This window comes from Lissotriton helveticus, chromosome 5_1, assembly GCF_964261635.1.
Source record: "Lissotriton helveticus chromosome 5_1, aLisHel1.1, whole genome shotgun sequence".
Taxonomy (NCBI): domain Eukaryota; kingdom Metazoa; phylum Chordata; class Amphibia; order Caudata; family Salamandridae; genus Lissotriton; species Lissotriton helveticus.
Window position 1 is genome coordinate 8,131,027 of NC_136065.1, and position 144,179 is coordinate 8,275,205.

General features: G+C 46.3%; 1 protein-coding gene across 1 annotated transcript; it reads left to right on the forward strand.

The window, feature by feature from the left end:
- Positions 1-33,601: 33,601 nt before the first annotated feature.
- On the forward strand, positions 33,602-96,875 carry LOC144754055 (max-like protein X). Its single transcript, XM_078641569.1, has 10 exons — positions 33,602-33,731; positions 38,803-38,876; positions 51,948-51,984; positions 78,924-79,004; positions 80,137-80,243; positions 82,218-82,317; positions 83,372-83,471; positions 86,711-86,912; positions 89,092-95,181; positions 95,222-96,875. Exons 2-9 carry the CDS (start codon positions 38,829-38,831, stop codon positions 89,149-89,151), a joined length of 735 nt encoding a protein of 244 aa, XP_078497695.1. The 5' UTR covers positions 33,602-33,731; positions 38,803-38,828; the 3' UTR covers positions 89,152-95,181; positions 95,222-96,875.
- Positions 96,876-144,179: the final 47,304 nt, after the last annotated feature.

The window sequence follows — 144,179 nt, forward strand, 5'->3', positions numbered from 1 at the left end:
GCATCCTCTATGAGAATGCTTAGCACGCCAGTGGAATCAAACACATGCATCCTCTACGAGAATGCTTAGCACCACAATGGAATCAATCACATGCATCCTCTACAAGAATGCTTAGCACGTCAGTAGAATCAATCACATGCATCCTCTATGAGAATGCTTAGCACGTCAGTGGAATCAAACACATGCATCCTCTACGAGAATGCTTAGCACCTCAGTGGAATCAATCACATGCATTCTCTACAAGAATGCTTAGCACGTCAGTGGAATCAATCACATGCATCCTCTACAAGAATGCTTAGCACGTCAGTGGAATCCATCACATGCATCCTCTACGAGAATGCTTAGCACCTCAGTGGAATCAATCACATGCATTCTCTACGAGAATGCTTAGCACATCAGTGGAATCAATCACATGCATTCTCTACAAGAATGCTTAGCACGTCAGTGGAATCAATCACATGCATCTTCTACGAGAATGATTAGCACGTCAGTGGAATCAATCACATGCATTCTCTACAAGAATGCTTAGCACGTCAGTGGAATCAATCACATGCATTCTCTACAAGAATGCTTAGCACGTCAGTGGAATCAATCACATGCATCCTCTACGAGAATGATTAGCACCTCAGTGGAATCAATCACATGCATTCTCAACAAGAATGCTTAGCACGTCAGTGGAATCAATCACATGCATCCTCTATGAGAATGCTTAGCACCTCAGTGGAATCAATCATGCATTCTCTACAAGAATGCTTAGCACCTCAGTGGAATCAATCACATGCATTCTCTACAAGAATGCTTAGCACGTCAGTGGAATCAATCACATGCATCCTCTATGAGAATGCTTAGCACCTCAGTGGAATCAATCACATGCATTCTTTACAAGAATGCTTAGCACCTCAGTGGAATCAATCACATGCATTCTCTACAAGAATGCTTAGCACGTCAGTGGAATCAATCACATGCATTCTCTACAAGAATGCTTAGCACGTCAGTGGAATCAATCACATGCATCCTCTACAAGAATGCTTAGCACGTCAGTGGAATAAATCACATGCATCTTCTACGAGAATGATTAGCACGTCAGTTGAATCAATCACATGCATCCTCTACAAGAATGCTTAGCACGTCAGTGGAATCAATTGCATGCATCCTCTACAAGAATGCTTAGCAAGTCAGTGGTATCAATCACATGCATCCTCTACGAGAATGATTAGCACGTCAGTGGAATCAATCACATCCATCTTCTACGAGAATGATTAGCACGTCAGTGGAATAAATCACATGCATCTTCTACGAGAATGATTAGCACGTCAGTTGAATCAATCACATGCATCCTCTACAAGAATGCTTAGCACGTCAGTGGAATCAATTGCATGCATCCTCTACAAGAATGCTTAGCAAGTCAGTGGTATCAATCACATGCATCCTCTACAAGAATGCTTAGCACATCAGTGGAATCAATTGCATGCATCCTCTACAAGAATGCTTAGCAAGTCAGTGGAATAAATCACATGCATCTTCTACGAGAATGATTAGCACGTCAGTTGAATCAATCACATGCATCCTCTACAAGAATGCTTAGCATGTCAGTGGAATCAATTGCATGCATCCTCTACAAGAATACTTAGCACGTCAGTGGAATAAATCACATGCATCCTCTACAAGAATGCTTAGCACATCAGTGGAATCAATCACATACATCCTCTACAAAAATGCTTAGTACGTCAGTGGAATCAATCACATGCATCCTCTACGAGAATGATTAGCACGTCAGTGGAATCAGTCACAGGGTCAGCTAAAAGATCTAGTGTTGGTAGACCACCGCACTCATCGCCCTCTGCAGTGGTGGAACACACAAAATCCATCAAAAGGGCAGCCTTTATCGACCCTATTCCACAGATCAGCTACCTAGAGCTGCACACTGTTCAGCTAGCATTAAAGGCATTTCTACCTCATCTGATATGGAAAGTTCTCCTAGACCGGATGGACAATATAACAACAATGTACGAAGTACAAAAATGGGGGGGGGGGGACACACACTGTACAACTGTCATGTCTCTCTCAGACTATTTGGCGTTGGGCCATTCAGTCAGTCAGTCAAATATCTTTATTCGATTATTTAAAATCATAAAAGAGCGAGCAATACACGGGAACATTTCATCATGACACATAATAATATAGATCAAAATTTTGTTTAAAAAACCCTAAAAACACGTTATACAGAATAAAATATACAATAATGTTTAAAAAGAGTAAAATCAATAAAATGTAGAAGGTACACATTAATCAGGGACAAGGTGCCTAATACTAGAACGATGCTTGTTTATACGTGCACCAGCAACCAAAAAACTAGCAACATGAAATGCCACTTTTAAGTTCGATAAAAGTTGCAGGAACAGCATAGCTGGTTTTACCTGTGTAAAACCCATATTGCACAATATAGGCAGCAAGTATTTTTTCCTACTCTTTTTATAATGACCGCAGAACAGGATAAAATGAGTCGTGTCTTGAATAGAAAAATAATCACAGTCGCATGGATCAGCATTTTCAGGTCTAGTCCACTTTTTAAAATTGCCCAGGATAAAAGGAATCAGATCAAGACGAAATCTTGTTAGAAGGAAACGATGGTATGGTTTATGTACCAAAAAGAGATACGGTTCCATACCTGGGACAGATGTTAACATGCAATGTTTCCTAACCGTAGATTTGTTTAACTCTGTGGCTTCCCTCTCCGAGACATAGCAGTCAATCAAAAGGTTTTTGACTATCTTTATGTCTTCCTGATTTATCAAATGTGGGGAAGAAAAAAGTTCAGGTCGTCCAACTAGAGTTAACTGCGTCTTAACATATTTTAACCATGGAATGTTGTATACTTTATCCAGGGCTAAACAATCTTTAAGGATGTGATGGTTTAGAGTGAGCTCCTGGTTGAGCCACACTTTCAACCATCCAATAACTGGGGCTGACTTTAAAATGTCGGTAATGTAGCCCAAACCAAGCTCTGTATGTGTTATATATGTAGAAGTCGATTGGGGGACGGAAAGCAGAGTTCTCAGGAATGTATTTTCTACTTTCTGAATTTTGTCATGTTCATGATTAGTGTGCCCCCAAATAACAGAGCCGTATTGAGCAACCGACAGACATTTGGCTTTGTAGACCTTTATAATGCTTTCCATGGGGTGGGCTCCAAGTCTTTTAGCAAAACCATGCAACCCAGCAGCCGCTCTTGCTACTGCGTTGCTTTTAGCCAAAAGCTGGGGGCCCCCACTTGCCTTTTTCGTCAAAGATCACGCCTAGGTAAGGGAAGGATGGGACTCTCCTAACCTCTTTCCCAGCACAAAAAAAAGTTTTGGTCTTTCTTTTCCTGCCTGCGGCTCCTGCTATCATTACGTGGGATTTTTCTACATTAGTTTTCATGTCCAACGAGGACATGAAATCCCCAAAGGATAAGAGGAGTTTATTCAATGCCACTCCAGAGCGTGCTAAGAGGACAGCATCATCCGCGTACAGGAGGACAGGTATCTTTATCTCTCCTGCACGCGGGATGTCAATGTGGGACACTGCCAAGACTGCCTCAAGACCATTTATATAAAGTGTAAAGAGAAGGGGTGCAAGGATACATCCTTGCCTAACCCCCCTTTCTGAGTCAAAGTGACAGGTGCATCTTCCTTCCCTAGTCACTCTGACCGAGGTCTTGAGGTCTCTGTGCAGCTCTGCCAGATACCCTACCAGGGGTTCATCAATGCCCATGGACAAGAGGACCCCCCACAGCTTAGCCCTGTTTACCAGGTCAAAAGCTGAGGAGAGGTCCATAAAGGCCATGTACAGAGAGCCCCCCTTGGCAGTTACATATTTACTTATGATCAGTTCTAAATTTAAGCACTGATCTAAAGTTCCTCTTTTGGCTCTAAAGCCATATTGTGCATTCGATAAAATACCCTTCCCTTCTAGAAGCTGAGTCAGTCTTCCTAAAAGGACTCTTCCCAAGATCTTAACACTAGAATCAATTAGGGAAATTGGCCTATAACAGGCCGGATCTGTTCTTTGTCCCTTTTTAAAAATCGGTATTATGGTAGACTTTGACCAGCTAATAGGAAAAACAAAATCTCTTGTAGCATTAAAGATGTTAGTGAGGATTTTGGCACTTAATTCAGGAGCACTCTTAAAAAAGTCTGCGGGAACCCCGTCGGGACCCGGCGCCTTTTTAGAGTGTGTGTCGCTGATCGCTTTTTTACCTCTTCTATGCTAAAAGGGGGAATAAGAGCTGCTGCTTGTGTAGATTGTATTCCGCAGCCTGGGATATTATCAGGACTGCTATAAATATTACTGAAGTGTGTGACCCACTGTTCGTCGGGTATAATGCAATCTGCTCTCTGCTTGTCTAGACCCACAAAAAAAGGATGGTTAATTATCGCCCAAAATTTTGAACTGTCTCCCTGTATGTCGGGCGACAACAAATCGTTCCAGGCCTCCTTTTTAATCTCTGATTTCCTCTGCCTGATAGCGTCATTATATTTTTTTCTTAGCGACGCTATCTGTGCTTTATCTCTTGGTCTATTTTTTAAAGCCTTCAAGAGGATTGAGTGAGCCTTGGAACAATTTGAATCAAACCATTTTGGGCCCCTACATATATGAGGCTTTTTCCTTACAGTCAGGTCTAGGTTGACCTGGCAGCAAATAGCATTAAATGCTTCTATCAGGGTAATAACAGGATTATTATTATCCAGGCAGATTGCAACCTCTCCCTCAACTTTAGACAGGGTATCCTGTATAAAAGTAATTGGGGTGACTTGGTCCCATTTCAGCCTGCGATTCTGATCTCCCAGGACTAAATTAGTCGCACATAAAACTTCAGTCTCTCTCTTTCCCAAAACTCCCTGAGATACGATCTCTAAAATTACTGGGTTATGGTCACTGAAGACTGAAGTTTCCACCTTATAGGTTAAAACTTCAGACAAGATACTAGGCGATAAAAAAATATAGTCTACAATTGTGCCAGTGTTGTTACCCACGTATGTTGGTAACCTCAAGCATATGTTACTACTAAAAGATTCATAAAGATTAAAAGTTGCTAAGAGTGATTCCAAAGCCTCTCCACGTGATGAGTGTTCAAAGTGCGGGATAAAGAGGTAGGGGGAAAATCCTCATATTCCGCATGGCTATCCATATTACATGGGTGAATATTATAATCTCCCATGAGAATCACGTCAAAACTGTGAGCACTGTTCTCGCTGTGGGTGGACAAGAAATCCTCTAGAGTTACCAAATGCTCGTTCAAGATTTGACTGACAGGGGAATTATATAAATTAACTAATAAGATAGGCTGTGAGTTTTGTATTGCTAATTCAACCGCTAATATGTTTGTCGAGTTAGTTTTAATCTGTCTTGGCTTTCCTTGGACATCTAAAGAGATATATATAGCCAAGCCTCCCTTTACCCTTCCAGATTTGCTCGGTACTGCAGGTACAGAAAAATGGGAAAAACCGTCTAGAACAAGTCTGTCAGACGTCTCCCAAGTTTCTTGAAATACAAGAATGTCGTTGGATCTGACCATCTCCAACCAATTCTTATTGTTGAGTTTAGTTCTCATACCAGCGACATTCCAGCTCAAAATTCTGCAGACCCTGTTACCTGTGGATTCTGGATCTAAAGATACGAGAGCAGGCAAAGGACCCTCATTGTTGGTATCTTCTGTAAAAGAGAGTCAATCGTTCTGATCCATGAAAGACAATGGGGCATAGCGATTAAATAACTGAAGAGGTTCTACGAAAGAATTTTGCTGTGGTAGAAGGGGATAATGGGCCACTGCATTATGCCTTATATCCTGCCCCCGTCTAGGGTCAGAATCCCAAAATCTATCCCACCCTATCGCAGGAGTCCTTGGATAAGTGACGTTCTGTTGCTCCCCATAAAAAAACTTCAGGGTTAGAGGAACAACAGTACCTTGTCTGCGTTGGGGAGGGAATAAGTTAGCCAGTATGTTAGGAAGGACATCTTGATTCGAGAGGCTCACTGCCACACAGTCCCCTTTAAACTTTTTCGGCCGGTTTCCCAGCCAGGGGACCCTGGTTGCAGACTTAATGACATTTGCCAATTGATGTTTCCCTCCTGGGGCTAACCGCATGTTACTGGTTAGCCAATGCAGAGCCTTACTTGTAAGGGAGGTAGGGCTTTCCACTGTTCCCCCTTCCAAGGGAGGTACATTTGCTAGCACAAGAACCACCGGTGTGGCCTCGACTAAAAATTGTAGGGGGTCCGTAATTTGGGTAGTTACTGGGGGTAAACTGACAGAGGGGATATCATCTGTTGGAATGTTAACTAAAAGAGAGCCCTCAGTGATGGTGGTCAATGATGTTAATGGTTGGGGCAATACATTTTCAACAGGCAACTGAATCCCTTCACTATCACGAATGACTTCACTATTCACATTTCCCCCTATATTATTAGGCAAATTTGTGACTATCATAGTGATGTTTTCTACCCCACCCGCAACCATAGTGTTAAGACCACCCAACCTCTTAATCTCTGCATGCAATTTGTCAAGTTTAGATATTAAAGGTTTGACAATGGCATTAATTTTAGTTCAAGAAAGTCAGCAATCCTTTCAAAAAAAGCATCCTCGAAAGTGTGGTTTTGATTATCCTCCAATACATTTACTTGCTTAATCTTTGGGGTAGTAACCCTTTTCCTTCTTGTCCCCGGGCGTGGGCCACTCAACTTAGGAGGATTCTTAGTACATAAACGTCTCGGCCTTGTTACACGCCCTTTCGGTGTCATCTCATCAGGTAAAACTCGTACATGTCTCTCTTGATCAGAGTCGATGTCAATGTCACCTTCGGCCTGTATGTTGGAAGTCTCAATGGCCGGGACTGCATTATCAGGTGCACTACTTAAATCTAGAAGAATGGAGCCACTAATTGCATTCTCCTGATTGGTTTCCTGTAGAATAGTGTCATCAATCAGGATGGATGCAGTCCGGGACAAACAACGAAGGTCTGGGGATTGGCTTAGCCCAAGAGAGTCTCTCCTTTGCGTATTTATTTTCCTCACTGTCTGGACAAGGTAATTGTCAAGGGTGTTCTGTGGGGCTTCCTTCAATTTTGTAGACATGATTGCAATGTACTCGCAGCCTTACTTTTCAAAATATAATAATGAGTATAAAAATATTTTTAACTATGTATCTTACTTGCATGTAAGTCCAGCAGCGTTTCTGGCCCTGCCCCTGCCTCTTTCTGCCGATGAGGGCCGTAGAGGGCCCGCCCTTTGCCCGGGCTTCGCCCCGGGCGTCTTGCGAAGCTGGTCCTGTGGCGCTTTTGTGCGCCTCCCTGGCGCCCTCGCAGTGTCACAAAGCGCGCCGCCGCGTAGGCTGCCGGGATTCGTGGTCCCGGAGCGGCGGCGCGTCCACTCTGCAAGAAGGTGACTCTCGGCGGTGGCGGCGTGGACTGAAGTGCCTGGCGAGCCTGGCGTGCTGCGGCGTCTTGCAGGTAAGTTTTTTCTGATTCCCCCCGCTCTGCCGGTCCTGTGGCGCTTTTGTGCGCCTCCCTGGCGCCCTCGCGGTGTCACAAAGCGCGCCGCCGCGTAGGCTGCCGGGATTCGTGGTCCCGGAGCGGCGGCGCGTCCACTCTGCAAGAAGGTGACTCTCGGCGGTGGCGGCGTGGACTGAAGTGCCTGGCGAGCCTGGCGTGCTGCGGCGTCTAGCAGGTAAGTTTTTTCTGATTCCCCCATGGGCCATTCATCTCAAGATAAAACTCATAGCAGAACATCTTCCAGGGATGGACAACAACTTTGCTGAACTCCACCACCAAGTTCTCCTGCCGTACTTCCAAAAATGGGGGGTTCCACTCCACAAATAGCTCTCTTTGCAACAGCAGAGAACTCAAAATGCCCATACTTATCCTCCAGGTTCCCACACTCTCTTTCCAAAGGCAATGGCCTTTAGATGAACTGGTCAGGAATATTTGCTCATGCTTTTCCGCCTCTCCCCCTCTCATTCCATTTCCTGTTTGGAAGCTCAGGCAGACATCTCTCGCACTCATTCTAGTGGCTCCCACATGGGCTCCTCAAGCCTGGTTCACCACACTACTGGAACTATCGGTAGCTTCACCGCACTTCAAATCTTCTCACACTGACTAGAAAACTGTCAAACAGAGGCAAAACAAAAAGACTTGGTAGAGGCAATCCCTTCTTTTCACTCTGCCTTCCCCCGTAGAAGAAGATAAATGTAGGAAAGTGGAGTATTATGCATCGAGGCTGGGTAGGCGTCACTGTAATACTCGACCAACACCCCAAAGATGGTTCTTGGATTCACAATAATACCTCCCTAGCTCCGTCCTAGTAAAGTGACAAAGAGGAGTCAAGCTTTATTAGAGGAACATATGTTAAGCATTTCAGAGTACCAACATGGATGATTAGTAATCGACACAGCTCGAAAGAAATCTGACACTAATTTATCCAAAATAAAGACGATTTTTATATTAATTACACACCAAAAGAAAGTTAGACAGATACATATAACCAGAGTTATGGATTTTCAAGTGAAAAATAAAATCAACACTGTCATACTTTTACCATTGCGTTCAAGGAGGAAATCACTAGTGACACTTATGGGGTAAGTTCAGAGGAACCCACTGGTAGTTATGGTGTGCGGGTCTAAGGCCCAATCTACACCTGTCAGACTATTTTACCTGGCTCGTGAGGTTCAGGGGCAGAGGTGTCCTGGCTGTCTTGGGTACTGAAAAACAGGAGCCGCGTGTGCTGAAAAATGGTATTTGTGACACTTGGTCACTTACAGGTCGAGTTCGGGGGAGACTGTTGGAGGTTAAGCTTCTGTGGGACCCTGGACCAAAATTCACAAGGCAGAACAACTCCATGTAGCTCAGGTGTTCTGGGTGCAGAGGTGTGCATGGCTATCCTTGGTGCTGAACGGTCACTGTGGTTGCTGGTTTTACCATGGCAACGGTGCAGGTAAGGAAACGGATGCAAATACTTGACAATGGGTTCACAGGTGACATCCGGTGCAAATGATGCAGAGTGCCCTTTGTAGGAAGGTAGGGTCTGACTGCATGGTTACCCCCACATTTTTCCTGGTGTTTTGCTGGTTTTTGACTAGGCTGACTGGGATCCTGCTATTCAGGATTTAATTCAGAGCTCTCATGCCTGAGTACTGTGCTGACAGGCCCCCTGCAGCTCGGCACCCCCCCCGCACCACAGGGGCTGTGGGGCCTGTGTTACGCCCCTAGGTGCAAGCTATAGTTAGCTCTGCTCACTATAGCTGGCGAATTTCTGTGTTTTTTTAGTTCGAAATGTCAATATTGTGACTGAGATATTCACCGTACTATAACGTCACTTTAACCTTTGGTTTTCTCAAGAATACAAATATATATGTGACAGATAGGGACCTGTTTCAAAGTCATTTTTAACTACTGCTGGGTGGCCTGCAGGTAGCCCCCCCTCCTCATAAAGTCCTTGTTCCCATCAAGAACGGCCCATGGCAGCAACTTAGTTTTGCCCGGTCCAACCCTGAGACATGCAGTCACTTGCTGGCCCGTGACTAACAAAGCTGCTCTCTCTCTCACCACCCGGGACTCAAAAACGACAAAGTGCTATTTCTAGAAGACTTTATTTGTCACTGGGGCACCACAGAAGAATCTGCAGTGAACCACTTCGCCTCCACTCTCTCCGACAATAATCTGATCCAACATAACCTAAAACTAACACATAGAAAAGATTACATATTTGACCTAATTATCTCCAAACAAGACTTGCTCCTGGTAGATGAAACCATGTGAGTACACTGGTCCGATCATTTCCTGATTCTCTTCGCCCTACGACTCTCCCATACCATGACAATGGGCCACCAAAAAGAGCAATTACTTAGTTTCGAGATACCAAGCGCTTTGACATCAGTATACTCAGTAACACTGCCCAGACAGTACTAACTTGCATCGGCCGCAATGCAAATGTCAATGATTTCACCTCCCACAGTCTTGGATGTCTCTCTGATCTGCTTGATAATTTTGCTCCACTTCAAAGCTAAAATAAATGACCTAAGTCATCAGTACCATTGTTCAACAAGGCCTTTTATGAGAAAAGGAAAGGCTTAAGAATTCTAGAGAAGAAATTAAGACAGTCACCCTCTGCCAGTAACCTCAAATATCTCCAAAATGCTAGGTCCCTGTACAAAAGACTTATCTTTTGAGAGAAATCCAATCTCTTTTTTTTTTATCCCTCCTAGAATCGGCCAAAAACCAACCAAAACTGCCAACAGCAATCAATCAATCAGGTGTTTGTATAGCACGGCAACTCACCTGTGATGGTCTCAAGGCGCTGGGGGAAGGCTTCTGATCTGTCTGGGTGTGAAGGTTCAGGCGAAGAACCAGGACTTGAGATCCTTCCTTAATTGGGTCAGTGACCAGGATTGTTTGAGGTGGAGGGCGAGGGTGTTCCAGGTCTTGGTGGCGAGATAGAAGAATCTTTCTCGGCCTCTCGTCTTGTGGATCCTTGAGACGTAGGCCAAGGTGAGTTGGGCAGAGCGCAGTTGTCTGGCAGGTGTGTGGAATGCGAGGCGGTGGTTCACATATTCTAGTCCTGCATCATGGAGAGCTTTGTAGGCATGTGTGAGGAGGTTGAAGGTGATTCTCTTGTTCATTGGGAGCCAGTAGATATGTGGAGGTGTTGTGTTATGTGGCTGCAGCTGGGGCTAGGGATGTCAAGGACCAGTGCGTGGGTGACCGTCTTTCTGAAGTCTGTGGGGATCCATCTGAATGTCTTTTTGAAGCAGGCGGGGCGTGTGGAAGCAGGATGAGGGTACTGCATTGATTTGAGAGCGAGAAGTCCAGTATGATGCCGAGGTTGCAAGCATGGCCTGTAGGGGTGGGAGGCGTTCCTAGTGCAGTGGGCCACCAAGAGTTGTTCCAGGCTGAGGGGCTGGGTACCAGGGTGAGTACTTCGGTCTTGTCCGAGTTGAGTTTGAGGCAGCTGTCTTTCATCCAGGTAGCAACGGCCTTCATTCCGCTGTGGAAGAGGATTCTGGTGGCTGTGGGATCTTTGGTGAGGGAGAGGATCAGTTGGGTGTCGTCGGCGTAGGAGATGATGTTGAGTACGTGGCTTCTGATGATGGCTATGAGGGGGGCCATGTAGACATTGAAGAGGGTGAGGCACAGGGAGGAGCCCTGGGGCACTACGCAGCAGATCTCTGTAGGTTCTGAGAGGAACAGGGGTAGTGTAACTCGCCGTGTTCGGCTGGTAAGGAAGGAGTGGATACAGCCCAGGGTCTTGTCAGGATGCTGGCGTCGTGAACCTCTTGATTGGGGTGCGGTGGGAGACGGAGCGACAGCTCCTCCCCTTTCACATACATGAAATTTGATGACACACAAATAATATTAGAAGAATTTCTACAGTTCTTCGATTCAAAGTATAATTGTTTCTATGTCAAAATGCCCACCTTCCCCCTCCCCTGAGGTGCAATTCCAAAGACACCTGGAAAATATTTAACACCATTAAGAATAAAGACTTACTCAAAATCATCATTAAAAAAAAAAGCCCGCAAGTCACTTTGTGGACCAAATCTTTATACTCCTGTGCTCCTCTACATGACACCTGCTCCTCTACATGACACCTGCTTCTCTACTGGACACCTGCTTCTCTACTGGACACCTGCTTCTCTACTGGACACCTGCTCCTCTACTTGACAGTGCCAAATTCCTACGAGTCATCCTAGACAAAAAGATCAACTTGCAGCCTCAAATCAGCTCCATGGCCAGAAACGCGCACTAACAACCGCATGCTCTATGGGGATGTTCTACGGGGAATCCACCGCTACGTTCCAGAGCAAGATCTGAAATCTCTCACTCACACACTGGTGCTCTCCTGAAGCAACTATTGTAACTCTCTCTTAACTGGTCTCCCCAAAAGCCATCTCACACCCCTGAAAGAGCCCCCCCACCTCCCCCCACTCTGCAGCACACTTCATCTACAGGCCAAAATGAGCTTGTGCCCCAATGAAGCAAGGGCTGTACACAAGACTGCTTGCATCACCTAAAAGGCCCTACACACGCCCACTCCTCTTTCCCTGGCAGGCAAACTCAAGCTTTCAGGAGGTCCTAGACCACCATGAAATGTCGAACCATTGCTGCTAGAACCCCTGTCTTTTAAAAAGGAATGACTCCTTACACAGTCCTTCTTGGGTAGCGCAACCAGAATTCAGAAAGTATTCCTTATTGCATTTAATGTAATATAGTTTAAAAAAATGGTCAACTTACACTGTCTAACTTTGTCTTTGGCCCCGCCACAATAAAGTAATAGAAAGAGCGCTGCCGACTCTCCCCCACACAGTTACAACCACACACAATCTTACTGAACATCTATATAAAACAAGCATCCGTGCTCACCACAAGCTGTATGATAAAATGAAGCCTGTCCCATTGAATTTCTCAGTGGTGCTTCCTGCTCTTCTCAGCACCGACTTTGTTTTGTGAAAATTACAAGATCCCATTGCAAACAAAAATTAAACTGTTTCTTTCAGCGACCTGTAAAAGTTGCCACGACTTTTACTCTGTGAAATTTCCCATGTGTTTTTTTCACAAAAAAGGATATGTCAGGCATAGGGCCAGATCTCTTTACATTTTTTCGTAGTTCAACTAAAAAAAGAAGAACTTCAGTCGCAAAGTGAAAGCTCATATTGTGAGCACTTGAGCCCAGAGCACTTGAGCCTAGATGACTTGATCCTGGAGCACTTGAGCCTAGACCACTTGAGCCCGGAGCACTTGATCCAGGAGCACTTGATCCAGGAACACTTGATCCAGGAACACTTGAGCCTAGACCACTTGAGCCTAGAGCAGTTGAGTCTAGACCACTTGAGCTTGGAGCACTTGATTCAGGAACACTTGACCCTGGAGCGCTTGAGCCTAGAGCAGTTGAGCCTAGAGCAGTTGAGCCTAGAGCAGTTGAGCCTAGAGCGCTTGAGTCTAGAGCGCTTGAGTCTAGAGCACTTGAGCCTACACCACTTGAGCCTGGAGCACTTGAGCCTAGACCACTTGAGCCTAGAGCAGTTGAGCCTAGAGCAGTTGAGCGCTTGAGCCTGGAGCATTTGAGCCTAGAGCACTTGAGCCTAGAGCAGTCGTGCCTAGAGCGCTTGAGCCTAGAGCACTTGAGCCTAGAGCACTTGAGCCTAGAGCAGTTGAGCCTAGAGTGCTTGAGTCTAGAGCACTTGAGCCTAAAGCACTTCGTGAGGTACAACTACGGTTGATAACTTTGCTTTTTTATTTAACATTTTAATTTAGGAAATTTCCATGGGAGAAAACAACATGGACCATTCTAGAAAGTAGTGAAGTGTGGAGCATTATGTCTTACTTTAACTAACCGCTCTGAGTTCAAACCCCTTCGTACTCATGTGGCAGTGGTCTGGCTCAAAGTTGATCGATCACATGGTTCTGCAGCGAGCTCTGCACGTTCCCTTACCCCTTCTTCCATTGTGGCATATTGTTCTCCCCTGGTGTGCCTCCTCCTCTGCTTCCTGCTCAGGATGGTCACCACTTCCACAGGGTCGCAATGCTACAGCTCCACCTTGTCTCAGCAGGTGTGGCCGGCACAGAAATAAACAAGCTGCTGCTTGGTTGGGCCTATTAACTGCGATGAGTGTGCACCTGGAAAATAAACAGAAGCCCCAGTACTAGGGTCAGCGGGCTTGCCGTTTGAGTATCTTTTAGCGATTCCAGAGTCGCCTGATCCACCTGGCCCATATTTCAGCTCAAAATGTTCTTTTTTACAGGGAATTTTATTTGAGGTGCGCCGAGAAAACAGTGGTAAATAAGGCATCAACTTTTGTTAATTGAAATGTGACTGGGACCACAGCAACAAGTAAGTTTAGGCCCGGCTGCGTAAAATTGTATGGCAGGCAGACTCTGCTGGCTTCTGTTGCTCAATTAATTTGTAGTGCCTCATCATTGCACTATGTTGGAGGAGGTCTAATTATGCCTTACTGTTGGAAGGTGGGTTATTAGTAGTTGTAAATATACACCTACCACTGGCAATAAGGCCACTAACACAGTCTAGGGCTCAGTACAGGTCTCAGTAAATTATTCCCGTGCTCAACCCTGGGTAGCTTGGCTGCAAGCAGGCAGGCTTAACTTAGAAGACAGGTATGTAAAGCATTTAAAAATACTAATTCAGTAACAGTAAATAATTAAGACACAACACTCAATAAAAATCCACCACCAATTTATAACAATAGGAAATATTTTTTTCTGTAAAATGGCACCACAACTACAAAAACCCAAAGTAAGGAACCGGAGATATATATTTTTAAAGAATAAACACTTTCTAGCATTTTGAAACCTGTAGCGCACTCTGGGACATCTGGTCGCGCTTATATGGGCCAAGTCCAACTTTCAGGCCAACCGCGATGGACCCCTGTGCAGATATACTGAGCGGGAGGCCATGGTAAAAATTTTACCTCGGTCTTAGAAACTTTTCTGGAGTTTTTTCCGCCGGAGTCCCTCGATGCTCTTAACTAGTCCGGATTCGGTGAGGATTCGCTGGCTTGACTTTCAGGAAGGTCCCGGTCAAACTCTGGAAGTCGTACCTCCGGAACTCTTCAGCGGGATGAACCTGGAATCCAGACCGGGTCACAGTTAAAGGTGGCTGGCTTGGCTCTCGCGGTTGGGTCCCAATCTTTATGGAGCTTTTTTCAAAAGTTGCTCCAAACTTCTGGAACTTCTTCCTGAAATTACTCTTGAGGGTCTAAATTAACCGAAAGAGAATCCAAGGGTCTGGAAGCTCCATGATGGTCCCTAAAAGTTAGGGACCACTGGACACACTGGACACACTCCAGGCAGTGGACTCTTGGTGGTTTTGATGCAGGTGATCTCTGTTAACCTGTAGCTTGCAGGGAGTCAACCTTCAGAAGCAAGGTACATCCAAAGGCCTGTAGTTCCAGATAATGCAGCAGGTGCAGGCAGCCAGAATGCAAGGCTTGGTGGTGCAAATCAAATTTCCAACATGGCAATCCTTCTTCTCTTAGTTTCAAGCAGCAGATCTGAGAGGCTCTGCTCCTCGCACATATTTATTCAGTGTTCTCTGGGGTCAAGCAGGAGAGCATTCCTGTCCAATGAGGTGTAAGGCAACACCCCAAAGTAGGACCACTTCCTCCAAAGTGTGGCATAATCTTCTCCCAGAAAGCACGATTCCTACAAAATTCAACATGGATGAAATCTCAGCAGAGCATGAAGAGCTAACTAAACCAACTCCCAGTAAGGCTCATTTCCATAGCTCTCTACCCCCTAACATCTGCCTTAAGCTTCCCATATGGCTGAGTCAGAGGGGATGGAGGTAGATGGACCTGCCATTCCCTACCCGTCCTATTTCTCCTTTGCAGCTTCATGCTTTATGGCCCCTTCCCTGCTCTGGCATTCCTATTTATAAGAGCCCTCTCCACCAAGTAATCTCCCCCTGGGTAAGCCACTTATCACTTCATTAAAGCAGCTTGGCTAATCCTGTTCTCCTGTGCTCGGACAATTATGTTAAACACAAGCCAGAAAGTTGTAAATTACACTCACCCATATTCAAGTACATCCACACGTAGTGAAGACACTGTGGGAAAATAAAATACAAAGTAAACAAAGAGAGGAGTACCACCATAGAGAATCAAGAAAAATTCCTAATGGGGTGTGTAAATGACAAAAGGAAAGAATGTATCCTTTTGTTAATAAACCCCTCACTCACCAACCTAGTGGTGACATGCTTCATCATCGGGGTCCACCCTGGTGGCCTAGCGTCACCAGGGTGTGCTACAACACCTGAATTACAGTGGAGCTGGTTGTGGGTGGAAGTGCAAAAAAAGTGTGTTAAAAATTTTCCTGGTTTGACTTAGTAGGAAGATAAATTTTATTTACAAGTAACTGGACAATGTTAAAAAAGTGTGGTGAGATACTATGAGGGTAGTTACGACCAAAAGTATCTCTGTATGTGATCTGGTCTACATGTTTCAACCTTAGATGGAATATGCCAGGTTTTCGTCAGGACCGAAAAACAAAGAGTGGACGGTCTGCGCCCCCTACAAGTCGCACCCAATTATCAGCGAGAAGACGGAAACACATGAAAATAGCACATATAAGGCATACAATATTTACAGAGAAATTCCTCTACAACATTTGCAGTTACTGTAAAATAGAGGTTAACCAATCATTGGTCAGAGGGCCAAAAGGATATATGGTACCCCACTTGTCCTACCAGAGATGGAGGTATGATATATAAATGTTCGTATATAGGCTGTCTCATTGGTTCCATATAGTGGAGTGGTGTGGCTCACTGATTAGAGGCGGCAGACCCGGAAGCAGAGAACGGCCCGGGACCAGGGTTCAATTCCCGACGCGGCAGGGTCGTGGACCAGGGTCAGCGGACTCGATAAATCTCGCCTCGGTGCCCACTCTAACCAGGGGTCACACTCGGCAACTCTGGGCATTAGCTTGCCTCATCTCCACAACAGCCCCCCACATACGCCGGGGATGCCTGGTTTCACCTTGGAGATACCCAGTAGGGACCATCTCACAGGGAAAGCCAGGACGGGTTCCCCAGCGGTCTACAGCGCCAGGACGCCTCAGGGCAGCAGTGCGCTTTACTAGACCGCATACATTACATTACATTACATATCACGGACCCGTGCACTCCTATAAAATTCATTTCTTTTGCAGGTACAAGTTACTTGTTCTGGAGCTGTAGTGAGTCCTTGATACCTGCTGCCCCACCTGAAATTCGTTGTTTGGGTCTGTGTGTCCCCGTGTATTGGCTCACTTCACCAATCTGTTGTAGATGTACTATTTCAAAACTTACCTATTCCTTTTGATAGTTCCCAGACGGCAGCCGTGCAGATAAAGAATCAATGTAACAGTGCCTGGGTAGGCTTGAACGGAAACAGGGCAAAGCAGGTTCCTGACAGAGATCCTTCCAATTCAGTCATCTTGACGCGGCTCGCTGTGATTTCTCTCTGAGACTGCGCATGACACATCTACAGTTGTGGGTTTCTTTGCCCCAATTAGCTGGTATCTACGCTGAGGCATTTCTTTGTAATAATAATGCAGTTGATCTGACTATATACGTAATTCTGATACTTGGTTCTTTATTCGTAGGCGTCTCTGCTACTTACTCTGTCCTGAGGGTGACCCCATTCTACGTAATTGAACCAAGAGGTGGAAACGTCGACAAAAACTGTGTGGACTGTTTTAAAATTTGGATTGTGTCTTTTGATAGTCAGTATGAGTGTCATCTGCAACAACATATTACCACAATCAGGCACATGTATATATTTTGTACATAACACAAGCGCACTTCTAACCACTTTGTTCATTTTCACTGCACCATCACTTTTTAGGAGCATCATGTATATACATAATTTCTGAAGGTTTGAATGCTGTGTCATTCATGGAAATAAGTAACTGAATAAATGGATTTGTCGCAGAATTGAAGTACCGTGGGAGTCCAAGGCTACACTTCCCCCTTAGGGACCAATTTGTTGTTAATAGTTGTCACAGACAGTCGGAGTAAGTTACCACCAGTACCAGTCAGTAAAAAAATAAGCATTGGCATAGCCAATAGGTCTCGCTCTTGGAACCTTATAAGTATTTAGTTATGCAGCACAATATTCTTGGTGCAACAACATCAACTGTTGCATGGCTAAACACTTATAAGATCCCAAAGGCGAGACCTATTGGCTATGTCAATGCTTGGTCTGAATTTAGCCCGGTGTCCTGGAAGCTGCATAATTACAATCTCTTCAAATAATAAATACTATTTATTACCTTACCCACGTCATTTTAATCTTTGGACTAGAAAGGTAGGGACACTGCACAGCTCTATTTGGCTCGTGTAACGTGGCCCGTTCTGAGTCGAGCATCCACAGTTCAAAAGTGAAAGGGGAGGCAGTGGGTGCGTTTCATTCTCAGTGGTGAACACGTGGCTAAATAGCACATATGGAGTGAAGGGCCAAGAGTCAATAGAAGTTAAAAGTGTGTGTTCCATGTGTGCACATTAATAGCAAAATACCAATAAGAGGCAAAATGTATCCCAAAAAAGGACATGGATCACATAGACCATATAGCATTTAACATTTTTGGAATGCATATTACACACCCCAGATCCAGAGATACTGGTAGGTCGTTAGGCATTAAAGCTATTTCAAATTATTTAAAACACAAACAAAGTAATTGGTACAGTGAAACGCAATTTGGGCCACAACCCCGCATTGCTTCTTCACAAACCAACCCCTGAAGCGCATATATCAATCTCAGTAATCCAATTAGAAAGATTAAAAAAAGCCCACAATGGCCAAGAAAATAAGAAAACGAGTTAAAAAAAATAAGGAAGGCCTTTAAATGAGAGATTGGTCAATGTATCAACTTTATGTGTGACGTCCCCCACATACTACGTGGGCTAAGAAAGCAGATGAATGCAGGCTTTCTTTGGGTGGTTAAGGGTGGCAGGAGACTTTAATTAAAAGTTTATGTCATCTTGGCTAAGTATGTTTGGTAGTATAAAAAAAACGTTAACGTATGCTAAACTGCAAGACTGCAGGTCCATCCCGGCTAGCAAGTGGCTTCTAGGAGGATGGCTGAAATCTAAACTTCGCCTACGAACTTTTACAAAGTCTCACACTGCAAACGTAGAAAAAGGTCACAATGTTTATCAACGTAATAGGATTTATATAGCGCTTACTACCACTGACGAGGAATTGAAGCGCTGTACAGCAAATGGAACACAACTCCAAAACTAAAGGTGGTTACTAAGTGGATACTGTCTGTTATTGCGATCAATCATGTGCTCTAAAGCAAAACTGCATGCATTTACACCAAGTACAAAAATCTGCCTGAAGTAAAGTGAGCAAAGTCGATGTGCTACAGAATTCTGCCACTAAAGGTTATTTTTTTACCGACAGGGTATTTACAGAGATAGTAGAAGCCAATATATTTCTACTTGATATAGACACCAGTGTGTTTAAAGAGACAATAGACACATGTATGTTTACAGAGACAATAGTCACCAGTATATGTACATAAACAACAGACAAGTATTCTAAGAGAGACAACAGACACCAATACTCACATAAACTATAGAAATCAGTGCGTAACTACAGAAATAATAGATAACAGTGTGATTACAGAAATGGCAGACAACAGTCTACAATAGACAAAGACAAGAGACACAAGTATTCTTAACAAGACTACAGACACCAGTGCACATCTAATAGAAACAATACACACCATGATATCAACATAGACTATAGCAACCAGCGCGCATCTACACAAAGAGACTTAAATATACTTACAGAAGCAACAGACAACTCTATATAGTAACAAAGACTACAGTCACTAGTGTGCATCCACAGAAACAACGGACAGTAGTATATTTATAGAAAGGACAGACACTAGCACGCGTCTAACAGACACAACAGACACCAATATACGTACGAAAACTATAGAAAGTAGTGCGTATCTACAGAAACAGTAGATTCCAGTACATTTACAGAAACAGTAGACCACGGTGTATTTACAGAAACCGACACTGGTATACTTACTGAGACTAGAAACACCAGTGCACATCTCACAGAAGACTTTAGACATCTGTGTACATCCGCTGAGACAAACGACACCAGTATATTTACAGACAGTAGACACCTTTGTATTATGCAGAGAATAGATACCAATATTTTCCCAGAGACAATAGACACCGGTGCGCATCTGCAGTGACAATAATCAGCATTTTATTTACAAAAAAACCAGACACCAGCACGCATCTAGAGAAACAAAAGACACCAGTGAATTTTAAGACAAGCAATGGCAGTATATTTAATGAGACAATAGAAATAGACACCAGTGTGCGGCTAACAGCAACAGAAGATGTACTTATATGTACAGAGGCAAATTTAGACAGCAGTGTATTTACAGGGACAGTAGTAGGTTCTGCCGCCAGTGCATACTCCCGGATACAACATGCACTTTACACATTTTCGGAGATAGCCGACATCTGCAGGTATTTTTACTGCATCATAGGACATGACTCGATTGACGCACACACCATTATACGTATATGTTAACATTCTGGAGCTCGCCACCTAGTAGGATACAGGTCAGACCGTCTTTTGTCGTTGTAGGTTTCTGTGAGTGATTGGGCAGAGGCCCGTTGTTTGGTGAGGGGTGTCTCCACAGGTCTCCAAGAGGTACTGGCCAGACAGATAACCTGGGAAAAAACAAGCATTGGCCACACGGCTGTAAAAGTAACACTGCGCAGCCATGAAAGCGAAAGTGAGCTACAAGGAGTAACATGGAAGCAGCGGGAGTGGGGGCGGTGAGTGCTGAAGCAACACAGGGAAGGGTGAGGGGTGGATGTGAGAGCAACATGGGGGAGCAAAAAAGAACCAGCGCACGCCTCGCGCTGAAAGCGAACAACATTTTTTTTTTAATGAAGCCGATAGCCGCGCAGCCATGAAAGTGACACGGCTGCACGGCGCGAAAATGAAAGGAAAATAAAGCTGACGAGGAGGGAGTGGAAGAAAGGAGGGGGTAGGGGAGGGGATTCACATGCGCGCTGAAAGCCAGATGGCAGCTGTGCACGTCGCGCTCGGTTGTGCACGTAATAGCAAGCTGGTGGCCGGCAAGCTAGCACTTTTAAAGCAGCTACTAAATGTCTCGCCAGTGTAGCGCATGCTCTGGCTCAGGCGAGACCTAAAAATTAGGGTGCATAGTTGCCTACATTTGAAAAAGAATTCCAGGGACACTTTGCAGCACAACTATAAATTACTTACTTGAAAATTTACCACACACACCGTCCCAAAGCTCCGCCCACTCCACCCAACCCACATAATTAGCATAATTTAACTTGGCTTACTTAAAATACTGTCACTGATTGTCACTTGCATTATAAAATAAGTAGTGTGCTATTAAACTTCATACATACAATCTATAGACCGACGACAACTAGACATAGATATCAATCTCAAACAGCACAGTGACAGACATTACTTAATCAATCAATCAATCATAGCATTTTTAAAGCGCACTACATACCTGTGAGGGTCTCAAGGCGCTAGGAGGGGGAAAGCTGCTACTGTTCAAAGAGCCAGGTCTTGAGGAGTCTCCTGAAGGTTAGAAGGTTTTCGGTCTGCCGTAGGCGGATGGGGAGGGTGTTCCACGTCTTGGCGGCGAGGTGGGAGAATGATCTGCCGCCAGTGGTCACTCGTCGGATGCAGGGGACAGTGGCGAGGGCGTGGTCTGCGGAGGGGAGATGGCGAGTGGGGGTGTAGAGTCTGAGTCGTGTTTTGAGGTACGCTGGTCCGGTGTCGTGGAGTGCCTTGTGTGCGTGGGTGAGGAGTTTGAAGGTTATCCTCTTGTTGATGGGGAGCCAATGCAGGTCTTTCAGGTGGGGTGTGATGTGGTTGTGGCAGGGGATGCCGAGGATCAGGCGTTCGGAGGAGTTCTGGATGCGTTGGAGTCGTGTCAGGAGTTTGGCCGGGGCTCCTGAGTAGAGTGTGTTGCCGTAGTCCAGCCTACTGCTGATGAGGGCCTGGATGACTGTCCTTCTAGTTTCGGTGGGGATCCACTTGAAGATCCTGCGAAGCATGCTGAGGGTGTTGAAGCAGGAAGAGGAGACATCGTTGACCTGCTTTGTCATGGAGAGTGTGGCGTCGAGGATGACCCCTAGGTTTTGTGCATGGTTGGTGGGTGTAGGGGGTGCTCCTAGTGCCGTTGGCCTCCAGGAGTCGTCCCAAGCCGAGGGGGTGGAGCCGAGGATGAGGACCTCTGTCTTGTCCGATTTCAGCTTCAGTCGGATGCTCCTCATCCAGTCGGCAACGGCCTTTACTCCTTCGTGGAGGTCGGTTTTTGTGGTGTGGGGGTCCTTGGTGAGTGAGAGGATTAGCTGGGTGTCGTCGGCGTAGGAGATGATGTTTAGGTTGTGCTGTCGGGTGACGTGGGCGAGTGGTGCCATGTAGACGTTGAACAGCGTTGGGCTGAGAGATGAGCCTTGGGGTACGCCGCAGATGATCTCGGTGGCTTCTGAACGGAAGGGGGGGAGGCGGACGCTCTGGGTTCTCCCGGAGAGGAAGGAGGTGGTCCAGTCCAGGGCCTTCTCTTGGATTCCGGCATCGTGGAGGCGTGCTCTTAGTGTGCGGTGGCAGACTGTGTCGAAAGCAGCTGACAGGTCCAGGAGGATGAGAGCCGCGTTTTCTCCGTTGTCGAGCATGATCCTGATGTCGTCGGTGGCGGCGATGAGGGCAGTTTCGGAGCTGTGGTTGCTGCGGAACCTGGACTGGGATGGGTCCAGGATGTTGTTCTCTTCGAGGAAGCTGGTTAGTTGTTTGTTGACGGCCTTTTCGATGACCTTCGCCGGGAACGGGAGCAGAGAAATGGGTCGGAAGTTCTTGAGGTTCTTGGGGTCCGACTTGGGTTTCTTTAGTAAGCCGTTGATCTCTGCGTGCTTCCAGCTCCCCGGGAAGGTCGCTGTCTCGAAGGAGATGTTGATGGTTTTCCGGTGGTGGGGTGCGATGGTGCTGCTGGCTTTGTTGAAGATGTGGTGTGGGCAGGGGTCTTCCGGGGATCCGGAGTGGGTGGTGTTCATGATCTTGATGGTGTCATCGTCGTTGATGTTGGTCCAGGCGAGCAGGCGGTTGGTGCGGGTGGTGGTCGTGGGAGCGGGGGTGTCAGCTGTTGCCGGGGTGGTCACGGCGTCAAAGCTGTTGTGGATGTCTGTGATCTTGCAATGGAAGAAGGTGGCCAGCGAGTCGCACAGGTCTTGTGACGGTGGGATGTCGCTGGTGTTGGAGAGTTCCTTCACGATGCTGAAGAGCTCTTTGCTGTTGTGTGCGTTGTTGTCTAGCCGGTCTCTTAAGGCGGTCCTTTTGGCGGATCTGATGAGTTGGTGGTGTTGGCGGGTGGCGTTCCTGTGGGCTGTGTAGCTTTCCAGTGTTCTTACTCACTCTCTCAGGACCAGCAGATAGGGCCCAGTGAAACAATCTCTTTGGTGCACCATGACCTCGTTCTCCACGGCTTCCCTCACAATCAGTGGCCAACAGCGTCCCTCAGCTCTCAATAGTCGCTCTGTCATAAATATTTAGTTTGTTTTATAGCGCTGCTCATACCAATACAGGGTGTCAGAGCACTTAACATCACAGGCGCACTACATAGAGACAGTACGTGTGTAAATTAGTCTGGGAAGTGTTAAATAAAACATTGAGGATTACAAGGTGTTAGAGCCACATGTCACAGATACTAGGAGGCAGTATATTTTAAGGGTGTTTGGTCTGGAGAAGTAGAAACTCAGGTTTAAAATGTACCTCAGTGGTTGGGGTTAGCTTTACTAACAAGAATGCATTTGTACTCAAACTAACTCCTTTTAGCAACATTAGGTGTTGTGATATGCATGATACACAAGACTTTTCAGCATGCACAAGTCCTAGTCTATGCCTGCCAGAATGCAGGTTGTGTGTGTTTTCTTAGTATACCCTAGTTTCCGTCATGGCACAGGTTTCAGACTGTTTGACCAAATGTCTTGAACGTGTGTATGTTAGGACAAATGTTTGCTTAAAGGCTGGCAGGCTCAATTATGCCTGTGTGTCAGAACACATGATGTAGGTGGGCAGCCTTTTCTGGGTTTTGTGTGCCAAGACACAGGTTTTGTTGTTAATCGGCAAGCCTCCAATGTGTTGCTGTCAAGATACAGGTTTCATATGCTGTTGGGATCCCTCTGTCGTTTGCATGTGAGGGCAGGAGTTGTTAGACAGCGACCCGGAGGGTCGGCCGAATACTGGGGGAGAGGCCTCCGATGAGGGCCGTCTCGGGCGATCGTACAGACAAGTCACTTCCCTCCCCACAGATAGACACCACACAAGGATGAGATCAACACTCTTTATATAGGGTTCTTGCGGCAAGGTTATCAGCGGTACAGGAGATTCAGGACTCGAGGGTCCTCTCAATTCTAGTCTCTGTAGGGAAAGGGGGTAGCGGGACAGTCTTGGTACCGGATCGGTACAGGGGGTGGCAGGAGGGGAGCGCACAATCCTAGGAGTCTACAAGGTCGGGCCGCGGCAGCGCCAGCAGGCCAAGATGATGGTTCACATTGCAGAGGGCCGCGGCAGCGCCAGCAGGCCAAGATGATGGTTTCACGAGGCGGAGGGCCGCGGCAGCGCCAGCAGGCTAAGACGAGGGGTTCACAGGGCAGGGCTGTGGCAGCGCCAGCAGTCCGTCAAGGATGAGTTCTTCTCGGTGTCTCTCGACTCCAGGATACAACTGCCTTCCTGGTCTGGGGCTGCCCCAGTTATAGGTCTAGTCCCCTTTGATGTCCGGACCCTCGCGCCTGGGGGTCGGGAGGTCCCGAATCAGGGAGTCCCGACACCCAGCAGGGGGGTGGAGCCAGCCCCCAGGGAGGCCGGGGGTGATCGACACCTGGCGGAGGAGAGCCGTTGACGCCTCCTTCTTTCATCGACCTGCCAAGTGGTCTCTATACCTCCTGTGTGGAGGTTGGTGCCTCGATGTCGGGGCCTGGCCAGGCCCAGTGTTGGGGTCGAGTCGAGGCCACGTGGCCTCGTGCTGTAGTGCCCAAAGATGGCTGCCGGGCCGGGGCCATGGTGCTGACGGGGACCAGGGCCAGCCGGTACGGGAGGGTTCAGGAGCTGGAGTCCCGTTGTGGACGGGTTGTGGGTTACCTCGGGGGGTTGCCGGGGTGGCTCTTGCTGGTGATTCAGGGAGAGCCGGGGTCCGGGCCCTGTTATGCGGGGGGAACGGCCCGGCTACGAGGCCTGTCCAACATGCGTCCCCCCCAGCTGAAGGCAGGGAGAGTCAGCCATCCTCTTGGGGACTCTCCTCGTCGAGGCGGAAAAAGCGTGACAGGCCGTCAGCGTTGGCGTGGTCCTGGCCTGGACGATGTTCCACAGTGAAGTCCATCCCCTGTAGGGAGATGGACCAGCGCAACAGTTTCGGGTTTTCCCCCCGCATCTGCATCAGCCATTGCAGGGGTCGGTGGTCTGTCTGCACCCGAAAGGGGGTGCCGAAGAGGTAGGGCCGGAGCTTCTTGATGGCCCATACTACGGCGAAGGCCTCCCTCTCGATGGTGCTCCAGCGCTGTTCCCGGGCCAGCAGGCGTCGGCTGATGAATGCCACTGGCTGATCGACTTCCTCGGTGTTGAGTTGGGAGAGGACGGCCCCCACGACACGATCGGAGGCGTCCGTCTGTACGATGAATTCCCGGCCGTAGTCGGGAGCTTGGAGCACGGGGGCAGTGCACATGGCGGCCTTCAGCTTCTCGAAGGCCGATTGGCAGTCCGGAGTCCAGTTGACTGTTTTAGGGTTCTTCTTGGATGTGAGCTCCGTGAGGGACCCCACGATGCTGCCATAGTCCTTCACAAACCGCCGGTAGTACCCGGTGAGTCCCAGGAAGGCCCGGACCTCAGTTTGGGTCGTAGGGGGTTGCCAGGCCTGGATGGCCGCGATCGGGCTGGAGGGGGGCCACCAGACCGCTTCCCACTTGGTGTCCTAGGTAGGTCACGGACCCTTGGCGAACCTGACATTTGCTGGCCTTGAGGGTGAGCCCGGCCTGCTGGAGGGCGTGTAGAACTTCCCGCAGGTGGCGGAGGTGGTCGGTCCAGTGGTGACTGTACACAGCGATGTCGTCCAGGTAGGCGGCGCTGAATTCTTCGAGGCCCGCCAGTACCTGGTTCACGAGTCGTTGAAAGGTTGCCGGAGCGTTTTTCATGCCGAATGGCATCACCTTGAAGTGGTAGTGACCGTCCGGGGTAGAGAAGGCGGATCATTCTTGGGCCCTGGGGGTGAGGCCGATTTGCCAGTAGCCCGCTGTTAAATCGAAGATGCTCAGGTAGCGGGCGGCCCCCATACGGTCAATTAGCTCATCTGCCCGGGGGATGGGGTGAGCGTCGGTCCTGGTAACGGCATTCAGTCCCCGGTAGTCCACACAGAACCGGAGCTCAGGAGCAACGCCCGGGGCGGCGGCCTTGGGGACCAGGACGACTGGGCTGGCCCAGGGGCTGTCAGAAGGTTCGATCACTCCCAGTGCCAGCATCTTGGACACCTCGGTCTGGATGCAGGCGCGCACCCGATCTGGTACGCGGTACGCCCTGTGGCGAATAGGGGGGCTGTCCCCGGTGTCCACATCGTGAAGGCACCAGGGGGTGACCCCAGGGGTGAGAGAGAACAAGGATGCGAATCGTGTCAGGAGAGCTTGACAGTCTTGGCGTTGCTCCGGGGACAAGGCCTCAGAGAGTCTGACCCCTTCCACGGAGCCATCCTGCTCGAGGGTCCTCAGCAGGTCCCGAAGGGGCTCGGAGTCTTCTTCCGTCCCATTATCGGTAGCCATCAGGAGGCTGAGTTCTGAGCGTACAAAATGGGGCTTGAGTCTGTTGGCGTGGAGGACCCGTAGGGGGTTCCGGGAAGTTTCCATGTCGATTAAGTAGGTGACGGGCCCCTTGCGTTCGATCACCTTGAAGGGTCCGGACCATTTGTCCTGTAGGGCACAGGGTTCAACCGGGGACATCACCCAGACCTGCTGTCCCGGCTCGAACTCGAGGGAGGAGGCGTGCTGATCATACCATTTCTTCATGTCTTCCTGACTGGCTTCAAGGTTGACTTTGGCGATCTCCCTGAATCGCCGGGTCTGGTTGCGAAGGGCCAAGAGATATTAGTATACATCCGGGGGAGTTTTCTGGGGGGGCCTCTCCCAACCTTCTTTGACTAGGCTGAGGGGACCCCGGACGGGGTGCCCGTACAGGAGTTCAAATGGGCTGAAGCCTAGGGATTTTTGAGGGACCTCTCGGTAGGCGAACAGGAGGCACGGGAGTAGCACGTCCCACTGGCGACGGAGGGGCTCTTCTAGGCCCATGATCATTCCTTTGAGAGTGCGGTTAAACCGCTCGACCAATCCATTTCCTTGCGGGTGATAGGGGGTCGTGAATTTGTAGGTGACCCCGCACTGTTGCCAGAGAGACTTCATGTATTTCGAGATGAAGTTCGTGCCCCTGTCGCTGACGACCTCCCGGGGAAAGCCCACCCGGGAGAAGATCCCCATCAGGGCTCGGCCTACCACAGGCGCCGTCACGGTTCGAAGAGGGATGGCCTCGGGATAGCGGGTGGCGTGGTCCACCAGGACCAGGATGAACCGGTGTCCTTGGGCTGTTCGGGGGTCCAGGGGCCCCACAATGTCTATCCCCACCCGTTCGAACGGGGTGGTGACGACGGGAAAAGGCTGCAAGGGTGCTCTGGTTTCTCGGCCACTTTTCCCGCTGGCCTGGCAGGTGGGGCAGGCCTTGCAGTGGTTGGTGACATCCTTTCGCATTCGGGGCCAGTAAAAGTGGGTCACCAGGCGGTCGTACGTTTTGTCCTGTCCCAGGTGTCCGGCAAGGGGTACATCGTGGGCTAAGTTCAAGAGGAAATCTCTGAAGCGGAGGGGCACTACCAGCACCCGACTGGCCCCCAGTTCCGCAATCCTTTGCTCACTGTAGAGCAGGTCATTGTCCCAGTAGATCCAGTGGGCCCCCGAGGTGTCCCCTGCGCTCTGGGCCAGGGCTTGCTGCCGGAGTCCCTCGAGGGAGGGACAGGTTCTTTGTTCTTGTCGGAATTGTTCCTGGGTGGGACCCCCCTCTTGACGCCACTGGGCCAGGTCGGGGAGGTCCTGGAGCCGACCGGGTCCTTCTTCGGTTTGGGCCGGGGAGCTCGCTTCTGGGGTGGCCTCCTCTGGGACAATCGCGGGAGGAGGCTCCGGCCACTCGGGTTCCTCTGGACGGGGGACGGCACGGGCGGTCATGGACCGAGTCGTGGCACAGACCCATTCGGGGAGGCCCAGCATCCCCAGGTGCTCTCTCCGTTCGACTGCTGCCCAGGGAGAACTTTCGAGATCGTTCCCCAGGAGGAAATCCACGGGGGCATCATCGCGGACAGTCACTTTCAGCATCCCTGATACTCCTCCCCATTCGAAGGGGACGTAGGCCATTTGACATAGATTTTCTGAGTTGTCGGCCGACCGGACGGGGCAAAGAATGTTCGGCAAAATCTGGTCCGGGGCCACCAGATGACAGCGGACCGCGGTCACACTGGCCCCGGTGTCGCGGAGGGCTTCAGCCCGGCGGCCATTAATGTTGACCCACTGGCTGTACTTCTGCGTGTTGGCGGGAAGGGGGGCCCGAGGGATCAGGTCTCGTTCCCCTAGGCAAACCAGGGACATGGCGGCCGGTTCCCACTCAGGCTGGTCGGTTTCGTACTCTTCCTGGTCTACTGGGGTTTGCTCTTCCCCCAGGGCTGCAGCAGCGACCTGGCGGGGTATAGTGTTCGGGTTCTTTGGGCAGTTGGGATCATTGGCGTAGTGGCCGGGTCGCTGGCATCGGTGGCAAGTAATGTTGGCTCGGAAGCCTGGTCGCATCGGGGGGTTTCCCCTGCCGGCCGGGGGCGGGGGGTTGCTTGCGGGAGTCACCGGGCCGGTGTCCCTCCCCCGACCCTGGCCTCCTCCTCCACGGGGGCGATGGGGCCCTTGGGCAGTTCTGTTCGGTTCGCTGGGTCCGTTTCGGCCAACTCGGGTGCTTTCCCATCGGTCCGCTTCGGCGGCGAGTTGCCGAGGTTCCGTTAGTTTACTGTCCAGGAGGTGCTGCCTGAGTTCGATGAAGCAGTTGTTAGAAAGGTGCTCCCACACAATAAGGTCAAAGAGCTGCTCGTAGGTGGTCACGTTGCTGCCCTTGATCCACCCCTCGAAGGCCCGGCTAAAGAAGTTCACGTACTCCACCCAAGTTGTACCCGGGATCCGTTTGCAGTCGCGGAACAGCTGGCGGTACATCTCGGGTGTGAGGCCGTATCGAGTGAGGAGGGCGGCTTTCATGTGGTCGTAGGATGTCATCAGATGGTCCAGGAGTTGCAGCAGGGCGTCTCGCCCTTCGTTGACAAACCTCCCCCATAACCCGGCTCCCCAGTCGCTCCGGTGAATCCGGTGGGAGGTCATGGCTACCTCGTACGCTTTGAACCATTGCTGGATATCATCGTTCTTGTAGTACTCTCTGATGACATCTTTGGGTATGTGGACCTTGGGGTCTGTAGGGCCAGGAGTGTTCGGGCGCTCGGGGACCCAGAGCTCCTTGTTCTGCTTCCGAATCTCTAGTTCCTTGAGGTTGCGCTCATGTTCGTAGGCTAGCTTTTTCTCTTCTAGTTCTCTCTGCCTTTGTTTCTCTTCTCGCTCCTCTCGGAGCCGTAAGTGTTCCAACGTTATTTTTTGTTCCGCCAATTTGAGCTCTCCATCTAAGCGAAGTCGTGCCAGTTCCAATTCATGGAGCCTGCTTTTTTCCCGTTCCCGGACCTCTTCTGGGGAGAGACCCGATCTTCTTTCTTCCGTCGGTGTGGGGCTTGTTTCGGGTGTCTCGTGGCTTCGTGTTTGGGGTACGGTCGTACCCGTCTCCGCCCAAGATTCCAGGGCTCGTTTGAAGTCCTCTTTCGTGCTCAGTCCTGTGGTTGAAATGCCTAATTCTATGCAGAATTGTTTCAGTTCTCTGTGGTTGTATTCTTCTAGCTTTTCCATCTGGAATTTTTCCGTTGTTCCGCTCTCTTTTGTTGTCATGGTGGTTGTGTGTCGTGGGGCGAGTGACCCTCTGTACGATTATGCGTAGGTTCGGATCGCGCCGCTGGCCACCAATGTTAGACAGCGACCCGGAGGGTCGGCCGAATACTGGGGGAGAGGCCTCCGATGAGGGCCGTCTCCGGCGATCGTACAGACAAGTCACTTCCCTCCCCACAGATAGACACCACACAAGGATGAGATCAACACTCTTTATATAGGGTTCTTGCGGCAAGGTTATCAGCGGTACAGGAGATTCAGGACTCGAGGGTCCTCTCAATTCTAGTCTCTGTAGGGAAAGGGGGTAGCGGGACAGTCTTGGTACCGGATCGGTACAGGGGGTGGCAGGAGGGGAGCTCACAATCCTCGAGCTTAGGAGTCTACAAGGTCGGGCCGCGGCAGCGCCAGCAGACCAAGATGATGGTTCACGTTGCAGAGGGCCGCGGCAGCGCCAGCAGGCCAAGATGATGGTTCACGCTGCAGAGGGCCGCGGCAGCGCCAGCAGGCCAAGATGATGGTTCACGTTGCAGAGGGCCGCGGCAGCGTCAGCAGGCCAAGATGATGGTTCACGGTGCAGAGGGCCGCGGCAGCGCCAGCAGGCCAAGATGATGGTTCACGTTGCAGAGGGCCGCGGCAGCGCCAGCAGGCCAAGATGATGGTTTCACGAGGCGGAGGGCCGCGGCAGCGCCAGCAGGCTAAGACGAGGGGTTCACAGGGCAGGGCTGTGGCAGCGCCAGCAGTCCGTCAAGGATGAGTTCTTCTCGGTGTCTCTCGACTCCAGGATACAACTGCCTTCCTGGTCTGGGGCTGCCCCAGTTATAGGTCTAGTCCCCTTTGATGTCCGGACCCTCGCGCCTGGGGGTTGGGAGGTCCGGAATCAGGGAGTCCCGACACCCAGCAGGGGGGTGGAGCCAGCCCCCAGGGAGGCCGGGGGTGATCGACACCTGGCGGAGGAGAGCCGTTGACGCCTCCTTCTTTCATCGACCTGCCAAGTGGTCTCTTTACCTCCTGTGTGGAGGTTGGTGCCTCGATGTCGGGGCCTGGCCAGGCCCAGGGTTGGGGTCGAGTCGAGGCCACGTGGCCTCGTGCTGTAGTGCCCAAAGATGGCTGCCGGGCCGGGGCCATGGTGCTGACGGGGACCAGGGCCAGCCGGTACGGGAGGGTTCAGGAGCTGGAGTCCCGTTGTGGACGGGTTGTGGGTTACCTCGGGGGGTTGCCGGGGTGGCTCTTGCTGGTGATTCAGGGAGAGCCGGGGTCCGGGCCCTGTTATGCGGGGGGGAACGGCCCGGCTACGAGGCCTGTCCAACAGGAGTTGACAAAATCCTCTGCTGTTTCAGGGCACAGGTTTTGTTTGCCCCTCCCTATCTAACTTGAGGTTTAGCACAGTCTCCTCAAAGTGTGTCTGCGTAGTATCAACTATTTCTAACTCGATCCATCAACACTAAGACATACCAGCTCTTCCCATCTTTCCCTGTAATAGGTTCCATGATTTCCATTGCAACTTCTTCCCAGTGTACGTCAGGGCAACTCAAAGAAGACAACGGAGGGTTGAAGGTTTTTAGAGTCTTAGCACACTACACAATTTGTTACAAACCTTCTCAACCTCCATGTCCATCCTTGGCCACCAATACAGTATTTTCATGTTTTGCTTGGTCCTTGATATTCCTGCATGTACCTCGTGCCCTAATGTAATCAGTCTGCTTCTAACGTCATTAGGAGAAACAATTCTCCTCTGCAAATAAAGTCATGACACAAACTCAACTCATCTCTTACCTCCTAAAAGGCTTTGAAGTCATTCTCACAATCCTTCCTTTGTATTCTTCCTAAACCATTAATGATTCTATTTTTACTTCCAGCAGTGTTTCGTCTGTGAGAAACGCTGCCATCCATTCTTCCTTCCTTATGCATGATGAGTTACTCTCATCCAAAATGCTATTCCTTCCAAGAGTCTTGTTCGACCTCTTTAAGCGAGAGAGACATTGTGCTGAGAAAATCTGCTGTAACATTTTTGACACCAGGCAAATACTGGACATAGTACACAAAATAAGAAATCTCATAGAAAAGCGAGCAATTCTGGCTGATGCTCTTGATAAATCTTCTGTTGTCAATAACGTTGCCAAAGGTTTATGGTCTGATCTCAATGTGAATTTCCTGCCCAAATAAATTTTCGGAAGTGTTCTATTGCCCACACTCAAGCTAATGTCTCCCTCTCTATCACTGAGTATTTTTCTTCTATCGAAGATAGAGAACGAGACGCAAATGCAATGGTCACCTCCTTGCATTGTGCTGACTTATGAGACAAAACACTATCTAACCCCTTCCTACTGGCATCTGTGTAAATAATAGTGTCAGCAGAAGGGTTAAAACCTTGTAGAATGGGGGCATTTACAGTAGCTTTTTTTACTCCAACAAAACATGACTGAAAATCTTCCACTCAAAATGGACAATTTGCTTTAGTAATGTTCTCATCTTGGGCGTTTTCTGAGATAAATTTTCCACGAATTTAGCATAAAATTCGGCTAGATCCGATAAGGAACGTAATTCCTCCTTGTTCTTCGGGGCAGGGGCCTTCACAATAGCTTTCACTGACTTTTCTTTGGGACTAATACCAACTTCCAAAATTTTGTGACCAGGATCAGTCACTTTTTTCCACAAATGTACATTTTGAAATATCCACAGCCACGCCTTTATCTCTTAAAATGCCTAGAACCTTCCTTAGCACTTCATTATGATTTACTCTATTTCTTTTCATCAGAAGTATGTCATCCAGGAAGAAAACAACTTCAGGAATGTGACTAAACAATCGGGACATCAATCTTTAGAAAACCGTTGCTGCGGATGCTAAACCCAGGGCCGGGTCTAGCATTTGCGAGGCCCTGGGCTAAAAGGGAATGTGCGAGGCACCTCTAATGTAGATAAGTGGCCCATTGCAAGGAGACCATTCACAGACACTGTGGGAGGCCTATTGTCCAGCATTTTGTCGCCCCCCACAGTTTTAACTTTGAGCCCACAAGCAGTTCTCACACCTTCAGTCCGATAGGTGTAAGAATTGCTTGGGGCTAAAAGTTAAAACTATGGGGGCACCAAAATGATGGACAATGGGCCTCCCACAGTGTCTGTGAATGGGTCTCCTTTCAATTGAAGGGAGCGTCTCCCTCCCTTATGTATCCAGATACCATCCCTGAGAGGCCCGGGGAGGGGGGCCCCTCCATTTCAAAGAAAGGTGACACCTTTCTTTGAAATGGATCGCCAGGGAAGCGACAGGACACATCACCAGTGCGTGGCCCCATGCTGGTGGGCTGAGTGCGAGACCCTGGGCAGCTGCCCACGCTGCCCATGCCTAGTGCCGACCATGGCTAAACCCAATGGCATGTGTTTGAATGGAAAGCAGCCAAACGGTGTATAAAAAGCGTCAAGGTGTCTGCGCTCCGGTTCCAACATTACTTGATGGTACGCTGTAAGAATTTATCCAAATTCCAGGAGATTTTGTAGTAGGTTTATTTTCAGTTCAGCGCAGCAAATACATTCCTCTGAGTAACAGCTCCAGATGCAACTGAGCTACTAACAGTAATTCTCTCTTAAGTCAACATCTAGAATGTGGAATGTTGCTAGAAAATAAATACAGAGCATGCCAAGGCTGGCAAAGAACATAATAATGATGTCACATGGGGAATGAAGGGAGGGGAGCAGGGGAAAAGAGAATGTAAGATACGACGCTGCTAAATCTCGTGTAGAAATCTTCGTGGTGCTTTGTTCCCCTTATCTGCCCCATGATGTATTTATAACGGGCAGGGGCAGCGGCAGCACTGGCTCGAGCCCAGCCCAACCGGAAGCAAAGCAGTCACCATCCAGGCTATATAACCCGTCCGGAGGCGGGACTGGAGGTAAGCCCCGCCCACTGCACGCTGACTCCGACTGTAAGAGGACGAGAGGGACAAACCCACAACCTACAACCAATTAGCTTGTCAGAGCTCCGTATGCCGCAATAGGATTGGCTGGAGTGGTGTCTCAATGTTCCAATCCGAAAGCAGCCCATCCAGGAATATGTTCAGCCGTCGGATTGGTTGTTAGTGCACCCGGAAGTGCTAATGTCTCACATATGACATCCGTTGACAGAGGAGCGGCGGAGCGTTGAAGGGAGGTGAGCGGTGAGCGGCGTCTGGTGGGTTCATGGGGGCGGCGGGTGTACACGGGGCGCCGGGGGCCGCCGTTTGTCACTGACGGTTCCTTGTGGCCTTCATTATTGCGGAGTGTGGCTCCTGGCCCCCGGGGGCGGCTGCGGTTCCAGTTTCCGAATTTGTCCCCCCCTTCCACAGGCGCCCCCTGAGTTCCTTGTGCCAGGGCCGTTATTACTCCTTGGGATGCGGGGGGGCGGGCCGTTATTGTGTGCGACGGAGGGGGCTGCTCATCCTTCCAGTGCCGGTCAATGCTCCATAGATCGCCCCCGCTTTACTGCATGTCAATGATGTCAGCAGAGTTTCACCCTGGCAGTATGTGCATGTATCTGTAAAGAGTGTTTAATGGATACTGTTCCATATGACACATCACATCTGTGAACTCCTTGAGCCCTCCATGCTGGCCACGGGTTAACATTGCTAACTCGCATAACCTCACTTAGGTACACATGTTCATGTCCCCAAGTGTCCAACGGTTCACATAGGACACTTGAAATTCCTAGTAGTACAGTTGGAAACTTGACATTACCTCAGGTTTCCAAATGAAATACTAGGATTGTTCCCAAAAGTAAGTTACAAGGGTTTTTGGGGATCAATGCATAGATACCCGCCCAAGTCCTAAAAATCCCTTATTGTTGGATACAAAAGGGCTTGAGGCACAATCCCCTATACCTTCAATAATTGGGGAGCCTGTCGTCACCCAACGGGCTTTCTCAAAACAACAACAAAGTTAGCCCAGCACACTTTAAAGGTCAAGTAATAACCAATAAACAGTTTTCAAGATGCAAATGTATTCCAATGAAGAGTCGATGTTATGTGGTCGTATTAAATTTCATCCTTTATTTTTCTTTTTTTTTAAACGTTTTGCAACCACCAACGCGTTTCGTCCATACACGGACTTCTTCAGGGCTTGCAGTATGTATTTGTAGCGCTGTCAATTAATTATTGCCAATGTATTTTGACCAATTCGTTTTGAAAACAGTTAACACCTCAAGAGTACGGTATATTTCACTCCAGGTAATATTCCATGTTGAATTTGTATCAAGGTAAATAAAGCGTAGTTCAGGCAGCACGATCGTCCACGGGAAAAGGCAGTGCACCAGTCTATAGAATTTTAGTGGTGTTGGTTTACTTTCTTTGTTGATTGACCCACATTGCTCTTTGTATAAGATTGTTGTGGGTGAATTGCTAATTACTTCTGTCATACTTTAAGCCCACTGCATCGTCCTAAGAAGTGGTAGAAGGAGACTTGGTGGCATTGGCTACAAATGGCTCGTCTGCTCTGAATCTGACCTTTCATCTGAACTGATAATTTACTCTACCTGGCTGCCCCTCTGACCATTCACTACAATGATGTAAGGCCAGGGGCTCTCTGCTTCTTACTGTACCTGCGTCTTTACTGGTCCTCTTATTTCCCTCTCCTGTCACTATAGCTAGAGTATGCCTGTCAGTTTTTCAATAATATTGACCCCCCCCCCCAAAGAAACAGCATGTCTTAATGTCCCCCTCTTTTTATAACCTTGCAACACCAACCAAAAGGTCTCTTCTCCATTTCTTTATTGGGATTGCACTCTTTAAAGAAAAAAAATTGACGGCCAGCAGGTTAACCGGTGTGTAGAGCGAGGTTCCAATAAAAACACCATAAACCCTTGAGCACTAAAACAAATATTCTGAGTTTTCTTTGCAGCCGTCACTTGCTTATTTCGTATTCCAACTCTAGCCAACAAGTGTTTAGTCTTGTTCACAGACTTCCTCAGGACTCACCCAATATATAAAAAAAGTTATACCTTTCATATCAAACCCACTTATATATTTATACATGATTACATACAGAAACAGGGATTCTCCCTATGCCAGGTTACCAATACTCTAAGTGCTTACAAGCACACCTTGTATCAAAACTAACTGTTAAGTGGGACAAGGAACTTGGTAGATAATTCTGTCAACAGTCTTGTCTACATTATCTGTCCATACAGTGCTAAACACCCAAAGGAGAGAGACAGAAATTAATATCCCACAAAGTAGCAACATATTCGTTTAATTTCTGAAGTTACAATCAGCCACCCATGCCCAAGAAAATATACAATAAGTCACCAGTGCCCATAAATTCATCGTGAACGTGGAGTTCAAACTGAGGTTAAATGTGTGCATGAAATACATTTACAAATAACAAGCGCTTACCTCTGTGTCGAAAAAAGTAAGCCGCTGGAATGATTTATCCACTATTTTTAATAATCATTAAAACATCCAGTTCCCCAAAGTCACATTTTTGGTAAATATTTAGGAAAAGTTTTTTGTTTTTGTTACTTTGTCTGAGCCTCCAGTGGCTAATTAGCATTAAGCTGCCAGCAGCTTGTCCCTGATAGTCGTTCTCTTTAAAGAGGTATAAAAACTGCTCCTAGAGCTGGAACAAAGGGTTAGGCCTTTTAGAGAGGAGATCTGGTGAGAAGTATGTTACACTGCTCAGGAAGAGCGCTTGAGAAGGGTCTAGGAAATTCATTGACTTGAACAGATCCAGGATGAGGCCTTCCCAGTCATAGTTAAGTGTACAGGAAGACTTGATGAAGAGAAGCTTTTGTTCCCTGGGCCACCTGTAGCCACTTTGGCACCAGCTTAGTGGGATGGTGAGCTGGCCCCATAACCAGTGAGGTGTACCTTAGGAGGAGGGGGCTGTTCATTTCCCTGAGCACCTCCCAGACTGTGACACCAGAAACCTGCAAGGGCAGAAGGGTGCTAAAATGATGGATTTTACTCCGAATAGGTCACTGTGGGATAGCTTGCAGTAAGGCACACAGAATGTACTGCAAAAATGGGAACTTTTTTCTCATTGGTTAGGGAATGTCCTGAAGTCGCCCCCACTCACTGGCTAGTGAAACCTACAAAGTAGCCCCTCACCGTAGCTCATCAGAACACATCTGAACTGGAGTAAGAACATAAGAGGGCTTGACCTGCTGTCTGCAACCTGTGTTGAGACCTGCGGGCTGAACCTTGAGCAATTTGTGCCCGGGACTGAAGACTACAGGGGCAGTTGCCTGACCTCCTGTGTGGCCCATGGCTAGCCTAAATTGCACTTAGGTCTTGGGCAATCCTCAATAGTGACTTCTGATTGGTGCTTTACTTCCTTTAGGCGCCTTTGCCCTTAACTTATATTTTGTCTTTAAATCATATCTCTGGTTTTTAGTCTTTTTGGTTACATTTTTCTTATTAACTCTTACGCAGTTTTGGGAAACTGGTTGTGGAATTTTCATTTTTTATAAACATTTTAGTTGTTTTGGTACTGCTAAATACTTTACGCTTTACTTAAGACTGTCTACTCTTTGCCATAGATACCAGTGGTTGAGTCCTGGATTGTATTATACTTGTTTGTTGGACCTGACAAGATTTCAGGCTTATTACTTGGGTAGGACTCGCATGCCCCACAGGTCATATCCCACTACTGGATTGATCTCAGTGGCAGTTAACATCATAGACTCCGTCTGCACAAACAAGCATCATCTGAATGCTTTAAAATTGGTCCAACCCCTTGGCGTTTAATATCCATGGACAGGCTAGATCGCAAAGTTGCATGGTCAGTCTTGTCTAATTCTGCTAAGAGATATTCTGTTCTTTACAATGCTTCCCCTTCGAGCAGGCTCTGTGTACTTCTTATCACCTGAACTTTAGCCCGCTCTGTGCGACACCAAATATGGAATCCTTGGTGATAGTGGCGAAGAAGCGAACCTGATGGAATATGCATGCACTTGGACCTGGATAGAGAAGACAGGTATGCTTGTTTAAATGTCTTAAAACGAGGACACCCTTTCCTCTGTCCAAGGAGGTGTGACCACGTAATGTCAATCCCGACTTCCTGTTGACACCAGGAAGTTGAGTCCTCTGCTTCATTCACCAGGCTATCTGGGGCAAACTCTATAAATTCCATACAAAATCCCCTTCTTCACCCCCAACATTCAGCGCTCTACAATAGCATATTTGATCACCCAACAAGCCTTCCTTTGTAAAATCCGAGAGATGACACGAGGGTCCAGGGTTCCACCCTGTGGGATGCTTCAACCCAAGCATGAGAACAGAGCTCAACTACCTGCGAGTCAGAAAAGGCTTGATAGAGAGCGGTTCTATGTCTATCATATATCAGTAGTAGCAAATGAAAAATGTCAGACTGCGACCTCCTCTTCTCCAAATGAACTTCAACTTTCTCCCTCGTGTCCTTATGTTTCAACTATAGCCCGTATTATGAAGTAAAGGAAAGGGAACTCGTAGTGCTGTATAAGCCCATGAATAAATAATAGTAGAAAATACTCCTGTGAATTTTGAATAGTTTGATGTGAAATTGCATCCAAGCTGGCCATGGTAGCTGTTTCATATGCCTTTGGCGAGATCCTCAAAACAGGAGGAAGTTTCAAAGAGGACTGATATGAAGTAATTGGAGTCAAACTGGCTGTGTGGGGGAAGGAAGTGTACTAGAGGGGCGCATGAAAGGAAATACGTATGCGTGGTGGTGTATTATGAATTTGCTAGTGTTGGCATGAGAAGAAGGCAGCAACGGTGGCAGAAGGGAAGATATTCATATTCACCGTCAAGGAGGAGATCTTTGAGGTGGTTCAGGGTAGAGTCAAATTTGGGTTTTAATGTTGGATGATCCTTGTTCTGAGGTTTAGCGCTGCTCTTGCAGTCGAAAGACGTGAAACGGAAGCTCACGCTCAAATTTGGATTTGTCACAGGTGTATGTCTTGACTTGGCTCTTTCATGACGTTATTCAGAACACTTACTTCCCTTCTCAAAAGTTTGAAATACATTTAGAAATATACTGTTGATGTAAAAATGTTATTTTTTTACCCTGCAATGGCATCATGCCTTTAAAATAAGGCCATGTTTTTGTTGTTTTGCTCGACCATTACAGAACATCCATTTACACTCTTGTTAATGAAGGCATGTCTCCATTGTCTTGTGCTGTGTGAAAAGTATGTACACTATGCTACAGATAACTAAGCCATAATGTTAAAGGTAGACGTTATTCACTTAATCTTTTTCATCCTTTTTAATTTAGAGAGAAATTTGGTGCTCAGTTGAATAATGGATCAAGATAAACAGTTAAAGGACGTTTTTCCCAACCTCTGTCAGGTACAAATTCTAAAAATCCATATTTACAAAGTTGAAGCTATATTGGCAGAGCCTTACAAATATTCGGATTCTTAAAAAGTACTTTTCTTCTTCATTTGATTGATACCACGCTGGGTAGTCTTAATAAGGGTGATGAGTTTGAAAGTTCAGTAAATAGTGTAATCATGCATTTTGTGATTGTAATGTTGTGTCGCTCTTTGCTAAATTAATTGCTTGCCACGCCTTTACGGATTTGACCTGTAGGTGTTTTTAAATGCTGTTATCCCCTCTATAAACAGGAGCTTCTAATAAGCTTTTATAATTGAGTAAACACTGTAGGTTTTTGGGTATCACCTACGTCTTTGCGTGCCATATATCAGGGGGTGCAGACTACTCGCATGTGGATAGTTCACCTAGCCTCTTCACACAGGTCCTCTACCCTTGCGTCTCACCTTTCCATAAAGCCGTATGTGCTATGCACAGCAGATGATGTCCTTGCTTTTCAATACTCGGGGACACCATGGAGAGTGAAATCCATCCTTACCAGAGGCATTGGGGCTTGGGTCCGATGGTTCTTGTCTGCCAACCCAGTTTACGAGTGATCCACTTCTTGAGCCCTCCAATGCTGGTGTTAAGAGGATATGTGCCTCTAGCCCACTGAAAAGAAGGGTGTTGCTGCAAAACACAATGCTGGGAAATGGGTCATCTTGTGGAGGGTTGCTCCATGTTACTTTTTAGTATGAGGTTTTTGTGTAAAACCCTGGCTGAGATTTCCTTAACGCTTAAGCTGGCCAAAGCGGACCCTCTAGAGGCAGATGGTTCCGAGCCTGTCAAAGGGTTTCATATCAAACAGTGGAAGTCAGTAATCTACCTGATCACACCCTGATGAGGATATGGGGCGTGTGAAATCCCGGTGGTATGTCCACCTGGGGTCTGCTATCTGGGTGTCTGTGACCACCGACCCACAAGACTTCCACCGACAAAATCTAGGTAGGATGCACAAGGACCTATAGAAAGAAGTATCCAATGCAGAAAACTGTGCATATCGCTACTAGGTCTGGTGGCTTTATACTAGATGATTACACTCCCAAAATGTCTTTGTCCTCCAAAATACTCCCCATGCTGCGCCAGAGGCCGCCTTCAGGGCAGTGGAGTCCACTATACACATGTTATTTTGAGCGGCAGGTCGCCACAGATAGCTTATGGCTCTATGAAAGGGTATGGAGCTCCTGAGCATAAAACATTATTACTAGGCAAACCCTTTGCTGGTGGCTAATGAATGGGCCTTTACAACAATAGTTAGCGATATGCACTCCTCTATTGAAACAATTTTTCTAAATGTCAACAAATTATACTGCTCGGTGCTGTCCCATATCTTGACTAGCTCCTAGCCAAGTTGGAAATAATTAATGAATCACAGAAACCTGTGTTGTGGGAAGCACTGTTCACTTATTCACTATAACGTGATTTTTGTTTTTCTATTAATCAACCATACATTCAATTCACTTTTAACAAAAATTAAACAGATTCTGTTTCATCACAAATTCAAAATTTTCATATGTCCACAGTCTTTTTTGAACAAACAGAAAGCCAAAACCAATTCCCAAATTATATGCTCATCACAAGATGGACGTTTTTCTTTTCTTCAAAAATGATTTTATTCTTCTCATTCATCCATAAACGCGACAGTCTGTGTTTTTCAAACAAATCTTCATAGTTCAACGAATACTGACATATCCCAATGCATTTCGGTATGCACCTTCGTCAGGGGAATGTATTCTAAATAACAAAAGATTATACGTAATTACCAAAAACTAAATCTTGTGTATATCCAATACATACACTATTTACAATTGCACATGCCTTAAATTCCAAAATTTATTAATGAACAACAACCAGAGAATCTCCTAATGTCATTTAGACATCTAGTGTGTATTAGAGAATTCATGCTCACAAAAGTTCACCTGCAACCTCCTAAATTAAACCGAAAAAACGTGCTACCAACCCAGTGCTACCACCACCTCATGCTAGCTGTGATCCAATAATAACCAAAAGCATAACATAAATTCCATGCATTTAAAAGTTCACAGCTCCTACCTTCGTCAAATCAATTAAACTGAGAAAACGACCAGCTCCAACATCCGTCCTACTCTCTTCTACAAAACATAATGGTACCTTTGAAACCTCAGCTCGTTACTACTCAGCTTGCACTAACTTGCATACAAAGCCAGTACTTACTTGGTCTCCTCGACCCCAATGTTAGAACGCTCCGTGCTACTTCAATTTCAAGATATTTTCTTTTCCGTTCTGTAATACATGAGGGCATAAAGCTCCTTAGCCACTAGTTATATTATATAGTTGTATAGTCGGAAAACTGCTTCTCAACTCGCTGCCATGAATTATTACCTCTTTCTGTACAAACAGAACGCTGCGCATTACTCTTGGGTTCACTCGAGATCCACCGCTTTCTCGCTAGGTCAAACCCTGAGCGAGCCGCCTGAATATGGCGTCTGACGTCATACGTCATGAAAATCAAAGACGGACTGTAACCAAAAACATCCTCATTCAAAATGGCACCCGTGAGATGCCTAATTGCGATGAATTCGAACAAAATAGTCCCATTTCGAAGATGGCAAAGTAAACTAGCTTCAGAATGATAAACTGTAGAAGAAAAAATAGTAAAAAACTAGTAATACCTAACGACTTAATAAAAAACCTATTCTCAAAAAAACCTATTTCTCAAAAAAACGTGAGGTTTTATGAGCATGAGTACCAATACCATCTAAATACAAAACATATATAGTCCTAAACATACATTGTACAGCACAATATTACAAATTATAAAAAGCAGATCATTTCAATTTTGTCGTTAAGCCCATAGGGCGTCAGTGTCCTAAGGAACTTGATCCAGTGTGTTTCTCTCTGTGCCAACATTTTGGCTGTGTCAACATGTGGTTTCTCCACCAATCTTTCTAGCACAGTGAATTTTAGTTGAGGTATTGAATGCCCCCTCTCATGCCAATGAGCAGCCAAACATGATTTCATATTTTTTGTACGTATCGTGCTTTTATGTTCGGTTATTCTAACCTTCACTTTCCTGGTGGTACGGCCAACATAGACCAGACCACATGGGCATTTGATTGCGTAGATTAAAACACTCGAATTGCAATCAGACGTGTGTCTCAACATGATGTTTTTACCTGTTTGCGGGTGAGTGAAAAGATTGCCTACCATTACATTACCACAATGTCCACAGTTAAAACACTTCCTCATGCCTTTTTGGCCTAGATCTGTGTCTTCATGTTCCCTATGCTTCAAAAGTTCCTTAAGATTACGTGATCTAGAATGTGCAAATAAAGGTTTATCTAAAAATACCTGCTTGAAATCAGGTTCTTGCTCGATTATTTCCCAACGTTTCATTACACATCTTTTTATCGCCGCTGCGGCTGTGGAAAATTTAAGTACATAGACTTCCCTCTTATTAGAGCTCTTCTCACTTTTTTTTAGCATGGTGGACCTAGGCATGGTTTTAACTCTATTCTCAGCTTCATCTAGTATAGCAGCCGGATACCCCCTTGTGAGGTAATCAGTGCGCATGTTGTTGATGGTTTCAAACCCTTGCTTTTCATCTGAACAAATCCTTCTTGCCCGAATAAATTGTGATAGTGGTAGGTGTCTTTTCAATGCATCTGAGTGAAAGCTCTCATAGTGTAAAGCGTTATTTCTGTCAGTTGGCTTCTTGAAAACGCTTGTAACAAGTTTATTTCCTTCTTTTTTAATCAAAATGTCAAGGTAACTTATCTGTGCCGAACTGATAGTGTAGGTGAATTTGATAAAAGCATGACAATTATTCAGCTCATGGAGTTGCGCTCTTAACTTTGCTTCTGAGCCCTTCCAAACAACTAGTATATCATCGATATACCTTAAGTATAACGCTAGATGTTGCTGCCATTCATGGTTCTGTAATATGTGGGTGTCTTCAAATTTGGACATGAACATATTTGCATACGTTGGTGCCCCGGTAAACCCCATTGAGGTACCCGTCTTCTGTAAGAAAAAGCATTTCTGCCACTGGAAATATCCATGATATAGACAAAATTGCAATAGTTCAAGCAAGAAAATGTTGTGCCCCTCCTCATAGTCATGTCTCAATAGCATCCACTCTGCTGCCTCCAGACCTTCCATATGCGGGATTGAGGTGTACAGGGCTGAAACATCAACCGTGCACAACCACACTTCCTCGTTATCAAAAATAGGCACTCCTTGCAGTTTCCGTAAGCAATCTGTAGTGTCTTGCACAAAAGTTGACCACTGTTGTACCAAAGGTTGCATGAAATAATCTAGATACCTTCCTACGGGTTCATGTAATGACCCACATCCCGCCACAATGGGTCGGAATGGTGGGTCTACCGGGTCTTTATGCATTTTAGGCAACATATATATATATGGCCTACATGGGTATTCGGTGATCTAGATTATTTCATGCAACCTTTGGTACAACAGTGGTCAACTTTTGTGCAAGACACTACAGATTGCTTACGGAAACTGCAAGGAGTGCCTATTTTTGATAACGAGGAAGTGTGGTTGTGCACGGTTGATGTTTCAGCCCTGTACACCTCAATCCCGCATATGGAAGGTCTGGAGGCAGCAGAGTGGATGCTATTGAGACATGACTATGAGGAGGGGCACAACATTTTCTTGCTTGAACTATTGCAATTTTGTCTATATCATGGATATTTCCAGTGGCAGAAATGCTTTTTCTTACAGAAGACGGGTACCTCAATGGGGTTTACCGGGGCACCAACGTATGCAAATATGTTCATGTCCAAATTTGAAGACACCCACATATTACAGAACCATGAATGGCAGCAACATCTAGCGTTATACTTAAGGTATATCGATGATATACTAGTTGTTTGGAAGGGCTCAGAAGCAAAGTTAAGAGCGCAACTCCATGAGCTGAATAATTGTCATGCTTTTATCAAATTCACCTACACTATCAGTTCGGCACAGATAAGTTACCTTGACATTTTGATTAAAAAAGAAGGAAATAAACTTGTTACAAGCGTTTTCAAGAAGCCAACTGACAGAAATAACGCTTTACACTATGAGAGCTTTCACTCAGATGCATTGAAAAGACACCTACCACTATCACAATTTATTCGGGCAAGAAGGATTTGTTCAGATGAAAAGCAAGGGTTTGAAACCATCAACAACATGCGCACTGATTACCTCACAAGGGGGTATCCGGCTGCTATACTAGATGAAGCTGAGAATAGAGTTAAAACCATGCCTAGGTCCACCATGCTAAAAAAAAGTGAGAAGAGCTCTAATAAGAGGGAAGTCTATGTACTTAAATTTTCCACAGCCGCAGCGGCGATAAAAAGATGTGTAATGAAACGTTGGGAAATAATCGAGCAAGAACCTGATTTCAAGCAGGTATTTTTAGATAAACCTTTATTTGCACATTCTAGATCACGTAATCTTAAGGAACTTTTGAAGCATAGGGAACATGAAGACACAGATCTAGGCCAAAAAGGCATGAGGAAGTGTTTTAACTGTGGACATTGTGGTAATGTAATGGTAGGCAATCTTTTCACTCACCCGCAAACAGGTAAAAACATCATGTTGAGACACACGTCTGATTGCAATTCGAGTGTTTTAATCTACGCAATCAAATGCCCATGTGGTCTGGTCTATGTTGGCCGTACCACCAGGAAAGTGAAGGTTAGAATAACCGAACATAAAAGCACGATACGTACAAAAAATATGAAATCATGTTTGGCTGCTCATTGGCATGAGAGGGGGCATTCAATACCTCAACTAAAATTCACTGTGCTAGAAAGATTGGTGGAGAAACCACATGTTGACACAGCCAAAATGTTGGCACAGAGAGAAACACACTGGATCAAGTTCCTTAGGACACTGACGCCCTATGGGCTTAACGACAAAATTGAAATGATCTGCTTTTTATAATTTGTAATATTGTGCTGTACAATGTATGTTTAGGACTATATATGTTTTGTATTTAGATGGTATTGGTACTCATGCTCATAAAACCTCACGTTTTTTTGAGAAATAGGTTTTTTTGAGAATAGGTTTTTTATTAAGTCGTTAGGTATTACTAGTTTTTTACTATTTTTTCTTCTACAGTTTATCATTCTGAAGCTAGTTTACTTTGCCATCTTCGAAATGGGACTATTTTGTTCGAATTCATCGCAATTAGGCATCTCACGGGTGCCATTTTGAATGAGGATGTTTTTGGTTACAGTCCGTCTTTGATTTTCATGACGTATGACGTCAGACGCCATATTCAGGCGGCTCGCTCAGGGTTTGACCTAGCGAGAAAGCGGTGGATCTCGAGTGAACCCAAGAGTAATGCGCAGCGTTCTGTTTGTACAGAAAGAGGTAATAATTCATGGCAGCGAGTTGAGAAGCAGTTTTCCGACTATACAACTATATAATATAACTAGTGGCTAAGGAGCTTTATGCCCTCATGTATTACAGAACGGAAAAGAAAATATCTTGAAATTGAAGTAGCACGGAGCGTTCTAACATTGGGGTCGAGGAGACCAAGTAAGTACTGGCTTTGTATGCAAGTTAGTGCAAGCTGAGTAGTAACGAGCTGAGGTTTCAAAGGTACCATTATGTTTTGTAGAAGAGAGTAGGACGGATGTTGGAGCTGGTCGTTTTCTCAGTTTAATTGATTTGACGAAGGTAGGAGCTGTGAACTTTTAAATGCATGGAATTTATGTTATGCTTTTGGTTATTATTGGATCACAGCTAGCATGAGGTGGTGGTAGCACTGGGTTGGTAGCACGTTTTTTCGGTTTAATTTAGGAGGTTGCAGGTGAACTTTTGTGAGCATGAATTCTCTAATACACACTAGATGTCTAAATGACATTAGGAGATTCTCTGGTTGTTGTTCATTAATAAATTTTGGAATTTAAGGCATGTGCAATTGTAAATAGTGTATGTATTGGATATACACAAGATTTAGTTTTTGGTAATTACGTATAATCTTTTGTTATTTAGAATACATTCCCCTGACGAAGGTGCATACCGAAATGCATTGGGATATGTCAGTATTCGTTGAACTATGAAGATTTGTTTGAAAAACACAGACTGTCGCGTTTATGGATGAATGAGAAGAATAAAATCATTTTTGAAGAAAAGAAAAACGTCCATCTTGTGATGAGCATATAATTTGGGAATTGGTTTTGGCTTTCTGTTTGTTCAAAAAAGACTGTGGACATATGAAAATTTTGAATTTGTGATGAAACAGAATCTGTTTAATTTTTGTTAAAAGTGAATTGAATGTATGGTTGATTAATAGAAAAACAAAAATCACGTTATAGTGAATAAGTGAACAGTGCTTCCCACAACACAGGTTTCTGTGATTCATTAATTATTTCCAACTTGGCTAGGAGCTAGTCAAGATATGGGACAGCACCGAGCAGTATAATTTGTTGACATTTAGAAAAATTGTTTCAATAGAGGAGTGCATATCGCTAACTATTGTTGTAAATACAGTACTGTTTTAGCTCCATTTGTGACTTGCACCCACGTATAGAGATGGATTTTGATGAGATAGCTCAAATGACTAAGAATCAGGCGGATGTAAAAGGGTACACAGCAGCGGAAGCCGAGAACATTTACACCCTGATCAAAGAAACCAGAGATCTCAAAACAAAACCAGGCACCACAGCACAATTAGTAAAACAACTACAGTATACATTACGTAAAGAAATCAATCAGAGGCTTCATGCCACAACTCTGATACAATACCATAGGGCTAAGCGTATTCCGAGGGGACTTCGCATTTCATTAAGACCTATGCTGTTTAAATTTAACAAACCATTTTTAGCAAGATGGTTTGCAATATTGAATAAGTGTTCGCTTGATTTAGTACTCCTTATAGTTGAAGAGTTGTCTGATGTTTTGAAGGAGTTAGAGGTAGAAATTAATGACATGAAGACTGAATTGGCAACACGTATGTCTGCTGAGGATATGGATAAGGCTTTGAAAGAAATCACTGAAAAATTAGACGAACACACAAAGGAAGTCCATGAAAGGAAATTGAGGAAGTTTAAGCGAGATACACTCGACTATAAGCTTGATGAAGTTTATAGTTGGGCTGATAACTACGCACAAAGGAGGGTTTTTAGAAAACCAACAGAAAATACCTCAGAGGAGAGTTTAGCCTCAGACCGAGATACTTTGCCTACACGTCCCCCAGTAGAAACATCAGCAGCAGGTGCACATGTAGACAGCAGGACAGGTAATCAGGGTAGGCAGCCTTTTTTAGAGGGGGGCCACAGTTCCAATCATCCACCGGATGCACAACATACACAGAGTGGCGCAAGCGAACCAGGAGGGGACAAAGGAAAAAAACAAGACGTGGCAAGGCGCAATCCAAAGAGGAATTGATTATGAACATCTCAGACATTGTGTTAACCCCTACACAAGTAGCTGTTTTGAACAAGGGGATGTCGTTTGTGCCTACGTATCAGAGTAATGACTTAGAGACTGACATTTCCTTCTTTAAATTTATGAGGAAGTTGAGACTTAGATGGTTCTTTCATCAAATAGCCATGGAAAATCCAGAACCCGTGACAGAAACATCAGAGACTAAACAATTTAAACCCAAAAGTACATTTATGTCACCTATGTCACATAAGGCTTTAGATCTCTTCGAAACGTTGGTAAGGAAAGATTTTGCTGAATTAAATCATCAGAGGAAAACTAAAAGGAATCTGACTAGACAAGAAATGACGGCACTTAATGAATTGGCATCGAATGATGCATTGACCATAGTATCTGCGGACAAAGGCGGAGCACTTGTGGTGCTCAATACCGCCTATTACCATGAGAAAGTAGATCAACATGTGAAAGACACCAACACCTATATACAGTTAGAAATGGACCCCACAATGGAGTTTCAGACAGTTCTATCTGAGATTTTGAAAAGAGCGCTTGAGTTAGGGAGGATTGACGAACAAACAAGAAGGTATCTGACCACCGAATACCCATGTAGGCCATATATATATATGTTGCCTAAAATGCATAAAGACCCGGTAGACCCACCATTCCGACCCATTGTGGCGGGATGTGGGTCATTACATGAACCCGTAGGAAGGTATCTAGATTATTTCATGCAACCTTTGGTACAACAGTGGTCAACTTTTGTGCAAGACACTACAGATTGCTTACGGAAACTGCAAGGAGTGCCTATTTTTGATAACGAGGAAGTGTGGTTGTGCACGGTTGATGTTTCAGCCCTGTACACCTCAATCCCGCATATGGAAGGTCTGGAGGCAGCAGAGTGGATGCTATTGAGACATGACTATGAGGAGGGGCACAACATTTTCTTGCTTGAACTATTGCAATTTTGTCTATATCATGGATATTTCCAGTGGCAGAAATGCTTTTTCTTACAGAAGACGGGTACCTCAATGGGGTTTACCGGGGCACCAACGTATGCAAATATGTTCATGTCCAAATTTGAAGACACCCACATATTACAGAACCATGAATGGCAGCAACATCTAGCGTTATACTTAAGGTATATCGATGATATACTAGTTGTTTGGAAGGGCTCAGAAGCAAAGTTAAGAGCGCAACTCCATGAGCTGAATAATTGTCATGCTTTTATCAAATTCACCTACACTATCAGTTCGGCACAGATAAGTTACCTTGACATTTTGATTAAAAAAGAAGGAAATAAACTTGTTACAAGCGTTTTCAAGAAGCCAACTGACAGAAATAACGCTTTACACTATGAGAGCTTTCACTCAGATGCATTGAAAAGACACCTACCACTATCACAATTTATTCGGGCAAGAAGGATTTGTTCAGATGAAAAGCAAGGGTTTGAAACCATCAACAACATGCGCACTGATTACCTCACAAGGGGGTATCCGGCTGCTATACTAGATGAAGCTGAGAATAGAGTTAAAACCATGCCTAGGTCCACCATGCTAAAAAAAAGTGAGAAGAGCTCTAATAAGAGGGAAGTCTATGTACTTAAATTTTCCACAGCCGCAGCGGCGATAAAAAGATGTGTAATGAAACGTTGGGAAATAATCGAGCAAGAACCTGATTTCAAGCAGGTATTTTTAGATAAACCTTTATTTGCACATTCTAGATCACGTAATCTTAAGGAACTTTTGAAGCATAGGGAACATGAAGACACAGATCTAGGCCAAAAAGGCATGAGGAAGTGTTTTAACTGTGGACATTGTGGTAATGTAATGGTAGGCAATCTTTTCACTCACCCGCAAACAGGTAAAAACATCATGTTGAGACACACGTCTGATTGCAATTCGAGTGTTTTAATCTACGCAATCAAATGCCCATGTGGTCTGGTCTATGTTGGCCGTACCACCAGGAAAGTGAAGGTTAGAATAACCGAACATAAAAGCACGATACGTACAAAAAATATGAAATCATGTTTGGCTGCTCATTGGCATGAGAGGGGGCATTCAATACCTCAACTAAAATTCACTGTGCTAGAAAGATTGGTGGAGAAACCACATGTTGACACAGCCAAAATGTTGGCACAGAGAGAAACACACTGGATCAAGTTCCTTAGGACACTGACGCCCTATGGGCTTAACGACAAAATTGAAATGATCTGCTTTTTATAATTTGTAATATTGTGCTGTACAATGTATGTTTAGGACTATATATGTTTTGTATTTAGATGGTATTGGTACTCATGCTCATAAAACCTCACGTTTTTTTGAGAAATAGGTTTTTTTGAGAATAGGTTTTTTATTAAGTCGTTAGGTATTACTAGTTTTTTACTATTTTTTCTTCTACAGTTTATCATTCTGAAGCTAGTTTACTTTGCCATCTTCGAAATGGGACTATTTTGTTCGAATTCATCGCAATTAGGCATCTCACGGGTGCCATTTTGAATGAGGATGTTTTTGGTTACAGTCCGTCTTTGATTTTCATGACGTATGACGTCAGACGCCATATTCAGGCGGCTCGCTCAGGGTTTGACCTAGCGAGAAAGCGGTGGATCTCGAGTGAACCCAAGAGTAATGCGCAGCGTTCTGTTTGTACAGAAAGAGGTAATAATTCATGGCAGCGAGTTGAGAAGCAGTTTTCCGACTATACAACTATATAATATAACTAGTGGCTAAGGAGCTTTATGCCCTCATGTATTACAGAACGGAAAAGAAAATATCTTGAAATTGAAGTAGCACGGAGCGTTCTAACATTGGGGTCGAGGAGACCAAGTAAGTACTGGCTTTGTATGCAAGTTAGTGCAAGCTGAGTAGTAACGAGCTGAGGTTTCAAAGGTACCATTATGTTTTGTAGAAGAGAGTAGGACGGATGTTGGAGCTGGTCGTTTTCTCAGTTTAATTGATTTGACGAAGGTAGGAGCTGTGAACTTTTAAATGCATGGAATTTATGTTATGCTTTTGGTTATTATTGGATCACAGCTAGCATGAGGTGGTGGTAGCACTGGGTTGGTAGCACGTTTTTTCGGTTTAATTTAGGAGGTTGCAGGTGAACTTTTGTGAGCATGAATTCTCTAATACACACTAGATGTCTAAATGACATTAGGAGATTCTCTGGTTGTTGTTCATTAATAAATTTTGGAATTTAAGGCATGTGCAATTGTAAATAGTGTATGTATTGGATATACACAAGATTTAGTTTTTGGTAATTACGTATAATCTTTTGTTATTTAGAATACATTCCCCTGACGAAGGTGCATACCGAAATGCATTGGGATATGTCAGTATTCGTTGAACTATGAAGATTTGTTTGAAAAACACAGACTGTCGCGTTTATGGATGAATGAGAAGAATAAAATCATTTTTGAAGAAAAGAAAAACGTCCATCTTGTGATGAGCATATAATTTGGGAATTGGTTTTGGCTTTCTGTTTGTTCAAAAAAGACTGTGGACATATGAAAATTTTGAATTTGTGATGAAACAGAATCTGTTTAATTTTTGTTAAAAGTGAATTGAATGTATGGTTGATTAATAGAAAAACAAAAATCACGTTATAGTGAATAAGTGAACAGTGCTTCCCACAACACAGGTTTCTGTGATTCATTAATGAATGGGCCTTCACATCACTAACTGAGCAGCATTGATGGGCGGCAGGGAGGCAATGGGCAATGTGAGCGACCCCTTATCTGTAGTACGGGAGGAACGATCTCCAAGTACTCCCATTCCCAATAGTAAAATCCCTGGGGTACGAAGAGCAGCTACGAGAGCGATGGGATTGTAGTCGAGGCTGACACTGGATACTCCACTTTGGGAGGCCAACTTGTGAAGATGCAGCACCTGGAGGGGCGTCGCCAGTGGGACCCGATGGGTCTGACTAAGGTGGGAGACATATGGGAGGAGGGCACCCTTTGCGGAACTGACGTTGAGAAGCGATTTGGCCGCCAGTTTCTGCGATACTCACATGCCCAGCAGACACTTAATAATGGTTGTGGAGATTTACTGGTGAATATAGTGGAAGAGACACCACTGGAATTTTGGTAAAGGGAAAAGTAATGTTATTTATTTTTAAAGGTGACCTACTACAGTCAAAGCCTGTAAACGTTGAAGAGTACCCTCCCACGGGAAGCTGCTGATACTTGGGGTGGGGGAGGGGAGCCACAGCAGTGGGGAGGCTATGGACCCAAGTGTCAGAGTTTAAAGAGAGGAAATCAGTAGCTAGGATTGCCAAGGATATCTTCGTTTCTTTTCTGTGGTAGTGAGGAGCAGAGCCAGAAGGAACTTGTAAGGCAGCAAATTCATACTTTTGCTGACTCATTGACTTTTGAAGCTCTGATCATTTTGTTCCATCTATTAGAGGCCGCTTTTTTCCCTAGTTGTTTCATAACGCCATGACACCCCTAAAACATGAAATATATTTACACAACTTGTAGTAACATTTGGAATGCAATTTACATTTTACAAAATATATTTATTCTCGTTAAGAAAAGTGTAGTGAGTTGAAGAAAAATATATTAGAGCATCTGTTATCTTCCAGTATGCCACTTTTGTTATCTCTAACTATTTCCACTGCTATTTTCCTCCTTTCTTAAATGCCAACTTTAATTCTACAACGACAAAGGTTGACAGCACTTTTGGCGACAATGGAGTTGAACAAAGTAAGTTGTGTTTTTGTACTGATTTTTAAATGTTTTCTGGTTGAATTGTCATTCTGGCTTATTCGCTTTAAAAAAATAAAAACATTCTACCACTTTTCACTTCTTGCTTGATAGCACTGCTTTTTGGGAACGCAAGTTTTGAAAATTAAGAAACCAATTGCCAAGAAAACATTACCTGGATGTCTTTTAATTTTGTTTGCACCACTTTTCCTTTTACATCCGAGAATAAGGAAGAGATTCAACCCCTCCCTCCGATTTCTCTTCTCACCACCCCTCATAGATTTGTACGATGTTTCTGGACCATCCCCCTTTGTTCCAGATAAAGTGGCTATTAATTTCTTAGTTATTTGCATGTTATTGTGTTTCTTGCTTATGGTTTGTAGATTTGTACATAATACCGTAAGAAAATGTGGTAGAGTGTGGATTTTGCTTATGCTGTGCAGAAAGGGCCTTATACAGAAATCAGTGGGGAATTGTTTTGTTAGAGACATGGGTGTCATAGAGTGATTGCAATTTAAGGCACCTATATTCACAGTCCACCCCTGGGGCTGCTTTCAGTACTTCAGACGGATGCTTGAAAGTAATTCTGCGTAAGGCTTGCTAGTGTTTGAAGTGGTTAGTTCGTGTTTCTCATCACTTTATGAACTCACTGCATTGGGGTAGAAGATTATGTGAATTCCCTTGATATCAATATGGAGGGGAAGAGGGCATGTGATGTCACATCTGCTGTCCCTATGAATTAGTTAAATGATTGCGATTGCGTTGTGGTTGGGTAGCAGTAGACTATATGAGAATGCAACTGCCCGTTTACCGTGCCACACAGGGTTCTTGGGAAAATAAGGTTAAGCGGTGAACAATAATTTAATCCTAATGTCGTGTAATTTTAACGATCTATGCAATGACTAGGAGACTAGAGCCTTTGCCAGGTATGGGGCTGACTTGATACTCCTTCAGGAGACTCACTTGATGGATCCGCAACACAATAGCTTCGGAAGGAGTAGATCTATGGTATCGTCATATGCGCAACAAACGTCAAGCTCACGAGGGTGGTCATTTTAATTAAAGTCTAACCTTTCATGTCCTCCGCACCTGGTCGGATGTGGTGGGCCGTAACATTGCTACAATAGAGGAATGAAAAAGGGAAAATGGTGAGTCTTCACATTTATGCGCTGCCAGGTCTCTAATCACCAAAGCTACAAAAAGTTTGGTCAGCTTCTAGCGGGTTTCCCACAGGCCTTTGCTATTATAGGGGGAGACTTCAATCTAGTGCATGACACACATTTAGACTGACTACTACACCAGAAGGGGAGGCCACACGTGGGAAACTGGAGGATCTATGCAGTCCTTAAAATTGACGGATGTATGGAGGGCCCTTCATGGACAGGAGTGGCTATCCTCCTTTTACTCACACGCACATGGCATGTCACCCAGGTTAGACTGTGTCTTGGCACCCAGGGATACTATGTGGAGGATGTGGAGGTTCTCGGAAGCCACATACTTAGCAAGGGTGATTTCTGACCATGCCCCTTTACAGGTAACCATAGCCACTAGTAGAAGTAAGAAATCCCAGGGTTGGAGGATGGCCACTTGAAGGTTAGTCAGTAAACGGGGAGTAAAAACACTGGCCAAGGCACGGATTTATACTTCTGTGAAAATGAAGGCACAGTAGATAGTGCCAATGTAGTCTGGGAGGCGTACAAGGCCACACTTGGGGGAGTCGTGATAGCTGGAGAGTTAGGAGGGAAAGATTGTTGCGCCTAGAGAAGCTGGAGCACAACATAGATAGAGGGAAGCTGCCGGGTGAGAAACATGTTGTCTCTCTGTTAGACCTGGCACCTTGGCGTGAGTTTCCCTTCCACTTTTTGCTGTTGTGCCTCAAATGTTTTGCTGGTGTCTGCTACTCAGGGCACTGCGCCACGGCCAACCCGTGCCGCAGTGCAAGTGCTCCCTACGGTAAAGTGTATATGTGATTGATGTCCATGATTGGTTCATTGGATTTACTGTCAGTCCCCAGTAAAGTGCACCAGGAGTGCCAGGGCTTGTGAATGCCAACACTGCTAGTGGGCCTGCAGCGCTGGTTGCGCCACCCACAGAAGCAGCCTTAAAATGTGTCTAGGGTCTGCCATTGCAGAACCTGCGTGCAGTCTGGTACTGTCATGCTGGCTGGGCAAGTGCACACACTTGCCAGCCCCTAAACCTTCCCTTAACTTCGTATTAGTCACCCCTATGGTAGGCCTGAGGGCAGGGTGCATTGTAAGTGTAAGGTAGAACATGCCCTGATGTGTGTGGCATGTTCTAATAGTGAATTACTGCCAAATTCGTTTTTCACTATTGTAAGGCTACCAGTTCCCTTCTAGGCCAGATGGGCTGCTGGAATTATTACACTCTATAATCCCAGCAGGCTCAGGGAACATGGTAGAAATTCATGTTTAGTATGCCTGAACTCAGAATAATAAAATACTTCTTTTAGTAAAGTTTATTTTAATATCCTGGGTTTGCAAATGCTACTTTTAGAAAGTTAGCATTTGCTGGCCTAACCATTTCAGCCCGCCTCTGCTTGGATGTGGATCTGACTGTCTGGTGTGTGTGAGTGACAGGGCTGGGAGTTGACAGGTAGTGATTAGCAGGATGACCCCTTAGTGGGTGGTGGGAGTTTCCCCTGAATGATGCATCAGGCTGTGCCCCTGCCTCCACAATGCTGGCTCCGCCCTCCTGGGGAGCGACTGATGACTCAGCCTGCACCTGGCCCAGGAAGGACCGAAGCTTGTCAACAAAGTGCTCAAGCTGCCCCTGTCTTCACAATGCCGGCTCCGCCCCCCTGGGGAGCGGCTGATGTGCCTGCCCTCACACTGCATGCAGGAGCCAGAAGTACCCACAACAAGTGCTCAGAGACTGGAGCAGTTATGCAGAGGCCCCCCTGGCTTGCTAGAACAAAAGAAACTGGGTATAAAAGAAGGAGCCCTGCTCCTTGTAAATTAGATCCTGTTTGCGCTACAGAAGAAACTCTGCCCGAAGAGAAGAACCTGGAAGGACTACAAGGAGGAGTGCTGTCTCTGGCCTGTGTCTGGTGCCTTGCTGCCAAAGGAGAGGAAAGAAAAGACTACAAGAGACTTTTGCTTTATTGAAACTTTGTGCCAAACTCTGCTGAAAGATCTCCAAGGGCTTGCCTGTGAACTTGCCCCCTGACCAGCGCCCCAGGAACAGTGGGCGCTACCCCTCTGAAGAAAAGCTGCTGCTGGCGTGTGCTGTGTGTCTCTACAGCGCCGAGGAAAGGAGATTTGAGAGCGCTGTGCCCTCCGCCACGCTCTCTGACAATTTGTGCAGCCGTGCCCCTCCCCCGACCACCGTGACGGTGGCCTGATCGTGTGCCAGCCTCAAAGTAAGGACCAGCCCCACGCTGGTTTGAGCGCCGTGTCTGTCCGCGCTGAGCCGCCCTCGCAAAGGAAAGGGAGGACCTGCCCGGTCCGAGCATCGCCGCCTGTGTGACCCCCGAGGTACAGGTTGCTCCGCAAAGACCGGCACTGCCAAGATTGTGCCCCTCGTGACTTGGGCGCTGAGACCCCCTGGCCCCCGCAGCTGGAAGTGACTCGCTGCTGAGCCGTGCCTGAATTGTGCCCCGCGCCTCGTGGAGTGCACTCCCCTCAGCCCCGCCTGCTGCAGCTTCCCCCTTCAGTGTGAAGTGAACCTGATCCAGGAGAATCCTGCCCCGCATCTGCACCGTCATCCCGGGTGCCCTGTGACCTGCGCTGAGACTCGCAGGCCGCCGCACCCTCCAGGAAGACAACGCGACGTGGGACAGCTCCACGGACAGCCGTCCGCTCCAGGATCTGCAAGAACTTAAAGGTACAGTGACTTTGAGCGCCGTGTGAGCTTGGGCGCCCCGGGAGCCTCGCAGCTGCTGTCTGCTTGCAGCGCGAGCCGCCCCTGAGTCAGAGGCTCGCTCTGCTCCTGGCCCCCGAGGCCCCTCTTGACGCTCTCTGTGGCCCGCGGCCCCCTCCCCTCGAGTCAAGCCCCGAAGGGTGACTCATTACCAGAGCGGACCCGGCCGTGCCTTCGCGACTCACGCGGGAAGCGTGAGCTTTGGCAGGTCGGGCCCGATTTCTCCCGAGGACCCGAGCGGGGACGGCGGAAAGCGCATTGAGGCGCTGTAAAACACTGAGCCTTTTCAAAACCAGGGCAGAAGGCCCACAAGACTGCATTTACTTGAGAACTGTGCCTTTTTATAAAGAGTAACTGGAACCTGCATTTAAAATAACCAAGACTGTATTTACAAGCCTGCTTTTTACAATATATAAAGAACATATATTTTTACAAATACAGTTTGGTGTCATTGTGTGGTGGGTTGGTGGTGATGGTGTAATGTTACAAATGTTTAACCCTATGTGCCCCAGAGATTAGCCTAGACTGCTTGCGCCACACTACCTAGAGGGTAAGCAGGGGTTGTTCTTGAGGGTAACCCTCAGCCCTGACGGGGAAGAGAGAGCCCCTGCTTGTCGCCAGTGCTGCACTGCGCCAACTAGAGACTCCCCCTTCCTACATTGGTGGCAGCGGTGGGATAGCAAATTTACATTTGCAGTGTTTTTACCTTAGCTGCTGACCATTGCACAGTGATTACAGTCCAGTATCTTAGCCACAGACTTTTTTGATTCTTAATTTTGCTAAAAGAAGAAGATCCCTAGTGTTGAAACCATGCCTGGCACAAACAGCATTGATGGAGGAGAATCCATAGCCTCTGGTGCGTTGGAGCTAGAATGGGATGCATCAAAGCTGGATGACTACACAAGAAAGGAACTGAAGTTCTTCTGCAAGAAACTCAAGGTTCCACACGTGGGGTGCAGAAACAAACCAGAGCTCTACAAGGCCTTGAAGGCCTGGATGGAATCTAGGAAGGCGCCTGAGGATCAGGATGCACCTGTGGATCCTGTGAGTCTGGAAAAACCAGATAGCGTCCTTAGCTTTGGCAGAGGCCTGTCGCCAGAGGAGCTGGCAGACAGGCAACCAGGGATCATGAAATGAAGCTGGCAGAATTGAATTTAAAGGGCCAAATGGAGCTTGAAAGCAAAAGAATGGCTCTGGAAGAGCGAAAACTCCAAATGGAGCATGAAGTGAAAATGAGGGAGATGAGCCTAAAAGAGAAAACCTTGGATCATCCTCCCTCTGGTGGCAGCGCAACGCCGGTGCAGGTAGAGTCTAGAGTGCACATCCCCAAAGATGTAGTTAAAGAGTTCTTTAAGGGGGATGACATAGGACAGTGGTTTAGGGCATATGAGGTAGCCATGTTTTCCCACCGGGTCCCTGACAAGGATTGGGGAGCGGGGTTGTGGGGAAGGTTCCTTAGCGAAGGGCGGGACACCCTGCTAGATTTGCCCACTGAAGACCAGAGATCCTATCCCCATATGAAAGAAGCTTTAATGACCAGGTATGGGCTTACCCCTGAAATGTATAGACAGAAGTTTAGGGGGTGTACTAAGCGGCCTGGGAATACATATGTGGAGTATGTGACTTTTTTTGCAGAGCACTGGATGGTTGGGTGAAGGGTAACAAAGTGAATGATTTTCAAGGTCTCTTTGATTTAATTGCATGGGAGCACTTGTCTGATCAATGTTTTCCTGAGTTACGCCAGCACCTGATTGATAGCAAGCTGTCCAACCCGAGGAAGCTTGCTGAGGAGGCGGACCGCTGGCTCAGCACCAGGGTCCAGTGGGAGACTCCGCCAAGGGTGGGCAGGGTCCCCAGCAGAAGAGTGGGGGGGACAAGGGAAAACAGAAAGGGTTCCAAAAAGGCCCCCAAAGTAATCCCCAAGGGGACCAGCAGAAAGGTTCTCAGCCTCCCCCACCCCCAAAGCAGAATGGGGCCCCGACAGGTAGACCTGTTCCAAAGGGGCCCTTCAATTGTTTCAAATGTGGTGACCCGGGGCACATAGCCAGTGACCCCAAGTGTCCCCTGTTTGGAAAACCAGCACCCACTGGTGCTCCGCCCCGACAAGTGACCAGTGTTCACTTAGGAGAAGAAGTGATGGTCCCGGGGGGTGGAGATCCTGTTCAGATGACCCTAGTCTCACTAGGAGACAGTGAGATGGTCCCTACAAACTACCTGCCCTCTAACACTAAAAAATATGGGCAGGTGGTTACCATCAATGGTAAGAAAGCTGAGGCTCTTAGAGACACAGGAGCCAGTGTGACTGCAGTGAGGCATCACCTGGTGTCTCAAGAGCAGGTTGTACCCCATGCCTATTGTAGGGTTGTCAATGCTGACAACTCAGAGAGCCAATGTCCAATGGCTCAAGTTCCCTTCGAGTGGGGGGGGGTCTCTGGTACTCTGCAGGTCTGTGTGAGGAAAGCCATGCCTGTTGACTGTTTGCTAGGGAACGACTTGGAGGACTCCCCTTGGGAAAAGGTGGAGAAGACGACTCACCTGAAGATGGTGGGTCTACCTGACTGGGCGTGCGTGACCACCCGGTCAATGGCAGCCAGTAGGGGTGATCAAGAGGTCCTGGGGCCTGAAGGAGAGGCCCAGGAACCGGCCTTAGGGAGAAGGCGCAGGGTGCGCGGGAAACCGGCCCCTGAAGTTCCCACGGTCCAGGAGGAAGCAGACCTTGAGGGGGATGCCCTGGAGCCTACTGGGGAACAGATTGCTGAACTGGGGGACCTGCCTGAGCTGACCCATTGGCAGCAAGAAGGAGGCCCCTCCAGGGAGGAATTCTGCAGGGAGCAGAAAGAATGCCCTTCTCTCGTGGGTATGCGGCAGCAGGCTGCAGACCAGGCCAATGGTGTTCAGGCCAAAACACATTATGTGTACTGGGAGAATGACCTCCTGTATTCTGAGCCTAAGGCTGCTGAACCTGGGTCAGCCCGTGTGCTGGTGGTACCCCAGAAGTTCAGAGCCTTCCTACTGGGACTGGCTCACGATGTGCCTTTAGCAGGACATTTGGGGATGGACAAGACCTATGACAGGCTTGTCACCCACTTCTACTGGCCCCAAATGCACAAGAGCTCAGATGCTCATTGTAGGACCTGTCCAACTTGCCAGGCAAGTGGGAAGAGCGGAGGGAAGAACAAGGCTCCCCTCCAACCCTTCCCTGTGGTCAGTACTCCATTCCAACGAGTGGGTATTGACATTGTTGGGCCTCTGGACCCCAAGACAGCCATGGGCAACAGGTTCATCCTGGTCTTGGTGGATCATGCCACCCGGTACCCTGAAGCCATCCCTCTGAGGACAGTGACGGCCCCCGTGGTGGGGCGTGCACTGATGGGAATTTTCTCACGAGTGGGATTCCCTCTAGAGGTGGTGAGCGACAGGGGGACCAACTTTATATCCAAGTATATGAAGTCCCTTTGGCAAGAGTGTGGTGTAACCTACAAGTTCACCACACCTTACCATCCCCAAGGAAACGGGTTGGTTGAGAGATTCAACCGAACCCTGAAGGGCATGATCATGTGCCTGGAAGGTCCAATGAGGCGTAAGTGGGACGTCCTCTTGCCATGCCTGCTCTTTGCATACCGCGAGGTGCCACAGAAGTCCCTAGGGTTCAGCCCCTTTGAACTGCTGTATGGTCACCCCGTGAGAGGACCACTGAGTTTGGTAAAGGAAGGCTGGGAGCAATCTCCCAGGAAACCTCCCCAGAATGTATATAGCTACATGCTGGCCTTCAGAAACCAAACCAGGCGCTTCAGACAACTTGCTGAGGCAAATCTGGAAGCCAGCCAGGAGGAGATGAAGCGGTGGTACGACCAGAATGCCACTCTGGTAGAGCTTCAGCCTGGACAAGAGGTGTATGTCTTGGCCCCAGTGGAACCCTGTGCACTTCAGGATAAGTGGACAGGTCCATTTGAGGTTGTGGAGCGCAAGAGCCCAGTGACATACTTGGTGGACATGAAGACGCCCAGGAATCCTTTAAGGGTCCTACATGTTAACCGCCTCAAGCCCCACTTGAAAAGGTCCGAAGTGGGCATGTTGTTGGCCACTGATGATGGAATGGAAGAGGAGTCTGAGCCTCTTCCTGACCTCCTAGTGGCCTGTGAGAAAGATGGGTCAGTGGATGGAGTTAACCTCTCACCCACCCTGACCCCTGAACAACAGGAAGACTGCCGCCAATTGCTGGGGCAGTTTCCAGATCTGTTCTCCCTGGTTCCTAGTGTCACAGATTGGTGCGTCCATGATGTGGACACAGGAGACAGCTTACCGGTGAAGCATAAAGCTTACAGGGTGACTGACAGGGTCAGGGCCTGCATTAAGGAGGAGGTCTCCAAGATGCTTGCTCTTAGGGTGGTTGAGTCTTCCAGCAGTCCTTGGTCCAGCCCCGTGGTCTTGGTCCCAAAGGCTGCTGCGCCGGGAGCCACACCTGAACTCCGGTTCTGTGTGGACTACAGAGGACTCAATTCAGTCACCAAGACTGACGCGCACCCTATCCCCAGAGCTGATGAGCTCATTGATCGGCTAGGGGCTGCCCGGTTCCTCAGCACGTTTGATTTAACGTCTGGGTACTGGCAGATCGCCTTGACCGATGGGGCAAAGGAGAGGTCAGCATTCTCCACACCAGATGGGCATTTCCAGTTCCGGGTGATGCCATTTGGAATGAAGAATGCCCCTGCCACCTTCCAGAGGTTGGTCAACCAGGTGTTGGTTGGGCTGGATGAGTTCAGTGCCGCCTACCTGGATGACATCGCAGTGTTCAGTGGTACCTGGCCAGAACACCTGCGGCACCTCTGGGAAGTGTTGATGGCCCTGCGCAAGGCAGGCCTCACAATCAAGGCAAGCAAGTGCCAGATTGGGCAGGGCTCAGTGGTGTACTTGGGACACCAAGTGGGGAGTGGCAAGGTGGCACCCTTGCAACCCAAAATTGCAACCATCCTGGCTTGGGAACCCCCCAAGACCCAGACTGCAGTGAGAGCCTTCCTGGGGCTCACTGGGTATTACAGGAGGTTTGTCAAGGGCTATGGCACTATTGTGACCCACTTGACAGAGCTGACTTCTAAGAAGCAGCCCAGGAATGTGATTTGGACTGACACCTGTCAGAAGGCTTTTGACACCCTGAAGACTGCCATGTGCACGGCGCCCGTGCTCCTGGCTCCTGATTTCTCCAAGGAATTCATAGTGCAAACAGACGCTTCAGAGCATGGTGTAGGGGCTGTTCTCTCACAGATGACTGAGGAGGGCTGGGACCAACCCGTAGCCTTCATCAGTAGGAGGTTACTTCCACGGGAAAGTAGGTGGAGTGCAATAGAGCGAGAAGCATTTGCTGTGGTCTGGGCGCTGAAGAAGCTAAGACCCTACTTGTTTGGGTCTCACTTCCGGGTTCAGACAGACCACAGGCCCCTCAGATGGTTGATGCAAATGAGGGGTGAGAACCCAAAACTGTTGAGGTGGTCCATCTCCCTACAGGGTATGGACTTCACGGTGGAACACCGCCCTGGCACAGATCACGCCAACGCTGATGGTCTGTCCAGATTTTTCCGCCTTAGTGATGTGGAACTCCCTGGGGAAGGGTAGTTCCCCCCACATTTCAGCTGGAGGGGACACGTGTTAGACCTGGCACCTTGGCGTGAGTTTCCCTTCCACTTTTTGCTGTTGTGCTTCAAATGTTTTGCTGGTGTCTGCTACTCAGGGCACTGCGCCACGGCCAACCCGTGCCGCAGTGCAAGTGCTCCCTACGGTAAAGTGTACATGTGATTGATGTCCATGATTGGTTCATTGGATTTACTGTTAGTCCCTAGTAAAGTGCACCAGGAGTGCCAGGGCTTGTGAATGCCAACACTGCTAGTGGGCCTGCAGCGCTGGTTGCGCCACCCACAGAAGCAGCCTTAAAATGTGTCTAGGGTCTGCCATTACAGAACCTGCGTGCAGTCTGGTACTGTCATGCTGGCTGGGCAAGTGCACACACTTGCCAGCCCCTAAACCTTCGCTTAACTTCGTATTAGTCACCCCTATGGTAGGCCTGAGGGCAGGGTGCATTGTAAGTGTAAGGTAGAACATGCCCTGATGTGTGTGGCATGTTCTAATAGTGAATTACTGCCAAATTCGTTTTTCACTATTGTAAGGCTACCAGTTCCCTTCTAGGCCAGATGGGCTGCTGGAATTATTACACTCTATAATCCCAGCAGGCTCAGGGAACATGGTAGAAATTCATGTTTAGTATGCCTGAACTCAGAATAATAAAATACTTCTTTTAGTAAAGTTTATTTTAATATCCTGGGTTTGCAAATGCTACTTTTAGAAAGTTAGCATTTGCTGGCCTAACCATTTCAGCCCGCCTCTGCTTGGATGTGGATCTGACTGTCTGGTGTGTGTGAGTGACAGGGCTGGGAGTTGACAGGTAGTGATTAGCAGGATGACCCCTTAGTGGGTGGTGGGAGTTTCCCCTGAATGATGCATCAGGCTGTGCCCCTGCCTCCACAATGCTGGCTCCGCCCTCCTGGGGAGCGACTGATGACTCAGCCTGCACCTGGCCCAGGAAGGTCCGAAGCTTGTCAACAAAGTGCTCAAGCTGCCCCTGTCTTCACAATGCCGGCTCCGCCCCCCTGGGGAGCGGCTGATGTGCCTGCCCTCACACTGCATGCAGGAGCCAGAAGTACCCACAACAAGTGCTCAGAGACTGGAGCAGTTATGCAGAGGCCCCCCTGGCTTGCTAGAACAAAAGAAACTGGGTATAAAAGAAGGAGCCCTGCTCCTTGTAAATTAGATCCTGTTTGCGCTACAGAAGAAACTCTGCCCGAAGAGAAGGACCTGGAAGGACTACAAGGAGGAGTGCTGTCTCTGGCCTGTGTCTGGTGCCTTGTTGCCAAAGGAGAGGAAAGAAAAGACTACAAGAGACTTTTGCTTTATTGAAACTTTGTGCCAAACTCTGCTGAAAGATCTCCAAGGGCTTGCCTGTGAACTTGCCCCCTGACCAGCGCCCCAGGAACAGTGGGCGCTACCCCTCTGAAGAAAAGCTGCTGCTGGCGTGTGCTGTGTGTCTCTACAGCGCCGAGGAAAGGAGATTTGAGAGCGCTGTGCCCTCCGCCACGCTCTCTGACAATTTGTGCAGCCGTGCCCCTCCCCCGACCACCGTGACGGTGGCCTGATCGTGTGCCAGCCTCAAAGTAAGGACCAGCCCCACGCTGGTTTGAGCGCCGTGTCTGTCCGCGCTGAGCCGCCCTCGCAAAGGAAAGGGAGGACCTGCCCGGTCCGAGCATCGCCGCCTGTGTGACCCCCGAGGTACAGGTTGCTCCGCAAAGACCGGCACTGCCAAGATTGTGCCCCTCGTGACTTGGGCGCTGAGACCCCCTGGCCCCCGCAGCTGGAAGTGACTCGCTGCTGAGCCGTGCCTGAATTGTGCCCCGCGCCTCGTGGAGTGCACTCCCCTCAGCCCCGCCTGCTGCAGCTTCCCCCTTCAGTGTGAAGTGAACCTGATCCAGGAGAATCCTGCCCCGCATCTGCACCGTCATCCCGGGTGCCCTGTGACCTGCGCTGAGACTCGCAGGCCGCCGCACCCTCCAGGAAGACAACGCGACGTGGGACAGCTCCACGGACAGCCGTCCGCTCCAGGATCTGCAAGAACTTAAAGGTACAGTGACTTTGAGCGCCGTGTGAGCTTGGGCGCCCCGGGAGCCTCGCAGCTGCTGTCTGCTTGCAGCGCGAGCCGCCCCTGAGTCAGAGGCTCGCTCTGCTCCTGGCCCCCAAGGCCCCTCTTGACGCTCTCTGTGGCCCGCGGCCCCCTCCCCTCGAGTCAAGCCCCGAAGGGTGACTCATTACCAAAGCGGACCCGGCCGTGCCTTCGCGACTCACACGGGAAGCGTGAGCTTTGGCAGGTCGGGCCCGATTTCTCCCGAGGACCCGAGCGGGGACGGCGGAAAGCGCATTGAGGCGCTGTAAAACACTGAGCCTTTTCAAAACCAGGGCAGAAGGCCCACAAGACTGCATTTACTTGAGAACTGTGCCTTTTTATAAAGAGTAACTGGAACCTGCATTTAAAATAACCAAGACTGTATTTACAAGCCTGCTTTTTACAATATATAAAGAACATATATTTTTACAAATACAGTTTGGTGTCATTGTGTGGTGGGTTGGTGGTGATGGTGTAATGTTGCAAATGTTTAACCCTATGTGCCCCAGAGATTAGCCTAGACTGCTTGCGCCACACTACCTAGAGGGTAAGCAGGGGTTGTTCTTGAGGGTAACCCTCAGCCCTGACGGGGAAGAGAGAGTCCCTGCTTGTCGCCAGTGCTGCACTGCGCCAACTAGAGACTCCCCCTTCCTACACTCTCCAAGTCCTCTGACACTGGAGAGCAAGCGCACAGAATATAAGAAGGTGGCACAACATAAAGATAAAATGTATTTTCTAGCCAAACAGAAGCATATTTGTGAAGCCAGAGACAAGGCTGGTAAATTGCTGGCTTGGATCAGTAGCAGAAAAAGGGAATCCATGCATGTTCGGGAACTGCAACTGGAAACAGGCGAGGTTGTAAGGGGTAGCATGTAGATTGCGGATGTGTTTACGACTTATATGCCTGCCTTTTGTGAGCCCAGGGCAGGAGGTTCAGAGAAGGAGATCCTGAGTTTTGTGAGAGATTGCCTGATAGAACCCTCACCTTAGAACAGGAAAGGTTGGAGTTGAGTATTACTGAGGGAGAAATCACAGAAGCCTTGGTAGGCAGGGAATGCTCCAGGTCCAAGTGGGCTACCTGTAGAATTCTTCTGTAAAATGGCAGGTAAGGTGGCTAGGCAGATGGTACTAATGCTCCAGGATGCTCTCCTTCGGGGGTCCTTGCTGGACGATTTACGAATGGCTACAATTCTGCTTTTATCGAAGGCAGGGAGCCTGCATAGAAGTGCGACTCTTATAGACCAATCTCGTAACTCTGTGTTGATGCCAAAATCCTGGCAAAAGTGCCGGCTAATAGGCTTTGTAAGTTGGTGGCTGATATGCTGCATTCAGACCAGACGGGCTTCATTCCTTGTCATTCGCCCAAACTAAATCTGAGGAGACTCTATAATAACCTAACTCAACCAGACTTGAGGGGGAACCCTGGGCAGTGGTGTTCTGTACTCCAATAAGGCATTTGATTAGGTAATGGCCTTTTATAGTCTTGCTTCTAGAAAGAATGGGATTTGGTCCCAGCTCCATGAACCGGATCAGGTTAGTGTATCGGAAGCCCTGTGCTAGGGAATTGCCTATTGGCAGGAGCACAAGACCGGGAATCTTCATCCATTGCCTCAGAGGTTGGAGAGGGACATAAAACATTGGAATACATTGCTGCTGTCGCTGCTAGCAAGGCGGCTATGTTCAAGATGATAGCTCATCCCCAATTGTTGTATGTACTGCAGAATTGCCCATATAAGCTACCAAAGACGTTCTTCTCCCGAGTAGACGCCCTAGTGAGGACCTTGCTATGGGAGGAGGGACCCCACCGCAGTCTTAAGTATGAAGGTGGAATAGCACTGCCTAATGTTTGGAAATATGAGGCAGTGCAGGTGGGTATGGTGATGACTTGGTATACGCAAATAGCAATGACCCGGCAGTACGAGTGGGCTGATGGGGAATGCGAGACCACAGCTACATGAATGTTCGGTATGGAGGCTGATTGAATGGGCGGCATGTCCGGCCACGTCCACTGATTTGTAGGTGTGGAATAATTTACTGAAGGAGATGAAATGGGACAAGAGACTCCTACCAGGTACGCCCCTCTGGGAGGGTACTCGATTGAGGTGGGTGGCTGATCTGAGGGGCTTCTTAGGTTGGGATGCTAATGGGGTCATCCTCTTTGATTATCTACAGGGGGCTTGCCAGATGCTGTCCACGCAATGGCTAAGATATAGGCAGCTGAGGCATGCACTAACCCGTAGCATTGGAGAGACGGTTATTGGATGGGCAGGCGCAGCATAAACTGATATCCTTGACGTATGGTACGATAATCTGTAATACTCAAGGGCCGCTCGCAAACCAGATGGAGGGGAGCAAAATATTGGGAAAATTGATGACAAAGACTGGCAAGAAGTGCTGGGCTTCTCGACAGAAGAGGCCATTAAGGCTAGCTTCAGATTAATCAAACTCTTAAAGTATTACAAATGACATATTATACCAGAATATTAATTCACAAAATTGGGGGGAGGGGGCGGGGGGGGGGGGCAAAGAACCATTTGTTTCTCCGAAAGTGTGCTGAGGGGACCTTTATTCATACTTGGTGGCACTGCCCTGGGATATTTCCATTCTGGAAACAAGTGACCAAATCCTTGGAGGAGGCTGATGGGGCCACTATTGATCTGATACCCCACAGGGCCTTGTTGGGCATATGGGAACCCTCAGATCTCACGAGGTACCAGAAGCTTTTGGTGATCATGGGGTAGATGGTGGCGAAAAGGGACATTGCCCGTTGGTAGCGGTGTGACTCGCTACCATCGTTCAGGAAATGGGAAGAAGGTATGACAGTACAAAATTATTGAAAAGGGGGTTTTTCAGAGCAGGGGCTGCAAAAAAAATATGAGAAGATTTGGGTGACCTTGGATATAGGAGACACCGAGTAATAGGAGGGTGACTACTGGATAACATGCTAGAAGAGGCACAGAGAGGGAGGGTGGAAGGACGGACGATGGGTATTAACACCTGGGGTCTAGCGTATGATGAGACTTTACAATTGTATCGAGTAAAGCCGGTGGGGCTTTATCATACACTGGGGTGGGAGGGGTAGGGAGGGTTAAGTATACCAGAACTGTATTGTTTGGATTATGATTTGCTGATGTGTTAATGTGGGGCCCATGCCCTAACTGTTTGTTATATATGAAAAAGAATTAAAACGTTAAATAAAATACATTTAAAAAAAGAATTCAATGTTGGAAAGTGAAATAACCCACCTTCTCTTCGAAATGTATCCCAACAAACGAAACAAAGGCCAAAGAAATATGTATACATTATTTGCCATGTATAGGTTTGAGAAATGCTTTTGTATTTGTGTGACGAGGAGGAAGGTAAAACAGCCACAGGACGAAAGCTCGAGGCAGAAATTCACAATTTCAAGGACTCTGAAGGGGTTGAAAATGTGACTTTTTACCCTATAGCCACCCTACACCTCCGCAACCGGCTAGGCAGTGCTTCGCGCCAGGACACACTAGGCCTTAGGGTAACCGCTGCGCATAAGAAGTTAAATTAACATAGCATTTCATTGTGGTTGGTGATTACATTTCAAGCTTTGCTTTGGAACTTGGAAAACATGTTTCAATTTGTGCCTATGTACGTGATGTGATACTTTTGAAGAAAATGTTGCAAGTCCTGATTTCTGGAACATGGTGCAACTTACATTTTGCCCCAGCTTCAGAAATTCTTCATGCCCCAACAATTGGTTAAAGTTGCCATAAAACTTACTCCCACATTTATTATATTTTCTTTTGTAAAGCATCACCAAATCTGCCACCTTTCAGCTGAGGAAAATTGAATTTTGCCTTGTCATGTGTCCCTACGTGTTCCCCATTATATGTGCATGATCGATATGCATATGTTCCCCCTTGACCGAATAAAGACGCAATTATAGTTGTGTCCAACGTTAGTATGCCAGTTTCCAGTCCTCGTGAAAGCAACGAGTATTAGGCCTATGTTGCCAACGTTTTACATTGTGCACGTTAATTCATAGAGTTGTCCCCGATTCTAGGCCTCAAAGGGCCCGGACACCAGATTCAAGCTCCAGTCTCCTGAAATCATTCCGAGGAGCGATGCAGCCCCTCCCGTATCCCTGACCCTTCGCTTACTTTCTGCCAAGCAACGCGGTGCCCGGCCTGGCCTGACTGCCTGTCTGCCAAGAATATGTTATGCTTCTATTTATCAGTTCAGCTCCCCGGTTTCACATTCCTAAGCTAACGAACCGCATAAACATCTTCAGCTATAGTCTAGTCTTCCTGTCTCCATGCAAGAGAATTACTGAATTAATATCCATAGAAGATTCATAGCACACGCAATACACGTAGAATATATGCATGCACCAGCCTTAGTGTCAAGTAGCCTTTGCCCTGATGACATTTAGATTCAATCAACATGTACTCCAAACACCAGATACCAGATATGCTATAGGCACATGTCGTCCTGACATCCCAGACTTTAGTCTCCTCTTCTAGTGCAGAAGTCAGAGCCCCCAGCTCTCCCTAGTTACACGTCATGGCCCGTTTGCGCGCACCAGTAGGTTAAAGGTTCCAGCTGCTCAGGTAGCCCCCTCCATGTATCCACCCATTTATGACACTTCTGTGACGTTTTCATCACATGTCTACGTGCACGCCCTGTGCACGCCTTCTTTGTACGCCCATTTGGTCTTATCTTACGTTTGTCACTTGTTACGCCTACTGTATGCAATGTAATTGTAATGTTTTCCTATATATACTATGTAATGTTAATGAGACGTTGCAGCTGCCATTCTATTCCATTGCATGCCACTTCATGGTCTTTAGGCTCGAGCCATCCGATTAAAGCCATTCTGACTCAGATTCCACGGATCCTGCCTCTTATTTATTGAGCTATCTGTTTTGGTTAATGTATAGAAAAATAGTACCGGTAATTAATTATTTATTTACCACATAAATGGCGCCCGAATAGGCACGAGCCCCTTCCCCACGCGCCGGCGATGTAACGCAGGCCCCCTGACCCTTCTACAGCCGTGACGGAACCTCTACCGTGCACGTGCAGATATTTCTGCTTCAAGTCTCCCTCAGGCCCACGGAGGAGACGGAGACTGCGGTCCGGCATCCAGACGAGGCGGTGAGGAAGGCGGGTCGTTCCGACCCGTGCCCAAGCCGAGAGAGCAAGGTCTGAGGTATCCGGAGGCCCACCTGTAACCGAAGCCCGAAGCGCATGCGTAGTGCGTAGCAGTAACCAGACGTCGTAGCAGTCCAGTCCGAGGCCTTCAGTTTGCTTCCCGGTGAGTACCGTTGCTGGGGGTATCTAGACGGGTGTTCACTAATTTGTGCCCGGTCCGACGGGTTTGGGTACACAGATCCGGTCCGACGTGTTCACCTAGGTGGATACGGTATGACGTGTCTCTTTAGGAGACCGGTATGTTCTGTACTGTTTTAGCAGTGCATCCAGTAGTTCTAGTAAGTCCGTTCTCGAGAAATTCAAGTATTATGTTTTCAATGTATCCGGTAGTATTCTGTTCGAACTGTTATTAATGTGTTCTTGATGTCGTGGTATGAATGATTGTTTTGCTATTCATTACTGTGTTCATTGTGTATTGTGTTCAAGTTCAAGTACGGTTCAAATATGCCGCTGTTTTCGAAATTACGTCAGATAAAAACCAGAAAAGGGTTACTCGAAGAATCCGTTCCTGTCCCTCCCAGGGACAGTCCTGGACATTTCATGTATCATAAGCATGGCTTAGATGCCATACTATATCTAGATTTATGGGCTGATTATACTAAGCATCTTGAAGAGAAATATAGATGGCCTGTTTCAGGAACATGGGATGCCGAGTGCATCATGCGAGTAGAAGAAGCATTATGGAAAAAGAAAGCCAGACAGTCCCAGAAAGATGCCATAGAGTTATGGCGTAAAGAATCTCATAAGAGAACAGAGAAAGAATTCAGAAAAGCAGAATTAAGTAGAGAATCCTCAGAAAAAGCCCAAGAAAGGGAATTAATCGAAGAAGGTGAACGAGTTAGAGCAGAACAGTCAGACAGACAGAGAAATGCCCTTATTAAGGGTATGTATCCTCTTCTCGCCGAGGGTTTGCCGAAGGCGACCCCGGAAGCACTCCATAATTTACCGCCACCCTTGGTTCCGACTAAGCTGCGTCATAAACCGACTGCAGCCGAAATTTTTCTTTCTTCCTATTTAGACGACACTGTCCCAGAATATGCTAATACAGATCCTACCCCGCCAGTCCAAGTTCAAGTCCAGCCCCCTGTTAATAATGTAATTCCTGTGCCTCCAGTCGTTGGTTCTGTCCATGCGCCAGCACCCCAGGACCAACCCACGTTACGTATCCCTACGGTACCAGTTACGTTACCAGCAGCCGCACATCCAGTATTAATTGACGATTCCTGTTCAGGAGGGGCAGGGGGAGGTGCTCCTACCACCCCGCCTCAAACAAAACGACTGACGCTGAGAGATGCAGCGTTACAGCGTACGCCAAAAGTGGCTACGTATGAAGCCCTCAGGAAGTTCCTTACTGATTGTAGATATGATTCAGTGCCAGGCGAAGATCACATGATATTATACTCCGTACGTTTACGACGAGTTGCAAACTTCTTGATTACCATATCAGATATGAAAGAACATTTAGACCGAATATATCATTTTATCCGAACAGGGGAGAACCCAGGAAGTATTCACGAAGCTATGGCACACAGGAAAGTCGAGATTCAAGGCATGATTTTGCAATTTCTGATAAATTGTTTAATAAGAGAACAGGATCATCCTGATAAAAATCCAGAAGAGATGAGAGTCCTGACAAAATGGAGTGACAATATAGCAGACGGAAAACACAAGACACAAAATAGTATAGAAACCATGTACAGAAAGATCCGTAAAGAAATTATAGATATACACCAAAAGGAGGAAGCAATGAGAGTAGCCGAGAAAGAGAATGACTCTCCAGACGAAGATGTAGACACCGAGAATCCCAGCAGAATAGCGTATGTAGGTAGAACGAGACTTTCCGATAGACACACACGTCTAGATTACAAGAAAGCTTTTCCTCCTCCTGTACCGGAACAGTGTTCTCTTGAACAAGTATTCCAGGCTACCGATAGAGTTCTGAAATTACGAATAGGTTATAGTGAACTTAGTACCATGCATGAACAAGAACTAGCCCGATCAGCAGTCCGATGGGTTAGTGATTCTGCCACGTTTCCAGACGAAGTAGTGGCCCAAATGTTTCTGAAACTGCCCCCAGCCGAGCAGCGACTGGTGGGTATGTATATGGTCCAGCATCTCATCACACTGTACGAGAGTCAGCATTCTGATCCAGGTCCCTTATATACTGTATTGAACGAGCTACTCCTAAACAGATGGAAAGGTCTAGGTACCGATTTAATTAGCGTTATTTTAGAACAGCGCCACAAATACAGAACGTTCCTGACTCCGCATTTTGCTCCTGTTTCACCTCCCTTCTACATAGACCGACAGAATCTGTTACGAGAAGTGCATCCAGTTAAGGGAGAGGGGGGTAATCTCGAACGAGTATTTGTTTACACCCCTATCACGAAAATAGAACTACTAGAAATGAAAAAGTTAATACCCTGTCACGATAAAGATCCAGCAGGGTTCCATCGAGAATTAAAGGACCTGCTCCGTATGGGAGAATACACGTATCCTGATATCATCAAAATGTTAAAGGTCCTGTTGTCCGCGGGCATATATGAAAAACTTAAAGAAAAAGAATGGGAGGTGGGAGAGAAAAAGATAGATTGGACCGCGTTAGAGACTGAAGATAATGCACGAGTCCCAGGTACTGGTCTTGGGGATAAAGCCAAAGAATTGCCCGAACTGTTAATACAGGTCTTGCCAAGATTACTAGCCACGAAAAAGGAAGTTTGGGATGCCATCTCAGCCTGTAAACAGAAACAAGACGAAGACACTAGTGATTTTTATTCCAGATTTGAGAAATGTTTCATTATTAATAGCGACCTGAAAACAAGTAGTGAGTCGTATCCACATCTTTTTGTTACCAAACTAGTTGAGAATTCTCTACCGCAAGTCAAGAATAGAGTATTGAAAGTCGAAAGTACTTGGCAAGCTAATACCCCATCTCAAATGCTCCAGATGCTACAGTACCACCAGAATAGAATCAGGGAAGAGCAAGAACACGAAAGGAGACGTATGAAAGACACGAAAATGAAAGTACTAGTTGCACAGTCTGTTCAACCAGATAGTCAGAAGAGGGGTCCGAATCAGACTAGTCATTCTGCAGCTCCTGTTAAAGGGACCTGCAATTACTGTAAACAGCCAGGTCATTATATAAACGAATGTGCAGTTCTGAAACACAACATAGCTACAGGTAAGACGAAAGAGAGACCACGTCCTCCTAGACAAGAACAAGTTCCGCAGAATCCCCAGCCACCGCAGAACGCACAACAGACAGTTACAGTACCGCAACCTATAGCTGCCACACAACACGTTACACAACAGATGTACCAGTATGCACAGTCAGATTATCCAGAATATCAGCAGTATTCATGAAACAGCCTAGAGAGGGAGGTTGGCTTGCCTCTCATCGAGGTTCCTGTAGATCAAGAGGGTCCCTATGTACACAGTCAAGTATTAGGGAAAGACAGAAAGTTTCTGATTGATACAGGGGCAAGTAGGACTACCATCAGTCATGACGAGGTTCCAGGGGCTCCACTCTCAGGCTCAAGAAACGTTTCCCTGGGATTTTCAGGAAAGCCTATTGTTAATGAAATATCGAAACCAGTTTCCCTAGAAGTTGGTCCATTGTCCCGAACTACAGACTTGTTACTTACGAAATCCTGTCCTGAAAATTTACTAGGTATTAAAACATTGAAAGAGTTAGGTGCAGTAATATGTTGTTCCCCAGAAGGTGTGAGATTGTTTTTACGTGATTTTAAAGGTCATTATGTGTTACGAGATTTTGATCCAAGATTACTGAATGTACCACAGCATTTATGGGCGCAAGGTCCAACTGATGTAGGTTGTATGCACATTACACCATATCGTGTCACTCTGAAACAAGGTGTTGTATTACCACGAATCCGACAGTACAAATTGCCACCTGAGGCTGTAACAGCCTTATCGAAAATTATTGACGAGCTCATTGCTCAAGGAGTGGTTGTAGAAACTGACTCCAATGTATGTAATTCTCCTATCATTCCGATTCTTAAACGTACTGATCCAAATGCACCTCCAGTTTATCGATTAGTGATTGACCTTCGAGAACTTAATAAATGTATCATACCCCAGTACCCTGTGGTTCCAGATATCTCTTACCTATTGACTGCCATTGATTCTGAAGCTACGTTCTTTACTGTTATTGATCTCAAGAACGCATTCTTTAGTGTCCCCATTCATCCAGACAGCCAGTTTCTTTTCGGTTTCAGTTTAAATGGAAGAAGCTATAAATTCACACGAGCTCCTCAAGGTTTCACAGAAAGTCCTAGTATTTACAGTCAAGCACTTAAAAGACAACTAGACAGTATTCACATGCCAACTGACACTGCCCTGCTCCAGTATGTCGATGATCTATTAATCACAGCCCGTACAGAACGTGATTGCGAACGTGCGTCACTTACAGTCCTGTACTTTCTGGCCGAGATGGGGCACAAGGTGTCCCCTTCCAAACTACAATTCTGTGTCCAGCAAGTGGTATACCTAGGACACTTACTGTCCAAGTGGGGTAGACAGTTGACACCTGACCGTATCCAGTTAATAGCACATCTTCCACAACCCAAGACCCAGAAGGAGGTACGAGCTTTTATCGGCCTCACTTCTTACTGCAGACAATGGATTCCTCAGTATGCATATCTAGCTAAACCACTGATACAGTTAACGACACAGGAGGCAGCCACATCGACTGTCCTCCCTTGGACCCAGGAACATACACTTGTTTTTAACGAGTTAAAGAAAGCTTTATGTAATGCACCTGTGTTAGCGACACCGAACTACAGTAAGCCTTTTACACTTTTTGTTACTGAACGTGATGGTACAGCATTATCTGTTCTCACACAAGATCAAGCAGGACAACACAAGCCTTGTGCTTATTTTTCTAGCACATTAGATCCAGTAGCCCAGGCTCTGCCTGCGTGCCTCAAGTCAGTTGCAGCCACAGCTCTAGCTATCAGACAAAGTGATTCCATAGTGTTAGGACACTCCCTGACAGTACAAGTTCCACATTCCGTGGAAGTTCTTTTAAACCGAACACAGACTCAGCACTTGACAATTGCACGTTTAACAGGTTATGAACTGACACTGTTTCAGCCACACATAGAAATTAGACGCTGCAACGTTTTAAATCCTGCTACACTGTTACCCTCGAGTACATCGAATCCTGCCACACATGATTGTGTGGAAGTTATCAACATCATGACAAAGCCAAGACAAGACTTGACTGACATTGCATTACCTGATCCCGACCTGACACTTTATGTGGATGGTTCATGTATGAGAACAAGTACCGGAGAACTAGTCGCCGCGTATGCAGTGACTACTGAAACCGAAGTTATAGAAACACATCGTATTGATACCCTGTCTGCTCAAGCAGCAGAGCTCATCGCCCTGACCCAAGCCTGCATACGAGCCAAGAACCTGAAAGTAAACATCTATACAGATTCACGTTATGCATTCGGAGTCGTTCACGACTTTGGAGTACTCTGGCAAGAAAGAGGTTTCATGACCTCTCATGGAGCCAAGATTCAGCATGGCCCCCTCATTCAAGCTCTGTTAGAAGCAATACATTTACCGAAAGCCATTGCCATTATGAAGTGCAAAGCACATACGAAAGCCACTGACGCCATTTCTCAAGGTAACGATCTAGCAGATCGAACAGCCAAGCTTACAGCTCAGACTCCAGACATTCCAGTTAACACGACAAAGACAGATATTCCAGATCAGACTACTTGTATGACAGTTAAAGACCCTACACGAGATGTACTAGACATACAGACACATGCTACCCCAGACGAAATCAAGAAATGGTCTGAACAGGGAGGGGTCCAGACAGATCAGGGATGGTTGACGAAGGGAAAAGCCACATGGTTTCTCCCCGACTCTATGGTTCAAGTCATTATTAATACCGCACATAGCCCAGCACATTTAGGAGAGAAAGCCATGTTAGACAGCATCCAGAATATTTGGTTTAACAAGCATTTACGAGCAGCAGCCAAACAAAGTACGTACCTGTATGATATGTTGTCAGTTCAATCCAGGTAAAGGTGTTCCGGTGGAACAAGGTGGATTCCATCCTCCTGACCACCCTTTTGAAGTCCTCCAGATGGATTATATTCAGATGGATCGATGTCGAGGTTTCAAGTATGTCCTCGTAGTTGTATGCGCTTTGTCCAGATGGACAGAAGCATATCCAGTCCCAGATTACACTGCCGCGACCACTGCCAGGCAGTTGGTTCGTGAGTTTTTTTCCCCGCTATGGTTTGCCCAGGGTCGTGTATTCAGATAACGGCCAGCCATTCTCATCCGAACTCATGAAACAAGTATCTCTTCTGTTAGGGTACCAGTGGAAGTTAATTGTGTACGACATCCCGAGGCAGCTGGCCTCGTCGAGAGACATAATCAGACTCTGAAAATCCGCATTGCCAAGGTTTGCGCGGAAAAAGGCGTAGATTGGATGGTAGCTCTGCCAGTCGCCCTTTTTTACATGAGAATGGTCGCACACTCCCGTTCAGGTCTGTCCCCTTTTGAGGTTATATTCGGTCGTCCCCCGAACATGTGGGGTACACCAATGCCACGTAAAATTACAGATGTTGACAGTAATATGCTGACAGATTACCTGGCTTCCTTGATGTCTGCACTACTCTCTTGTCGTTCACAGGTCGCTGCTGCCTTTCCAGACAACACGCAAGTGAAACCGCACGAGGTCGTTCCAGGTGATTTAGTATTGATCCGGAATTTTGATCGTTCAAGTCCGCTGGAGCCCCGCTGGAAAGAACCGAAGCTTGTTCTGATGACCACAAGGACTGCAATCAAAGTGGAGGGCCGCAAAGGCTGGATTCATTCCAGTCACGTTAAACGTTTTCATGGACTCCGTCCAAAGACTTTTTTCAAAGACTGCCCCATTCTCGAGGACTGCCCCGATACTGACTCTAAACTTCCCCTGTTAGAGAAAACTCCGCAGCAGGAGTATAAACTAAAACTGAGGTCTAGCAAGTCAGACAGTTTAATTGTTTAAGTCCCTCTCGGGTGAAGCGGTTAGACAGGTTCCTGACATGTATGAGATAGACCCCCATAGTGAGAGAGTTAGTCGAAACTCTAAGAAAATACGCTATTGTAAAAATTTACACAGTCGATGCGTGATCACGTTACTGTTTATGTTATTTCTGAGTCTTACGGTTACATGCATAAGTTATGTTTTACATGTATATTTTCCTCCTATTGATTCACATGTACATTTGTTTTCTAATGATACAGTAGAGAACACTTTTAGTGAACTACCTCCTCACGAGTTATCCTACAGACTTGCCATGCGCAACAATACCTTTATCCGAATGTTACACTATTCACACCAGACTAGCAATGCCACTAATTGTTGGGTGTGTGGTCGACTCCCCCCTTTCCAGACACCGAAGGGAGTTCTGCCACTCTTTCCCTATCCGTTTTCACATAATGGTTCGTGTTGAGCATGGTTTACGTTAACGTCATCCACAGACGATAAGTCCCTTTTGAATAGAACATGTTTCCCAGACAAGGAAGGACTTTCCCATAGAACAGGGTTAGATCTAGAAAATGAAGTATATGATCTAGGTAATTATTCCTCGAATTTCATGGTTTTGAATGTTCAGTCCGAGACTACTCCAGATTTGCCTGCTATTACAGTCCTACCAGTGAAAGGCGAATTATGTGTCTGAAAGAATGGTTCAGTACATCTAGGACATAGTGATTGTACTACTATGGTCGAGTATAGTGACAGTGGGAAATCTAATTTCAAAGCCTCACGTCATTCGTATTTTGTGTGTGGTCAGACCGCATATGTACGTCTGCCCCTCGATTGGGATGGAACATGTTACATTGCCTTCCTACTGCCACCTGTTTTCCTAGCCCCATCCGATTATCACAGAAATACACATCTAGTACACGTTAGACATAGAAGGGAGACTGAGTCCCCAATTGTCGATCAAACTGAAACTGCTCTAGAACAGTATCAAGACTTCAATAAAGGTTTCTTTTTCTTCATAGGTCCTGTCCAGAATAGTAAGCTAATACGTAGGCTAACCAGAACCCTTGAAGCAGTAGGGAATGAGACTACTTCCGCCCTAGGTAACTTAACTGAGGAACAATCCGCTATGAGATTTGTTGTCCTTCAAAATCGTCTCGTCCTTGACGTCATACTGGCCGATAGGGGCGGAGCTTGTAGAGTCATCGGATCTAGTTGTTGCATTTTCATTCCTAATAACGCACCGTCTGTTTATTCAGCTATAACCAGACTTCACAAGATAACCCATCAGTTGCACCAGAATCCAGGCACCTGGACATGGTCCGGTTGGCTCTGGAGTATCATATCTGCCTGGGGATGGAAAGTATTGTCATTCCTAGGAATAGTAGTAATGATCATATTCAGTTGTTGCCTATGTTTACAATGTGGCCCTGCGATTTGCGGCTTGTGCGCTACCTCTTGTATTCCTAGTCCTAAGTCCCGTTCCAAGAAAATTCGAGACGAGCAAATGATGCTCTATGAACAGATAGATGGTATTATGAATATTGATGTTTCCTGAAGGAAACGTAGGGCACAAGGAGGGAATGAGGAAAATTTAATTTTGCCTTGTCATGTGTCCCTACGTGTTCCCCATTATATGTTATATGTGCATGATCGATATGCATATGTTCCCCCTTGACCGAATAAAGACGCAATTATAGTTGTGTCCAACGTTAGTATGCCAGTTTCCAGTCCTCGTGAAAGCAACGAGTATTAGGCCTATGTTCCCAACGTTTTACATTGTGCACGTTAATTCATCGAGTTGTCCCCGATTCTAGGCCTCAAAGGGCCCGGACACCAGATTCAAGCTCCAGTCTCCTGAAATCATTCCGAGGAGCGATGCAGCCCCTTCCGTATCCCTGACCCTTCGCTTACTTTCTGCCAAGCAACGCGGTGCCCGGCCTGGCCTGACTGCCTGTCTGCCAAGAATATGTTATGCTTCTAGTTATCAGTTCAGCTCCCCGGTTTCACATTCCTAAGCTAACGAACCGCATAAACATCTCCAGCTATAGTCTAGTCTTCCTGTCTCCATGCAAGAGAATTACTGAATTAATATCCATAGAAGATTCATAGCACACGCAATACACGTAGAATATATGCATGCACCAGCCTTAGTGTCAAGTAGCCTTTGCCCTGATGACATTTAGATTCAATCAACATGTACTCCAAACACCAGATACCAGATATGCTATAGGCACATGTCGTCCTGACATCGCAGACTTTAGTCTCCTCTTCTAGTGCAGAAGTCAGAGCCCCCAGCTCTCCCTAGTTACACGTCATGGCCCGTTTGCGCGCACCAGTAGGTTAAAGGTTCCAGCTGCTCAGGTAGCCCCCTCCATGTATCCACCCATTTATGACACTTCTGTGACGTTTTCATCACATGTCTACGTGCACGCCCTGTGCACGCCTTCTTTGTACGCCCATTTGGTCTTATCTTACGTTTGTCACTTGTTACGCCTACTGTATGCAATGTAATTGTAATGTTTTCCTATATATACTATGTAATGTTAATGAGACGTTGCAGCTGCCATTCTATTCCATTGCATGCCACTTCATGGTCTTTAGGCTCGAGCCATCCGATTAAAGCCATTCTGACTCAGATTCCACGGATCCTGCCTCTTATTTATTGAGCTATCTGTTTTGGTTAATGTATAGAAAAATAGTACCGGTAATTAATTATTTATTTACCACATATGGTTAATTCACAAATAATCAGAAGTCCCTGGCAAAGCTGTTGGAATGGCCCAAAGTAGGGCAATACTCTGGTATTTGTGGATTTGCTGGATGTTAGGGACATAAGAATGGTCGGTGGTGGTTTACAGAGTATGTCGACCCAGTTTACGAGGGATCCCACTTCTTGATCCCTCCAATGCTGGTGTTAAGAGGATATGTGTCATTAGCCCACTGAAAAGATGTGTTGCTGCAAAACACAATGCTGGGAAATAGCTCCTATCATGGCGGGTTGGCTCCTCTTATCTGTTTCTTAACGTTAAAGCTGAGCAAAGCTCTTGCTCTAGAGCCGGGGTCTTCAAACTGGAGGACGAGCCCCCTAGGGCGGCTTCGAGGGCTGGTCTCTTGAATTAAATCTTTTTTCCGTTCTTCTCCCCACAGCACTCTTTATTGACCGGAAAGGTATAGTGTCAAGAGCAAATAGTATTGGATCGACCAGTGCCTCTTCGGTTCCAAATACAGGTATTACCGTGTGCTTGAACTCCCAGAACTGTGTGTGTCGCAAAGGTTCTTCTGTTGATGTGTGTGGCAAGGATCAGGAGCTTGCTCTCCTCATCATGTGAAACTACAGGCCAAATGCTGCTCAGTGTGCATTGGGCCTCAAATATTGGCAACAGAGTTTGTTTTGCAGTCATAGATTGTGTGGTGTATCTTAATACAGTGTTGACTCTGTGCACGTGGGCCCACTTACTATGAAAGAAAGGGCCAAGGAGCAATTGAATCTGCATGACAAGAAATAAGGGGGGATCTAAATTTACATCCACTTGTTGTTGAAAGACTATACTAAAAGTAACCGAACTGCTGGAAGTGAGCAAGTCTTTGTTTTTTTATAACTAAACTGTGGCTCCAGTTGGCAGCATTATTTAGTTCATATAGACGCAAAGTATTTTGTTAACTTCTATGCTGTGTAGAATGTTACAAAATGCTTTTTGCTTGATCTATTGTATGTTCAGTATAAAGATGTTAATCTTCCTGATGAGCGGAGCTCATGAAAGCACCTACTGTAACTTGTCTGAAAAGATTAAAACCTAGGCGGCTCCAACAGAAGGCAAAAGAAGATTTCTAAATGTTTCTGATCACAAGTTCTCTTAACTTTCTTCCAACAATACTAGTAAACAAGCAAGTGTAATAACTTTTAGCGGCTTCGTAAGGGAGTCTTAAGTGAAGCGTATTGGCTTTTACTTCAACTTTAGTAGTGTACATAAAAGGGGCGGTGAAAGTGTAGATACCGGTGGAAAAAATAAGATTATAAACTAACAGATGAACAGTTCAGGCTTCTGTGTGTTGCATACAAAGCAGTTGTGTGCCTTGTGGCTAGATCAGAGTGTTGTGTGCTCAGCTTGGTTAAACAAACTGTTTGAGGGCCCTTTGTATTCCAGTTGTTTGTTGAATGAGTGATGCCTTTGATGATGAACATGAACCCCTGTTGCCTAATTTAAACTTTTTTACCTGTACTAGTGATGGTGGAGCTTTCTGTTCCGCAGTGCTCCCTTGAATGTTATGACTGGGCGTTCTTCTTGGTTCTGATTTTGGGCGGGAATATGTGTTCTACAAGTAGTGACAATGCATCACAATGAATGTTCTCCACCCGCAGATGACGAGGACAGTGACTACAGGCAGGACACTGGGAAAGAGTCCTACAAGGACCGCAGAAGGCAAGCCCACACACAGGCGGAGCAGAAGAGAAGGGATGCCATCAAGGTCAGCACTGAGGGAACTCTAACTGGACCGGAAGTAGCAAAAAAAGATGTGAATCTCATTGGATGCACTTGTATTAGTTGACACTAGACCACATTAGAGCCACTGTCTGAGAGAGATGACCTTTTGTAGTTTCTCATCCACACAGACAGCTGCCACTGGAGACTGTTTCCTCAGCCATGTGGCTAGACTTCAGCATGCCACTGCCGAGCTCTTATTTAACACATTAGTCCAGTGGTTCTCAAACTGTGCGCCGTGGCTCCCTGGGGAGCAGTCCATCCTAGCCAGGAGAGCTGCGCACCAAGCACTTTAACCCCTCCCATGCTCATGACGAGCACAGCTCGTCATGAGCCACGGTTCTCGTGTGCTCATGACGAGCTGAGATTGTCATGACCGTTAGAACGCTCAGGTGCGGGGCTAATCCTCCTCCTGTGCTGGGCATTCTAACGAATGGGTGTGGTCATGACGAGCTCAGCTCGTCATGAGCACACGAGAAACGTGGCTTATGACGAGCTGAGCACGTCATGAGCACCGGGGCGCTGTGCGCCCCCCCCCCCCCCCCAGCACAGCGGGGGGAATCTGCCCCGCAGCCAAGGGGTTAATGCATTTAATATCGAAGGGTCTGTTGGATTCTGTTAAACTAATTAATTAGACTCAAACGCATGATGTCAATCATTTGAGAGTGACATGCCTAAAGCTGTAAACTTAGTGCTTAATTGATGGCATGTTTAGGGAGATGACTTCCATATTTCACTGGATCCCCACGTTCCAACTCTCCCAAAGTGGAAGATGGCTGATTTATTTTGTTAGACTCGTTAATAGTTTAGGTTTTTTCCAAATGCATTTTGTATGAATGCAAGTTATCAGGAAAGTCCAGTTGTCCTGTCTATTAAACACACTAAGTGTTATTAAGTTTTGGCATTTGTACTTAAATCATAGGTACTTCCAGTGCACATTTCTTTCAGTACACACACATTTCCAGACAGGCCTGCTCTCTACTTGAGCACAGGGAAGTAAAACACCATATACAGCATAATGCCAAGATTTAGAAGCTAGATAGACGTTTAAAAAAAAAATAGGGTGGAGGCAGCAAAAATAAAGCTGTATGTGGTTTAAAAAACTGCGAGTCACCCTGCTGATACAGGTGTGTTGGCAAGTATGACATGGATAGTAATGGAAGTGAATGCTAATATTCTTCTAGCACAGAAACAATTTTGCAATGGGGCCTACATGCATAGGGGTGCTGTCTAGCACTGTAAGTGGGATAAAAAGTTTGAGGGTACTCTAAAAAAGGCATGGGCAAAGAAGTGCAACTGGGAATTTTTTTTTAGAGGCGCCGCCTTAGTAATACGAAACACCCTGCGTATATGATTATAATACCTGCATCAGCTTCATCCCAATTATTTTCAGGGAGAAAAATGCAAGTACTCCAGAAGCCGGGCTTACATCCACCCCATTCTCCAAGTAACTGTGGGGAGCCACAGGCAATGGCTAATGGGTCAAGGGAGTCACGGGTCGAAAAAGTTTGCGAACCACTGCATTAGTCATCCCTCACAGGGTGGAAAGTAATATCTTAGAAGGTACTCTGTATGCGCCGTTTCTGATCTCTTGTGTTTTTGTATTCCACTTTGCGTGCTCTCAACTCACTTTAACAGACAGTTATAAGATAATATTTTTCTGTATGCAGCATAACCCTGATACTAAAAGCTCCTCATCCAAAATTGATGTAAAGATTTTCTTCTTGCCTCGATCCATACCTTAACCTTCAGAGACTGGTTCTATCCTACATTCTCTGTAGCCTTTAGTTTCCATCTATACTATTGAGGACACGGGCCTGTAGAGTGTGATTTATGAGGAAACCCGGTGGGAGGTTCATGAAAGGGGATCCCTGTAAGGTATTGGGCAAAATTTAATAGATCATTGGGACATGTTTTCATTGGTATTCAAGCAGTTAACACAAAGTCTCTCTTGAAACAGAAAGGTTACGACGATTTACAAGCCATCGTACCCACATGCCTGCAACAAGAATTTTCAATTGGCTCCCCAAAAATGAGCAAAGCCGTTGTCCTACAGAAAAGTAAGTTTCATTACAGGCTTTCGCAGTGTTTTTTCTTCCTAATGTTTTTTTCTCATATCATTAATTTTCTTAATTTGTCTCATGGGTGGGTAGCATTGCAGAGTAAACTGTATTCAGTGAAGAGGATGGATAGCTCTGTATTCCTTTAGTGGCATTCAAATAATCTTATTGAACTTGACTGCATGAAACTGCAACAATGAAAATGTATTAATTTCCTAAAACATTAGTCCTAAATACGCTTTTGACTAAGCTGCGAACCGTATCGGGAATGGTTTGTGATGCACTAGATCTAGTCTCAACTGGAGTTAAAAACACCATTCCTTGCACGTAACTAAACATACCAAATAAAGATTCAAGATCAAGTGAAGATTTGTCATAGGACTCCAATATCTGCCTGGTATTTATTTATAAAGCGCTACTGTTACCCGTGGGTGTCCTGGCGCTATGTGAAATCTTTCCAAAGTGTGCAGTGAACTGCTTTGCAGGCAGTCTCCAAAGCTCTGGGATGTCCTAGGAACATTTATGTTGTGCCGCTGATACATCTGCACTTTTTAACCAGAGGCGCTCTGGTAAAACTTTACAATCCCAGGCAGCATAACGTGGCAGGACCAGTCTGCATTAAAACCATACAATCCCAGCCAGCATAACTTGGCAGGACCAGTCAGCACTTGTTAGATTTGTATTTTTTAAGACTAATATGAAAGTGTGTGTTTGCTCCTGAAATGTAAAACCAAAAATGGTGTGCCTGATGCTTTTGCTGGGGGCCCAGTTGACATGTCGTTGGAAAGCCTGCTCTGCTTAGATTAGGTCTAAGAAAGGCATTTCCACCAGTGTTTATGGTCCATAGGGGCAGAGCCGACAGTATCGCTACTGTCAGGAGAGTGAAAACCTCTACATACAGCAGGGAGTCCACCAGGGAGGCAGGCGGATGTCCTGTTACTGTCATTCTATAAGTGAGGCCCTAAAACCACTGGTACTGTGGTAGTCTGCATAACCTTGTAAATCCCAGTTTCTGTATTGTTTCTTCTAAAATGTTTTTTTTTGTTTTCTTCAGCAATTGACTACATTCAGTTTTTACATAAAGAAAAAAAGAAGCAGGAAGAAGAGGTGTCTACCCTCAGAAAAGATGTCATGGCCTTGAAAATTATGAAGTCGTAAGCACCATTTATTTTACTTATTTTATAGTGTCTCCGTTACATTGTCGTGGGCCTAAAGTCAGACTTGGAGGGTCATATATTTGGAAGCATAAATTACCTTACAATCTGAATTTCACTTTCCTTCTTTTCTGTTATTCATGTGCCTGCTTCCTGCACACCTAACTTGACATATACAGTGTATGTTCAAGGCCATCGTATATGTCTCTGAACCAACATCTGAAGCATCTTTTTAAAACCCAAGTGGTCCTTGGTCACTTGGCTGTCTTGAGACGATTACTCCATGGCAGTGCTCCCTGCGCTCTTAATCCTGGTCTGCCTATGCTGGCCTTGGTGTGCTTGGGAGTGACTATTCCTGCTGTTTATTAGGTGGTGCTTTTTGACTTCTGTTTTCAGCTGTACAGGGCCTTTGCCCCGATTGCTCAGAGCACAACATTTTAAATTTCACCAATGCATGCAGGATGATTTATCTTTAGTTTAAAAACATGCCCAAGTGCCCTATTCTTGACTATGTATAGCCGGGATAATTGATACACAGGAAGCTCTGTGTAAACCCATTGTATAGTCCAGCCTAGCCTTGATTAAATTAAAGGGGTACAGATAGAGCTACAACCGTTTTCATCTTCCAAATTCCAGCCTAGCCCCTAGCTAAATAAATAGGAATGTCCTTTTCCAGCATGATTCCTTTTCTGGACTCACTTGCTGTGCATTATTCCACTATCTAGTGGTTGCATCTGGAATCATGTGTTCTATCATCCCTGAGATGTCGGATATGCGCCCCGGAAGTTCCTGTGCGTGACCACCATCTTTGGATTCTTTTTTCCGCTGTTAAGTCTCAAAGCTGGATGTAGAACCTCTGATGTCTGTAGGTCTTCCAGTCGATTTCTTCAATTCTTCAAAGATATTCCACCAAAAATAACCGACTATCAGTTCTGGCCACAGGTCAAACACTGGAGGAGAGCTTCTCTACCCCTACAAGGGACCTTGTTAATCAAAGACCCCGTAGAGTGCACAAAGATGAAACAGCCAGTTGTGATTGAAAATACCCCAACTGCCACCACAAGTCCATCCAGAGGAAACCCTATGAGGTCTGCAACGTGTGCCTCATGAAGGACCACAGCACTGAACTGCGAGGCCTGCTCAGAGTTTACACGGAAAGGAAGACTTGAAGGCGAGGCTGAGACAGCATGTGGCAAACCATGCCGTGGCCGACACCCAAAGGAGGCAGAAGTCTCTAAAGTATCTATCCAGCAAGGAAGAAGAAAAAGGAGGAGCAGCCAAACTGCCCCAGATACTAGATTCGGACTCCGAAAAGAGTCCTCAACAGTCCAACAGATGGAAGCCGCAAGAAAGTGCCTCAACTTCAAAACAGTTGAAGGACGGCACAAGCAAAAAGAGACTAACTGGTACAGACCAAAAGACAGTGATGGAGGCAACCCATCTTACCATCCTTCGACACTGGCTGGCGAACAAGCATGGTCGCAGCAGAAAGAACCGAAAGCCAAGGAGCAGCTGGCCCAAAGAGGAAGGTGACATTGAAGGCAGACTGAACCAGGAATGCTCAAGGTCAAGCATAAGAAACCTAAGCTCGAAACTGACATATCGGCACTCCTCCAGAGGAGTTTGACATCTCCTTGAAGGGATTTTATATCCCGCCAAAACCCTTGAAGCAGAATAAGAGAGCGAGCGGGCAGACATTGAGCCACCCTCACCGAGGGCATGGATGTGTTCACAGAGCCGGCTACTACACGGGCTATGATTCCACATGGTTGAAAAGTAATACAAATGTTCCGAGCAGGAACCTCTGTACATTAAAGGGAATAAGCCTGGGGACTCCATAATCATAGCAGCAGCTATAATAAGGGGCAATGCCCTGACATCAACCAGGTCACCACCAGATAAGGAGAGCTAGAGGATGGATCAGGTGGGCAGAAAGATGGAGAAAAAGGTAGTAACCCAGTGGAGGATCCAACTCCAACGAACTCAAGCGCTATGGTCACTAGCCATGAGGGTGAGATGTACAACACCTCCCTGAAGATTTTAAAAAGCATGTCCAGGCATTCATCGAAAAGGGCAGAACATCTCAAACTCCTGACTCTAGTCAGCCCTCCACATGGCAGGCAAAGCCAACATGCAGATGCGCACGGGGACAACCCTTAGAGTAGTCGCTTGATTGAGGGTCTCCGGCTTGAAGGCTGAGGTTCAGGTATCTGCTGAGGCTCGGGTATCAGTCATGAACATGTCCTTCGCAGGAGAAGCCCAGTAGTGGATGAGACACTGCAACAAGAAAAGAACAACAAAACTGCAAATACATCGGCACATTGCAATTTAAGTGGTCTTCAAGCGAGGAAGCAAGCTGGCCAGGAGGTCTGCAGACGGGGGATGTTTCCAGTCAGCCTCCCAACAACAGCAGGGATGTGACCAGCAAACTGCAACCGGAGATCCTCCACCAGCAGTGGCAGTGCCCAGTAAGACAGATCTTTCGCAGATAGTCAAAATGGAGAGCCCAGCCCACAAGAGGCGGGGTGTCCAATCAAGCATAGAGGTCAATCACCTCACACAGTTGGATACTAAATATAATTAAAACCTGCTACTGCATAATACTTGCCAAGAAACCAGGTCCTACACCCACAAAGAAAAGACCACTACAGGAGCAAGACTCGTGCAACTGCTCCAAGAAGGAAAAGGGAACATAAAAAAATGAGCCATAGGAACTGTCCCACAACTAGACTTGAAAAGGCAACTATTCAGCATACTTCCTAGTACCAAAGCAAAGCCTGACACTGTGAACAATACTTAACCACAGATACCTAAAGAAGTTCATATGAACACAACACTACAAAATGACCACACTACAAGAGGTTATCCCACTTCTAAAGAAGGGGGACTGCATGCCCAACATAGACCTAAAGGATGCCTACCTGCTCACGCCAACGAACCAGACGCAAGCAGCACCTCCAATTCATCATAGACCAGTTACAGTACCAGTTCAAGGTGCTGCCTCTGCATACAAGTGGCACCAAGGGTGTTCACAAGATCCCCCTCCACATGCCTGGGACAATAATGGAATGTAAAGGTTGATGGATGTAGCCAGTGTCTCTTCACGCCACATAGCACTGTAGGTCTCCTTAGAAGTGTCTAAGCATTGTGGGGAGTTTATGCTACTCTGACCGCATGCGTACAATACACAATGAAATGGTGCTATATCTTCTGCTAATACCCTCCTTTTTCGGTTTCAGGAACTATGAGGAGATAGTCAAAGCTCATCAAAATAACCCGCTTGAGGGGAAAGATCAGGTGTCCGATCAGGTGAAATTTAGTGTTTTCCAAAGCATCATGGATTCCTTGTTCCAGTCATTTAATGCCTCCATCTCTGTAAACAGCTTTCAAGAGCTGTCGGCGTGTGTCTTCAGTTGGATCGAGGAGCACTGCAAACCACAGGTAATCAGTCACTTTGATAACAATAGTTCAGTGTCTTTTTAATGTGCCCTGTTTTATGTCTGGGAGAACATATGGGGAAAAAGATACTTACCTGTAACATCAGCTCTCCAGTGTTTGTATCCCCCATAGGTTTACTTTCTCTTTAAATTATTCCCTGTAATTTGGAAATAATTCAAGGCACATGAATCTACAAATGATCTAATGCTGAAATAATGATTATTCTCATGATGCTTAATCCAATTTCAGGAGGTCAAATTCTTCTAGGTAAATAAATGGAGATGGAGAGTCGCATTCTTTGTTCCTCACTGATCAGAACTGAGTTTCTTTAAAGACAGGCTCCCCATAAAAAGTTTATTAAAAGACTGAAGCTAGGGCAGCTCCTAAGAAAGATAACACCAAACTCTTTTCCAGATCACTTTGCTTTCTTTCTTGTTTAAATATTATGGGTGATCCTGTTATCCTAATCATAGGACTCTTCAGGAAAAAAAGGTGTACGTGGAAATCGAAGTACATTGCAACCCAACTTTTTTAATTGCCCTCAGCCGGTAGAGCTATTTTAACCATCTTTTACAGAAGCAAGTTTCCAACTGCAATGATTTGCAACACATGAAAGGCACCGACCCCATCTGTCTTCAGAATTTACTCCCCATTGTGAAATTGGGCATTCAGTGAAAGTAATCCGCATAATTCTAAGGGGCTTCTTGCAACATACCCTTGGGTTTACTTCCAAAGAGTTCCACATTTCTGGGGCTTGCCCCCTCGGGACCTGATTCCATGTTTTAGGAATCTGTAGGAAAGTTTTATGATTCGATGCAATATGGCGAAGCAAAGTTTCTAATCTGGTATATAAAGGGGTACAACGTTCTGCACCAGGTTGTGTGGGTGGTGCACAAGATAGTTTAGTTAAAATCAATGGAGAGCTATTGGTGTTATTTTTATATGGTCATGTTTACAGAGGTTTAGTCCCAGTCTAACTGCCTGGTTCTTGAGTCATACAGCCTCATTTAGTATTTGAAATAGGCACACCCTGCCAAACCCACCGTTCCCCCACCTCTTTTATGATTGCGGACATTAAAAAAAACTACTATTTCCCTGTTAGAAACACTAACATTGTCAGTCCATGTGTCACAGGCTCATCGGGTGACCATGATGGTGCCCGAAAGGAGGAGCTGCTGCCATTAACTTTCTCTTTTTCGCTTTTAGGTCTCGCTGAGCCAGCGCATGTGCTGCTCTGCGAGACTGTGTGTGGCTCCAGAAAATGCTACCACACGCTTTTGCCAGCCCTAGCTTGCGCCTCGCTCCACCTCTCCATTGCTCACTAGGCCTCTCCTTCTTCCTCTTTTTGGGTCTCGCCTGAGCCTGAGCCTGCGCATGCGCTGCTCGGCGAGACATTTAGTAAGTGGGCTTTTAAAAGCGCTACCACACGCTTTTGCCAGCCCTAGCTCGCGGCTCGCTCCACCTCTCCATTGCTCACTATGCCTCTTCTTCTTCCTCTTTTTGGGTCTCGCCTGAGCCTGAGCCTGCGCATGCGCTGCTCGGCGAGACATTTAGTAAGTGGGCTTTTAAAAGCGCTACCACACGCTTTTGCTGGCCTAGCGCTTGCGCGCGCGCAGCCTCCAGCGCCTGAGGCACCATCTGGATCGCAATCACTTTAGCTGCTGCCGCGCACGCACCACTCGTGTCCTTTTTTAAAAAATGTCCTTTTTGCGCGCGCACACAACTCGCGAGCACAGCTCCGGCACTGTACCTCACAAGGCTTCCTAACAGCACGGCGGCAATGCACCTTAACCCTGCTTGTAACGTCGATGCCGTCAGGTACCAAGAACTCTGACAGTTCTGCCATGGGCTTCTATCCTGACCTGCAGCACCCTTATTATTGCACTGGGGCGCCAAAGCTCAGACAGTGTGCCTCAGTCCAGAACTGCCGCATCCTCTGCAAGCCTGGAGTTGTAACTGAAAGCAGCTATCCCTTGAATATGGCTTTACTTGTTCTATGGTTGAGTAAGTTGATGCTTTCGGCTGCATCTTTTTTCTTCTTTACATATTAACAAACAGACTATCACTGTGTAATTGTGAAGTAGTTTCAATGTAAGGCTGTGCTGTATGGCAGACATCGAGCTCACCTACAACCCTTTTGATCCTATTGCTGAAAGCTATAATCCTTGTGTCCTCTTTCCAGACACTGCAAGAAATTGTGCTGGGTATTTTACATCAGTTGAAGAATCCAATCTATGGATGATGCAACCTCAAGAAGCTGAAAGCTGAAACCCCGTCCACCAACACAGGAAGAAGGATGTATCTGTTCCAACATGGATATCTGCTTTGGGCTCGAAACAGAAGACTCTTCAAGATAGCGGCTGTGCATTTCTTTTCTATATGTTGCGATTTTTTAATTTATTAAATAGACTATGAAACCAAAGTAGAAATTGGAGCTTTCAGCATTATTCTCCGAGACCTACAAAAAGAAAAAAGGGTTAATATGACACTGTACCTTACATTTCAGCCCTTTGAAAGAGCATCTAATGTTATTTCACTGAAAAGAAATGCGTGAAGCTTTCAAATCAGTTGAGACTCTTGTTGAATCTCTAGTTTTCAATGATTTAATGAAAGGGAAAAACTCAACCAATTCTACACACAACCTCTTACATCCAGTGTTAAAGGTATGAGCAATAACACGTTTATTGTGCATGTGCAATAATCAACATGCAAATGTGGCCTTGGTGTGTGAGATTTTTGTGTGTGCAAGGAGTGTTAATTAAGCAATAATGCAAGCATGGAGTTCGTCACACAAAGAGAAAGAGCTGTAGTATCTGGTTCAGGTGAATTATTGCTTCTATGGTCTGATACAATTACTGGTATCTGTCAACCAAGACTAGGTGCTGTTGGTGGCTGCCAAGCTGGCATATCCCTCCTGCATCTTCCTTTGTATGGCATCCTCTCACCCTCCATTTAAAACTGCCATGCAGATTAGTTTGTGTTGGTCCCGGGGAGAGAGGTCTAGTCATTCTTGGTGGTGAAGTTGTCCGCTGTGGCTTCGGTGCACAGCAAGATCTGTCTCTGCTCTACAACTCCCTCTACATTGAATCACTGGGTGGACTATTTTATTTTTTCATGGAGAACTTGAAAACCCTAAAATCGTGATGAAACTGCATGATTGTTTTCTATAGCCCTCTTTTAGCAAGGTCAATCTCTATGTATGTATGTATGGGCTGCGTTAACAAGCATAGTACTGTCTAAGAATAGAACCGTACACCAATTGCCTTTGATTTTAAAATGGTGAAATTGGGAAAACAGCAAAAACTTTAATCCTTTTTTCCCTCTCTTTCTTAATAGAGCAGCCTAAAGGGAAACGTCCTTGCCTTTATTGACTTTATGTGCACAGTGCACTGTTGTCATTGTTTTGGGCAGCACTGACTTGTGACACAAACATTCTGCCCTGTGAGTGTCCTTCAGGGCATTTTATGTGATGAAGAGTACAGGTGCTTTTTGATTTGATTTGTTTGCCAGGGATAGAAACTTAATACTGATTTAAGAGCCTTTCTAATCTCTACCCCTTATAGAAATAAAACTGCAAGTTCTCTTCATTTATCGGTGGCTGTTTACACAATAAAATCACAGCCCAGGGTGGCGCTAATGGCAGCCCCAACAAGATGGTAAGAGACTGGGGGAACATGGTATATGCGCTGCTGCTTCCTCCTTCCGGAGCACTTCAACAACACAAGGCTTCTCATGCAACAGATACACGCAAGGCTGAAGTGAACAGGTGGTTAGCACCCTCCCATTCACATTTGATGGTTATTGGTCAACTTCTGTGGGCTTTGCTTCCTCTTCTGGTGTATGTCCCTGCCCTGGATAAATGACCCATTTCTTGTGTTCTTCCACTGATCCCTTTTAGGCACTTTTTTTTCCTTTCTTTTAAGCTCTCTGAGGGTCTTTTGTGTGTTTCAGATGTCTTCCTCGTGTTTTTAGTTCTTCTCTTTCTCACCCCTGTGTTTCTCCACGCGTCCTCCCTCCGTTTTGGTTCTCGCTTCTCCTCTACCTCCCACTTTCTGTTGCTTCTCTTGCTACCTCACCATCCTTTGTCTGTGCTTACCCATCCCTCTGCTTTCTGTTGTCTGTGTCCATCCCCATCCTTTCCTGGGCTTACTATCCATGCGTTTCCCCATCCCTGCAGGACCACCTTCCATTGGCTATTTCCCAATATCGTCCGACTCACCCTCTACTGTCAATGTATTTCCCCATCCCACACCCTCTGCCTGTGCTTAACCATTGTTGTCCCTCATTTGCCTTCTCTCTCCACTTATATCGTTCTCTCCCACCTTCATTCCCTTCATGTTGTCTCATCCCCAACCCACTCCTCAATGTCTTTTTAGGTCTCCCATAGACGGCACAGGTGCTGTCTCGAAGAGACTGTTATATTCAAGTAGGCTTTAGCCTGCCCACTGGCTTCCCATTTGCTGGCTCCACCGTCGCTCTCGTATTCTTTCTCCCCATTTGCCCCTAGTGTATAGAGCTCCCCAAGAGCACGGACCATGTATTAGTATCCATCCACTGCTTCCATTTTGGGACCTACTTTGTTCTTTTTATTTTTTGAGTACTTCACTCGAGCACTCATGTTTTCACACCCTCTGTTCTCTGTTTGCTATTGCCTTTTTCAGCATTCCTCCGAGAGCTTCCTTTCTGTAAACAGGCCTGTCGCACTTGTTTATAAGTGTGTCCAGTGGGAAAGCTTGCCGCCTAGTTTAACAGCTTTCCTCTTTATTGTCCCCCTATGCTTCCTTTCAGAAGCACTGGGGGAGAATGTGACATAACTGCTTGATCGGCCTACTTTGAAGCTTGGGGAACCGGGTTAGAGTCTCTGCGGCAGGCGCAACTTCCTGTGATTCTCGGCAAATCCTGGCTCACTTTACACTTGTAATGTTTGCTGCTTGCCACTGCCCACATTTATTTTCACCCGACGTGCAGTGGAAAAGCTTGCCTCCTACTTTGTTAAAAGTTTTCCTCTTTACTGTTCCCCTACGCTTCTTTTTATTAACCATGGGAGACAATGTGGTGTAACTACTTGAGCGGCTGACTTTGAATCTGGGGAACCGGGTTCGAGTCTTGGCGTCGGCTCAACATCCTGTGACTCTGTTCTAATTATTTTCTCCATTCCTAAACATGAATAAATGAAACTGGTGCTTATGTACAGCGCTCCGATGACGTTGGGTCGAGTTTGCGCTATATAAAACTGCAAAAAAAAAGGTGGTTTCTTTCTGAATACTCTAGAATGCTTAAAAAAGGCATGGTCTTTTTGTTTGTTGTAACAATTTTGCAATTGAAAATTATTACGCACCCAGTTAATTCACACGCTCCTCATGGGTACAGTCCAGCCCGAAATGCCTTGCTAGGTAAACAAGCATCCTGGTACCAGTTTCGGGGTAACACCCCTCATCAGCCAGGCCAGCTTGAATCTAGTGGCAAAGTGAGCAAGGGACCCACGTCTGGGTATACCCTGTCAATCTAGGGAAAACGAGCAAACCTAATAAGATGATGGACGGAGCGCTGAAACTTTTCTGACACTCTTCCCCAGTCACTGTTTGATCTGCATTGAATCCATCATCGTTCTTTTGCTCACTTCACCACCCCAGTTTAGACCTGGCCATATGAAAATCAGGCTGGCCCCTGTTCCTCTTGGGAACAGTCCAGCCCGAACTGCCTTTCAAGGTCCGAACTATTGCTTCGCTTATGCCTGCCGTCCAAGTGCCCTCTTGATATTCATTTCTTTTCTGCTATTAGTGACCCTTTACACTCTGCATGTTGTTGTGCTCTGTGTATAGGTTTGGAGGATAATTACACTTGTGACAAAAATGTAGGATAAGCGATTCAATGGCCATTCACTCACAGGCTGAAATGCAACTACCGCAAAAGCCTGGAAGAGACCTTGGTTTAGCTGGTTTCTTTTTTGATAGAGTGATAATTTGAGTAACTCGGTGGTGTCCAAAGCAAGTGCCTCGTCTGGCCATAAAGGCGAGTCCTCAACAACGGACCCGCCTCGTTGCATAGTTGACTTATGGTCTCTGCTGCTTCACCTTCTTTCATCCTGCCAGCCACATTGTCTGACATCTGGAGGTGAAGCTCGTCTTCGGGTGGAGAGTAGGCACCTGCAGGAAAGCGCGTACGTTTAAGTGAAAACTGCTTTATTTTACACTTGGCCAAAACACTTGCAAAATCCAAACCTTCCCCTTAATCTAAGCATCATTCTTGCTTTGCTGTATTTGCAATCAATAACTTTATTTTAGTTCACTTCTATGGTGTCCCTGTGCAGCTGTTCACCTTAATCCGCATTGTTCTTGGTTCGAGTGGCTTGGTGCACCAGTACGTTATGGGGCTGCTTGCTAAACAGCGATTTCCCTCTAATTACAAAGAATCCCACCAATATTTGCGTTCTCAAGATAAAGGAAGGCGTGGTGGATGCCATGGGTGGAAAGCAGCAGTGTTTATTAAGGTAGACAGGGAAAAAGTTTGAGAAAATTCTTGGCACAAATGTGAGCTGGGGAGGATTACAGTCGCGAGTTCTTGTGAATTTGTGTAGATGCGGCTCGTGGACGCGCTCTACTGCCTTTTGGCGAGGTTTGCCCTGTACAGATACCATATACATAGCTTTGCATGGGTGCTCTGTTCATGTCCCTCTGCAGTGGTCGTTGAAGGTGAGCACATTTCTGTCCTGGTGCTTTACTCGCACTGTTTGAGAGTCCTCGCATTCACATCGCCCTCCATGTGTCGTGCTTTGATTCAGGAGGCCAATAAAGTGCATATTTAGACAAGTCAAATCGTTTAGATGGAGAAAGTGATGCAGAATATTTCTGGACAGGTTTTATGTGACTGATTCTTCCCTGTAATTTTCTAAATATGTTTGTTTAGAGTTATGCATAATATTTAACACTGGTGTGTAACCTCGGTCCTCATCCATGTTCTGATACCAAAATTTCATCCACACAAGACCCATTTCATACAGTGAACATCGGTGAAACTCTTTTTTCCATAGGCCTCGCCTGATCTGAACCTCTCCCTTGGACCCGGCCCTTGTTGCTACCCTGCTGGTATTGTGTTCAGTGTAGATCTGCATGTGTGGTGTGTGTTTTAATTATTGAGGGTGTTTGGAGTCGTTTCAGGTTTGCATCCTCAGTGCAGATGTTTTATGTGCCTTTTGCACTACATTGCTATATCCTTAAATAAATGCCTCTTCTGTAAGCGGTCAGCGGCTGGGCAATGTGTAGGTGGTCCCTGAAAGTGTTTACTGCACTTTATAAGCGCTCTTAGCATAACTGCCATGAACTGAAGTGTTCAACCTTGTATAGAGTTCGCTATTGCTTTATGTTGCATTCCTTAGAAATCATATTTTATAGCATTGTTGTTTGAGAGTTGTCTTGAAGGCATCTGTTTCTTTGTTATGTACTGCTGACCATCCACTGCCATTCGACCAGGATATTTCCTCTGTTAGGTCATGCTTGGGGTGTATAACGTGCCCTTTAGTTTTGTGTTATTTTATTTTATGAGGTACCCGTTTGCATATCACTCATATATGCATAAAGACCGTATTGAAGAAAGGGTAATCGGTTTAGGCAGCCTATGCTTCCGTTCAAACCAACAATCTTTGATTTAGATTTTTCAGACATACCAGCAGCATATCCCAAGTATCATATATAGGAGTTAGATATATAATCTGGTATGTGAGCTCATACGCTATCTATTACCATTGAGTGTGCGGAGATGCAATAACCCACAAGAGGCAAAGCCTTGAGTGAGTCGCGGTTAGGGTCGCCACTCGGTCAGCATGATCAGTATTGTAATGCCCCAGCCGGTACAACAATGGAAATCACCTAATGACAGTGTTTGTTTTCCCCTTATCTTTGCCAACTTTAAATAGTTATTAGAAAACAAAAGCACGTTAAATGTGTTCTAGATTTGCCTTAATGATCCCTGGCTACTAATTATAAAGTAAACAAAAGTATTTAAAGTAAACAAAAAGAGGAAGTCTATGTTAAAATTAATACAGACTATTTTATTTATAGTTCTATTTAAGTATCAGGTCTGACGTTTGCAGAATATTAAAATGTGAATGAATGGCCGGTATTTTTCTCTACGGAATGCAGCCACCCTACCTCCACAGTGGCAATAAATAGAATAAAACTTTGCACACCTGCATATATTGTTTATGCCATGGCATTTGTCTTTAATATTGGTTTATAAAAATCAATACCAGATTGTGACAGGTTTATTATGTGCAGTAATGTCAATACCAGATTGTGACGGTTTATTATGTGCAGTAATGTAAAATCACATTCAGAAAGCCTCAGGAGAGTTGTTTTAATGTTTAAAGTGATGTAACGTGTAATTTGTGAGCAGTAAGCAATGATTTACTGATGGGAGTTCCATGCTACTGTGATAAACTGGAATGTGACCTATGCACTATAGTAATACATTTGTGAATGTTATTAGTACGCTTGCTGCAAGTAACTGGAGTTTTAGGGCCACATATATTCAGCGCTCGACCACTCACAAATCTGGTGCTCACTTCCAGGTTATCCGGGAACCTGTTATTTCCCTTAACCATTGTCCCTTGATTCGTATAAGACGAAGAGCCACACCGGAGCAGATCAAGAAATGTATTTAAAGTGACACGAGAAAGGACTTGTTTTGACCCACGCTGGTCTTTTCCAACTCCCTCACATCCGACCCCCACTGTGTGGCTCGTGCTGTTCTATGAACGTACACTTTGAGAGAGATCATCAGAAAATCATAACCAATTGATATCTTTTAATTAGACGGAACAAAAATGTGATTTATTTGGGAGTTTTCATGGAATGATTTCACTACTTCTGGCTTTGTCCAAATAAAATTTGAAAGAAACTGCGACACAAGCTGGTTCAATATTTGATACACACACAGTAAATTGATCAAAGGCATTGTGTTGCAATCAGTGCCACAGAGTTCTGTGTATCATTACTTTAGCTTTTCAGGGGACCTGGATAGTAAATATACTTCAGGTTGCAGGAAATTGTGTTGAATGAGCTGTGGGTAGCACGTGCAGCTCCCGGTGGGATTGCACTAGATCTAGCGAGTTGGCAATGCCTTGATTCCATTCTTCTGTTTAAAAATGTTTAAATGCTGCTTTTCTGTCTGAGAAAGTCTGGAACAGTTGGTTGGCACTCTAGTGTGATTTTACTTAAATGCAAACAATGTTTACAATGCCCTCTAACTTCTCACATGACATTTTCATACTTTATGATTTTGAAGGATAAGGGACAAAAGAGAACAGTTTTTTTAATCTTGATATTCAAGTGGTACTTTGATAAGCGGCCATTGCTACCATTCTCTGTGTGAAGGTGCCACCAAGTAAGTTTGTTTTATTAACCTTACCTTGTTCGAAGATTTAAAACCCACACAAAATAATTGCAAGCCTAGACACACGGAGTGCCATTCCCTTGATTGACGAAGATCCAGACCATTTTAAATAGGTCTTCACAGTATATTTTAGAACGGGTATTACATCAGAATTTGTGGCACATTTGTCATGTATTAGTGTGATTGTGTTTAGCTCTTGCAACCATATGCGCCCACCCCACCCCCCATCCTCAGCACGCTGACTAAAAGTCAGCAGTTGTTTGGAGCCTTTCGGTTCCTAGAAAAAGCTCAATTACAGCTTCTGTCCTTCTTTTATTTTTTCTTTCTTTCTATACAAGATCGGTTATTCCAAATTAAATCCTGTGTCGAATTTGCTGGAATTTACATCATACAGAAATGCAATCTGTTGCATATGCGTTGTACAACTTTCAATCTCTCAAATTATCAGGGTTCTGGTTATTTTCCCGATGTGTTCAGAAATGACTTTTGCTAATAAAGATCTCTGTGTATAATGAATTGAAATGAAATATTTTTGTATTATGGATGTAATTCAATAAATGTACCTTAAAAGATTAAGTCTGTGTTTTCTCCAGTGATATCATTATACAAGGTTATAACATCTTCGTAGGAACTTGAGGTACACGTGCAATATAGATTTATTTTAGGGGATAAAATGTCTATGCTTAGTGTTCTTCATGAATAATTGTATAAAACAATGAACGATAAGCTAACAAGGTATGCATGGCACAGTGTGGCTAGGTGGGACAGGCACCACGTTCGACACTATTGTGTCCTGGATGGGAGCTTTACCCTGTTCGTGCTGCTGGATCGTGATAGGATGCCATGGATCCTTTTGACAAGGACCCCCTGTGGTTAGTGAAAATCTGCAATAATCTGGATTCAGTGGGTCTACACCAAGCTTCACTATTAGTAGCTTCGATGAGACATCATGGGTCTTTAATTACTGTGTCGCTCTTCTGGGAGGTGGGTGGATTGGGTGTTCCTTTAGTGACCTCATGAATGATGTCACTGGGGAGACTAGTCATTGCACGTCCGGAACTCTGGCGGCTACTGGCAATAGTACATGGATAGTCATGATTACAGGTGTGGGTGCTGCAGCAAGCAGGGCACGTGTGTCTCCAAGTACTAGGATTCAGTGAAGGCAGGTGACGGTGAGACATCCCATAGGTCAGACAGTGTGTGAATAAGAGGAGTAATCCCAGGCTCATAGGTGACTGTCTGAGTCCCTGAGCAGGTAGGAGAGACCTTGAGAGAGCGAGAGGTGTAAGCTCTGGTTGAAAGGTGGCTGTTCAAGGAAATTACAAGAAAATTAGAATACCCCCTCTTGAAAAGTACCTCTAATCACACTGAATGCACGAAGTGAACAAACTGGTCGTCCTTGGAAAATATTTTCTTGTAGGTCTCGCCTGAGCCGTGCATGTGCGGTCACTTGCGAGACTATTTTTTTTAGTATACAATGGGCTTACAGCCCCTCATTTTTAGGTTTCGCCTGGCCGTAGCACGCAGTGCTCTGCCCAGGCGAAAACTTTTGTTAACAGTATGGATGTTCGTCCCGCCTCTGTTTCCCATTGGCTAGCTCCATAAATGGACGCTAGCCATTGGGAAACAGAGGCGTCCGTCATTCTCCGAGGTGACTCGTGGGCGTTTCTGGAGAATTTTTCTCATCCGGCCCCTTTGGACACGTCAGTGCGGCGGTGGGCGGGGTTTATTTATTTTTTTCTTTCCGTGTTTTTGTATTTTCAGGAGTGCCTTCAGCTGGATTGGTGTTGTTTATGTCCAGGTGAGTGCGCCCCCCTCCCGCTGTCCATTTCCGCCACCCCTCCCGCTGTCCATTTGCCCCCCTCCCCCTCCCCCCTGTCCGTTTGCTCGATCCCGCCCCCCTCTCCCGCTGTTCGTGTGCCGACCGCGCCACTGCCGCCCCCTCCCCCCCCCACCCCCCCCCCGCTCCTGTGAACCACGGAGAGCTGAATCCCGGCAGCCCCATCAACCCCGCGTCAAATTGAATATTTCACTGTGGCATACAAAGACACTGTGCGCACCATAAGGCACCCCATCTAGGACTCAGACCCTCCTGTGTATAGGGATAACCGTTTTGCGTTCAGTGTTGTAGGACTGTGTGATGAATCAGAGCTGTCAACTTGCAAACTAGTGAAGTATATTCATTAGGCAGCACATTGATTGTGCAAAACCAAGGGTAGTGGCAATATCCGCAGGCAGCCTCCAATTGATGTATATCTGAGGACAGAGTATGGACGCCTCAGGAATCTGAGCCGTGCTACGGAACACGAAAAGGAAAACCTGGGAAAACCCTACTCACAACGGAACCAGGGTAACGCGTTTATCCAGAAAAACAGTGGTTCCTGTGGGATATTACTTATCTTATTACTAGATAAATATAAGCTTAATAGCAATTCAATCATTGGGGGCAGAGCGGCAAAAAGGAAGAGACACAACTATACCAGTTTAAAACATTTTCTTATATTTCAAAATGCAACCAAATTATAATGTAATTTTTGCGACATATATATACTATACATATACTATACAAGGTGCAATGTGTCCCAAGTGATATTGTGAGCGAAACAAACTGTGTACAATTAAAGTGAGCTGTACATGTTTCAACTGTGACTATTTACAAGAGAAGGAAACTTGACTTAAAGCAATTATTTTAACCAAATGTTGAGAAGCGGCTATACAATCATAGGCGCTGCATTAGTCTGATTTGTTTCCTAGTGCGTCGACGGCGTTTTGACCCTGAGAGTGAGGGTCTCATCATGACTGGACAGTGAGGGACGTCTACAAAGAAATTAATGTGAGATTGTGATTCCATGTATGATCGCCATGAATCATATGTATTCTAGAAAAGTGAGTGACAAATTACCTTGCAATGGGATGTGTACCAGGATATGACCCATGCGTGAAAAAGTAAATTAAATTTACTTACAGGGAACCCAGCCGGGCACTGTCGAGAAATGGGTAAAACAAGACGAGGTATGGAATTAGCCACATATATGGGAATGGAAATACGATTAATACAAGGCACTAAAGGACTGATGTAAGCGTTCGACTTACCACTGTTTGTAACAGCTGGTAACGCGTCCTATATGGCGGTCAATGCCGTCTCTGCGCCGGGTATTCAGGAGTTGCCTGTGGCAGAGAACACTGTTTCAATACGGTGATCGAAATATAAGATATGCCAAAGAATTATCATGTAGGATGGTAATCATCTCCATACCTGTGCGCTTATGTCATCCAGCTCAATCGCTGTCTTCGATAATTCGTCCGATACAAAGATTGTGTTTGGCCGTGTCACGTGATCACTGTAATTAACCCCGTCCCCTCCACTCTGCAAACTGTCACTGTGATGTGTAAAGTGCTCGGACACCCTAGACTGGTGTGAGTGGTGCCATAAAACAAAAGAAATGCACTGGAGAAAGAGTGGTATGGAGACTTGAGGGGCACTATTGAAGGGTGATAGTGACAATCCCTGGTGGAGGTGGTCTTTGGGGGGCGTCAACAAACATTGTAGCACCGGGTGCCACTAGCGCTGACCCCGTCCCTAACTTGGCCTTTCTAGTTCCAGAGGCTGTAAAAACCTACTGGGAAAATAGAGCGTAAAAAACGCGTTCTTTTGAAAATGTGCAGCTTTTGTGTTCCGGCTCATTGCTGATTAATTGACATGTCTTATGAAACCTGATTTTTCTTCATTCTTTTTTTTATTCGCGAGCATTAGCACCATGAAGCTCTCCTAATTCAGATCAATGCATCAGAGCGACAAAGTAGTTTGCAGGACAGCTGTCATTCAGAGTGCTGTTGTAATCCATTTCAAACACCCCATATTCCACAAAGCCCGTATCCGAGGTACAAACCGCAGCAGCTGTAGCGAGCAGGCGCAGGTTCAATGGGCGTTCCCGTGTACTGCCGAGGGAGGGGAGGGGGGCAAGTTAAAAAGTTCACAAACGGCATTTTGCCACCGAAATTGCAAAAAACAGCAAAATCCAAAAATTTAAAAAATGTTTGAGTACTCCCAAACCCTCAGAAAAGAAGCTTGCCTCTGCAAACCCCTGTTCCGTGCAAGGATGCCCACAGTTAATCCAAGCTGCTACCTTTGTGCATCATCATGCAAAGGTCCTGCTTTTGCAATGTATAGAATATTCCTGTGCATAGGGAAAGCCTGCGCCACATACAGCATTTAATCATTATTTCAAGTTTCTTGCCAGCGCAGCTGATACAGTGAGCTTCCGTTCCAGCGGCGCTACGTGACTTGCTAAGTGATACGCATGTTGTACAATGTTCTACAGAAAACGACACAAGATGGAGTTCTTTCTTTATTAAGGTGGGGAGGGCATATCCTTACCAAGTGCATTCATGTTTGGCCGTTTACATCATGTATTATGTAATTTAGAAGTATTATTTATATGCACTTGTGTGCAGCTCGCAACAGCACGCCACATCATAAAACTCCACTACATACCTCCAAAACACAAAAGACAATTCCACATAATTACACTCCAAAACACACAATCCCACTCCACATACTTCCAGTACACTCAATACCACATACTTACTGTCCACATAATTCCACAGCACAACCATGCCACATAATTCAAAATGCCAAATCCACTCCACACCACGCCACACAATTACACAACTAACCAATCCAACCCACATAATTCGACAAGACCTCAATACATACACTCCATAACACACAGGTAAAAAGCATTACCATTTACAATGGCAATAACTCCAACAAATACAAGACCTGTTGCATAAGTAAAAGACATTGCCATTTACAATGCCAATAGCCCCAACTCCAACAAATGCTAGGCCTATTGGATTTCCAGTGCTTGTTAGCATTTGTTATATTTACTCATTTCACTATACTCTGTGTGGTAGTTATTGAGGTTATATTTGTGTAATCTTTGTAGGAATTCCGAGGTGTTGGAGATCCATTTAAATATTGTGTTAAACAATAGTTTATCTCGGAAATGAGAACAGCGGCACTTTACATATTCCATCATTTCAGTGTGGGGAAGTGGGTGTTTTCCGGTTATCACAGACCATGGATCAGTTTTTAGGTCAAGCCTACAGCGCGCATGCGCTGTCTGCAAGACCTGCTGTAATCATGTAACACAACGTTATTCCCGCCTGCTGCTTGCCATAGGTTCACTCCAGTAACCCCTCTTAATTGCTTCATCCAGACTCATTCTGGCAGCTGATAACTCACTCATTCAAGGCAGAGGAGCACCGGCCATTTACTGACTCCTTATGGTTTCATTCTTTATCTGCTTTTTTCGGGAACTTTTTTTTTCTTTTTAATTGTTGCTTTCTGCCCATCTCTGCTTGTTATCCTGCTAGCCTGACCGAGGTCAAACGCCAGAAGGCACATGTTCGTGCACCAAATGCCCTTATGGCTGCTTGGTATTTTTTTGCAGTTTTATATACCGTGAACTCGACCCGAAGTAATTGAAGTGCTTTACATGAGCACCAGTCACATTACACATTTAGGTTCTCATCTTTTGTGCCAGATGTCTGTTTTCCTTTTTCTTTATCATCCCTCATCTCTTGGTAAGTTGTCGCCTTGGAATCAAATCAAAATTACATGCATTTTTATGTCATATCTGCTCTGGGGATATTGCGATGTGGTACTTGAATCCCTACGTTTATAAAATGAAAATCAAAACTACATGTAAGGTGTGCGTTGTTTTATATTGGAGTTCTGCAAGGCAGAGTGCATTCTGGTACTTGCAGTCCTCTATTTCTTTTTGTATATTGGTGTTCTGGTATTTTGAAGCCAATCATTTATGATGGGAATTCAACCCACAGATGAGGCTTGTATTGTGTCCTTCCACATCTTTCTGTGGAAAGTTGCTTTCCTTCGTATGTTTAGCACGGGCAGGGTGCTGGCCATGATTAACTGTTGTATAGTATGTGCAGATTAAGTGGTGGGAGGTATGTGCAGATTAAGTGCTGGGAGGTATGTGCATCTCAGTGGTTTAACATACTAGGCACCCTGCATGCTACATGCCCCCACGATTAAGAGGAGGTGGCACTGGGTTTGTGCACGCACACTGCCAGGCGAGCATACCTTGTGACTGAAGATGCTTGGGGTGGGTGCTGCAGAAGGCATACCCACATGTTAAGGGGTGCTCATGCATGCAAGAGCAGGCTGGTGTGTTTACCACCATCGGACGCCCGGCTGATTCAAGCGCATATCGCTGCTGGAGAGGGATGGGAAAGAAAGCTGGAGGCGCCAGGACAAGCCACTTGGTTAGTGGCAGCATGTCAGCAGTCCCCTGTAAACCCAAGTATGTGGGCATGCATACAGAGATTAGATGTAGTGTGTGGTGGCTGAGGAAAAGGCCAAAACACTGTTTTCTAGAAGTCTAAAACCGTTATTCTCTTCGTTTAAACACAACTGGTTGATGAAATTGTGAATCACTTTGGAAAACAGACTGTAAAATTACTCCTGACTATTGGTGTGATGCTTTCAACTGCTTTACATGTGCACTGCTCTGTGCTCTCCTTTTTGTTTGAGTGTGTGTCTGCTGCTGAGATTCTGATGACTCCACATGTGCTCTTGCACAACTTGTGTCTGGCCCTTGTGCATGCTCCATCAATTCAGTATTATCAGTCTGTCTGTTCTCCAGTCCTTCCATCCATTAACCCTTTCTTATGTCAATCCTTTCAGTCTTCCACCCAAACTTTTATCAATCTTTTCACCCTTTCGTTATTCTTTTACCATTTCATTGTACTTTTCTCCCTTCTTTCTTGCCATATTTCCTTCCGTTCACCATTCCTTGCTCCTGTTCTTTTTCCCCTATATGTACCCATCTTGTTTCTCTCATCCTTACATTTTAGTTGTTGTCTTCCTCTCTCCTGCTCTTTGCTTTTTATTTGTCCCACTCTGTGTACCCATTTTTGAGTTGAGCATACCAAACACCCCAAACTTCTCTGGTTGTAATGAACCAATTGTGGATATACCAAGACCTTGCAGCCAGACCATTGGTCCTCATTGGTAGGCTTGACTGTCACTTATTCGCTTGCTTCATAATCAGTGGCTTCCCTTGTCCATCTTGTTTTAATGAGTGGGCGGGGCTGCGTCGGCCAATGGACGTGCAAAGCATTACCGAGCTAGTGCAGCTCTCAACAGCACGCCACATCATAGAACTCCACTACCTACCTCTCCAAAACACAAAAGACAATTCCACAAAATTACACTCCAAAACACACAATCCCACTCCACATACTTCCAGTACACTCAATACCACATAATTACCACATAGTTACCAAGATAGTGCTTGCGACGGCCGTTGGCCAACGCTAGCACAGAACGGGTTAAATACGGCACATTCCTGCCCTTTCCCTGTCATGCAGTGCTGCACCGCAAGGTGACCTGCTGCGCTGCACTGCATCACAACTTCCTAAATAGATCCACTGTGGTTATTAATAAAGACTTCTACGGCAGGAGGAAAGGATGCAGAGAGCAAAGTGAGCAGATTAGAAAAGCCAGGTCTTCAGGCCCTTGCGAAAAGCAAGAAAACAACGCACCATTCCTCAGAATCTGGAAGAGAGTTCCAAAGTTTCAGGCCTAAATATGTGAAAGAGCGTCCTTTCATGTTGGACAAACGGACTCTGTGTACAGTAAACAGGACCTGTTGCGCAGACCTCCGAGTTCGAGATGCAGGGTATGGGCGAACCAGATTAAAAATGTCTTTAGGTCCAACTCTGGCTTTCGCCTTGAACATGTAGCATAGAGCTTCAAATTTGATGGGTTTGAGATCATAAACCAGTGCAGCTCAAGAAGGAAATTCAAGGTCGAGGCAAATTTTGTCAACTGATTAAGAGGTCTGGTAGAGTTCTGCACTAGCTGCAGTCGACGAATAGTAGTTTTATCGGCTCCCAAATACAGCTCATTACCATAATTAAGTCTGGTCCATAATAAGAGCTTGAATCACTGTCCTTTGCACAGAGATGGGATCAGCCAAATAATCTTTTAAGCCATTTAGGCATTGCAAAGCAGGTGGCCGTCACCTTAGCCACTTGCGACATGTTTAAAGCACCCTTCACAATCAGCACTCCTTTCCACTGGCTGTTATATTGTGCCACAGGATGTGGGCGTGCTATTGTGGCAGGGCCAGCTTTAGCACTGGTGGATCCCAGTGTGACAAGAAGGCAGCACATTTGTGAAGCTTCTTATCTATGTGACAAAATCCAGTGAGACCCCTAGAAACTTTATAATGCCAACCACCCTGAGGCTAGTGGTGTTTTCATGCTCTTCCGCCCTCTTGGAAGCCTAGTGAATAAGGATCTTTTAAAATCTAATTTAATGCACTTGCTTGTGGTCAAGTTCAGCTGCCATGATCCACATATGTGGCACATACAGGTGTATCCACAGGTGCACTGCAGCTTGGAGCACATTTTCTCCCAAGGAGCCGCCTGAGTCCCAGAACCCCCCTGTGGGCGCAGGAGCATTCAGCCTCTGGATGGAATAAAGTGAAAGGAGCGTTCAACTTTAGGAGTCTTCACTCATGGGGCACACCACTGGACACCACCAGGGCTCTGTAGTAAATCCACTGAAAGGGAGCTGTGGCAGGTACCCACCACTTGACGACAACACCCACCTGACCTCTCCTCAGCACGGGCTGGATCTCACAGTGAGGACAGTAGTTCAATGCCCAGAGCTGAGTAATGATTTATGTTGGTTAAGTGCTGAGATACTGTGGCATCTAGTGAACATCTAATTAGTGTGACAAAATATTGCAGTGCAATAACACAGCCTTTTTGCATTAGTCTAACCCCTATTGAGTGACACTTGGCAGGGCCGGCTCCTCACGCACTGCTGCGGGTGAGTAGCAATAAAACCCCCGCTCACACTGTTCTCCTCCCCCTGTGTTACTGCCTCTCTGTGCACAGCCTTCCTTCTGTGTTCCCACTGATACCACCTTACACCGCCTTTAGTGTTTTACGGGGATTCTCCTGCACACACCCCTCTGCCCTTGTGTTACCCCAGCTTTCATGCATCACCCATATCCTGTACCCATCAGCAGCAGCAATAATGCTTCCTGTGCCCTTCAGCATGCATGGGGTTTTCTATGTGCAATTAAGGCCATTTGCTAAATACCAGCATGCTCAATTTGTTTATCTATACTACTATTATAAAGAGAGAACTGGGAACCTTTGAGGCAGGTAAACTCGGGAACCACAGCGCCAATCCAAACACCCAATACATCATTGGAATTGTCAGTGTAAGCAGATGGACATAGGCTATATAACAAAAAAATATATATGTTAGAAGGGCAAAGTAGTCCCTTGGAAGTAGCGCCATGTCTGAGGTGGGCGTGTGTGCTAACGACGTGCCTAAGGAACGTGCTGACATCACGGTCAGACATTTTGGTAAAGTAAAGTAAGTAAACCAGGAGCGCGAGGAGGAACGGCCAGGACAGCGAGGCTGAGGAGAACCGGCGCACGCGGTGGGCTAAGGTAGAGGTCCGACAAGCCCAGGGGTAGGAGCGGCCAGGAGCGCGGGGAGGAGTGGCCAGGAGTGCGAGGCTGAGGAGCGGCGTCGCCCGCGGTGTGCTAAGGTAGGTGGGTGTCACCCGGTCTTTGGCCCACGGCTGCACAGGTGGTTGGGGGCCGGGGATTCGAGACGCGGCATGCTGCCGGAGGTCTGTGCACGCGGACCATGTGCGGCTGCTTGGGGGCCCTGAAGGTGGCGGTTGCACTCCGGAGGACTGCGCAGTGAGCCTCATTGCCCCCGGACAACGTCGGGATGGGCTGCTAGTATATGATAATAGTCCGAAATCGAATCTCCTATATAGAATCGATACATATTCAGCAGACCCCCTCCACAATATGTTTTTATTTAAGTATCCATCCTACTTGGTAGGAATACCTTTGTTGAAGGAAACCTACCCAACTTTTCTGTGCACAAGACCACACCTTGTAGGGCCCTTTCATGCACGATCCAGTCAGATCATCTGTGCAAATGTTTCCAAATAGCGCTTGCAATATTGCCTCGCTGTTTCACAGTATCATAAATACTAGGTGCCATCAACCTACTCGGAGATATTGTGGAGAGAGGGAAGAATGTTTTCTGATGGGAAAGGTTTGTGGGTGTGAGCCTACTCAATGGCGATACTTATGTTGTTGGGAGCAAAATCCCGGCTCCACCTGCTTAGTCATGTAATGCAGGTTTACTGTTAAATAGGATGTGGATTCTTATATGGATAACATATGGTCATTTAGATGGCGAATGTGGAGAAAATCCGTACTGTAATAAGTAAGGCTGTATGACCTGACTTTTTTCTTGTTATTCTGGAAATGCAATAACATTTGTTTTAAAAAAACCTCTCTGGTTGCATATACCTACATGGGATGAAATGCACACCACATTCCCCACTTGAACACTCACTCCTGGTCGAGTTGACTCTGTCAGCATTATCCTCGCATATACCACAGATAATATTTGAGCTCCATGGTTCATCTCTATGGTCCTGTCCCAGGAATGAGGGTTGTAGGAGGTGATCTTCTCCATCTCTGGGGCCCGCGGCCCCTGGATCCATCTTTCAATGGTATAAAAGAAATAGTAGAGACATTGTCCACAAACAATTACTCCGAGAACTGAATGCCTGGAGAGGGAGGTAGCAAAATAGAGGAGGGAGTGACCCAGATGCATGAGTGTGCTATGACCTTTCCTATGTGTTAGACTAACCACCACCCTCTCCCTGTGTGTTACATCGATCCTGACACATCATTCTATCTATGTGTAACACTGATCCCCCAGCACGCCGCTCTCTGTGCGTTACACTGATCCCCCAGCCTGCTGTTCTCTGCGCATTACACTGATCCCCCAGCCTGCCGCTCTCTGCGCGTTACACGGATCCTCCAGCCTGCCGCTCTCTGCGTGTTACACTGATCCCCCAGCCAGCCGCTCTCTGCGCGTTACACTGATCCTCCAGCCTGCCGCTCTCTGCGCGTTACACTGATCCCCCAGCCAGCCGCTCTCTGCGCGTTACACTGATCCCCCAGCACGCCGCTCTCTGCGTGTTACACTGATCCCCCAGCATGCCGCTCTTTGCGTGTTACACTGATCCCTAGCACGCGGCTCTCTGCACGTTACACTGATCCCACAGCATGCAGCTCTCTGCGCGTTATACTGATCCCCCAGCACGCCGCACTCTGCTACTTACACTGATCTTCACCGATGCCCTTCTCCCTGTTTTTGACTGTGCCTCATTTGAGGGCGGATTTATCGATCTTTCACACAGCACAATGCACCAAGCCACCCTGCTGTGCTGTGTGAAAGGCCAGGAATGTGTTGTATTTATTATTATGCATCGCATTCCTGTCCTCTCCTACCGCTGGTGCATTTTTGGCTGCCTAGCGCCAATGTAGGCACCCTTGCGTCATGGGGCAACGGTACCTGCGTTGCAGGCAGGATTATTTATGCACAGGATGGGACACCTTCCTGCACAAAAACAATCCTCTGAGGCATTTCCTTTTTCTATTTGTGCTGCGGAATGCAGCACACAGAGAAGAAAAATCAAGGAGAAATACAGATATTTCTCTTCATTACGCGTCACCTGGGAAGGTGTAGCATTTTTACGCATTCCCAGGTCTACCATTAATGGTATAACTAGGAATGTGCCACAATCAACTGGTGAATGTGTGGGAGCACTCACGCTACACCCATGAAACGCCATCCTGCTGCAGGGTAATGCAACGCTGCGATTTGCACTGCCTTGGGGAACTCTATTTCTCAAGCCACGCAGGGCCACGCTGATGAGTTCAGACCTCAGCAAGGCCCAAAGGTACCGAAAGGGTTCGCCCTTCTGTGTACAAAGTCCTTAGACTTACAAATGAAGTTGGCAAGGAAACTGGAAATACAAAAGCATAGTTTAATAAACCTTTAAAGGTGGTGATACAACCTCCACAACACTTCTACAGCATTGTACAGAGTAGCACACTGAATACAAGCACATGGCCCCTTTTATACACAGTAGAAGGGGTTCAGTTTACAGTTTAGACAGAGGTTACAAACACGTAAGGACATTTCTAGACATATAAGTGGGTGGAGCTAACAGTATTTCTAGAACATGGGAGGGCTATGCTAATAAGGAACAGCTGTTACTTCTGCTGAGCATGCGCTACACTCTCAAGAAGGACTAATAATAACTGTTGCTAGGTAGAATCCACAGTGTAACTGGCAGAGAGGTAGGACAATCAGAACATTGAGCACATGGCAATGCAGGACATGAAAAATGGCAGACTCGAAATACAAAATGGAATCCGTATACTAGATATTTGGACTAATGCATTATGGCTTCGGCTAATGCTTAATAATACCGCTGTTTTATTTACGACAGACGACCCTTTCAGCATTAGCTGAAGCCATTCCATTTCATAGGGTAGTCATCATACTCATCTTGAATGTCAATGCTCATAATGTTAGAAATTTCTTTAGTTAAACTTTTTTGATAAGCAGCTTCGGAAACAGCTTTCTTATTGGGTATACAAGAGGTAATACAAAGAGAACATATCATAGGACCACATTGAATACACATACAGCAAGTGAAGAGAATTGCTAATATTATACAAAGGCCAGTGAGAATCTTCCAACCCCATGTAGTAAATAAGGTCCAAAACCAACTAGAGAAGGTCCATGTACCATTATCTACATGTATGTCGGCAGCTATTTTATGCAGTCTATTTATGGCATTATAAACAGAAGGCGAGTGGTCTGGGATAAAGACACAACAGCTACTTCCAATAATTCTACAAGCTCCTCCCTTTTCTGCTAATATGACATCTAACACCATTCTGTTCTGCAGGGCAACAATTCTAGTAATTTGCAACTCTTCAGTTACGTTTCCTAGTGCTGCAGCAGTTTGGTTGGTCACTGCCTCTACAACTCTAGTTAATCTTCTTATCTTTCTACTGTTTAGGGCAGCTCCAACAAAGAAGAATAAACCTAGGTTAAAATCTACATATTGCTGCAAACTAGTGTCGGTCTGGTCCACATCATCGATAGATAAAGTACGTTTGTATCTATTCACAGTGGCATTATTCAACAATCTCAAGTCTTTATGATATGTGGCAGGTGCTAAAAACACTGGTGGCAATAAAAATGCTACATAACATACTCCTGACCAGCCAGCTGGCAATCGATAATATCCTCTATTACCGCATACAAAATATGTATTATGGGATGCTAAAAATGTGCTATTATTCAGGCCATCTATATTTAAGACTTTAATACAATCACTAACACCTACAGGGATGTACCCAACACTTTGCACACATAAGTCCGCTTGTGCTTGTGCAACTGAGATCACAAATTTTTCACTTTCGACAGTGCCTCTAGTGTTCGTAAAAATGTAGGGAGTAGACTCATTGTCTGGTCGATATTCTTCCCACTCCCATATGGTTCCATTGGCTTGTGGATAGCCTTCTTTATTCTGGTGACATTCTTTGTTTAGTCTAAAAAGTAACCTTCCAACAGCAGGCTTTCTTGTGGCAAATAGAAGAGTATACCAGGCACGACAAGAACCATTATGAGAGAAAGGGAGAGGTATGAACGGTGTTCCCCCCCTTCTTCTGGTGCGCTGGCATCATACCACATATCCAGCAATTTGTTTCATTTGTAGCAGTGTGGGTATGATGTAGCATTTGAATGAAGGTGTTGTTTACAAAGGACAAGCGGTGTTTTGATTCCTGATAGGGGAGCGTATAAAAGAAATGCTCCTCTGGCACCGGTGTAGAAACCACATATAGATCACGGGCAGGAATTACATCCTCAACAAACCACGTGATAATGGCAACAACTGCCACAATAGCAATGAATCCAAAAGCGCAGATAACTTTCTTTCTCTCCGTGTTGAACAAATGTCTCGCAAATCTTCCTGAAACTAAAAAAAAAAAAGGTTGTCAGAACTCTTCCCCCAAGGCGGCCGTTGTTTTCTTCACCAGCGGGCCAAGACGGGTGTCACTACTCTGATGCAAGGTTGATCCCCCCCCTTGCCTCATCGGCTCTCCTTTGCACTAACCGAGGGGCCGTTCTGACAACAGTCTAAACAGCAGCAAACTTCTTCCTGGGTCGAAGGTTGTATTTTCTTACTCCAGAAGTCGTCGGGTCCAGGAAGAACTCCTCTTGCTCATCAGGTACCACAGCAGGGCCTTTCTCTGTAGTCAGGATTTCTCGATGGTCAGTCAACACGGCAGGCTCCACCAATCCGGGTTGCACTCTGCGACAGTGAAGGGAGTGAATCCAGTTTTTCCGGTTGGTCACTCGGACAGCCGTTCTTGTTGCGAGCAGAACTTGCTCGGGACCGCACCATCGGGGCTCCAGGCCACTCGTCCTCTCGAACGCCTTGATGAGGACAAAGTCACCGGGTCGGAGACTATGACCCTCGCCTGTGGACCGGTCAGGGAGTGCTTCTCGAACCTGTTGATGAATAGAAACCAAGTTATCAGTTAATTGTGCCAGATAGTCATTCATCAATACACAAGGTACATCATATACGGAACTTGGTTTGGGCACTCCCCAAATATTCATGGGACGACCAAACACCACTTCATACGGTGTAAGGCCGGTTCGGGAGTGTGGTACTGATCTTATTGACAACAATGCCAAAGGCAAAGCGTCTGGCCAAGTCAGAGAAGTGGAAGCGTGGATCTTTGCTAGTTTAAGCTTCAGTGTTCCATTGTACCGTTCCACCAAGCCAGCCGACTGTGGATGAAACACTGCATGGAACTTCTGCTTTATCCCCAGACCTTTCAGAATATACTTGATAACGTCTGCTATAAAATGAGGCCCGTTATCACTCCATAGCAGTCTACAAACACCATACCTAGGGAAGAACTCCTTCAGTAGCACCTTTGCTGTAGTCATTGCAGTATTGTCCTTAGTAGGGTAGGCTTCAATCCATTTACTGAAAGCACACACCACCACCAAGACATACTTTAAATTATTACAGCGTTCGAGTTGGATATTGTCCATTTGCAGGACTTCAAAAGGTGCAGTAGGTATTTCAAATCCTCCTGCTGGAGTCCGTGTTCCTTTCCCTGGGTTGTATTTAAGACAGATCATACAGGTCTGTACCAGTCTCTTGGCCGTGCTAGCAATCTCTGGATGCTCCCAAACTTGCGCAAGCAATTTCACAATCGCTGAAGCTCCAACATGTGCTAGCCCATGTGCCATTTGAACCATAGGTTGGACAAAAGCTGTGGGCAACTTCCACCTATCCATTTGTTTGTTGCGCAACAACCTTCATCATCCAGTTCTCCATTTTCAGACCATTGCTCTCGTTCTTTATCAGAAGCAACTCTCTGTATTTCCATCACTTCTTTCCTAGCATCATGCCATCGTTCTGCTTGTGACTTCACAACATACATTGAAGTGGAGTCAGGTCTCATTGCAGTTTCTCGTGCTACTTGGTCAACAAAAGCATTTCCTTGCCCTACTTAGTCGGTAACCTTCTTATGTGCACTGCATTTCACTATAGCTATCTTTTTAGGAAGTGTCAAGGCAGTCAAAAGATTGTGCACCAATTCTCCATACATAATTTGTGCTCCGTGTGATGTCAGAAAACCTCTTTCTTTCCAGAGCAGGCCAAAGTCGTGCGCTACTCCGAAAGCATAGCGGCTATCTGTATAAATATTCACACACAACTCTGTACTAAGTTCACATGCTCGTGTCAATGCTATCAGCTCCGCTGCCTGGGCTGATTTCTGTGGTATGCGTGCTGTTTCCACGATAGTATACAAAGTAGTGATGGCATATGCTGCCGAAGTCGTACCATCCGGTAGCTTCAGGCAGGAGCCATCCACCCATAATTCTCCATCTACATCTGAGAAAGGCGTATCCTGGAGATCGATACGAGCCTTTGTCTGTTCCTCAGTCACAAAAATACAATCGTGTGCTTCCTGTGCCTCAGGCTGAGTCGTCGGGAATGGTAACAATGTTGCTGGATTTAACATAGCACATCTCCTCAATGTGATATGGGGAGCCAGCAACGTTAGTTCATATCCGGTCAGACGGGAACTTGTTAAATGCTGCGTCTTTGTTTGATTCAAAAGGGCGTCAACAGCATGAGGAACCAACACTAACAGCTTGTGAGATAACACTATTCCCTCACTCTGACGTATTGACACAGCTGTCGCTGCGACCGAACGAAAACACCCCGGCAATGCCCGAGCAACAGGATTGAGCAATGCCGAGAAGTATGCACACGGACGCTGCCTGTCCCCGTACATCTGTACTAACACAGATGACGCACATCCATCTCTCTCGTGTACATATAATGTGAAAAGTTTCGTGTAATCAGGAGTGCCCAACACTGGTGCTGAACAAAGGGCCTGACGTAACTGCTGGAAAGCATTTTCACATTCATCTGTCCAAGGAAGGGGAATTGGAGTGTCTTTTGTCAATAGCGCTAACAGTGGTTTGACTATGTGTGAAAACCCCAGTATCCACTGCCTACAAAAGGACGTAAGACCCAAAAATGCTCGAACATCTTTCTGTGTAGAAGGTGTTGGTGTGTCCAGGATGGCTTGGATACGATCTGATGTAAGTGCACGCCCCTCCTTAGACAAAAGGTGGCCTAGGTAGGTCACCTTAGGTCTACAGAATTGCAATTTCTTCTTAGATACCTTATGATTGTGGGAAGCCAAAAAGGAAAGCAAGGACAACGTACAAGTCTCACATTGCTCAGGGGTGTCAGCAGCCAACAAAATGTCATCGACATATTGAATAAGCACTACCCCCTCAAGCAAGACAAAGGAATCCAACTGTCTTTTCAATGCCTGACTGTAGATACTAGGGCTCTCAGTATAGCCCTGTGGAATTCTACAAAATCTATACGATCGATTATTCAAAGTGAAGCCGAAAAGATAACGGCTATCAGGGTGAATAGGGATCGAAAAGAAGGCGTTCTTCAGGTCGACAACCGAGAATGTTGTCGCTGTTGGTGGGACCAAAGTAAGGAGTGTCGTAATGTCAGAAACAACAGGATATTGGGGCACCACTATCTTATTCACCTCCCTCAAATCAATAATGAATCGATATACCCTAGTATCAGTGTCTTTCTTCAAGATTGGTAGAATAGGACTGTTACAAACATTGTATGGGACTTCTTCCACCACCCCCACTTGGATGAGATCCTGCACAATCTGTATGAGCGCCTCCTCACCCTCCTGTGAAATCCTATATTGAGGCAGGCGTGGCAACACAGCTCCCTCCTTCACACTAATGTGAACTGGAGGAATGACCATCTGTCCCACATCAGTGTCTGAAGTAGCCCACAACGTGTGAGGTAAAGAGGCTAATGCAGTACTTTCAGCGACCATACACACTCTCTTTTGCAGGGTAATTGTCATTTAAAATCACGCGTACTCCTTCAGGGGAGCAGCGGATTGTGGCTCGAAAATGTTTCAACATATCTAGACCCACAATGTTGTCAGGCGTATTTGAGGAAAGCAAGAATGGACATGGTGCTGTAAATTTATCAACATGAAATACAAGGGGTTGGGATAATGGGCTAAGAGAAGGTGTTCCATCGAACCCTACAGATGTGATCGTTAAGCCAGACAGGGGAGCCCTCGGAACCAATTGTTTAGACAAAGCGCTACGAGTAGCCCCTGTATCAACCAGAAACTGATCAGTAGAACCCAAAACATGTGCTGTAACATAAGGACCCCTCTGATCTACTGGCACTTCAACTGATTCCTCCCCCCATCCTACGCAATCCTATGCATATTGGGAATCATGACTTTCGGGGTGCACATAGTCAGAAATCTGGTACTGATTTCGTCTACCAAAGGTATTAGACCCTCCTTGTTGTTGCTCCTTGGATTCAAATCTAGCCCTGTCATTTAGGTTACCTCGTGGTCCAGAGAAACCCCCACGATTTCTCCCAAAACCTCTACCCCGTCCCATAGCCCTGTGTTCTCTCGCTAAAGGACACTCATTGGCCCAGTGGCCTCGTTGCTTACAATATGCACATTGATCTTTAGCCAAATCTGTGCGGTTTTATGTAGAATCATAAAAACCCCGACCCCCTCTATCATTTCCTCTTTGGGGTGGTCCATACACTTGTGCTAGCATAACTTTTGTTTTCAAATCCTTAGATTTCTTATCTTCATTACTTTTTGCTTCTAATTCCTGACGCTCGTAATACTGAGCCATTGTCAGGAGAGATGCCGGAGTCGAAGTCGTCCAGGAGCTTTCACTCGCTTTCAACCGAGCTGCTACTCCCGGTAATAAATTCGAGACATATTTGTCTACAAACAGATGTCGACCCGTGTCATCCGTCAGAGACTGACCACTAAAATCATGAAAAGTTTCTTCAAATCGCGTAAAGAAGTCAGAAACTGATTCATCTGTCTTTTGCTTGCAAGATGCTAACATAGTCCAGTCAATCTTTTTAGGGGGGATAATCGTCTTCAATTTAGTCAAAATGGCAGCAGGGAGGCCTAGAATGAGCTGGGGTGGTTTCTGTGCAGGTTTCCTAGCTCTGTCCTCCTCCTCAATGTCTTCCCATTTAGCTTTAAACGTCACTAAATCGCCAATTTTCCGTACTGATCTCCACATGTCAGGGGGTAATATAAGACCAAAGAATAAATCAATGTCAGCTAATGTCATAGTACAAGAATTCAAAGCCCCCTCAACTTCCTCATAAAAGGCAGCAGGATTTTTCCGTGGGTCAGGTAACGCTTTCCTTAAGGCCATAACATTCCCTCTATTCCAAGGAGTATATACCCAATTATAGATAAAATACCCTCGGGCATCAGCTGAATTTGTATCTGAACTAGTACCCGCTCCTTTAGGAGGAACATACAAAGGCGCTGCCTCTCGCATAGGTTTAACATGCACAATCTCGACCTTATCTGAAGAAGAGATAGGTGATTGTTTCCCGTCGCCACTCAAACCCGTCTCTTTGTCGTCCGCCATCTCTTGTCATTTTTCTTCTCGTAACCGAGACGTCTCATCCCGCAATGCGAATAACCGTCGAACTGCATCAGCTGCCTGAGAAGGAGAAAAGAGACCTTTACGCAATTCTTTCTTATCTTGTACTATGTCATCAGGTTCAAGAACAGGAGAATATTTTCGAAAAGCCCCGACTACTTCATCAGAAAAAGTTTCAAGAAAGTAAATTTTTTCCCTGTCCGGCCATTGTTCAAGAGACAACAATATTTCACCAAGAGGAGTTTTACCCTTAAGAATACGATAAGAAATTTGTCGGAGCTCCGCCATACGATCAGATGTTAACTTAGACCGCGTGTCTACCTTATCTTTAAGTGATCCAGAATCCTCATCTTCCCCTTTTGGAGCAGACGGGCCAGCATACGGAGGCGGAGAACGATCTAGTAATGAAAAGTCATCATCAGAATTATTAAGGACAGGATAAAGAGGCCGTCGAATAGGATATTGACCAGATATCTGCAATCTACGTTCTTTTTCCCGTTTCTCTTCCGCTTCTTTTTGTTCACGTTGTCTCATTTCTTGCGCCTTCTCACGCACATTCTTCCTCTGCTCTTTCTCAATCAGCGCATGTTCACGTTTCTCACACTCACGTACTTCTTTCACCCACATTCGCACACTCTCAAACATGTCTTGTCTTGCTCGGCGCTTACACAGGCATTGTTCTACATACTCAATTTTGCGCAAATCAAACGAACCATACAAAGGCCATCTCAACTCAGGATCCTTCTTGGTATACTTCCTCCATAATGTGCTGTACATTATAGGAGAAAGACCAAACTTAATGTACATATCCCTATTCGGCGTCCCTTCTGGGGGAGCCGGCTGCGATTCTTCAAGACTTAACCGGTTTCCACAGCAGCACCACTTAAGTAGTGCGCTAAAAGTAGGCATGCTAGAAATAGTGCCAAAACCGCAATATTATACAGAAAAAAAATAGCGCTTAATCGTTGCGCCGCTCACAACCATATGTTGGAGAAAAATCTCCACATTACCTACCTATATGTGTTGCAACGCATATATATCCATTTTCATAATCATAATATGATAGATCATCCAAACATCCCCATATCCATAAGCCACAGCAAGCGTATCCTAAAACTGCCTTGCCTGGCTACCATAAACACTCACAGTAATTACCATACAATGGTCCTTACCAAAAACGAGTGTCCAGATTCCACCTGCCAAGTTCCACAATTTGCTCAAATAGCTTATCCACAGCAAACCGACAGAAGAGGTCTCAGTCGAGGACCGGCGCCACCCAGATGGTCAGATTGGAAGGAAGGAAGAAATATCTCAGGATGCCAGGATTAAAAATGCCGCTGGCAGTGATCACTTCCCCGGCAGAGTTCCATTCCTTCGTCACGACCAGTCCTTCGAGCCTCCGAGTCGCCGATGAGCCCCACGTGACGGGCGCCAATTGATGAGTTCAGACCTCAGCAAGGCCCAAAGGTACTGAAAGGGTTCGCCCTTCTGTGTACAAAGTCCTTAGACTTACAAATGAAGTTGGCAAGGAAACTGGAAATACAAAAGCATAGTTTAATAAACCTTTAAAGGTGGTGATACAACCTCCACAACACTTCTACAGCATTGTACAGAGTAGCACACTGAATACAAGCACATGGCCCCTTTTATACACAGTAGAAGGGGTTCAGTTTACAGTTTAGACAGAGGTTACAACCACGTAAGGACATTTCTAAACATATCAGTGGGTGGAGCTAACAGTATTTCTAGAACATGGGAGGGCTATGCTAATAAGGAACAGCTGTTACTTCTGCTGAGCATGCGCTACACTCTCAAGAAGGACTAATAATAACTGTTGCTAGGTAGAATCCACAGTGTAACTGGCAGAGAGGTAGGACAATCAGAACATTGAGCACATGGCAATGCAGGACATGAAAAATGGCAGACTCGAAATACAAAATGGAATCCCTATACTAGATATTTGGACTAATGCATTATGGCTTCGGCTAATGCTTAATAATACCGCTGTTTTATTTAAGACAATGCAAGGTGTGCTTGGGTGGCTTGGTAACTCTCACTTAGGTTTTGTGTCGCCCTTGCACCCCCGTGCGTGGCGCAGGGTGACGCAAAGCCTTGATAAATATGGGCCTTATTCCTCATGTAGCACAGACACTTTCACATCACTCTTGCCTCTGGGAATTTCTCTGTGGAATGACCCTGGGTGCATTTGGGTTTAATGTGGGTCCAATTTTCATGAATAGTATAGAAATCCTACAAATCCTGTATTGTGACCTAATAAGGTTCAAAACCGGAACCATGAAGCAAATGAGATTGTGGTTGTATAGAGAGCATGTCAAGAGTTATTTACTAGTAAGAGCTGACAGGGGTCTGTCCTCATTAGCCCCAACCTTGATTATTCGGGCGCAACACGCTTCAACGCATGCACCAAGATGAAGAGCAGACTGCTGATGAAAGTAGCATGAGTTTAACACAATCCGCATTACCACACCCTTGTCTTGACATCCTCACCCTAGGAAGGGGGCGGGAGGGGCAATTTACTCATTTCAATTTGTCTGCCTTTTATGTATGTGTATGTGAGAACTGTAAAATGCTTTATTTTGCTGTCATTCATTGACGGTGTACTTTAATTAATTAAAATGTTTTTAAAACAAATATAAAAAACAGGTATACATGAATTAAAAACAAAGTTGTATTGATGACTGACATATGTTTTCTTATTGACACCTGTGAAAGCTGGTGTTACATTCAAAGAGCCACATTTTTGTTGCTCTCTGAAAGCTTCCTAAGGAGCTCCTGCGTTCATACTTTTGCAGAGGAACCCTTCTCATGGGCTACAATAATCTCGATGTATTCAGTGTTTAAAAGGAGCCCTCGAGGCTGCGTTGGAATCCCTATAACTGCTGCAGATACCATTGATGAGCCGGGGAAGTTTCAGCATGAACCAGCTTGCACTTGGTGACAAAAATCATCACCGTGTATGTGTGTTTTTAATAATGAAATTACTTTATTGTTGTAGATCCCACTATTACTCACACCAGTGTCCTGGCAATGCAGGTTTGAACCAAAGTGAACTGACCGACCCATGGCTGCTGTAAAGAACACATCTTCGAGCTGCTGCAGAAAGTCAAAGGACCAGGGCTGTGTTTAGTTTTTAAACCCATCTGTACGAGAAGGATCTTCCCTGTGTCTAGATGTCTGAATTCTGGGATAATTGTCAATATAATATTTGTACCTTTGTATTGAAAGTAAAAATCAGCTAAGTAATCAGGTGAGGTGGCAGAAGCGATCGTGGAGTAGCAGAAATCTGGCCGAAGAACCCTTGTACGACGTGAAATATTTCATCTGAGGAGTTGCTATGAGAAGTTATTTTTGTCACATAGTACCTGAACCTACCAGTTTAGATTAGAGAGGAGAGAGGTGTGGGAGAGGTGTGGCGCCGCGGCCAGGGCGACTGACGCTGGAATCTGGGGCTCACGGTTCGATCCCCGTGTTACACTGATCCCCACACACAGCCCTCACCCCGTGTTACACTGATCCCCACACACAGCCCTCACCCCGTGTTACACTGATCCCCACACACAGCCCTCACCCCATGTTACACTGATCCCCACACGCAGCCCTCTCCCGTGTTACACTGATCCCCACACACAGCCCTCACCCCGTGTTACACTGATCCCCACACACAGCCCTCACCCCGTGTTACACTGATCCCCACACGCAGCCCTCTCCCGTGTTACACTGATGCCCACACACAGCCCTCACCCCGTGTTACACTGATCCCCACACACAGCTCTCACCCCGTGTTACACTGATCCCCACACACAGCCCTCACCCCGTGTTACACTGATCCCCACACACAGCCCTCACCCCGTGTTACACTGATTCCCACACACAGCCCTCACCCCGTGTTACACTGATCCTCACACACAGCCCTCACCCCGTGTTACACTGATCCCCACACACAGCCCTCACCCTGTGTTACACTGAGTCCCACACACAGCCCTCACCCCGTGTTACACTGATCCCCACACACAGCCCTCACCCCGTGTTACACTGATCCCCACACACAGCCCTCACCCCGTGTTACACTGATTCCCACACACAGCCCTCACCCCGTGTTACACTGATTCCCACACACACCCTCACCCCGTGTTACACTGATTCCCACACACAGCCCTCACCCCGTGTTACACTGATTCCCACACACAGCCCTCACCCCGTGTTACACTGATTCCCACACACAGCCCTCACCCCGTGTTACACTGATCCTCACACACAGCCCTCACCCCGTGTTACACTGATTCCCACACACAGCCCTCACCCCGTGTTACACTGATCCTCACACACAGAGGTGTGGCGCCGCGGCCAGGGTGACTGACGCTGGAATCTGGGGACCACGGTTCGATCCCCGGCTCCGGCGGCAGGTTAGCCCAGCACCATGTGACTCTGGGCAATAGCTCGCTTAATCTTCCCGACGGCCCCCAGCGCCTAGAGACCCTTACGGGTGATTGTGCGCTTTACAAATGTGGACTTTACTTTTACTTTTAGATTACACTTTTAAGTGTTTTAAAACTCACAGAGTTGGCTTGCCTTGGATGATGTATTTGTAGTTCTCCAAGAACAGCATCGCTGATATTCATTCCTTAGGCCAAGAGGGGATGGACGTCTGTTCAGAAGAAACAACAACAACAATTGCTTTTCTAAGTTCCATATTTCTCTGGAAGAACCTGGGGCCAGATGTATGAAGCCGTTTGCGATTCACAAATGCCGGAATTCGCAGAATCGCAAACTGTGTTTTGGTATGTATGTGCAAAATCGCAAAATAAGGAATCGCAAAAATTGCGATTCCTTATTTTGCTCAAGCATTTAAGAAATCGCAATTTTGCCATTCCTTAAATGCTATGTTTCAATCATTTTTTTTGAGAATCCACATTAAGAAATCGCAAAATACCATCAACTTGTAGTTGGTCGTTATTTGCGATTTCTTTTACAAATGCACTTTTTTGCATTTGTTAAGGTGCCATGTGGCGCTCATACATGCCCTTAGGGCATGTATGTGCGCCATATGCGCACACATGTCATTTTCAGGGGTGCAGCAGGGTGTTCTTCAGACACCCCTGCACCCTTGAAAAAATACCTAATTTGCGATTAGCAAATTGCTAATCGCAAATTCCCCCTTCATTCCTATGGGCCTCCTGGCCCATAGAAATGAATGGGAAATTATTCCTTAATTGCGATTAGCAATTTGCTAATTGCAATTAAGGATTTTTAAGAAATCGCTAAAAAATAGAACCCAATTTGTAATTCCCAAATAGCGATTTCTTAAAAATCGCTATTCGGGAATCTCAAATGATGGGGATGATACATCTGCCCCTTGGTCTCTGAGTTTTAGGATGAGAACGTCCTCTGTCTGGTGAAGAGGTTGCACCCCTGCCTTGAGGCCCCGATTTCAAATGAAACTGGTATCCTGACTTTTGTTGGTCCAGCTGACAGTCTAATCTAGTGTGTGCGCTGAGCTGAAGGCCTGTCGATGGTGAATCGATGTGACTTGGGAGATCCTCTTTACCGACATCAGAGTAGTGGTCATGTCTTGCCTCAAACATTGTCTGTACAATGGATTCTCTTCTGGCAGTGGCCCTGCTCTTGCTATTCTGGAAGAAAGGTGTCTTCCTATTCGCATGCGCATTGACCTGAGGGTAATGGAAATGGCCCCAGGTAAGGCACGTCCAGTAGTCAACGGATTGTTCTTCGGTTACCCATTTTTTAAAGGTTTGAGTAAATTTGTTACTACCTTTACAGCCCAAATGTTGCTGAAAAAGGTCTTTCAACCCAACTGTTTTGCCAGGGCCAGTCAATATAGGGGTCAAGAGTTCAGCCGGGAGGACTATCAAGGATCCCAAAGAGGTGATCTGTCAGGATGAGGTGGGTCTTGGGACGACGGAGGACGTGACTCCTTCTTCCCATCTAGACAATGCCGCCGTGACCGATATTCCACAGAAGGCTACAAAGGACATTTATTACCTCTCCCTTGGAGGTGTTTTGGGTGGCAGAGTGGAGCTTTTTCTGCACAAGTGGCAGTCCATTTTTATTAAAGTCGTTTTTATTGGCATTTTTGATATAAACATACATCCAATATGTTGTGAAGAATAAAACATTGTGTCTTGTTCAAGAACAGGAAAAAGTATGATAATCAGTCAAAATGTGGATACCCGTGTATATCGAAGATGCCATTGGTTACAAAAAAAATTAACTTACTTCTTCTGGAACAGTAAACAATGAATAATTGATACACCTGAACAGGTGGAGGGTGAAAGGGAAAAGAAAATGGAGGAAAAAAGAGGGCATTGGCGATGTAGGGGAAAGCAAACACTTGTTCCTGAATGTGGAGTTTGTATGGTATGCCATTAATGTCTTCAAACCATGAGGGAATCAACAGGATATCGATAGGGCGGCCTCCCCAAGCGGCAGTGCATAACAGAGGACTCGTGGGACTTGGGCATGATTCACGGTTTGTTAGACCTGAATTTTTCCCATCCATATAAAAAATGTATACCCTCAGGGTTATACAGCAATGAATTTCTGCTACAAAAGAAAGGCGGGGGTGCCAGTCTTGTTTCAAACTTAAGAGACTTCAATACCTCAATTCTGTACAGCCATTTCAAGATGGAAGACATTGATCTTTTGTAAGATTTATTACAAGAAGAAGGCTGGTTGGTCTGTTTAAATGGGAAAGACGCCTACCTAACTTTCCTCCCCTTGGACATTTTCTCCAATTCAATGGAACAATTGGTGGTTCAGGTACAAAGTCTTTCTGTTCGGTCTGTCATCAGCCCCTTCGTGTTTCACCAAGGTGATGAGGCCGGTGGCCTCATGGGAACAGGGCAGACCAGACTACAAAAGCCAATTCTTACACTGGGAAGGAAACAAGCTTCCGGGGACCGGTTTCTGGCATTCCAGCCGTCTTCGGCCCGGCTTGCTTGAATCCTGATGGTGCAATGAGCAAGGGACTCACATCTGAGTATACCCTTCCACGCTTAGGGTGGACAAAAATATTTACAACAAGGGGTGGTGATGGACAGAGTCTCTGAATTAAGCAGAATACTCTCACCCAGTCAAGAGATCAGGGCTAGATCCAACACCGTTTTTTAGCTCATTGCACCATCCCAGTTTCAGAACCTGGCTGTATGCAAATTAGTTTGTCCCTGGCCCAGTGCATCATGGGAACAGGGCAGACCAGACTACAAAAGCCAATTCTTACACTGGGAAGGAAACAAGCTTCCGGGGACCGGTTTCTGGCATTCCAGCCGTCTTCGGCCCGGCTTGCTTGAATCCTGATGGTGCAATGAGCAAGGGACTCACATCTGAGTATACCCTTCCACGCTTAGGGTGGACAAAAATATTTACAACAAGGGGTGGTGATGGACAGAGTCTCTGAATTAAGCAGAATACTCTCACCCAGTCAAGAGATCAGGGCTAGATCCAACACCGTTTTTTAGCTCATTGCACCATCCCAGTTTCAGAACCTGGCTGTATGCAAATTAGTCTGTCCCTGGCCCAGTGCATCATGGGAACAGGGCAGACCAGACTACAAAAGCCAATTCTTACACTGGGAAGGAAACAAGCTTCCGGGGACCGGTTTCTGGCATTCCAGCCGTCTTCGGCCCGGCTTGCTTGAATCCTGATGGTGCAATGAGCAAGGGACTCACATCTGAGTATACCCTTCCACGCTTAGGGTGGACAAAAATATTTACAACAAGGGGTGGTGATGGACAGAGTCTCTGAATTAAGCAGAATACTCTCACCCAGTCAAGAGATCAGGGCTAGATCCAACACCGTTTTTTTAAGCTCATTGCACCATCCCAGTTTCAGAACCTGGCTGTATGCAAATTAGTCTGTCCCTGGCCCAGTGCATCATGGGAACAGGGCAGACCAGACTACAAAAGCCAATTCTTACACTGGGAAGGAAACAAGCTTCCGGGGACCGGTTTCTGGCATTCCAGCCGTCTTCGGCCCGGCTTGCTTGAATCCAGATGGTGCAATGAGCAAGGGACTCACATCTGAGTATACCAAGGGGTGGTGATGGACAGAGTCTCTGAATTAAGCAGAATACTCTCACCCAGTCAAGAGATCAGGGCTAGATCCAACACCGTTTTTTAGCTCATTGCACCATCCCAGTTTCAGAACCTGGCTGTATGCAAATTAGTCTGTCCCTGGCCCAGTGCATCATGGGAACAGGGCAGACCAGACTACAAAAGCCAATTCTTACACTGGGAAGGAAACAAGCTTCCGGGGACCGGTTTCTGGCATTCCAGCCGTCTTCGGCCCGGCTTGCTTGAATCCAGATGGTGCAATGAGCAAGGGACTCACATCTGAGTATACCAAGGGGTGGTGATGGACAGAGTCTCTGAATTAAGCAGAATACTCTCACCCAGTCAAGAGATCAGGGCTAGATCCAACACCGTTTTTTAGCTCATTGCACCATCCCAGTTTCAGAACCTGGCTGTATGCAAATTAGTCTGTCCCTGGCCCAGTGCATCATGGGAACAGGGCAGACCAGACTACAAAAGCCAATTCTTACACTGGGAAGGAAACAAGCTATGGTGCAATGAGCTAAAAAACGGTGTTGGATCTAGCCCTGATCTCTTGACTGGGTGAGAGTATTCTGCTTAATTCAGAGACTCTGTCCCTCACCACCCCTTGTTGTAAATAATTTTGTCCACCCTAAGCGTGGAAGGGTATACTCAGACATGAGTCCCTTGCTCATTGCACCATCAGGATTCAAGCAAGCCGGGCCGAAGACGGCTGTAATGCCAGAAACCGGTCCCCGGAAGCTTGTTTCCTTCCCAGTGTAAGAATTGGCTTTTGTAGTTTGGTTTGCCCTGTTCCCATCATGCACTGGGACAGGAACAGACTAATTTGCATACAGCCAGGTTCTGAAACTGGGATGGTGCAATGAGCTAAAAAACGGTGTTGGATCTAGCCCTGATCTCTTGACTGGGTGAGAGTATTCTGCTTAATTCAGAGACTCTGTCCATCACCACCCCTTGTTGTAAATCATTATTTATCTAGACAACAGCCTCATCCTGGCACAGGCCCAAGAAGTGGGCAATACATGTAATACAACCGTTGGGGTTCGTCATCAAGGCTCCAAAATCCATATTGATGCCCTCTCAGAGTATAGCATTCCTAGGTTTTCGCGTAGATTCTATTCTGGCTCAACTTCAACTACCGGCCTTAAAAATCAAGACTATCAAAAAGGAATTGAGGTCAGCATTGTCCAAGCAGACCGTGTCGTTGAGATTACTCTTCAGATAATAGGGCTTTTGGCCTCTTCGATTCAAGCGATATTACCGGTCCCGCCATACCATCAGGCACCCAGGATTCGACATTTGCAGAAGGGCCTTTCCTACACATTCCAATGGACATTGTCTCTGGAAACGGCAACATAAACCTCTTGGTTAGTGGTTTACATGGAAGTGTGGAATGGCATGGCCATATCTGGTGACAGATAAGAGATAACAATTAAGGGCCATATGTATGAAACTTTGGTTTTCCGATTCTCAAATAGTGATTCTCTAAAAACGCTATTTGAGAATCGCAAAACGCTATGTATGTAGGATTTGCAAATAATTTTGTGAATCCTACATATTCCTTAATTGCAAATCGGAAATTGCAATTCACAATTAAGGAATACCTCCCCAAATTGAGAATGCAATTTCAAGGGTGCTAAGGTGTCAAAAGGACGCCCTGTTGCACCCCTGAAATGTACATGAGTGCACATGTGGCACACATACATGCGCGCCACATGGCACTTTGAAAAATGCAAAAAAGTGACTTTTTCATAGAAATCGCAAATTACCCCCAACTTGAAGTTGGTGGTAATTTGCGTTTCGTTAAGGCCAAATTGCTTTTTTTCTGTGCTTCTTACATTGCATTTAAGGAATAGCAATTTGCGATTCCTTAAATGCAATCGCAGAATAAGGAATCGCACATTTTGCAGTTTTGCTTTCATACATACCACTGAGCCAAATTGTGATCGCAATTTCGAAAGATACATATGGCCCCAAGTCTGATGCCAGTCTGTGGGGCAAGGGGGGCTGTTGCAATGTGCTGTCTACATGCATCCAGATTGAATCACTAGCTACAGTTGTAGGCTGGGTTTTCAGTTTATAGGCCGGACATGCAGAGGCAACTGATATAGTTCTGGTGACTCCTCTTTGAAGGGTCCAGACCTGGTTCCTAGCTCTCCTGGAACTGTTGTGTGACCTCCCAATGCGCCTATCCATTGTTTCGGATCTGTTGAGTGACCCAGGGGAGCCTTGTACATCCGTTAGGGCACATCGGTATGTTGATTAATGGCATGGATGCTTCTTGGGGCCGCTGGCATATACCAGGCCTTTCCGAACAAGCCTCACCCTTAAAGAAGCAGTTTGGTCTTGTCGTACTCATAAGAGGTATTCTTCAGCTTGCTTTAGTGATGTCTGGAATTGAGTGTGGATACTGTGGAGGCCGAATCATGCTCGGTTCTACATTTGTTGGCAGATTGAGCTGCAGCAGGGCAGGCCTAGATATTGAACATTAATCAGCAGTTTCAGAATGGCATGCCCCTGTGGATGGAAAACCAGGGGCCGAATATTGGCCTTCAAATTAATGCAGGGTACTATGTTTGCCAATCCTCCTCTCTTCTGTTACTCCAAATTATAGGATGTACTGCTTGTTGTACACTTTTCTAGACTGTTGGCTGGATGACACTGAGCTGTCAAGGAAGAAGCTTTCTGTGAAACTTGCTATACTATTATACATGATATGTTTGTTTTTATAATCAAATCCTTTGGTATCCAAGTTGTTAGAAATGGGGTCTCTAGTTGGCAGAGGTATGCACCCTGTCCAAGTAGGGACCACAATGCTAGTCAAGGTAAGTCAGACATACACCATAAATTAACCTGTGCTCACGCTCTGGTAGCTTGGCACAGAGCAGGCTGGCTTAATTTAAGAGGCCATGTGTAAAGTATCTGTGCAACACTTCAAAATGTAACACAGTGAAAACACCACAAAAAGACCCCACACCAGTTTAGAAAAATAAATTATGGTTTTATAAATAAAACAAGACCAAAATTAAAAAAATTCAATAAATGCAAAAAAAATAGCACTTAGAAGCAAATAGAGCTCAAAGAGTTAATTGGTCACGCTGGAGCAGGACAAAGTCAAGAGTTCAAGCTGCTCGTAACGAAGTGCAGGCCTGCTACAGGACCCACGATGACCCGATGACCAAAAGTGGCCGGCCTTGTTATGGAGGATTTATTTGGGTTCCATGGTGAATTAGTATGACTTTTCAAATTTGCCTTTGGTTGGAAATAAAAGCGCACAACCCATATTAAGTGCCTTTCATATTTTGTAGCAGGCGGTATTCTGGCTCCGACCTTCTTATTGAAACTCCGTGACATTGGAGACTGTTCTGATATTGCCTTTTGAGTGAGCCTGTTATATGGTCTATTGCACTTTGGTATTTGGACTTTGGTATTTGGGTATTTGGGTGTAGATTTGTGAACAGACGACATTTAGTCTTTACATTCTTTCTTTAAGGCGGATACAAATTCGGAACCTTTTTCCCGGCATATTTTGGAGGGCTTGTGAGGTCCATACCGTGCTAAAAATAGCAAAGAGCTTTGCTCTCTTGACGACCGATTAGTTCACCACAATTAATATGAGTGGTGTTATTTCTATTTTTATAGGGTGTATTAATACACTGAGGTGTTTTCTAATACTGATGTCCTGATAAAATCCCATTTTGGCACAAATATTGTGATTTTGTGGTTTGGTGATGGTATTAGTTTTTATTTCTTCCCCTCCCTTTTCTTACATTTTTCACATGTGAGTTATCTTGGTCATTGGCTGTTAATTATTTATTTTAATTTGTAAAGGTGTTTTTGATCTGTTCTGAAGAACATCTCTGTGATTCATTCCTTGATTGGGCTCATTGGCCCAAACGTAAGTAATATCGCCATGGCTGCAGTTCTTTGTTTATTTTTCCTTTATTTATCATTTTCATTGATCTAAGGTTCCCTTTGTTGTTTCTTTCAGATATCTTGTTTTTTTGCTGCTCCAAACCATTCTTGTCCTGATGATGACCCTTTGAATTACTAGGCGCGAAACACCGTTGATGTCCTATTGGAAAATTGAGAGTGGACTGATATCCATAACTGTCTTCGTTGTTGGGGATTATATAGTTGAATTGTAAACCTGTTGCCATTTTTTCACTTTTTTTCTTATACACTATGTAATGTCCACAATGTGTTCAATCAATTTTGTACTGCATAATGAACACATAAATATTCTTGTCTTGGTTTTTCTGGAGTTAATTTTCTTGCTTTTTATTTTTGCCGAAAGACCTCCTTTAGCCAACATGTGTTTCGCCGTCCATGGGAGGTATTCCTCCTACTTCATCAAGGCTATTGTGTTCAAAGTTTATGGGATCCGTCCTCTTTTTCGGCGTATGAATCCTAGCCGAGATTCATCAATCAAAGTGCCTGTAGATGGCACTGTTCCAAAATGATGACAATCTTCATCATGAGGTTTATGAAACCATTAAAGTAAGTAACCAGCGTTCTCGATAATAACGATCACCAAAACATCTGCAGTAATGTGTATTACATTGTTATTTTAGGGCAAAGACAGCATCCCTCTGTTTATGAGTGATAAGGGGACGCGTGGAAATGTAGTTCCTTACGAGTTTCGAGGGGACCTCGGGCAAGTTCACAAAGTCACAGCTTGCAGGGCACTTGGTGTGAGGAGGCTGAATTGCTTTGTATGAAATATGCACAGAGGTTGGGGCTATCAATAGCCTAATGCACTTAGTTGGGGAATGCCAACAAGCATTTGCACTTGCAAAAGTATGCAGTGCACAGGGCTTCAGGTTATGCGGTCCCCACGAGGTATACTGGCCTCAGACTTGGTGAGAGGGCAGCTCAACGTCCAGGAACATGGGAACCCACCTCCTGTGTTGCTGGAGACTTCGATGTCCGCTGGAGCGCAGGATCAGCAGACCGGTCAGTTGTGTTACAGTGCCTGCGAAGCAGGAGAGCAACTCCTTCACACCAAGGGAGATACTTCAGTTGTCCTTGATGCCCCAGAGGGTCCTGCATGGAGCATGTATGGTGCACGGGCACAGATGATGCTTTGGGCGGAGCGGGAGACGAAGTCGAGCCCAGTCGAATCCAGTGAAGTCCAGAGTGTCCAGACAGTCGAAGGTCAGTGGTTTCTTCTGTAGAATCTTGTCCACGTTAAATCTAGGGTACAACAGCAAGGTAAGCCCTTATGTACCCACGGGGGAGGATTGGACAGATTCAGGGCACCATCCTAGAGGAGGGCTTGGACAGCGAGGAGGTTACTCCCATGTCCTTTGTCCAGTTTCACGCCAGAGCGGGAGCCAATGGCTCCCAGAACTGGTTTGAGCTGGACTATGCACGGGACACCAAGTGTGCCCCTCGTGCAGACTTTCAGGCACATGGAAGTGCCCCCACCCAGCCCCAATACACTAAATCCAGTCTGTGAGGTGGCCACACCTCCCTGTGACAGGATGCCTATTGTTCTGCCTTCCCCTGCTCGAGCTTGGCCCAGCAGCAGGAGGGCAGAAATGTGGCTCTGGTCGGCAGCAACAATTTTGTGCTGTCCGGGTCGAGAAGGCTGGTACCGGGAAGACCAGGGACCCAACGAAGCTTGCTTCAGAAGGATGGAATCATACCTCCACACCGGTTACCGGTGTGAAGGTATGATTCCAAGGTGTTTCATACATAACACAACATGTTTCGTTGCCGTTTTCGAGATAGCATTTACCGCTAGGTTATAATGCAACTCTACCTATCTGTCTAGCCGCGTCACAGACAACCCGTGAGAATGGTCTCCAAAGGCTGCAGAGGTGCTCTGCTCATGCAGGGGCACTCTCTCAAGTAAAGCCCAGGACCCTGCCTTCAGGATTGAAAGGCCTGCTAGAGGGGTGATTGATAGATCTTAAGTGTAGTGACCTATAGATATAGTAAACTTATATCATTTGTAAGTGGTGCGAGCACCAACTTACACAGGCTGCAGTGCCAGACCTGTAGTTCCATTATGCATGGCCTCTGATGGGTGACATTATACATGGGAGGCCTCTGGGGTACCTATGCCCTGGGGACATGGGTACGATATACTAGGGACTGATAAGGGTACCCCAGTATCCAATCTAGAGTGTACCTAGTACATACCATAACAGTTATAAGGGAGAAAGCAGATAGGCTGGGGTCCTGATTAGTAGGATCCCAGCCAGCCAGACTGGTCAAAAACAGTGGTGTATTCAGCAGAAAGTGGGGGTAACCATAAGAAGCAGATCCTACTTTCCTACAATGTTCTGTTGTGGAAAATGTCACAAGAAAAAACTGATCTTGCGCCAATTCTCATAATTACACTGAAATTACGAAAATGTCACTCATAAGCAATCTGAAACCTTGGCACCAATGGGAGTGCTGCACCAAGGGTTGCCACCTTTCTAAAAAGAAAAATACCCACAGTCAGTGACAGGACGCTCCTTTCGGAATGGCAGTCTGCGCTTTATAAATACCGCATTACATTACATGACAAAGGCTGGAAGGTGATACTAAATACAACTAAACAAAGTGCATGTATTCATTTGTAACATGACTTTTCTATCTTTGTTTACTGTAATTATTATGCATGGCTCTCTAATGCAGCTCTAGAACACATTTACAAGGTTTTTCTATTGCTGCTTGAATTATGTACAGTTGGGGCTAAAAATACCGACTTTTGGTGAATGCGTTTATTTTTTTTACTGGCAGGGACAGTAAAATACCGTAGAGCCGGTAAAAAACCGGTCAGGTGGCAACTTTACCTGCACTGCTTAACTTTAGGAACACCTTCATTTTTAAAGACTGCTTGCGGCAAAAGTGTAAAAATATGATAACCTTGCTTCAAAATTTCAAAGACTATTTCATTAACATGCAGAAATATCCCACCATAGAGCATTAGATTATATCAGTGCATTAAGAAGCATTTTTAAAAAGTTATAGTTTTCAAAATTGAATCTAGAAACCTTCATGTCCCCCCACCAATCTGACAATTGTGAATTAAGAGGCAAGTCACTTCTTATGTGCAATGTTTGGGTGGCCTGGGTTAATGTTTTTATGAGTAATTATGAGTGACATTCAATGACTATGAGTGGCACTAGCTCCAATTCTGCATTATTCACCAGAATTACTTGACATTTTTAATGTAGCATGAAAACTCTTTTTAAGCTAAGCACCCTCCACCCGTCAGGTGAGCGCACGGTACCCACCACCACAGAGGCGGGCAGAAATGATCCATTGAGCAAGGTAAACAGTTCTGTGATCTGTGCTGCAACCACTGTGAAAAGAATGGAGGCAGAAATGCAGTAAAATACATAAGGAGGTTAATTGCATCTCACCAGGAGGCTGACTGGCAGCCAACTGTCAATGCTGTCAGTATTCCAGGACCTGGACACAGCCAAGCCCCAAAACACTTTCACCAACATTGAGTGAGGTCACAAAGTTAAAATATAACACATCTCCCCTCTATAACAAATGCAAAACAAAGCCACCATAACAAAAAGAAAGTAGAAAAGTTCAGAAAATAAACACTTATCAAATACTTACACAAAAATAAATATATTTTAACATTGTTCATACTTAAAAAACCATACAATGTGTATGACTTAACCCTCAAAACCAATGCAATAATGTTATACTTTAGAAGTTAGGCCTATATGGAAAGGCGACCTTTCCCCTATATTTGTCCTCTCCTTCTCCATATAATGGGGTTAGTGCTTACCTTTCACCTACGTATGTGCTGAACAAATGTTGTGGGCTTTACTCTGAAAATCCCCTCATTTGTAATGCATAAGTATTCCTGGTATCATATCTTAATCCCCTTGTATAATTAGTCTGTACATAGGTCGCCACCATTGTCATCCTCTGCCGACAAGCATACCGTGCATGGAAGCAACTAGCTTCCGGCTAATTTACATACTTGTAACCACAAAATATCGATCTAGGTAGAACCCCTGTGGATACCTGAGATATAAAATACACACACCATCGCTCAGTAAATCGGAGGAGAAAGCTTCCATGCTGACGCGGGGTCTTGCACGCTGACTCAACACGCATCGGTCTGACTTCTCTTCTGGGGCGTCTTGACCGAGATGGAATCCTTCGTTCTCTCTCCTACCAGGTAACGGGGTTGGATGTCTCCTAAGGGGATTCTTGGATTAGGCACTCACTTACATGCTTCTCCCTCCATATACATGTTAGGTACATGGGGTATATCTAGATGGGGTTCGCATTAGTAGGAGTACGCAAAATTACTGTGCGTTCTGTGATTGCATATATTCACTGTGTTTAGCGTAATGGTAGAAATGTGTCTACTGTTCATGTTATTGGCAATAGTGCCTGCACATCTTTGCTTCTGTCTAATGATTGCTGCAGCACATATGTTTTACACCAGAATGATGCTGGTTCAATAAACCTTTCATTGAAAATGCTCCACCATTTATTGTGTGCACTTCTTGGAGCACGAGTGACTGAGAGAAAAGGTAGTGCACCCTTTCCACGATCCCTGAGGGGTCAGGGTTGTCATGTTCAGTGTTTGCCAGAAACTATCGGCTCCTCAGTGAGGACTAAGGTACTGATGGCGGCACTGCGAGCTAGCTGGTATATAGGGTAACATATCCTACAGGGGTGTAGGGAAAAGTCTTAGCACCAATCCCTTAGAGTGTTTTATCCTAACACGCAGATCCTGAGTCTTCTTAGAGACTACACAACAATAAAAGTCTATAAGATATGAAAATAAATATGTACATAAACTGACACATGGTACAGCATAATAGCCCCCATAAACAATATGTGTTACATGGAAAAATCATAAAACTTCCGTGGAGCATTAATTCCTTTTCGATCCCTAAGGACTCCAGTTATGTTTTATACACACAACCTTATCTTAGATTCGTTTTCTAATTTGCTTTGTGCTCCCAGTTTCTTCCTCATGGAGCTCTTACTATTTTTTTTACAATTCAATACATTTCCAGCACTCAGCAACAGCATGTATTTATTCATTTTCTTAATCTGAAGATGTGCAGAATACTTAGATTAACCTTTTCTAACCATACACACCTTCTGTACACAAACCCTGTCACCTATCACATAATCACCATCCTTACCAGTTTCACTTCCCAACACAACTTTGCACCGTCCACACCTTTGGACATCAGTGCCCTAACCTTCCAACCTCTCATTACCTTCAAACGGGGATTTCCTTGTCACACACTGAGGCTAGGTCGGATATGACCACAACAACTTCCTCATAACCAACCATTCTGCAATCCTCTCCTCTAGCCAAAGCCAGTTGTAGACCATCCTTCAATGTCCTATTCCACCTCTCTTCAAGTCTGTTGCTTTGGGGAAAAAACATACTGACGAACGAACGTGTTCTATTCCATGCTCTAGAAAAAAACCTTTCATACGCTTTGATACAAATTGAACACCACTGTCTGAAACTATCATTTCCGGTACTTCTTCCCTCATGAGCAACTCTTTTAAAAACACAATCACTGTTTCTGAAGTAACTTCCCCCTTAACTTTCACCTCTGGCCATCTTGAAAAGCAATTAATAACAACTATGGCATACTTGGGGCAACTTCTTATTACAAGTAAAGGATCCGTAATGTCAATTCCTATTTTCTTCCAACGACCATCAGATTTCTCTGTCTCCACTGGAGGGTAACCTACAGTCTACTGTGACTTCTCACTCCAGGCACACAATACACACTCTCTAATGCATCTCAACCTCTCAATGTAATGTAGGCCACCAATATTCTTCCCTCAATCTTCTTTTGGTAGTGCTCATTCTAATGTGTATTTCATGTGCCAGCTTAACTATACGCTCTCTTAACCTCAAAGGTACCACCAGTAAGTTCCCCTGCTTCATACTCCCTTCACAACTGACAATTGCTGAGTAACTTATCGGAAACACTTTGCATCAGATGAAACACTGCCTTTATTTGGCCACCCTTCACAAGATATTTTCCAATTTCACTGAATACTTTGTCTAGACCATTGTGCTATTCTTGGGGATGCTCTTGTTCCACTACTTGTAAAGAAATCCACTGGAGGATGATGGTCAGTTCTGACACAAATATGACACATATGTTCTGAAATGATTCACTCCCCACCACGCAGCCAATACCTCTCTCTCTATCGTGGAATAATTGTTCTCTTCATCCCTTAACGGTCTTGGGTTCACTATAATGGGATCATTAGTGTAAAACGGTTTAAGTGCTGGCGACCTGGCAATGTTCATTTTCAAATTCTTAAACTCAATTTCACAGTCCTCAATACTAAAAGAAGTTTGCATGCTTGACTATAAGACTGTGCATGTATTTAGTCTTGTCTGCAAACATGTGTACAAAATTACAGTAATATTCGGCTAGTCCTTAAAATTAACATAACTGGTCGTTACATGTTGGAGAAGGGGCCTCCTCAATAACAGAAACCAATTTCATTTTGGGTGCTATCCCCTTTCCACTAATCCAATGTCCCAAATACTCCAAACCTTTTACTTTCAACTTGCACTTCTCCTTTTTAATGGTTAACCCACTCTGTTGCAGGATCTTTAACACACTCCTCAAAGTTTGTCATTCTCATTTTCACTGTCTCCAAATACTAAGATATCATCTTGAAAATATGTCACTCTAGGAGTGTCTAGCAAATGATGCATAGCCCAAAAGATCTGAAGTGGAAAACACTTTAGCGCCCTTGATGGTGGTCAGCATTTCACCAGTGTTGAGAAGGGAATGCTTGTCAATCCAGCGTGCTGCATTCAAGACCCTTAAGTCTATGCACAACCTGATGTGCCCATTACCCTTCTTAGGCATCACCACTGAAGCTAACCACTCTAATGATTCTTTTTCTTCAATCATCCCACTCTCACACAATCTTTGTAATTCTTGACACAGAGGTCCCCTCATCACCAATTGCAGTTTCTGGGGTTTATGAGCTATGGGCATTACTGCATTTTTCAGCACAATTTTGTGCATGAATCTTTTGAGAATTCCCACTTGATTTCTGAATACTTCTGTATACTCAGTGATGTAGGGTACCCCTGAATCAACTGCACACAATTTGGTTTGGGTACCCAACAACTTATCTGGATGATTTGGATCCAGACAAATACCCAGGTCCCTCTGTTGGGGCCAGCCCAACAAACATGAACCCTTCTTTGCAAAATACACTTTAAATTGTATAGCATTCTGCTGAAACTCTAGTTGGTCCGGTGTTGTGGAGTGCCTTGTTTGCGTGGGTGAGGAGCTTGAATGTTATCCTCTTGTTGACTGGGAGCCAATGCAGGTCTCTCAGGTGGGGTGTGATGTGGCTGTGGCGAGGGATGTCGAGGATCAGGCATGCAGAGTGTAGGAAGGTGGATACCTGACTATCGTTACCCCAGATTTTTTGCCTTGTGTTTAGCTGGTTTTCGACTTAGTTGGCCTGGGATCCTGCTAATCAGGGCCCCAGGCTATCTGCTCTCACTGTAAAATGGACTCCATGTACTCTAGGTACATCTCCAATTGGATATTGGGTCACCTTATGAGCCCCTCTATAGTGTACCATAGGTACCTAGGGCATAGGTGCATCCAAGGCCTACCAGGGGCTGCAGCATATCTTTTGCCACCCCTGGTTGGCCATCCAACCTGACACAACTGGCTGATCACTCAGCTGGGGCAAGGTTGTGTAATCACCCCTTGCTTAGATATAGTATTCCTATATCTAACCTTATATATAGACACATATGCACCTATAAGTCACTCCGTGCCAGGCCTTAACAATCCTGAAGGCAGAGTGCTTGGTTTTATGTGAGATGGTGCTCTAGCATGAGCTGAGCCTGTCTGCAGCTTTTGGAACCATGTCCTTATAGCTGTTCTATGATATAGCCATACCATATACTCTTAAGTGCATTATGAACCTCACGGTTAAATGCTAACTTTGGTTTGGCTTTATCAAAACATGTTGTGTAAGGTGTCATACGCTTTGGAATACTACCCCCTCGCCAGTTCTGGTGACGGAGGTAGCATCCCACCCTTCTAGAGGGAGAAGACATGTTGTTCCTACTAATCCCGGTTAAAGTTAACCAGAGCCTCAGCATCACAAAATGGATGCTGCTGCCACAGACACAAGTCTGCCCTCCTGCTGCTGGGAGTCCTTCCAGCGAGGGAGGCTTGGACAATAGGTTTCCTGTCTTGAGCGGTGCTAGCACCACCCCAGACAGGCCATAGTGTATTGGGGCAGGGAGGGCTGAATGAAATGAGACACTGCCTGGGGCACACAAGGTGTCCCATGCATAGTCCAGTTCAAACCGGTGCTGGGGCACTCCAGCCCCAGCTCTGACGTGAAACTGGACAAAGGGAAAGGGGTGTAACCTCCCCTTCCTGAGTCCCACCCATAGGAGGGACCTAGCAGGTAATCCAGCCCCTAAATTTGGTATATAGGTAGGAGCTGAGTCCCAAGACTTTAGATTTATCCTGACTGAAACTCTGAAACGAAACTCTGGACCTTCGACAATCTACTTTGCAAGAAGACGACTGAAGAATCTCCCTTGTGGTCAAAAAGAGACCACCCTGCACAAGCAGGCTCCATCAAGCGATCAACGGTTTGCTTTGTCAACGCTCCCCCCGGAGCCCGAGCACAGAGCCTGACAAGACCCGGACTTCCAGACTTCCAACAGCCCGATCCACAGTCACAGCAGAGCTGAGACCCGTGGAGGCGCCGAGAGACGTGGGACCGGCCATCTTGGAAAGCCAGCAAATTGCTTTCCGTGCAACTTCTGAGGCACCCTCGAAGTTGTGCATTGGGGATTGAGAAGCCCCAGCCCAAGCTCCAACTGCACCAAAGATCAGCTCTCCACACTCCACGAGTTCTGCGTGGGGCCCTTCTGCATTTTCCTGCTCGACGCGTCTGTCCGTTCACTTGCCCGTTGGCTAGTGGCCTCTGTGACAACGAAAACTTTGATTTACAATGCTGGTCTAGTTGCTCCAGATTGGCCCCTGCTCCCCTGAAAAGGAGCAGCCCATCAGACCTTGATGGTCTGATTAAGAAGCTATCTTCCTTTTCTGCGTGGGTTGCCTTTGCCAAGGCTTGTTGACTTCAATCCGGAAGCCGACACCGCCGACAGCGAGAGCCTTCGTGGGACAGTCCATATCCAGCGCGTGGTTGTCGTCGACACCTCCTGGTCCACGTGGCTGCAGAGACAAGCTTCACGACATCACCTGATCGCATCCCGACATCGCCTGGTTCCTTCCTGGTTCCTTTATGGTCACTGGCTAGTGACCCAGACTCTGTCCCCTCTGCTTTCAGGTACTCTTCATCCTCGATCCGCCCTTGGATTCAACCCGACACTCCCCTCCTGGTCGCCTGCAGCATCTTTCTCCAAGGCTCCATAGGAATCAGCGACGAAACCTGACACACTTTGACACCTATGCACCCGCTTCCTGTGGGTGAGGTAACGCGAGTACTGCGGTACTCCTGTGGGTATTGACTATCCTAGTGTCCTAGTTTAAAGTAGCTTTTCCCTAGTCCATCCGGAAGTGTCCTAAAAGAACTAGTTTGCATTTCTTTCGTTCCCATTCTACATCTATGGTAACTTGCGTGCGTGTAAAGACACTGCACGTGCATCCCGTGGGCCTACTTCTTCCTAACCTTTGGTAGTACAGTGTGGCCCCAGCGGTTCTGCAGGCACTAGGCCTTTCCTTTGTTCGTGACGTGGTTCTTATACCACTAGTTTAGTATATGGTTCGAAGTGCCTCTAGGGCATTACTGTATTTTGTACAACTTATTGTATGTTTATTAAGTATCTTGTTATGTGCTTGTGCCTCTGACCTCATAAAGAGTTCAGAGGATTAATTTAGTAATAAATACATATATATTTTATATATATCCTGTGTGGTGTCCTTTCATTTGGTATTAAAAGGATTACATATGGTAAAACAGCTGGCTTCACAAGCCCTCTTGAGTTTAGCCTAAGACTGCTTTTGTCCATGCTACCACTAGGATAGCTGGTCTATACGGTTGACTTTACAACCATCACCATAAGGGTTATTTGGACTGGTGCAAGGTGCTCTCTAGAACAGTGAACATCATATACCAGGCCAACTTCTCACACAGAGGTGTTCTGGATGCGTTGGAGCCGTCTCAGGAGTTTGGCCGAGGCTCCCGTGTAGAGGGTGTTTCCGTAGACCAACCTGCTGCTGACGAGGGCCTGGGTGACTGTTCTTCTCGTTTCAGTGGGGATACACTTGTATATTCTGTGGAGCATGCGGAGGATGTTGAAGCAGGAGGAGGAGATGGCGTTGACCTGTTTAGTCATGGAGAGGGTGGAGTCGAGGATGACCCCTAGGTTGCGTGCGTGGTTGGTGGGTGTTGGGGCGGTTCCCAGTGCGGTCGGCCACCAGGAGTCATCCCAGGCCAAAGAGGTGGATCCGAGGATGAGGACCTCCATCTCGTCCCAGTTCAGCTTCAGTCGGCTGTTCCTCATCCATTCAGCGACGGCCTTCATTCCTTTGTGAAGGTTGGTTTTGGCGGTGTGGGGTCCTTGGTGAGGGGGAGAATCAGCTGGGTGTCAATGGTGTAGGAGATGATGTTGAGGTTGTGCCGATGGGCGACGTGGGTGAGCGGTGCCATGTAGATGTTAAACAGAGTTGAGCTGAGGGATGAGCCCTGGGGTACGCCGCAGAAGATCTTGGTGGCTTCGGAGCAGAAGGGGGGAAGGTGGACGCTCTGTGTTCTGCCGGAGAGGAAGGAGGTGGTCTAGTCCAGGGCCTTCTCCTGGATCCCAGCGTTGTGGAGGCGTGTTCGTAGTGTGTGGTGGCAGACCGTGTCGAAGGCGGCTGACAGGTCCAGGAGGATGAGGGCCGCCGTTTCTCCGTTGTCCAGCAGGGACTTGATGTCATCGGTGGCGGCGATGAGTGCAGTCTCGGTGCTGTGGTTGCTGCGGAACCCAGACTGTGAAGGGTCCAGGATGTTGTTCTCTTCGAGGTAGCGGGTCAGTTGTTCGTTGACGGTCTGCTCGATGACCTTGGCCGGGAACGGGAGCAGGGAGATGGGCCTGAAGTTCTTGAAGTCCTTGGGGTCCGCCTTTGGATTTCTTGAGTAAGGCGTTGATCTCGGCATGCTTCCAGCTCTCCGGTAAGGTTGCTGTCTTGAAGGAGGTGTTGATGACTTTCCGGAGATGGGGTGCAATGGCTGTGCTGGCTTTGTTGAAGATGTGGTGTGGGCATGGGTCTGACGGAGATCTGGAGTGGATGGTGTTTATGATCTTGATGGTGTCGTCATCGTTGATGTTGGTCCAGGAGAGCAGGCGGTTTGTGCGGATGGCGGTTGTGGGGGCGGAGGTCTCAGTGGTTGTCGGGCGGTCATGGTGTTGAAGCTGTCGTGGATGTCTGCGATCTTGCGGTGGAAGAAGTAGGCCAGCGAATCGCACAGGTCTTGTGAGGGTGGAATGTCGTTGGTGTTGGAGCTAGGGTTGGAGAGTTCCTTCACGATGTTAAAGAGCTCTTTGCTGTTGTGCGCGTTGTTGTCTAGGCGGTCTTAAAGGAGGCCCTTTTGGCGGATCTAATGAGGTGATGGTGTCTTCGGGTGGCGTTCTTGTGGGCTGCGTGGCTGTCCGGTGTTCGTTCACGGAGACAGATCTTCTCCAGCTTTCGGCAGGTTTGCTTGGAGGCCCGGAGGTCTTCAGTGAACCAGCCTACTTTCTTGTTGGTGTGACTGTTGGAGGGTTTCTTGATCGGGCGAGGGTGTTGGTCGTTGATCCACTGTCTAGGGTTGCGGGCGGCAGTGTCGGGGTGGTGGGGTCGGCGGGTGGGCTCTGGGCGAGGGTGGTGGTTAGCTGGTCTTCGTGACTTTGCTCCAGCAGCGGCGAGGCATCTGTTAGGTGCGGTGCTGCGTGGTGGGTTTCTTGAAGGTGAAGTGGATGCAGCGATGGTCAGTCCAGTGGAGTTCAGTGGTGTGGTTGAAGGAGACGTGGGGGATTGCAGAGAAGATGGGGTCAAGCATGTGACCGGCGGAGTGGGTGGGTGTTGTGACGAGTTGTCTGAGTCCAAGGTTGGCTAGGTTGTCGATCAGGGTGGTTGAGTTGGTGTCGTTGTTGTTCTCGAGGTGGAAGTTCAGGTCCCCGAGGAGGATGTAGTCCATGGAGGCGAGGGCGTGTGTGCTGACAAAGTTGGCGATGAAGTCGCTGAACTGTGGTCAGGGTCTGGGGGGTCTGCAGATGAGGGTTCCTCTGAGGGTGGTGTTGGGGTCGGTGTGGATCTGGAAGTGCAGGTGTATGGCGTTGCTGAGGGTATCGTCGGTGTTGGTCGAGACTCTGAGAGTGTTCCTGTGGACGATGGCAATTCCTCCTCTTGCTCCGTTGGTGTGGTCCCTGCGGGTGATCTTGTAGCCTTCCGGGACGGCTATGGCTATGTCTGGTGCCGAGGCGGGGTTCAGCCAGGTCTCCGTCAGAAAGGTGACGTCTGGGGAGGTTGAGTTGAGTAGGTCCCAGAGTTCAACGGCGTGTTTTCAGGTGGAGCGGGTGTTGAGAAGGATGCATCAGAGGTGGTTGGGTTCTTTCCTGGTCGGCAGCATGGAGGGGCGGATGCTCGTGAAGCTGCAGTTCTGGCAGGTGAACGCTCCGTGGGTGCACTTCGGGGTGGCCAGGAAGCAGGTGTGTGATCGTCCGGTGTTGCATGCGTGGAGGGTTCTGGCATCGTAGTGGTGTCGGGCGTCGTGCTATTCGTGAGGTCCTGGCGCTGGATGCGGTCCAGGCGCGGACGGGCGCAGACGTGCTTGCCTTAAGCGCACCTTCGACATACCCGCTGCGCGCGCGCTGCACAGCCGCTGCGCGGCCTCGATGTGAAGGGATGTGGGAGGGAGGAGCAGCTAGGAGGCGGGAGCGGGGCGGCAAATGGGATTGTAGAGGGGCGGGGCCGCAGGGTCGCAGCAGCGGGATAAAACAGGGGAACTGGGCACAGGAAGGAAAAAAAAGTCTGGGCAAGAAAGCAAGTACAGGGACAGAGGAATAAAAACAAGTCTCGGCAAGAAAGAAAGTTAGGCACAGAGGAAAAATACAAGATTAGGCAAAAACAATGCAGGCAGAGCCGTGCAGCAGCGTGGGAAGCGACCTGCCTGCGAGCAGGGTCAGAGGTTGCTCCACAACACCGGACCAATGTACCTCAACAGATGACTCAGCTTCTACACCCCCCACCCGCCAGCTCCGCTCCGCCGACCTCGCCCTCGCCACAGCCCCCCGCTTCCAAAGAGCGACCGCCTGTGGCAGATCGGTCTCCCACCTCGCCGCCAAGACCTAGAACACCATCCCCATCCACCTACGGCAGACTCAAGACCTGCTGACCTTCAGAAAACTCTTCAAGACCTGGCTTTTCGAGCAGTAGCAGCATCCCCCACCGCAGCGCCTTCAGACCCTCACGGGTAAGTAGCGCGCTTTACAAATTATATGATTGATTGATTGATTGAATGACACCCACTAACTCAATGGGTTTATTACCATAAGCTACCAGCCTCACATCTGGATCCTTGAGTACATGTTCGGGAAATATCTTCCTCTCCAACTAACAGATACCTAGCTCCTGAGTCTGGCATCATTCTTACCCCTACACCATCAATACCAATATTGCAAAATGGATTTTGCTCATTGATTTTCCCAATTTGTTTAATCTCTAAAATTACATCCTGGCTTTCACTGTCATTTTCTACCTCTTCTATACGATTCACTGAGGGTCTTCTCTTATTCACTCTTCCCATTCTTCCAATACACATCCTGGCAAAGTGCCCTTTATTTATGCACCTCCTATAGCTAAACATGATTCATCTGTAGCCACATGTCCTCTGTATCCACGCTTATAGCACATTACATTTTTCTTGTCCCCCATTCTCTTAACACACTGTACTCTTTTCCTGGCTTGCGTGCTTCCTTCCGAACTGCTTCAACCTTTTCCTCTGACTTTAATTATTTTAACCCTTCATCTGTCAACTCGGCTCTCTTCAAAGTCAATTGACATTTGAAGAGTCAACCCTTTATGTTCAGCAGTGTCCCTTCTATTTTTTTGTTGTTCACTTTCAATACTAGTTGATCTCTTAAGCTCTTGCATGCTTCGGACAGCCCCCGGCCGTCTGACATCACGGTGGGAATGTGCGGAAGACGGCCAGGGGCCGTCCGAATCCCACCCACTAATTAACACAGTGGACTTCTTTTCAAAAACTTAAATCTCTCTCCCACTTTGTTCTTCTTCTTCCAGAAATATGTGTCTAGTTTTCCTACTGCAATTTCATATTCATCTTCTGTTTCACTCCCTTCCTCTTCTTCTTCCTCTACATCCATAATTAAAGCTGGCAAATGTTTCATAATACGTCTACCCTAAGCTCCAATTTTTTTTTAACATGGCTAGCTTTCTCGCCGCTGTGAAAATATCAACCCCAACAGCTTGTACATAGGCTTTAAAACCTTCTTTCCAGTCTTCCCATAATATTGTAGGCTCTCCACGGCTTTGCAAGAAATAAGCATGAGCTAATAACCTCCATGGCACGTGAATGTTAACTTATTGCCAACTTTGGAGTGCTAAGTGTAAGAATATCAACACTGTTTAAATAAACATAAAACTTTCATTGCTTATACTTGACCTTTAAAACATGTGATACCAAAAATTAACCCCAGATGACATTGTCCATTATAGCAATGCATGTCAAAATATGCACCGTCACCTCAAAATAGTAGTGAGGGTGTCACCGAAACTTCATGTTTCAGGGTCTGAGGCAGGGGGATGAAATGGCAGCGTAACCACAGCAATAAGCCATACACCCTACCAAATACAAAATGGGCGCTCGCAAGTGCACACATCCGCCCGAAAGGAGTTACAAAAACAAGCCCAGCTCGAGTGGCAGCCAGAGATCGCACAGGTCACAAATAAGTGAAATCCGGAAGAGCCGGCAGCATCATATGGCAGCAGAGCCAACACGGCTTAATTAGTCAATGCCCCGATGAGCCGTTTGTCCAGCAGGAGACCCACCTCCCGCCCCAGACTCCTCATTAAGTCGAGGCAAAAGAGGCGGCAGCGGGGGGTGGGACATCTAGGCCCCCAGGGGTTTAATGGCGGGTGGCCAGCAGATCTGCATCCAAGCGTTACTGGCAATGGTTCACTCAGTTCGCCCACAACCTGTCTAACCCAGACGACTCTCCAGCCGTGAGAGTCGGCTCCTGCGCGCTGTGGTCTAAAGGCTAGGGGGAAAGGGGAGATAAGGTCAGGGGCGATGCAGGAAAGTTTGCCCAAAGTCCGACTTGGTAGGTGATGGTCAAGGAGGGCATGGATGATGTTAGAGGAGAGCTAGAAGGAGAGCTCCTGGACCAGATGTGTGGGAGGGATGTAGGTGAAAAGACCACTCCAAGATGGCCACCATAGGAATGCAAATGGCACAGGCCGCTTTCTCTTTCCATGGCCAGCATAGCGTTGAGACCAGGGAAGGGAATACCCCTTTAGATTTTTCGACAAGAGGACAGAATGGGTGCCCCACAACGACATCAAACGACAAACAAAATGGGTGCCAATCAATGTAAGAATTGTAGCTCAGGGACGACCCAACCGATCCACCACAGTCCATAAATAATCTCCAGAACCGATCAGGGTTGCATGTGACTCACAGTCAATGACAGGAAAAGCAGGCGATGCCTGCATGCAGGCCAGATCTTTAGCGTCTAGTACTAAGGTGCAGCGATAGCTTGGCAGCCCCTGCACCCTCCTCTCCCCTCCCCAACTCCGGGAGAATGAAGCCAAAACATGCAGGAGCATCCGGGACCCTAGAAATTGAGTCCTGGGAACGCGCTTCACCCAGCAGCCTTCGATGGCAGTATGGGATCCACCGGGCCTCGTCGTGTCCCTCTAACCGTCCGGATAGTGATACTTCTGTTGGGACGGGCACTCAAAACCCCCCATGCGGAGGCAGGAAGTTGAATCGGGGAGTTTCAACACCTCAAAACAGCCCCACTGGCCAGAAGCAACCCTTGGAAATCAACGCCGGTAACAGACACCTCAGATCGCAATGCGTGAGGCCCGGAAACTCTGCTCCATTGTGCGGTGGCAAGAGACAGCACCGTAGGGGCATATCGAAGCATCAAACCAGCCCTACATCCAGGATCACGGCGGCGGGTGTGAGGTGTTCACAATCCAGCAGTGCGGTGGCAGGGGGCAGTGCCATAGGGGCAGAACAAACCTTCAGACCAGCCCCACATCGGGATCACGGCGGCAGGTGGTGGTGTAGATCCCAGCATTACAGTGCGGTGGAGGGAAACAGCGCCGGAGGGGCAGATCGAACCCTCGTTGCGGTCTGGGGAGGAGTTCTCCTTGCTTTGTCCGGAGATCCCTGTCACCATTGCGAGAGCTTGGGGCAAGGTGATGGGCAACGTCGAGACTCACCCAGCAGCCAGGGGCGATGAGACTCCAGCCTGGACTCGGGAGCATCCGAACCCCTTTTGAGTCAGAGGCCGTCTCGCGAGAGCATCATTGTCGCAGAAGGCCCCCAGGTATGTTTCTCATCCAAATTCTTAGGTGCAGGGGCATAGGGCAGATAGTTTCAATGCATGGGCGTTTATGACTGTGGAGGTGTCGAGTAGAGTGATGGCAGGGGGGCATAAGCAGAGACACAATAAAGTGATCCCAAGCCCCGGAGCTTCTTGGGAGAGCTCCAGCACGGTGGCCACTTTCAATCATGCTCCTTTTCACCATATCACTTTGTAAATAGGGCACGCCAGGATGCTTATTTTTACGCCGCTGGTGCATCACAAAAAGTGACTCAAGG

Coding starts and splice junctions, on each gene's coding strand:
- LOC144754055 (XM_078641569.1), top strand. CDS start 38,829: ATGGATCAAGATAAACAGTTAAAGGACGTTTTTCCCAACCTCTGTCAG. Junction 51,985..78,923: donor CGACAATGGAGTTGAACAAA/GTAAGTTGTGTT, acceptor TTCTCCCCACAG/CACTCTTTATTGACCGGAAA. Junction 79,005..80,136: donor CTCTTCGGTTCCAAATACAG/GTATTACCGTGT, acceptor CTCCACCCGCAG/ATGACGAGGACAGTGACTAC.